This window comes from Nothobranchius furzeri, chromosome 1 (genome assembly GCF_043380555.1).
Source record: "Nothobranchius furzeri strain GRZ-AD chromosome 1, NfurGRZ-RIMD1, whole genome shotgun sequence".
NCBI classification, from domain to species: domain Eukaryota; kingdom Metazoa; phylum Chordata; class Actinopteri; order Cyprinodontiformes; family Nothobranchiidae; genus Nothobranchius; species Nothobranchius furzeri.
The window spans coordinates 31,278,003-31,399,898 of NC_091741.1; the positions used below are offsets into that span (position 1 = coordinate 31,278,003).

At 41.8% G+C, this 121,896-nt stretch overlaps 7 protein-coding genes and 1 non-coding gene across 19 annotated transcripts; 5 read left to right on the plus strand and 3 right to left on the minus strand.

The window, feature by feature from the left end:
* Nucleotides 1–976: 976 nt before the first annotated feature.
* LOC139071456 (uncharacterized) lies at nt 977–12,756 on the plus strand. 2 transcript variants are annotated; one of them, XM_070553951.1, is made up of 2 exons: nt 977–6,782; nt 6,879–12,756. In XM_070553951.1, exon 2 carries the CDS (start codon nt 11,698–11,700, stop codon nt 12,748–12,750), a length of 1,053 nt encoding a protein of 350 aa, XP_070410052.1. In that variant the 5' UTR covers nt 977–6,782; nt 6,879–11,697; the 3' UTR covers nt 12,751–12,756. The 2 variants fall into 2 exon arrangements, with proteins under 2 accessions (XP_070410052.1, XP_070410054.1); XM_070553953.1 differs by having other exon boundaries at nt 977–6,415; nt 6,528–12,756.
* Nucleotides 12,757–24,979: 12,223 nt separating this feature from the next.
* LOC129163035 (uncharacterized) lies at nt 24,980–86,037 on the plus strand. Of its 5 annotated transcripts, XM_070553160.1 has the most exons (13): nt 30,910–31,008; nt 47,141–47,388; nt 82,323–82,370; nt 82,463–82,543; nt 83,443–83,503; nt 83,617–83,667; nt 83,736–83,780; nt 83,857–83,921; nt 84,100–84,223; nt 84,363–84,392; nt 84,610–84,775; nt 84,879–84,989; nt 85,148–86,037. In XM_070553160.1, coding segments are annotated over exons 3-13 (837 nt in total). In that variant the 5' UTR covers nt 30,910–31,008; nt 47,141–47,388; nt 82,323–82,368; the 3' UTR covers nt 85,249–86,037. The 5 variants fall into 5 exon arrangements, with proteins under 5 accessions (XP_070409280.1, XP_070409228.1, XP_070409301.1 ...); XM_070553179.1 differs by lacking the exons at nt 30,910–31,008; nt 47,141–47,388 and adding an exon at nt 24,980–30,422; XM_070553127.1 differs by lacking the exon at nt 47,141–47,388 and having other exon boundaries at nt 30,886–31,008.
* On the minus strand, nt 48,955–68,163 carry LOC107372454 (transient receptor potential cation channel subfamily M member 7-like). Its single transcript, XM_054738333.2, has 4 exons — nt 67,833–68,163; nt 67,697–67,748; nt 65,174–65,280; nt 48,955–49,860 (listed from the first exon to the last, which is right to left on the minus strand). Exons 1-4 carry the CDS (start codon nt 68,140–68,142, stop codon nt 49,748–49,750), a joined length of 582 nt encoding a protein of 193 aa, XP_054594308.2. The 5' UTR covers nt 68,143–68,163; the 3' UTR covers nt 48,955–49,747.
* On the plus strand, nt 49,999–55,385 carry LOC139061616 (uncharacterized). Its single transcript, XM_070552993.1, has 6 exons — nt 49,999–50,397; nt 50,478–50,737; nt 52,079–52,269; nt 52,366–52,459; nt 54,581–54,780; nt 54,936–55,385. The coding sequence occupies exons 1-6, from the start codon at nt 50,308–50,310 to the stop codon at nt 55,124–55,126; spliced, it is 1,026 nt and encodes a 341-aa protein (XP_070409094.1). The 5' UTR covers nt 49,999–50,307; the 3' UTR covers nt 55,127–55,385.
* On the minus strand, nt 55,530–58,858 carry LOC107372998 (uncharacterized). Of its 2 annotated transcripts, none has more exons than XM_070552930.1 (6): nt 58,520–58,858; nt 58,321–58,449; nt 57,009–57,202; nt 56,730–56,877; nt 56,254–56,400; nt 55,530–56,012 (listed from the first exon to the last, which is right to left on the minus strand). In XM_070552930.1, the coding sequence occupies exons 1-6, from the start codon at nt 58,730–58,732 to the stop codon at nt 55,743–55,745; spliced, it is 1,101 nt and encodes a 366-aa protein (XP_070409031.1). In that variant the 5' UTR covers nt 58,733–58,858; the 3' UTR covers nt 55,530–55,742. The 2 variants fall into 2 exon arrangements, with proteins under 2 accessions (XP_070409031.1, XP_070408991.1); XM_070552890.1 differs by having other exon boundaries at nt 55,533–56,012; nt 56,196–56,400; nt 58,520–58,852.
* On the plus strand, nt 58,857–64,797 carry LOC107395007 (uncharacterized). The gene is made up of 6 exons (XR_011521000.1): nt 58,857–59,624; nt 59,776–59,914; nt 60,005–60,198; nt 60,471–60,618; nt 60,696–60,900; nt 61,379–64,797. It is a non-coding gene; the product is annotated as an uncharacterized protein (transcript).
* A 227-nt stretch (nt 86,038–86,264) lies between the features above and the next one.
* Nucleotides 86,265–91,710, plus strand: LOC139070672 (insulin-like growth factor 2). Its single transcript, XM_070553356.1, has 2 exons — nt 86,265–90,793; nt 91,063–91,710. Exons 1-2 carry the CDS (start codon nt 90,652–90,654, stop codon nt 91,191–91,193), a joined length of 273 nt encoding a protein of 90 aa, XP_070409457.1. The 5' UTR covers nt 86,265–90,651; the 3' UTR covers nt 91,194–91,710.
* A 193-nt stretch (nt 91,711–91,903) lies between these two features.
* Nucleotides 91,904–121,383, minus strand: fbxo7 (F-box protein 7). Of its 6 annotated transcripts, none has more exons than XM_015963364.3 (13): nt 120,173–121,383; nt 119,613–119,739; nt 119,318–119,513; nt 116,234–116,452; nt 116,023–116,167; nt 115,830–115,913; nt 115,667–115,762; nt 97,039–97,215; nt 96,787–96,821; nt 93,126–95,552; nt 92,801–92,937; nt 92,201–92,271; nt 91,904–92,127 (listed from the first exon to the last, which is right to left on the minus strand). In XM_015963364.3, the coding sequence occupies exons 1-10, from the start codon at nt 120,264–120,266 to the stop codon at nt 95,271–95,273; spliced, it is 1,455 nt and encodes a 484-aa protein (XP_015818850.3). In that variant the 5' UTR covers nt 120,267–121,383; the 3' UTR covers nt 91,904–92,127; nt 92,201–92,271; nt 92,801–92,937; nt 93,126–95,270. The 6 variants fall into 6 exon arrangements, with proteins under 6 accessions (XP_015818850.3, XP_070408596.1, XP_070408567.1 ...); XM_070552495.1 differs by having other exon boundaries at nt 91,904–92,084; nt 92,801–92,984; XM_070552466.1 differs by having other exon boundaries at nt 92,801–92,984.
* Between the last annotated feature and the right edge of the window lie 513 nt (nt 121,384–121,896).

The window sequence follows — 121,896 nt, forward strand, 5'->3', positions numbered from 1 at the left end:
ACAATGACTTGTTCAAAAGTTCAGTGGGCTTGCCTCCCTCTAGTGTCAAAACCAATAACTACACCTTCATTTAAAATGGCTCCCACACAAGATATAAGGTACCATACAATTGCAGAAAATAACACTTCTCCAAAGCTTGGGATACACGATATATACCGAAATTTAATTTCTAATTTATCATAATATTTTACTTCTTATTATCCAGGAGGCTAAATGGATTTTACATTTAAACACATTTAGCTTTACAAAATGTAAATCAATTTCATCAATATGACAAAAAAATTACAAAGATTTGGTAAATCAAAATAATTTAGTCAAAAAGACACAACTCATCAATTTATGCCATTATGTATACCGGATGCGTAATTTGCCTTGGTGTGAGCAGGTGCAATTAATTTAAAAGTTTGATAATTGTTAGTAACAGATTGCGAATACAGTTTGGACTTTTAAAGTGATTTCAGCTCGTAAAATAGCAGTGTGGACCAGAGGAGTTACATTGTGTCAAGTCATCTTTTTCAGTTTTTGTTTTCGCAAACCTGTTTTGTGTTTTATTTATAATTGTGAATAAATAAAAATAAACTTAAAAAAATCTCTGTCATGTTTTTGTTCTGCTCAGCAATTAAACCAGGTGATTTCAAACAGCATAGTGAATTAACCTGGTTCAGTTGCTGAGCAGAACAAAAAAAAATTGACATGGAGATGACTTGATGATGACACAATATCGCACCTCTGGTATGAACTAAAGTAGAGAATAACTTCTGTTTTTGTTGTGTTGCATTGTAAGTAGAGGAAAGCAGGTGGGATTGTGAAAGACAAAAATCTTTCCACAACTATATTGTCAATATAACAGTATAGGTAGGTACAATATCATATCTGTTTCTAAATATATCCTGATATGATCATAAATATATATATATATATATATATATATATATATATATATATATATATATATATATATATATATATATATGATCATATCAAGATATCGGCAAACTGTAGTTATGATAACTTGGCTTGTACACTGAAAGTCTTGAAAATGTCCTGGAAAATAATTTCAAGAAAAGAGTGGGAACCCTGTACTGAGATGAGGAACTGAGGAACCTACCAGTACTCTACATTGACCGTGGCCATGGTTTCACTTGTGAGTGAGCATCTCGTTTCTGTCCTGCGAGCTGAGCCAGTCAGAAGTCCACAGGGTCAGGGAGTAAGCCACACCCAGGGGGAGGTGAGAACACAGACCGTCTAGTCAAGGGCTGATAATAATCAGGAAATATTTTTTATTTGCTTAGAGGACTTTGATTGAGGTGTTCACGGAGCGGAGGTGATCTGACGGCTTACATTTAGGACAGCTGATCAGCTTCGTTCACATGTAGGAAAACTTCGCTGAGGCTCTAACACGACATTATTTACAGGTAAGGTGCTGCTATGATTTCATATAAAAGGATAAAAGGAGGCTGGGTGATACAATGGCTGGTAGATTGTGATCAACTGATCGGTGGGGCGATGTTTTGCTTGGATCATGTCACACGCTGCTCTTTCTCAGGGAAACGGATGATGATCATTATTCTGTTGCATTTCTTATTACTCCTGTTAAATACGTCTCTTTTGGGAAACGGTATTTAATTGCCAGGTGGGATTTATAAGTAACAAACAGATTTGTTTGGGTCCAAACCCCCCCTTTGGGTTAAGGAGCACAGAAAAGTTTGGATTTCTGGTTTATTACTCGCTGATTTCATCTCACTTTTACGAGGTCTGTGAGCTTATTAGTTAGAAGGAATAATAAAGTAGGGGGAATGACTGAGTGAATGAATGACGGTTGAAAATAATAGGGGATTTGGCAACTTGACTATTTTAATAGAGCATCAATGGTGAATTTAGGATTTATTTTTATAACGGCTTTCTGAAATAAATCATAAACACAGGACTTTAGGATTAAAACGATCCAATTATTAGATGGACACAAAATAACAACATTAAAATGTCTAAATAAACAAATAGTTACAGCAATACATTATTAATTAACAAATAATAACTAATAGAAAGGACAAATATGGCTCTCAGGAGCTGGCCATAAATCCCTTTTGGATGTTTTTCAAAATTTAGTCTGACACACGGCGAGAATGATCACCTCGTCGGGCCACCTTGGAGTAGGATCGTATAGTGTTTAAAAGGCCGAAACGATCCGTTGATCCCAAGGCACACTACTGATGATGTGTCAAGATTTGGAATAAATGAGATTGATCCAAATTTACACTTCCTTATACACTCATTTTAAGATCCAAACCTAAATCCTGCAATAACTTATTATGATTCATCTCCCTTCCTTTGCCTTTATAGAGAGAGTGATCTTTTGTGTTATTTCAGGTTGACATAAATTACATGATTATGATGTTTGTCTGGGATTTCTTCAATTTTGCTGGATTATATATTTTTTTAGTTCTAAAGATGTCTTCTTGGTTATTACAATTACAGGATTTTCTGGGTTTGCCTAACTAACGCCGCTCATAGAAGGAAATACAGACATGGTTTTAGGATGGAGTTACAAATACTGTTTTAAACTATGGAGGTCTGTTAATGCCACCTATTTATCTTATTTTTAGCCCCTGACCCTGATCTTTTGCTCTTACCCTGACCAAACCTAGAATCTAACCCTCACCCTTCACCCCATCTTTACCTTAAGGATGGTGGGCTTAAATCATTAGTCTTTAGCTGTATGCTACTAGTCTCCTACTCATTGTAAACCTAGAATCTAACCCTCACCCTTCACCCCGCCCTTACCTTAAGGATTTTTTCTGTATTCTCTATTCTGTTCTTATCTCTTGGCCTTTCCCCTTCCCTCTCTACTACACTTTGGACTTGAACTTGGGGGGACCATGGTCAGCCGATTCTGGCTCGGATGTGGGCGACATTACACCATGACTCCATATCTGGGACCTGTTCCAAACCGGTTTTTGTTCCAACCTAGTTTTTTTCTTTATTCTTCTTTATTTATTCTAATTTTTGCTACTTCTTAGTGTTCCTTTATTCGATCCTTTAATTTTTCCCTACTCTGCTGTTTTACTCTTTATGGATACGAACCAACGATTGGGGAGGGGTTCCAGAGTGACATGCGACGGCCCGTGCATTGCCAGTGACTCCCCATTCAAACTGTTTTGGTTAATTTACCAATTCAGGGGGAACTCACTGAGATTTATCTACTCCACCTAACTCGCCTGTGCCTCGGATAACCGGAACTCCTTTGCACCATAATAAGTTGGTAACCATTATAACCTTACCACTTCAACCTCTCAACTCTTATTCTCCTCCCTCACACATTTGGGATTGGGAATTGGGAGGACCATGGTCAGCCAATCACGGCTCGGATGTGGTTGATATTACACCATTACACCACATTTGATACCTGGTCCGGACCAGTTCTTGTTCCAACCTAGTTTTCAGAAAAAAGAAATCCCATTTGGGATCCCTTTCCCTTCGAATCCATTTTTCCTCTTCTCGTTTTTTTTCTCTCTCTACCTCTCTTACTCTCGTTTTTTTCTCTCTCTTTCTTTTTTTATTTTTCTTAAAAATTTGTTTTTATGTTCTCAATTTCGAGTTGTAACTTATAATAAATTTTTATTTATCTATGCTCATCCACACTTTAAAACCACGGTTTATGAAAGAACGGGTGGATTAGCAGATAGTCTGAAAGGGTCTTGGTTATCTGTTACAACTGATATTCTTTGTCAGAATTTTTTAATTATTTTAAGGTTGATGTTCTTTTCTATATGAAAAAAGTGTTTATTTTCGCAGGTCGGGCTCGGTTTTGATACTGTCAGATTTGTACTTTTCTGGACCCTGGGACTTGAATCCTAGGGGTTTATAATAACAGATGCTCGGTTATATAGACTTATGTGACATTGGGAATGGTAAGAATAAACTCATAAGTTTAACTGTGGTATTGTGAGTTGTTAAACACCATGCTGACAAGGGAATAAGTGTTTGGGTCACTGATGGTTTACATAAATATCTTATCACAAGGTTACTTGGAATATGATAAAAGTAACACTCTTAGGTTAGGGTTTATTGGACATTTAATGAATGACATTACACCTTTTGGCTTCTAAAAGGAGCTGCTTAAGCTGCTGGATCAACACTTCAGTAATCTCTCTGTTGACCACCGGGGGGTGCTAATGAGAAGTAGACAGGAGGAGCTAGGTTGTGACCTGAGAGGAAGTGGGGGTAACGGGTGTTTAAACGCAGTAGGCCACCCTAAACTCTGTTTGATCAATTTGCATGGTACAGAATTAAATTGAACTAGTGGTTTTATACTTAGGTTTTCTCAAAGTTTAGTGTGGAAAATAAGATGGTTTAAGGCCTTATGTAGGCCCACACGAGATAAATGAAAAGAAGGATTTATTTTAGGTCTAAAAAGGCAAGGGTTTAGTTTTTTATATTTAAAGTATCTTTTTGTCTCCCAACTAAAGCTGTTTTTTTTGGGGGGGAGACATGGGTCTGCAAGTGAGGAGGTGTTAGTAACGGCATTTTGCATATACAAAGATTCTTGGGGCCTTTGTCTGCAGGGACGTGTGTATTTTGTCCCTCCTGGGTTGAAGACCTCTGGCACCTGATAAGTAACAGTAAATGACTTACATTAAGATATTAATTTATTTTGGGTTTACAAGGATTTCCCTAACTGGAAATGAACTACACAACAAACAAGATATTTTCAAATTATTAAAAAACAAACCTTACACAGAAACTAGTTTTTATTGGAGGGTAGTACCCAAAAATGAGGAGTACGAGTATCTGTTTGTATGATTGCAGTTCTCAAATAATTCTCCTTGAAATAAATAGACCAAATGAAGGATAAGGGAATTTGGAAAGTTTGAAGTATAGTTTGAGATCTCTGGTGGCATAGTAAAAATACGATAAGCGGCATGAACAAGGTCACTGCATTTATATTAAACTTCAACTATTTCCCTTGAATATAGAAATTAACCAGACAATAAATAAAAGGTCTTAACCCCTAAATCGAGACTGGAATCCATTTGAGGTTAACAACAATAATAAAGGGGCTGTACAAGAGCTCACTATATTATTCTACATTCCCTTAAATGGACTGTAGCAGACAGCAACTAAAATAATTTTGGATCTTAAATGGAGCATAAAAACTTCTTATTGATATTGATATGGGAATAAGCTGCAGGAACATTTAAATTTTCTAGCTTAAACAGGGCATAGGATACATTTGTCAGTTAATAACAGCATAATGAGGTACATGAGGATGTCACTGCATTTTTTTAATTCTCGACAATTTGCTGAAACAAGAATGAAGCAGATAATAAATAAAAGGTGTTTAACTCTTACCCAGACATAGGGATCCACTTGGAGGATTAATAATAATGATAAATGAACTGTACAAGAACTCATTACATTATTCTGTTTTCCTTAAAATGAAATGGATCAGACAAACAGCTAAAATATTTTTGGATCTTAAATTGAGCATAAAAACTCCTTATTGATATTGATAAGTGAATAAGCTCCAGGAACATTTAACTTTTCTAGCTTAAACAGGACATAGGATACATTTGTCAGTTAATAACAGGATAATGAAGTACATGAGGAAGTCACGGCATTTTTTTAATCCTCGACAATTTGCTGAAACAAGAATGAAGCAGATAACAAATAAAAGGTGCTTAACTCTTACCCAGATATAGAGATCCCTTTTGAGGATTAATAACAAGGATAAATGAGCTGTACTAGAGCTCATTACAGTATTCTGTTTTCCTTAAAATGAAATGTATCAGACAAACAGCTAAATTAATAGAGTATAAAAAACCTGTTTCTGGTAATAATAGTGTAATGCACTGCAGTGGGATTTAACTTTTCTAGCTTAGACAGAGGGGAGGATCCAGTTATTGGTTAATAACAATATAATAAGCTTCATTAACATGCCACAATATTTATTTCAAGCTTTAATAATCCCCGATAAAGATAACTACATCAGAATATGGCGAGTCAGTTAATAATCCCTTAAAAAAAGGGTCCCTTTGATTGTAGTTGTTAGAGGGGAGTGCTCTTCACTGATTTTTGCCTGGGTGAATCAACAACAGGGTGATTTTATAGGACACTAATCAGGGCTTTGGATTTTGAGGGTTAAAATAATAGCTGCTCATCCATTTTATTAAGACATTTACACCACAAGACGTACACGATGTTTCTTAAAGCCTTAAATGGAGACTAAGATTTTGGTCAAGCCCAAACGAGGCCCATTTATAGATGTTTTAACTTGACTGGAATCTCCAGGTCACCCAGCTGAGGCTGTTCCTGTGGACTATAATGGGGGAGATTTGTCTAGACTAGTTGACGGGCGTATTCAGAAGGTCTGGGAAATCGAGGACCTAACTTAAGCAAATCTTTATTCTTCTGTAAGGTAAGGAGATTTAGAAATGCATGAGCGGATTCTGGTAATATATTTATTATGCTGTAATCTGGGAAGTTACCGCCTTATGGTTTGTTTAATATAAGTCTGGGGACGCGGTCAGGGTTTCAGAGGAGAGTGACGGACGGTGCTGTAACAGTACGGATGAGAGGCAGCCTCAGACTTAACACGCCAGTGATCGGAGTGTGCGCGTAATACCGGGTGGAGAAATGGGACTCGGGACATTGGCTCGGACCGGACAGCTGCTCGGCGGTACGAAAGATGATTTTTCATTTTATGTAACGAACGCTGGATGTATTCGCCTCCAGTGGGGACTGCAAGACGGGCTGCGTTCAGTTTGAAGCCGCAACGTATGGTGGTGGGTGTAACGGAGCTGTGAACCGTTTTAGAAAGTTATTTTAAATGGCTACTGTGGACGACGGGTGATTTGATTACATATTTTTTATTTGCTTAGAGGACTTTGATTGAGGTGTTCACGGAGCGGAGGTGATCTGACGGCTTACATTTAGGACAGCTGATCAGCTTCGTTCACATGTAGGAAAACTTCGCTGAGGCTCTAACACGACATTATTTACAGGTAAGGTGCTGCTATGATTTCATATAAAAGGATAAAAGGAGGCTGGGTGATACAATGGCTGGTAGATTGTGATCAACTGATCGGTGGGGCGATGTTTTGCTTGGATCATGTCACACGCTGCTCTTTCTCAGGGAAACGGATGATGATCATTATTCTGTTGCATTTCTTATTACTCCTGTTAAATATGTCTCTTTTGGGAAACGGTATTTAATTGCCAGGTGGGATTTATAAGTAACAAACAGATTTGTTTGGGTCCAAACCCCCCCTTTGGGTTAAGGAGCACAGAAAAGTTTGGATTTCTGGTTTATTACTCGCTGATTTCATCTCACTTTTACGAGGTCTGTGAGCTTATTAGTTAGAAGGAATAATAAAGTAGGGGGAATGACTGAGTGAATGAATGACGGTTGAAAATAATAGGGGATTTGGCAACTTGACTATTTTAATAGAGCATCAATGGTGAATTTAGGATTTATTTTTATAACGGCTTTCTGAAATAAATCATAAACACAGGACTTTAGGATTAAAACGATCCAATTATTAGATGGACACAAAATAACAACATTAAAATGTCTAAATAAACAAATAGTTACAGCAATACATTATTAATTAACAAATAATAACTAATAGAAAGGACAAATATGGCTCTCAGGAGCTGGCCATAAATCCCTTTTGGATGTTTTTCAAAATTTAGTCTGACACACGGCGAGAATGATCACCTCGTCGGGCCACCTTGGAGTAGGATCGTATAGTGTTTAAAAGGCCGAAACGATCCGTTGATCCCAAGGCACACTACTGATGATGTGTCAAGATTTGGAATAAATGAGATTGATCCAAATTTACACTTCCTTATACACTCATTTTAAGATCCAAACCTAAATCCTGCAATAACTTATTGTGGTTCATCTCCCTTCCTTTGCCTTTATAGAGAGAGTGATCTTTTGTGTTATTTCAGGTTGACATAAATTACATGATCATGATGTTTGTCTGGGATTTCTTCAATTTTGCTGGATTATAAAAATTTTTTTGTTCTAAAGATGTCTTCTTGGTTATTACAATTACAGGATTTTCTGGGTTTGCCTAACTAACGCCGCTCATAGAGGGAAATACAGACATGGTTTTAGGATGGAGTTACAAATACTGTTTTAAACGATAGAGGTCTGTTAATGCCACCTATTTATCTTATTTTTAGCCCCTGACCCTGATCTTTCGCTCTAACCCTGACCAAACCTAGAATCTAACCCTCACCCTTCACCCCACCCTTACCTTAAGGATGGTGGGTTTAAATCATTAGTCTTTAGCTGTATGCTACTAGTCTCCTACTCATTATAAACCTAGAATCTAACCCTCACTCTTCACCCCGCCCTTACCTTAAGGATGGTGGGTTTAAATCATTAGTCTTTAGCTGTATGCTACTAGTCTCCTACTCATAGTAAACCTAGAATCTAACCCTCACCCTTTACCCCGCCCTTACCTTAAGGTTGGTGGGTTTAAATCATTAGTCTTTAGCTGTATGCTACTAGTCTCCTACTCATTGTAAACCTAGAATCTAACCCTCACCCTTTACCCCGCCCTTACCTTAAGGATGGTGGGTTTAAATCATTAGTCTTTAGCTGTATGCTACTAGTCTCCTACTCATAGTAAACCTAGAATCTAACCCTCACCCTTTACCCCGCCCTTACCTTAAGGTTGGTGGGTTTAAATCATTAGTCTTTAGCTGTATGCTACTAGTCTCTTACTCATTGTAAACCTAGAATCTAACCCTCACTCTTCACCCCGCCCTTACCTTAAGGATGGTGGGTTTAAATCATTAGTCTTTAGCTGTATGCTACTAGTCTCCTACTCATTGTAAACCTAGAATCTAACCCTCACTCTTCACCCCGCCCTTACCTTAAGGATGGTGGGTTTAAATCATTAGTCTTTAGCTGTATGCTACTAGTCTCCTACTCATTGTAAACCTAGAATCTAACCCTCACTCTTCACCCCACCCTTATCTTAAGGATGGTGGGTTTAAATCATTAGTCTTTAGCTGTATGCTACTAGTCTCCTACTCATTGTAAACCTAGAATCTAACCCTCACCCTCCACCCCACCCTTACCTTAAGGTTGGTGGGTTTAAATCATTAGTCTTTAGCTGTATGCTACTAGTCTCCTACTCATTGTAAACCTAGAATCTAACCCTCACTCTTCACCCCGCCCTTACCTTAAGGATGGTGGGTTTAAATCATTAGTCTTTAGCTGTATGCTACTAGTCTCTTACTCATTGTAAACCTAGAATCTAACCCTCACTCTTCACCCCGCCCTTACCTTAAGGATGGTGGGTTTAAATCATTAGTCTTTAGCTGTATGCTACTAGTCTCCTACTCATTGTAAACCTAGAATCTAACCCTCACTCTTCACCCCACCCTTATCTTAAGGATGGTGGGTTTAAATCATTAGTCTTTAGCTGTATGCTACTAGTCTCCTACTCATTGTAAACCTAGAATCTAACCCTCACCCTCCACCCCACCCTTACCTTAAGGTTGGTGGGTTTAAATCATTAGTCTTTAGCTGTATGATACTAGTCTCCTACTCATTGTAAACCTAGAATCTAACCCTCACTCTTCACCCCACCCTTACCTTAAGGATGGTGGGTTTAAATCATTAGTCTTTAATTGTATGATACTAGTCTCCTACTCATTGTAAACCTAGAATCTAACCCTCACCCTCCACCCCGCCCTTACCTTAAGGATGGTGGGTTTAAATCATTAGTCTTTAGCTGTATGCTACTAGTCTCCTACTCATTGTAAACCTAGAATCTAACCCTCACCCTTCACCCCGCCCTTCCCTTAAGGATGGTGGGTTTAAATCATTAGTCTTTAGCTGTAAGCTACTAGTCTCCTACTCATTGTAAACCTAGAATCTAACCCTCACCCTTCACCCCACCCTTACCTTAAGGATTTTTTCTGTATTCTCTATTCTGTTCTTATCTCTTGGCCTTTCCCCTTCCCTCTCTACTACACTTTGGACTTGAACTTGGGGGGACCATGGTCAGCCGATTCTGGCTCGGATGTGGGCGACATTACACCATGACTCCATATCTGGGACCTGTTCCGAACCGGTTTTTGTTCCAACCTAGTTTTTTCTTTATTCTTCTTTATTTATTCTAATTTTTTGCTACTTCTTAGTGTTCCTTTATTCGATCCTTTAATTTTTCCCTACTCTGCTGTTTTACTCTTTATGGATACGAACCAACGATTGGGGAGGGGTTCCAGAGTGACATGCGACGGCCCGTGCATTGCCAGTGACTCCCCATTCAAACTGTTTTGGTTAATTTACCAATTCAGGGGGACTCACTGAGATTTATCTACTCCATCTACTCCACCTAACCCTAAAAACAGGGAGTCTAACCCTCAAACCCACAGTTTAAACATAAAGAGGAGCCCTGTGACACCAACATCACCCCGAGCCCCTCCCCTACAGAATGCTAATTTTGAGGGTCAAATCCTATAAAAATACTCTCAAAGGTTCCTACAGGCTTTGTAAGAATGCCCAAACTGAAAGCAACTCATTTAGTAACTCTTCTGGGAACCTAAAGGCATTTATCTTCATTTGTAAAAAAAAAAAAAAAAAACAACACTCTGTGTTACTACTAGGAGGAATGTAAACAGATGCAATGCCCATCTTAACCACAGGAGGGGGCAAGAAGACCACAAACGAACCCAGTTTGACAGACCTCAACCCGGCCTGTCGGTGAAAACGAATTTGGTTTATTTTTAGGGTTATTCTGTCTTTTTTCTCACTTACCTATTTACCCTCAGCCGGGAGTAGTCCCCCTCAGAAACTTTCCTCAGAGAATTGCAGAGTGAGCCCCAGTCTTTGGATGGATTTTTATCTCCTTAACATATGGACAATAAAGAGAAAAAGGTTTTCTTATTACTAACATGGTTTCAAACAGCCCAGTGGTTAGGCAGAATCTGTCATAACGCTGGATGAGGTTATGTAAATACGGTATCTAAGGTCTATGATCTCATTTTATCATTTTATACATTTTTTTAACACTGAGCCTCAAATCACATGTCATGCCTTGTAAATACTGTTATGTAACTGCTCACATGTGGTAAGAGGTCTTACCCCCGTTAGGGGGAGACCTACTGACTCAGAACTGCTGTGGGGCCTCACCTTGGACCGGATGTACCAACATGTATAACAATGTACTGGTGTATGTATAACACATCGTCCACAACTAGGGGGAGCAAAACAGAACTGAAACTTCTCCGACCGGCCACCAGGGCGAGCGGCCCCCACCAACGCTTCTTGTGGTCCTGCTTCAAACTCACGAAAGTACGCAAGACGCCGTTTGGACCAATCATCACCCACTAACTGCTTTTAGCGCCTGTTTGCGCAAGTTTGAATTTTATTTCAGTTACGGGAGAGCAACCTAGCTGGACGCTCTCCTCACAAGCTCTTTTGCCTGAAGAAGACCTATTCATGGGTCGAAACGTCGCGATTATGAGCTTGTACTGTAAATAGATTATGTACTTTTTATGTTATTTTACCTTTTTGTTACATTATTAAAAAGAAAAGTTCCCAGAGAACACTTTGTGAGCCTCAATCATTTTTTGAACTCCACGGCTAACACAGATAGCCCTCCACAGTTAGTGAGGTAAGAAAGTTGAAGAATAAATCTTCAACAAAACCAACGGCACGATCCTGCACAGATGTGGGACTACAGGGATGAACCGGACGACGACGGATGGACCCGGGTCAGCCGCCGGAGGCCTGGACGGCGCCGCAGTCAACAACAGCCTAACCGCCGTCATGAACAAACTGACCATCGGGCCTTCGGAGACAGCTCCGGATGCCTCCAAAGACGACACCCTGCCCAACAGCCTCCGAGGCACCGCTCCTACGCGGAGGCGGTCAGGGCCGAACCAACGGACGCATGGAGACCACAGACGGGTGAACGCCACGTAGAGCGCAACCACCGGTTCCAACAAGGAAGACGGAACCGCAATGACAGAGGCGAACAGAACCGGGCACCATCCCGTGCCCACAACCAGAACCATCAGAACCAAACACAAAGATCCAACGACCCGGACTTTGCTGCGAAGGTTAGAGTTCTGAACAGGCTACTCAAAGCCACACATCACCTGAAAAATGTGGCGGACACCAACAGAAATACACCAGCAATTCAGCGCATAGCAACGCACCTAGCAACGGTGATTAAACCTGCAGCCCCAAGCAGCAGAACCCTAACACTCATAGATGGGAATGCAAGATCATGGGCCTATAACACGGTTACAATCCTGAAGCAACACTATGAAGACGAGGTGCAAACGGAGAAAGAAACTTTAAAAGCTTACAGCGGAGACTTCCTAGCTCCGCTGGAAATAGCCACCAAGTGGATCAGACGGAACCTGGGCAACCGTTTCCAAACTGAAACACTCAACGAGATCCAGACCTACGTGCTGTCTGGCCGGATGGATGAGCCTGCTGCGACACCCGACAGACGGGGGAACACGGAGGACCGAAGGAGACCCACGGCTATCCCCAACCCGCCCCCACCGACAACCCAGGGGGGTCCTGCCCAACGCACCACCTCGCCAACCCCGGACCGGACCACGTCCGCCACGATGACGGAGCCGATCGCCACAGGATGGTCGCCCACAGCGTCAGACGTGAAACCATGTCCACAACCGCCTGCACGGGGAGCGTCCCCGATCACAACCGCCCCCCCCCCAACCGACATCGGAAGCCCTCCCACAGCGTGAGGGGACAACGAGAGGCAGAAAAAGGACGGAGGAGCAGAGGATCACGCCAAGGCAAACCACCACTGTGGCACAAATGCACAGAGAGCCGACAGGGGCTGGAGCTGCAGACGACATCGAGGACGTCACGACCCAGCCTGAGGACGTCCAACCCGAGGATCCAGCCCCTCCTCCCGCACAACAGCCACTCGGGCCCAAGCGTTGGTTCAGCTTACGCCCGATCAACAGCCCGAAACCACAGCGGGGAACCTCTCCCGGATGTGGTCACACCCTGGTGCCATCCATAAACCTACAAAGAAGGATGGAGATGAGCACACAGCGCCAACTCGCCTTCCCCTACAGCCTGCGGTCACAGCCCAAACCCACCTGCTCCACGGCTGATACATCAGGGGCGGTGACCACGACCCCCCCCCCCCCCGGAGGTAAACAGGCCGCACAGGCACCAGAACACCTTCAATAAAACACGGGACTGGTCATTAAAATTAAATGAAAAATGGGTGATTGTGGGTGATTCAAATGTCAGCAAATTTGCCAACCACTACACACAGAATGTACAGATAGACTCTTTCCCAGGGGCGAAATGGAAGCATGTTGCCGACCTATTTCGTAGGGCGGTGGTTTCAACTGATGTGAAACAAATAATCCTGTCTTGTGGTATTAATAACCGTTGTCACACAGATAAGAAGGGTTTAATCAGTGAGATCAGGGCAGCGCTACACTGTGCTGCACAAAAGTGCCCCAATGCGGAGATTTTGGTACCGGCAATCAATTTCTCCACAGCTCTACCCCACAAGGAACAGATGATGCTGTTACACCAAAACAACTTCATCCTCAGCCTCCGACACTGCATCCCCGCTTTGGAACGGAGCCAATTTAAGGTCAAAAAGGACAAGGTCCACTGGACCAAATTTACTGCTAACCGGCTATTCCAACACTGGGGGCAGTATTTAAAATAAAGAGCCCAGTGAGCCTGCCTCAGCAGGATGGGCTCCAAAGGTCTTTAAAGAACAATATTTGCAACTTGTCTAAACGGTTTGTGCTCTCAGAGGCTCAGTGTTCACTCTTATCCAAGGGTCTAACCTTCATTCCATCCAGGAACAAAACCAGAATGGATGACAACAGACTACAACTTAGATATGATTTACAAAAATACCACAGAAGGATAAAACTGGCTGTTCACTTCAAAGATAACAACACCACCAAAATAAAACAGAGCAAGCCGTTCACCTCAGAATCTCAATGGACGCCCCCTGCTGGCTCTCTACCACCTGAGGTGAATAAGCTTATTGATAGAGACCTAAGTTATTTTGACGAAAGACTTCACATGTCCAGATCAAAACCAAACTTAAGCAGAGAGGAGAGCAAAGCATTGGATGAGCTAACCAAAAATGGGAATATAATTATAAAACCGGCAGACAAGGGCTGCTCTATTGTAATCCTGGACAGGGAACAGTATATCTGGGAGGGAAAAAGGCAACTACTGGACACCAACTATTATAAAAAAATTTAACAAACCAATTTTCCCAGAAACAATCCCCCTGGTCTCAAAAATCATTTCAAATCTGTATGAAAAGAAATTCATTGATGCCAAACAGAGGAACTATTTACTAGGATCAACAGAACCGAGAGCCCGGAGGTTCTATCTGCTACCCAAAATTCATAAGGAACCTGACAAATGGAGCAAACCATATGAGATTCCCCCAGGACGTCCGATTGTCTCAGATTGTGGGAGTGAAACTTACCATTCGGCAGAATTCATTGACCACTACCTCACCCCCTTGTCGATTCTACACAGCAGCTACATTAAAGACACATGATTTTATAGAAAAAATTAAATCCACAACCATACCCGACCAAGCGATGCTATTTACAATGGATGTAGACAGCCTCTACACAAACATTGATATAACAGAAGGCATCACAGCCGTAAAAAACATCCTCATTAACCACCCAAACAGCAAACGTCCTGACAAAGAACTACTCCAACTACTAGATATTAACCTGAGACGCAACGATTTTGAATTCAACAGCCAGTATTTCCTTCAGATCAAAGGGACAGCCATGGGCAAGAAATTTGCCCCAGCCTATGCCAACATATTCATGGCTCAGTGGGAGGCAGAGGCAGTCGATAAATGCCCCCAAAAACCACTATATTACTACAGGTACCTGGATGACATCTGGGGTGTCTGGACTCACTCAGAAGAAGACTTCACACAGTTTCTCCTAACGCTTAACACCCACAATCCGTCCATCACACTTAAGGCCACTATCAACACTCCGTCAGTAGATTTCCTGGACACCACCACATTTAAGGGCCCAGAATTTACAAACGCTCATAAGTTGGACACCAAAGTGTTCTTTAAACCAACCGACACACACACACACACTACTTTTCAAGTCCAGCCACCACCCCAAACACACATACGCAGGACTGGTGCAATCACAGCTACTCAGATTTCACAGAATCTGTACCCGACAGGAGGATTTTGAGCAGGCCACAAAAACACTATTCTCGGCCCTGCAAAACAGGGGCTACTCAAGGTCATTTTTGCGGACATGCAGAGCATCCTTTTAAAGTCCAGACCCCCGAGTACAGCACCTATGCTCCCAATCATCATGACCTACTCCAAATCAGCCGGACGGCTGATCCACAATATTAAAAACAATTTTACAAAATTCCAATCTGAATCAAAACTCCTAACTGACTTCAGAATAATTGCGGCCTATAAACGAAATCCAAATCTAAAGGACCGTCTGGTGAAAGCCCAAATCAAACCCCTAAGGGAACACAAGGTCAAAGGTCACGGGGTATTATTCAAACAACTACGCTGGGTTCAGAACCAGTCCAACAAATCAGTTTACCCCACCACACTGACAGCGGGACCCAAATCCAAGAATTGTGTGTATCTAATAACATGTAAAACCTGCAAAATTAGATACGTGGGAGAAACAGCGAACACAATTCTAACACGCTTCACCCAACATCGTTACAACATCATCCAAAAGAAAGAGACACACATCCCCTTGGTCAAACATTTTATTCATCATGGCTGGGATGCATTGACGGCCTCTGTCCTTGAATCCAACCCAAGGTGGTCAGCCCCTCAGAGGAAAAGGGCTGAAAAAACATGGATCAACAGGTTATAAACACATATCCCCGGAGGACTCAATGAGAGATAGTGGACTGACCGGCAGACTACACGCAGGGTGTCTGTGTACGGGAGGTCCAGCTGCCCTTGGGCAGCAGGACCCTCCCTAACCCTAACCCAACCCCAAGCCTAACCCTAATCCTATCAATATCAAGTCATTCTGATGTTGCTTTCCAAAATAAAAGCCTTTTTAAATTGTCTACAATTGACCTAATTTTAAGTTATTTCAAAATGCTCTAAAATGGAAAATTGCTGTTTCCACAGGGTAATTCCACTTTAGATCTACAGTATACAACCTCACAGTGATACCATATCAATCTCAAGTCATTCTGATCTTGCTTTCCAAAATAAAGGCCTTTTTAAATTGTCCACAATTGACCTAATTTTCTGTGATTTCAAAATGCTCTAAAATGGAAAATTGCTGTTTCCACAGGGTAACTCCACTTTAGATCTACAGTATCCAACCCCACAGTGATACCAAATCAATATCAAGTCATTCTGATGTTGCTTTCCAAAATAAAGGCCTTTTTAAATTGTCCACAATTCACCTAATTTTCAGTGATTTCAAAATGCCATAACAGTGATTTCAAAATGCTCTAAAATGGAAAATTGCTGTTTCCACAGGGTAATTCCACTTTAGATCAACAGTATACAACCCCACAGTGATACCATATCAATATCAAGTCATTCTGATGTTGCTTTCCACAATAAAGGCCTTTTTAAATTGCCCATATACGACCAAATTTCAGTGATTTCACAATGCTCTAAAATGGAAAATTGCTGTTTCCACAGGGTAATTCCACTTTAGATCTACAGTATACAACCTCACAGTGATACCATATCAATCTCAAGTCATTCTGATCTTGCTTTCCAAAATAAAGGCCTTTTTAAATTGTCCACAATTGACCTAATTTTCTGTGATTTCAAAATGCCATAACAGTGAATTCAAAATGCTCTAAAATGGAAAATTGCTGTTTCCACAGGGTAACTCCACTTTAGATCTACAGTATACAACCCCACAGTGATACCAAATCAATATCAAGTCATTCTGATGTTGCTGTCCAAAATAAAGGCCTTTTTAAATGGTCCACAATTCACCTAATTTTCAGTGATTTCAAAATGCCATAACAGTGATTTCAAAATGCTCTAAAATGGAAAATTGCTGTTTCCACAGGGTAATTCCACTTTAGATCAACAGTATACAACCCCACAGTGATACCATATCAATGTCAAGTCATTCTGATGTTGCTTCCCAAAAATAAAGGCCTTTTTAAAACACCCATATACGACCAAACTTTCAGTGATTTCAAAATGCTCTAAAATGGGAAATTGCTGTTTCCACAGGGTAATTCCACTTAAGATCAACAGTATACAACCCCACAGTGATACCATATCAATATCAAATCATTCTGATGTTGCTTTCCAAAATAAAGGCCATTTTAAATTGCCCATATACAACCAAACTTTCAGTGATTTCAAAATGCTCTAAAATGCTCTTGATTGACTGATGGCAGTGCCAGCAGCAAGGCAGTTTTAAGCGACAGGAACTTGAGTGAGACCTGGTCCAAGGGTTCAAATGGGGCTCCAGATAAGCCACGCAGAACCACCGTTAGATCCCACTGGGGAAATAGCGGGCGGGACACAGGACTGTTCCTTCTGACACCCTTTAGAAAATGTTTTGATAGGGGATGATTGAAAACAGATCTATCTCCAAAACCCTGGTGACAGGATGAGATAGCTGCGGCATATGTTTTAATAGTGCTGAATGCGAGGCCCCTGTCCATCAGCATCTGCAGAAACGATAGGACATCCGCCAGCTGGCAGGAGAGCGCTTGAACATTTCGCTCCGTGCACCATTTCTGGAAAGCTGCCCATTTAGCAGCATAAGATGTAACAGTAGAGAGCGCCCACACACTCTGAATCGTGGCGACAACATCATGCGGCAGCCCAGAAGCCTCTAAGCGTGACCGCTCAGAGGCCAGACCCACAGCCGCTGGCCTATTTCGGTTGTTGCAGATTTCAATGGATGGTCCTGCTGTCAACTGGAAGCTCCTGAGGATATTCCAAGAGGACAAAAGCCAAGAGGACCCAGATTCACCAAAGATACATTTGGGAAGCTGTGGTTTGCACGTTCTTCATGGAAGTTTTCAAGATGGAGAAAGAGAAACCGGTTGGAAGGTGGGACATGTGCTTAGAGCACTTTGGCAGATGTTCCATGACTCACCAGCAAGACGTGCTGACTTCATTGAGGTGACCAAAACAACAACATTTCCTCTGAAATTCTGTGCCCATCGATGGGTTGAAGACTTGACAGTTGCAGAGCGGGCAATGGAAGTGTGGCCAGCAGTGCAACAGTACATCAGCAGCCACCAGAAACTCCCAAAAAGCAAAGTACCATCATCTGCTTCCTACTGTACAGTAAAAGGGGCCACAGCTGATCCTCTCTTTCAGGCTAAACTCCAGTTTTTTGCATTTGTTGCTAGACAGCTAAAGCGTTTTTTGGAAAAATTCCAGACAGATGCACCAATGGTGCCTTTCCTTGCAAAAGAGCTTAAGTCTATCCTGAGATGCTTGCTGTCATGCTTTATTAAAAGAGAAGAATTGGAGAAGATGAAAACACCTGTCCAGCTGCTGAAACTTGATGTGCAAAACAAATCAATCCATGTGCCAACAACTGGGACCTGGATCTGCCACAAAACAAGCTTTACAGAAAGCATCTGAAAAGCTCCAGTAAAATCCAGTGAACATACAGGTGTTCATGAACAAATGTGTCACTTTCCTTGCTGTGACCTGCAAAAAGATTATGGAGAGAAGTCCACTTGCATACCCAGCAGTGCGGCACATGAGCTCCCTCGACCCTGTGATCATGGTCACAGAAACTGAGCATGCAATAGCAAAGTTTGAGAAACTCCTACAGGTTCTCCTCAATGCAGAATGGTGCACTGCCTCAGAGTGCGACAAAGTCCTTGCTCAGTATAAAACTTTCTCAGTGCATGCAAGTGTAAACCTCAAGGCAGAATTCCAAGATTTTTCATACAGATGCAGGCTTGAGGAATTTTTGGGAGATTTATCAGTGGTAGAGCAGAGTATGCAGCACTGTGGGACATGATGAAATGTCTCCTAACGCTGTCTCATGGACAAGCAGCAGCGGAGCGAGGATACTCCGTGAACAAGGACATGCTAGTGGAAAACTTGAAAGAGAGGAGTCTGATAGCATTGTGGCTGGTCCAGGATGCAATGGCTGGGCGTGCAGTTAATGAAGCCCTGCCAAAAGAACTAATCCAACACTGTAAAGGAGCCAGAATGAGGTATATGCAATACCTCAAGGATGAAAAAAGAATAAAAAACAAACTGCAAATGAGAGGAAAAGAAAGGAACTCCACCAAGACATAGAAAATGTCAAAGCAAAACAGAGAAGAAGAATGAAAAGCAGTGAGATGATGCAGAAAGAGGCAGACAAAATGGCGATGAAAGCAGAAAAAAACGGGACTTCATATTACTGTCCAAATCCAATGCTTATTGCAAAAGTGTGGCTGAGAAAAAGGAAGAGCTACAAGCTGTAACGTGAGGAAGTGTGGGTTTTCTGTCACAAAGCTGGTGTTTGACCCGACTGGGTCGCTCAGAACTTTAACACACAGATTGGGACCTTTGCAGACATGAAGTCTGCGAGAGTCTGGAAGAAGCCATAACATCAGCCACCTGCAGCGTCCAGAAGACGTGTTTCCATGAGTTGTACCCAGAACAAGTCAAAACATAAAGTTTAAACTTCCTTTTCTTGTTTTGAATGTTAAAAGTTTAATCATCAATTTGCTCATTATAAATGTGTTTTAATCAAATGAATGATTCTTATGCTTTGGGTAATTATAAGAGATTTAATTAATCCATTCTTAATTAAATGTTAATGTTGAGAATGTTTGGTAATGACCTTCACACTCCTGCTTCTTCACACACCCAAACACGCCCACGCACATCTGCTCACAGTAAACTCCAAAACACATTTGCTGACGTACACGTTTTGCTTTGAGAAGAGAAAGGCTTTTGGTAAGTTTCAGTTTTATGATTTCAGTTCGTGCTTGACAACGAAAGAGAGAGGACCTGAATAAACGCTTAAGGGGGGACAGAGCCGGTCGGCTCGTTTCTCCCCCCCCCCCCCCCCCCCCCTCACGCTGTTCCTGCCAAGCCAGACAGGACAGCTGAATTGCAACTGCTAACGCAGGCTCATCCCGAGTCTTTTGATTTCTGAATGAACTAAACTTAACAAACGCATCGACAAAACGCTTTTCCATCTACGTGTACCGAGGGCAACTCTGGACAGGTTCCGTTCGACACCTACGTCTCCCCTGTCAGCCGCTGGTGTCATCTGGATGAACCATCACCATCCTCCACGGCCCGGATCCGAAAGAGGGTCCGCAAGAGTTCGGTGAGACAAAGCACGGTATTTAGCGTTTGATGCAGTTCTCTGATAAGACCTAAGTTTATCCAAACCATCACTTCACTCAGACACCTGTTTCTTCCTGAAGCAAAATCAGACTCACACACGCATTCATATCACAACATTCTCAATCTTCATAAATTCACCACAAGGTCTATTTGATCATATCAACTGTTAAAGATTGTCCCACAAGTTGCCAATGTTGATTGTTATTCCCATGTTTGTCAATTTCAAAATCATTAGTCTAGTTTGAAGAATTAAAACTTTTAATTTTGAAACTTGTTTGTTCATTGAACTGAAACACAGACACACAGATATTATCGTCAGTTTATCGATGAAAACAACCTTTGAGTCTTCTTAACAATATAAAATTTGGTTATTGATTTATTAAAAATTAATATTCTGAATTAATACCTAGCATGGTTCCTCTTTCATAAAAGAGCCTAAAACCACAACGCTACAAAGCCCTAGCTAAAACACTGGAAGATCTGCAGGAGAGCGTCAAGAAGCTACAATAACTGAGATTTCTTTTAGAGGAACATTTTTACTGAAATGACATTGCTTTGTTTTATAGACTTTTTTGCACTGCAGGATAGGGTTTGAGTTTGAAATATATATTTTTGATTTACTTTTGCAGTGATTTTCATTTTTACTTCTGGAATGCAGGTGTCAGACTAAGTCAGCTGTAAGTAAACAGTAAAACGGTAACCTGAAGGAGTTTGTTTTGGTGATTTATTGAACATAATATACTTTTTGAAGAAAGTACAAGAAAGTAAGAGGGGGATAAATAAACATTTGAGCATTACTGTCAAATACAAGATGTGGGGCCAAAGTTTCTCCAAACGAAACCCATCCACCACAGGTGAAGGAAGAGGACAGACCAGTTGACGCGTGGGGTGAAATAAAATGTTGTTCCTTTATTTTCTTACAGATCCATCCGGCATTTGTTCCCATAGTCAATCAATTCTTCCTGTAAGCTCCAACATAATCTAACCTGCTTCAGCACGGTCCAAAACTGTTTGCCCCTGTCTCCATCCAACACACCTGTGCCCATTTGCACCATGATTAAATAGAGGTGGAGACAATGACGTCCTGTTTGACTGCATGCAGAGATAACCCTTTCTTTCTTGTGCTCCTTTGTATCTTCTGTTCGGTTAATATGAAGAATGCTTGGATGCATTTGGTTGCATATTTTACATAAAATGCCATTTTTACAGTCCTTACTGACGTGTCCAGCACGTAGGCAGCCAAAACAAACTCCATTGTTCTTTAAGAAGTTTAGCTTTTCCTTTTGGATCAGCCCTTTCATCTTTGGGCACTCCTCTCGAGTGTGCTGTTGTGCACACTTCAAACAAGATAAAAATGCACATACTGGTGCTTGAGTTTGAGTGTCAATTGTTCTTGTTTTAATTGGGGGTCTAGCAAAATTAAGAACAGTGGTTGCAAAGCTGCTTCTCCTCATCTGAGCTGTAGGTTGTGACCTCTCTTTATTTTTTATGTCTTGGATGTCACCAAAAACAGGATCTGACATTGCTTTAACTTGATGTTTAAGAAAGTGAACAATGTCTATTAACTCAGCTCGACGCTGCTTGTCTTCACGAATGTCACATGCCACAAGTCTCCATTTTTCTCTGAGTTTGTATGGAAGCTTTGTACAATGGTTTTCATATTAGCCAGCATTTTGAGTTCATCCAAATAGCTTAGTTCCTCCATTAAATTACAACAACTCTGCAGAAATAGGGTATAAGCAGAAAGGCCTTTAACATCCTCAGGTTTGATAGCAGGCCATGCATTTATCTTGTCCACATAAGCAGCAGTTATCTTTAATTCATTTCCAAAATGCTCTGTGAGAAGTTCCTTGGCTTTACTGTATTTTCTTTCTGACGGCAAGTGCTGGCAACTCCTGACTAGCTCTTTTGGCTGGCCTGAAGTGAATTGCTCAAGATAGTGTAGACGGTCATCTTGATTTTCTATTTTTGATTCCACACCTTGTTCAAATGCTTTAATGAATGTTTTGAATTGTAAGGCGTCTCCATTGTACACAGGAATCTCACGAGTTGGTAGAAAGTGTGATCTTTGAGTTTCAACAAGCATCATCATGATTTCATTTTGTTTTTGCAGAAGTTGAAAAACATCTCCAGATTCATGTGTGTTTGATCGAGAGGTAGTTAAAGAGTTCCTGTTTGTTAAATGGTTTCTTGTAACAGGATGGCTTGCTAATGTCTCTCCTTTGTCAGGTTCCTCCACGTCCAATTGTTGCTTTGCTGATCCCTTTTTCCTCTATAGGATTCCATTCCATCGGACTGATGCATTGAAGAGATGCTACAACTTTTAGTAATATCCAAGACGGCAAGTTTTGCTGTGGATGCAGCTATTTCTGCTTCCGTTTCTAAACTTTCGATTTGCCGTCTCAGTTTGTTGGCTCTTTCCTCTAGAGCATGTTTTTCTTTTAATGCAGCTGCACGAGCATCAAGTCCAGCCCTTTCCGCCTTGGCTTGCAGAAATGTAGATCTAGATGAGGACCTGCTAGATTTGCTTGTCCCATTACTCTGAATGTTAGAAATGCTGTCATGGGGTTCTATGTTACTTAGCTCGGGTTTTAAACCCCACACATCTGTTGAAACAACCTCTTTAACATTTCCTTCATATGGGCCCAACCCTTCATTCTCAACCACCCACTCATTCACCAAATCATTAAATTCACGAACACCCATCATTTTTACCTTAAACCACCTTTCATCCTGTTCAAACTCATCCGTGGGTACATAGCCCCTCAAAGTCTCATGTTGGGTTTTAGCATTGTTAACAAAAGCATTATATTTTTCAAGAGAGACCTTTACCTCATTAACAAAAGAAGCATCATCCATCAAACCCAAGATTGTCTCTTTTAATTTAGAGATCTTTCTCAGCTTCTGCTTTCTTTCATTTCGCAAATTTGCAATTTTTAATGAGACCCTTTTCAGTTAATTTAACAGTACGTTTCACCACAGTCTGAATTTTCTCTAAAGACTCAACATTGAGATTTGATCTTTGAGAGCCAGACCCAAGGGCTGGATCAGAATCACAGTCTTCCTCCATTGAAGTTAAGCAAACACAGCTTCACATGAGCTTTGATTTGTTTGCGCTGGAGCAGGCATGTATATGCTCATCAGTAAACCATTTGGAAGCACTACACATACCTCTTTATTAGGCTTGCGTAACCTGTTATTTCTTCTATGACGCAAAGCTCCTGCAGGTGAATGGCCAGAACAGCGTGAACCCAAGCAGCCCGTTCAGGACCCAAAGACAGCGTTGTCTCCAACGGGGCCCGATCCAGCAGCACCTCCAACAGGGCCCGATCCAGCAGCACCTCCAACAGGGCCCTGATCCACTTCACTGGAACCTGTTTCCTCCTGGCCTTTGACTTTAAAAAAGGCAGTTTTGGACTTAGAATGTGGGGCCAAAGTTTCTCCAAACGAAACCCATCCACCACAGGTGAAGGAAGAGGACAGACCAGTTGACGCGTGGGGTGAAATAAAATGTTGTTCCTTTATTTTCTTACAGATCCATCCGACATATGTTCCCATAGTCAATCAATTCTTCCTGTAAGCTCCAACATAATCTAACCTGCTTCAGCACGGTCCAAAACTGTTTGCCCCTGTCTCCATCCAACACACCTGTGCCCATTTGCACCATGATTAAATAGAGGTGGAGACAGTGACTTGTTCAAAAGTTCAGTGGGCTTGCCTCCCTCTAGTGTCAAAACCAATAACTACACCTTCAGTTAAAATGGCTCCCACACAAGATATAAGGTACCATACAATTGCAGAAAATAACACTTCTCCAAAGCTTGGGATACACGATATATACCGAAATTTAATTTCTAATTTATCATAATATTTTACTTCTTATTATCCAGGAGGCTAAATGGATTTTACATTTAAACACATTTAGCTTTACAAAATGTAAATCAATTTCATCAATATGACAAAAAAATTACAAAGATTTGGTAAATCAAAATAATTTAGTCAAAAAGACACAACTCATCAATTTATGCCATTATGTATACCGGATGCGTAATTTGCCTTGGTGTGAGCAGGTGCAATTAATTTAAAAGTTTGATAATTGTTAGTAACAGATTGCGAATACAGTTTGGACTTTTAAAGTGATTTCAGCTCGTAAAATAGCAGTGTGGACCAGAGGAGTTACATTGTGTCAAGTCATCTTTTTCAGTTTTTGTTTTCGCAAACCTGTTTTGTGTTTTATTTATAATTGTGAATAAATAAAAATAAACTTAAAAAAATCTCTGTCATGTTTTTGTTCTGCTCAGCAATTAAACCAGGTGATTTCAAACAGCATAGTGAATTAACCTGGTTCAGTTGCTGAGCAGAACAAAAAAAAATTGACATGGAGATGACTTGATGATGACACAATATCGCACCTCTGGTATGAACTAAAGTAGAGAATAACTTCTGTTTTTGTTGTGTTGCATTGTAAGTAGAGGAAAGCAGGTGGGATTGTGAAAGACAAAAATCTTTCCACAACTATATTGTCAATATAACAGTATAGGTAGGTACAATATCATATCTGTTTCTAAATATATCCTGATATGATCATAAATATATATATATATATATATATATATATATATATATATATATATATATATATATGATCATATCAAGATATCGGCAAACTGTAGTTATGATAACTTGGCTTGTACACTGAAAGTCTTGAAAATGTCCTGGAAAATAATTTCAAGAAAAGAGTGGGAACCCTGTACTGAGATGAGGAACTGAGGAACCTACCAGTACTCTACATTGACCGTGGCCATGGTTTCACTTGTGAGTGAGCATCTCGTTTCTGTCCTGCGAGCTGAGCCAGTCAGAAGTCCACAGGGTCAGGGAGTAAGCCACACCCAGGGGGAGGTGAGAACACAGACCGTCTAGTCAAGGGCTGATAATAATCAGGAAATATTTTTTATTTGCTTAGAGGACTTTGATTGAGGTGTTCACGGAGCGGAGGTGATCTGACGGCTTACATTTAGGACAGCTGATCAGCTTCGTTCACATGTAGGAAAACTTCGCTGAGGCTCTAACACGACATTATTTACAGGTAAGGTGCTGCTATGATTTCATATAAAAGGATAAAAGGAGGCTGGGTGATACAATGGCTGGTAGATTGTGATCAACTGATCGGTGGGGCGATGTTTTGCTTGGATCATGTCACACGCTGCTCTTTCTCAGGGAAACGGATGATGATCATTATTCTGTTGCATTTCTTATTACTCCTGTTAAATACGTCTCTTTTGGGAAACGGTATTTAATTGCCAGGTGGGATTTATAAGTAACAAACAGATTTGTTTGGGTCCAAACCCCCCCTTTGGGTTAAGGAGCACAGAAAAGTTTGGATTTCTGGTTTATTACTCGCTGATTTCATCTCACTTTTACGAGGTCTGTGAGCTTATTAGTTAGAAGGAATAATAAAGTAGGGGGAATGACTGAGTGAATGAATGACGGTTGAAAATAATAGGGGATTTGGCAACTTGACTATTTTAATAGAGCATCAATGGTGAATTTAGGATTTATTTTTATAACGGCTTTCTGAAATAAATCATAAACACAGGACTTTAGGATTAAAACGATCCAATTATTAGATGGACACAAAATAACAACATTAAAATGTCTAAATAAACAAATAGTTACAGCAATACATTATTAATTAACAAATAATAACTAATAGAAAGGACAAATATGGCTCTCAGGAGCTGGCCATAAATCCCTTTTGGATGTTTTTCAAAATTTAGTCTGACACACGGCGAGAATGATCACCTCGTCGGGCCACCTTGGAGTAGGATCGTATAGTGTTTAAAAGGCCGAAACGATCCGTTGATCCCAAGGCACACTACTGATGATGTGTCAAGATTTGGAATAAATGAGATTGATCCAAATTTACACTTCCTTATACACTCATTTTAAGATCCAAACCTAAATCCTGCAATAACTTATTATGATTCATCTCCCTTCCTTTGCCTTTATAGAGAGAGTGATCTTTTGTGTTATTTCAGGTTGACATAAATTACATGATTATGATGTTTGTCTGGGATTTCTTCAATTTTGCTGGATTATATATTTTTTTAGTTCTAAAGATGTCTTCTTGGTTATTACAATTACAGGATTTTCTGGGTTTGCCTAACTAACGCCGCTCATAGAAGGAAATACAGACATGGTTTTAGGATGGAGTTACAAATACTGTTTTAAACTATGGAGGTCTGTTAATGCCACCTATTTATCTTATTTTTAGCCCCTGACCCTGATCTTTTGCTCTTACCCTGACCAAACCTAGAATCTAACCCTCACCCTTCACCCCATCTTTACCTTAAGGATGGTGGGCTTAAATCATTAGTCTTTAGCTGTATGCTACTAGTCTCCTACTCATTGTAAACCTAGAATCTAACCCTCACCCTTCACCCCGCCCTTACCTTAAGGATTTTTTCTGTATTCTCTATTCTGTTCTTATCTCTTGGCCTTTCCCCTTCCCTCTCTACTACACTTTGGACTTGAACTTGGGGGGACCATGGTCAGCCGATTCTGGCTCGGATGTGGGCGACATTACACCATGACTCCATATCTGGGACCTGTTCCAAACCGGTTTTTGTTCCAACCTAGTTTTTTTCTTTATTCTTCTTTATTTATTCTAATTTTTGCTACTTCTTAGTGTTCCTTTATTCGATCCTTTAATTTTTCCCTACTCTGCTGTTTTACTCTTTATGGATACGAACCAACGATTGGGGAGGGGTTCCAGAGTGACATGCGACGGCCCGTGCATTGCCAGTGACTCCCCATTCAAACTGTTTTGGTTAATTTACCAATTCAGGGGGAACTCACTGAGATTTATCTACTCCACCTAACTCGCCTGTGCCTCGGATAACCGGAACTCCTTTGCACCATAATAAGTTGGTAACCATTATAACCTTACCACTTCAACCTCTCAACTCTTATTCTCCTCCCTCACACATTTGGGATTGGGAATTGGGAGGACCATGGTCAGCCAATCACGGCTCGGATGTGGTTGATATTACACCATTACACCACATTTGATACCTGGTCCGGACCAGTTCTTGTTCCAACCTAGTTTTCAGAAAAAAGAAATCCCATTTGGGATCCCTTTCCCTTCGAATCCATTTTTCCTCTTCTCGTTTTTTTTCTCTCTCTACCTCTCTTACTCTCGTTTTTTTCTCTCTCTTTCTTTTTTTATTTTTCTTAAAAATTTGTTTTTATGTTCTCAATTTCGAGTTGTAACTTATAATAAATTTTTATTTATCTATGCTCATCCACACTTTAAAACCACGGTTTATGAAAGAACGGGTGGATTAGCAGATAGTCTGAAAGGGTCTTGGTTATCTGTTACAACTGATATTCTTTGTCAGAATTTTTTAATTATTTTAAGGTTGATGTTCTTTTCTATATGAAAAAAGTGTTTATTTTCGCAGGTCGGGCTCGGTTTTGATACTGTCAGATTTGTACTTTTCTGGACCCTGGGACTTGAATCCTAGGGGTTTATAATAACAGATGCTCGGTTATATAGACTTATGTGACATTGGGAATGGTAAGAATAAACTCATAAGTTTAACTGTGGTATTGTGAGTTGTTAAACACCATGCTGACAAGGGAATAAGTGTTTGGGTCACTGATGGTTTACATAAATATCTTATCACAAGGTTACTTGGAATATGATAAAAGTAACACTCTTAGGTTAGGGTTTATTGGACATTTAATGAATGACATTACACCTTTTGGCTTCTAAAAGGAGCTGCTTAAGCTGCTGGATCAACACTTCAGTAATCTCTCTGTTGACCACCGGGGGGTGCTAATGAGAAGTAGACAGGAGGAGCTAGGTTGTGACCTGAGAGGAAGTGGGGGTAACGGGTGTTTAAACGCAGTAGGCCACCCTAAACTCTGTTTGATCAATTTGCATGGTACAGAATTAAATTGAACTAGTGGTTTTATACTTAGGTTTTCTCAAAGTTTAGTGTGGAAAATAAGATGGTTTAAGGCCTTATGTAGGCCCACACGAGATAAATGAAAAGAAGGATTTATTTTAGGTCTAAAAAGGCAAGGGTTTAGTTTTTTATATTTAAAGTATCTTTTTGTCTCCCAACTAAAGCTGTTTTTTTTGGGGGGGAGACATGGGTCTGCAAGTGAGGAGGTGTTAGTAACGGCATTTTGCATATACAAAGATTCTTGGGGCCTTTGTCTGCAGGGACGTGTGTATTTTGTCCCTCCTGGGTTGAAGACCTCTGGCACCTGATAAGTAACAGTAAATGACTTACATTAAGATATTAATTTATTTTGGGTTTACAAGGATTTCCCTAACTGGAAATGAACTACACAACAAACAAGATATTTTCAAATTATTAAAAAACAAACCTTACACAGAAACTAGTTTTTATTGGAGGGTAGTACCCAAAAATGAGGAGTACGAGTATCTGTTTGTATGATTGCAGTTCTCAAATAATTCTCCTTGAAATAAATAGACCAAATGAAGGATAAGGGAATTTGGAAAGTTTGAAGTATAGTTTGAGATCTCTGGTGGCATAGTAAAAATACGATAAGCGGCATGAACAAGGTCACTGCATTTATATTAAACTTCAACTATTTCCCTTGAATATAGAAATTAACCAGACAATAAATAAAAGGTCTTAACCCCTAAATCGAGACTGGAATCCATTTGAGGTTAACAACAATAATAAAGGGGCTGTACAAGAGCTCACTATATTATTCTACATTCCCTTAAATGGACTGTAGCAGACAGCAACTAAAATAATTTTGGATCTTAAATGGAGCATAAAAACTTCTTATTGATATTGATATGGGAATAAGCTGCAGGAACATTTAAATTTTCTAGCTTAAACAGGGCATAGGATACATTTGTCAGTTAATAACAGCATAATGAGGTACATGAGGATGTCACTGCATTTTTTTAATTCTCGACAATTTGCTGAAACAAGAATGAAGCAGATAATAAATAAAAGGTGTTTAACTCTTACCCAGACATAGGGATCCACTTGGAGGATTAATAATAATGATAAATGAACTGTACAAGAACTCATTACATTATTCTGTTTTCCTTAAAATGAAATGGATCAGACAAACAGCTAAAATATTTTTGGATCTTAAATTGAGCATAAAAACTCCTTATTGATATTGATAAGTGAATAAGCTCCAGGAACATTTAACTTTTCTAGCTTAAACAGGACATAGGATACATTTGTCAGTTAATAACAGGATAATGAAGTACATGAGGAAGTCACGGCATTTTTTTAATCCTCGACAATTTGCTGAAACAAGAATGAAGCAGATAACAAATAAAAGGTGCTTAACTCTTACCCAGATATAGAGATCCCTTTTGAGGATTAATAACAAGGATAAATGAGCTGTACTAGAGCTCATTACAGTATTCTGTTTTCCTTAAAATGAAATGTATCAGACAAACAGCTAAATTAATAGAGTATAAAAAACCTGTTTCTGGTAATAATAGTGTAATGCACTGCAGTGGGATTTAACTTTTCTAGCTTAGACAGAGGGGAGGATCCAGTTATTGGTTAATAACAATATAATAAGCTTCATTAACATGCCACAATATTTATTTCAAGCTTTAATAATCCCCGATAAAGATAACTACATCAGAATATGGCGAGTCAGTTAATAATCCCTTAAAAAAAGGGTCCCTTTGATTGTAGTTGTTAGAGGGGAGTGCTCTTCACTGATTTTTGCCTGGGTGAATCAACAACAGGGTGATTTTATAGGACACTAATCAGGGCTTTGGATTTTGAGGGTTAAAATAATAGCTGCTCATCCATTTTATTAAGACATTTACACCACAAGACGTACACGATGTTTCTTAAAGCCTTAAATGGAGACTAAGATTTTGGTCAAGCCCAAACGAGGCCCATTTATAGATGTTTTAACTTGACTGGAATCTCCAGGTCACCCAGCTGAGGCTGTTCCTGTGGACTATAATGGGGGAGATTTGTCTAGACTAGTTGACGGGCGTATTCAGAAGGTCTGGGAAATCGAGGACCTAACTTAAGCAAATCTTTATTCTTCTGTAAGGTAAGGAGATTTAGAAATGCATGAGCGGATTCTGGTAATATATTTATTATGCTGTAATCTGGGAAGTTACCGCCTTATGGTTTGTTTAATATAAGTCTGGGGACGCGGTCAGGGTTTCAGAGGAGAGTGACGGACGGTGCTGTAACAGTACGGATGAGAGGCAGCCTCAGACTTAACACGCCAGTGATCGGAGTGTGCGCGTAATACCGGGTGGAGAAATGGGACTCGGGACATTGGCTCGGACCGGACAGCTGCTCGGCGGTACGAAAGATGATTTTTCATTTTATGTAACGAACGCTGGATGTATTCGTCTCCAGTGGGGACTGCAAGACGGGCTGCGTTCAGTTTGAAGCCGCAACGTATGGTGGTGGGTGTAACGGAGCTGTGAACCGTTTTAGAAAGTTATTTTAAATGGCTACTGTGGACGACGGGTGATTTGATTACATATTTTTTATTTGCTTAGAGGACTTTGATTGAGGTGTTCACGGAGCGGAGGTGATCTGACGGCTTACATTTAGGACAGCTGATCAGCTTCGTTCACATGTAGGAAAACTTCGCTGAGGCTCTAACACGACATTATTTACAGGTAAGGTGCTGCTATGATTTCATATAAAAGGATAAAAGGAGGCTGGGTGATACAATGGCTGGTAGATTGTGATCAACTGATCGGTGGGGCGATGTTTTGCTTGGATCATGTCACACGCTGCTCTTTCTCAGGGAAACGGATGATGATCATTATTCTGTTGCATTTCTTATTACTCCTGTTAAATATGTCTCTTTTGGGAAACGGTATTTAATTGCCAGGTGGGATTTATAAGTAACAAACAGATTTGTTTGGGTCCAAACCCCCCCTTTGGGTTAAGGAGCACAGAAAAGTTTGGATTTCTGGTTTATTACTCGCTGATTTCATCTCACTTTTACGAGGTCTGTGAGCTTATTAGTTAGAAGGAATAATAAAGTAGGGGGAATGACTGAGTGAATGAATGACGGTTGAAAATAATAGGGGATTTGGCAACTTGACTATTTTAATAGAGCATCAATGGTGAATTTAGGATTTATTTTTATAACGGCTTTCTGAAATAAATCATAAACACAGGACTTTAGGATTAAAACGATCCAATTATTAGATGGACACAAAATAACAACATTAAAATGTCTAAATAAACAAATAGTTACAGCAATACATTATTAATTAACAAATAATAACTAATAGAAAGGACAAATATGGCTCTCAGGAGCTGGCCATAAATCCCTTTTGGATGTTTTTCAAAATTTAGTCTGACACACGGCGAGAATGATCACCTCGTCGGGCCACCTTGGAGTAGGATCGTATAGTGTTTAAAAGGCCGAAACGATCCGTTGATCCCAAGGCACACTACTGATGATGTGTCAAGATTTGGAATAAATGAGATTGATCCAAATTTACACTTCCTTATACACTCATTTTAAGATCCAAACCTAAATCCTGCAATAACTTATTGTGGTTCATCTCCCTTCCTTTGCCTTTATAGAGAGAGTGATCTTTTGTGTTATTTCAGGTTGACATAAATTACATGATCATGATGTTTGTCTGGGATTTCTTCAATTTTGCTGGATTATAAAAATTTTTTTGTTCTAAAGATGTCTTCTTGGTTATTACAATTACAGGATTTTCTGGGTTTGCCTAACTAACGCCGCTCATAGAGGGAAATACAGACATGGTTTTAGGATGGAGTTACAAATACTGTTTTAAACGATAGAGGTCTGTTAATGCCACCTATTTATCTTATTTTTAGCCCCTGACCCTGATCTTTCGCTCTAACCCTGACCAAACCTAGAATCTAACCCTCACCCTTCACCCCACCCTTACCTTAAGGATGGTGGGTTTAAATCATTAGTCTTTAGCTGTATGCTACTAGTCTCCTACTCATTATAAACCTAGAATCTAACCCTCACTCTTCACCCCGCCCTTACCTTAAGGATGGTGGGTTTAAATCATTAGTCTTTAGCTGTATGCTACTAGTCTCCTACTCATTGTAAACCTAGAATCTAACCCTCACCCTTTACCCCGCCCTTACCTTAAGGTTGGTGGGTTTAAATCATTAGTCTTTAGCTGTATGCTACTAGTCTCCTACTCATTGTAAACCTAGAATCTAACCCTCACCCTTTACCCCGCCCTTACCTTAAGGATGGTGGGTTTAAATCATTAGTCTTTAGCTGTATGCTACTAGTCTCCTACTCATAGTAAACCTAGAATCTAACCCTCACCCTTTACCCCGCCCTTACCTTAAGGTTGGTGGGTTTAAATCATTAGTCTTTAGCTGTATGCTACTAGTCTCCTACTCATTGTAAACCTAGAATCTAACCCTCACCCTTTACCCCGCCCTTACCTTAAGGTTGGTGGGTTTAAATCATTAGTCTTTAGCTGTATGCTACTAGTCTCCTACTCATTGTAAACCTAGAATCTAACCCTCACTCTTCACCCCGCCCTTACCTTAAGGATGGTGGGTTTAAATCATTAGTCTTTAGCTGTATGCTACTAGTCTCCTACTCATAGTAAACCTAGAATCTAACCCTCACCCTTTACCCCGCCCTTACCTTAAGGTTGGTGGGTTTAAATCATTAGTCTTTAGCTGTATGCTACTAGTCTCTTACTCATTGTAAACCTAGAATCTAACCCTCACCCTCCACCCCACCCTTACCTTAAGGTTGGTGGGTTTAAATCATTAGTCTTTAATTGTATGATACTAGTCTCCTACTCATTGTAAACCTAGAATCTAACCCTCACTCTTCACCCCACCCTTACCTTAAGGATGGTGGGTTTAAATCATTAGTCTTTAATTGTATGATACTAGTCTCCTACTCATTGTAAACCTAGAATCTAACCCTCACCCTCCACCCCGCCCTTACCTTAAGGATGGTGGGTTTAAATCATTAGTCTTTAGCTGTATGCTACTAGTCTCCTACTCATTGTAAACCTAGAATCTAACCCTCACCCTTCACCCCGCCCTTCCCTTAAGGATGGTGGGTTTAAATCATTAGTCTTTAGCTGTAAGCTACTAGTCTCCTACTCATTGTAAACCTAGAATCTAACCCTCACCCTTCACCCCACCCTTACCTTAAGGATTTTTTCTGTATTCTCTATTCTGTTCTTATCTCTTGGCCTTTCCCCTTCCCTCTCTACTACACTTTGGACTTGAACTTGGGGGGACCATGGTCAGCCGATTCTGGCTCGGATGTGGGCGACATTACACCATGACTCCATATCTGGGACCTGTTCCGAACCGGTTTTTGTTCCAACCTAGTTTTTTCTTTATTCTTCTTTATTTATTCTAATTTTTTGCTACTTCTTAGTGTTCCTTTATTCGATCCTTTAATTTTTCCCTACTCTGCTGTTTTACTCTTTATGGATACGAACCAACGATTGGGGAGGGGTTCCAGAGTGACATGCGACGGCCCGTGCATTGCCAGTGACTCCCCATTCAAACTGTTTTGGTTAATTTACCAATTCAGGGGGACTCACTGAGATTTATCTACTCCATCTACTCCACCTAACCCTAAAAACAGGGAGTCTAACCCTCAAACCCACAGTTTAAACATAAAGAGGAGCCCTGTGACACCAACATCACCCCGAGCCCCTCCCCTACAGAATGCTAATTTTGAGGGTCAAATCCTATAAAAATACTCTCAAAGGTTCCTACAGGCTTTGTAAGAATGCCCAAACTGAAAGCAACTCATTTAGTAACTCTTCTGGGAACCTAAAGGCATTTATCTTCATTTGTAAAAAAAAAAAAAAAAAACAACACTCTGTGTTACTACTAGGAGGAATGTAAACAGATGCAATGCCCATCTTAACCACAGGAGGGGGCAAGAAGACCACAAACGAACCCAGTTTGACAGACCTCAACCCGGCCTGTCGGTGAAAACGAATTTGGTTTATTTTTAGGGTTATTCTGTCTTTTTTCTCACTTACCTATTTACCCTCAGCCGGGAGTAGTCCCCCTCAGAAACTTTCCTCAGAGAATTGCAGAGTGAGCCCCAGTCTTTGGATGGATTTTTATCTCCTTAACATATGGACAATAAAGAGAAAAAGGTTTTCTTATTACTAACATGGTTTCAAACAGCCCAGTGGTTAGGCAGAATCTGTCATAACGCTGGATGAGGTTATGTAAATACGGTATCTAAGGTCTATGATCTCATTTTATCATTTTATACATTTTTTTAACACTGAGCCTCAAATCACATGTCATGCCTTGTAAATACTGTTATGTAACTGCTCACATGTGGTAAGAGGTCTTACCCCCGTTAGGGGGAGACCTACTGACTCAGAACTGCTGTGGGGCCTCACCTTGGACCGGATGTACCAACATGTATAACAATGTACTGGTGTATGTATAACACATCGTCCACAACTAGGGGGAGCAAAACAGAACTGAAACTTCTCCGACCGGCCACCAGGGCGAGCGGCCCCCACCAACGCTTCTTGTGGTCCTGCTTCAAACTCACGAAAGTACGCAAGACGCCGTTTGGACCAATCATCACCCACTAACTGCTTTTAGCGCCTGTTTGCGCAAGTTTGAATTTTATTTCAGTTACGGGAGAGCAACCTAGCTGGACGCTCTCCTCACAAGCTCTTTTGCCTGAAGAAGACCTATTCATGGGTCGAAACGTCGCGATTATGAGCTTGTACTGTAAATAGATTATGTACTTTTTATGTTATTTTACCTTTTTGTTACATTATTAAAAAGAAAAGTTCCCAGAGAACACTTTGTGAGCCTCAATCATTTTTTGAACTCCACGGCTAACACAGATAGCCCTCCACAGTTAGTGAGGTAAGAAAGTTGAAGAATAAATCTTCAACAAAACCAACGGCACGATCCTGCACAGATGTGGGACTACAGGGATGAACCGGACGACGACGGATGGACCCGGGTCAGCCGCCGGAGGCCTGGACGGCGCCGCAGTCAACAACAGCCTAACCGCCGTCATGAACAAACTGACCATCGGGCCTTCGGAGACAGCTCCGGATGCCTCCAAAGACGACACCCTGCCCAACAGCCTCCGAGGCACCGCTCCTACGCGGAGGCGGTCAGGGCCGAACCAACGGACGCATGGAGACCACAGACGGGTGAACGCCACGTAGAGCGCAACCACCGGTTCCAACAAGGAAGACGGAACCGCAATGACAGAGGCGAACAGAACCGGGCACCATCCCGTGCCCACAACCAGAACCATCAGAACCAAACACAAAGATCCAACGACCCGGACTTTGCTGCGAAGGTTAGAGTTCTGAACAGGCTACTCAAAGCCACACATCACCTGAAAAATGTGGCGGACACCAACAGAAATACACCAGCAATTCAGCGCATAGCAACGCACCTAGCAACGGTGATTAAACCTGCAGCCCCAAGCAGCAGAACCCTAACACTCATAGATGGGAATGCAAGATCATGGGCCTATAACACGGTTACAATCCTGAAGCAACACTATGAAGACGAGGTGCAAACGGAGAAAGAAACTTTAAAAGCTTACAGCGGAGACTTCCTAGCTCCGCTGGAAATAGCCACCAAGTGGATCAGACGGAACCTGGGCAACCGTTTCCAAACTGAAACACTCAACGAGATCCAGACCTACGTGCTGTCTGGCCGGATGGATGAGCCTGCTGCGACACCCGACAGACGGGGGAACACGGAGGACCGAAGGAGACCCACGGCTATCCCCAACCCGCCCCCACCGACAACCCAGGGGGGTCCTGCCCAACGCACCACCTCGCCAACCCCGGACCGGACCACGTCCGCCACGATGACGGAGCCGATCGCCACAGGATGGTCGCCCACAGCGTCAGACGTGAAACCATGTCCACAACCGCCTGCACGGGGAGCGTCCCCGATCACAACCGCCCCCCCCCCAACCGACATCGGAAGCCCTCCCACAGCGTGAGGGGACAACGAGAGGCAGAAAAAGGACGGAGGAGCAGAGGATCACGCCAAGGCAAACCACCACTGTGGCACAAATGCACAGAGAGCCGACAGGGGCTGGAGCTGCAGACGACATCGAGGACGTCACGACCCAGCCTGAGGACGTCCAACCCGAGGATCCAGCCCCTCCTCCCGCACAACAGCCACTCGGGCCCAAGCGTTGGTTCAGCTTACGCCCGATCAACAGCCCGAAACCACAGCGGGGAACCTCTCCCGGATGTGGTCACACCCTGGTGCCATCCATAAACCTACAAAGAAGGATGGAGATGAGCACACAGCGCCAACTCGCCTTCCCCTACAGCCTGCGGTCACAGCCCAAACCCACCTGCTCCACGGCTGATACATCAGGGGCGGTGACCACGACCCCCCCCCCCCCCGGAGGTAAACAGGCCGCACAGGCACCAGAACACCTTCAATAAAACACGGGACTGGTCATTAAAATTAAATGAAAAATGGGTGATTGTGGGTGATTCAAATGTCAGCAAATTTGCCAACCACTACACACAGAATGTACAGATAGACTCTTTCCCAGGGGCGAAATGGAAGCATGTTGCCGACCTATTTCGTAGGGCGGTGGTTTCAACTGATGTGAAACAAATAATCCTGTCTTGTGGTATTAATAACCGTTGTCACACAGATAAGAAGGGTTTAATCAGTGAGATCAGGGCAGCGCTACACTGTGCTGCACAAAAGTGCCCCAATGCGGAGATTTTGGTACCGGCAATCAATTTCTCCACAGCTCTACCCCACAAGGAACAGATGATGCTGTTACACCAAAACAACTTCATCCTCAGCCTCCGACACTGCATCCCCGCTTTGGAACGGAGCCAATTTAAGGTCAAAAAGGACAAGGTCCACTGGACCAAATTTACTGCTAACCGGCTATTCCAACACTGGGGGCAGTATTTAAAATAAAGAGCCCAGTGAGCCTGCCTCAGCAGGATGGGCTCCAAAGGTCTTTAAAGAACAATATTTGCAACTTGTCTAAACGGTTTGTGCTCTCAGAGGCTCAGTGTTCACTCTTATCCAAGGGTCTAACCTTCATTCCATCCAGGAACAAAACCAGAATGGATGACAACAGACTACAACTTAGATATGATTTACAAAAATACCACAGAAGGATAAAACTGGCTGTTCACTTCAAAGATAACAACACCACCAAAATAAAACAGAGCAAGCCGTTCACCTCAGAATCTCAATGGACGCCCCCTGCTGGCTCTCTACCACCTGAGGTGAATAAGCTTATTGATAGAGACCTAAGTTATTTTGACGAAAGACTTCACATGTCCAGATCAAAACCAAACTTAAGCAGAGAGGAGAGCAAAGCATTGGATGAGCTAACCAAAAATGGGAATATAATTATAAAACCGGCAGACAAGGGCTGCTCTATTGTAATCCTGGACAGGGAACAGTATATCTGGGAGGGAAAAAGGCAACTACTGGACACCAACTATTATAAAAAAATTTAACAAACCAATTTTCCCAGAAACAATCCCCCTGGTCTCAAAAATCATTTCAAATCTGTATGAAAAGAAATTCATTGATGCCAAACAGAGGAACTATTTACTAGGATCAACAGAACCGAGAGCCCGGAGGTTCTATCTGCTACCCAAAATTCATAAGGAACCTGACAAATGGAGCAAACCATATGAGATTCCCCCAGGACGTCCGATTGTCTCAGATTGTGGGAGTGAAACTTACCATTCGGCAGAATTCATTGACCACTACCTCACCCCCTTGTCGATTCTACACAGCAGCTACATTAAAGACACATGATTTTATAGAAAAAATTAAATCCACAACCATACCCGACCAAGCGATGCTATTTACAATGGATGTAGACAGCCTCTACACAAACATTGATATAACAGAAGGCATCACAGCCGTAAAAAACATCCTCATTAACCACCCAAACAGCAAACGTCCTGACAAAGAACTACTCCAACTACTAGATATTAACCTGAGACGCAACGATTTTGAATTCAACAGCCAGTATTTCCTTCAGATCAAAGGGACAGCCATGGGCAAGAAATTTGCCCCAGCCTATGCCAACATATTCATGGCTCAGTGGGAGGCAGAGGCAGTCGATAAATGCCCCCAAAAACCACTATATTACTACAGGTACCTGGATGACATCTGGGGTGTCTGGACTCACTCAGAAGAAGACTTCACACAGTTTCTCCTAACGCTTAACACCCACAATCCGTCCATCACACTTAAGGCCACTATCAACACTCCGTCAGTAGATTTCCTGGACACCACCACATTTAAGGGCCCAGAATTTACAAACGCTCATAAGTTGGACACCAAAGTGTTCTTTAAACCAACCGACACACACACACACACTACTTTTCAAGTCCAGCCACCACCCCAAACACACATACGCAGGACTGGTGCAATCACAGCTACTCAGATTTCACAGAATCTGTACCCGACAGGAGGATTTTGAGCAGGCCACAAAAACACTATTCTCGGCCCTGCAAAACAGGGGCTACTCAAGGTCATTTTTGCGGACATGCAGAGCATCCTTTTAAAGTCCAGACCCCCGAGTACAGCACCTATGCTCCCAATCATCATGACCTACTCCAAATCAGCCGGACGGCTGATCCACAATATTAAAAACAATTTTACAAAATTCCAATCTGAATCAAAACTCCTAACTGACTTCAGAATAATTGCGGCCTATAAACGAAATCCAAATCTAAAGGACCGTCTGGTGAAAGCCCAAATCAAACCCCTAAGGGAACACAAGGTCAAAGGTCACGGGGTATTATTCAAACAACTACGCTGGGTTCAGAACCAGTCCAACAAATCAGTTTACCCCACCACACTGACAGCGGGACCCAAATCCAAGAATTGTGTGTATCTAATAACATGTAAAACCTGCAAAATTAGATACGTGGGAGAAACAGCGAACACAATTCTAACACGCTTCACCCAACATCGTTACAACATCATCCAAAAGAAAGAGACACACATCCCCTTGGTCAAACATTTTATTCATCATGGCTGGGATGCATTGACGGCCTCTGTCCTTGAATCCAACCCAAGGTGGTCAGCCCCTCAGAGGAAAAGGGCTGAAAAAACATGGATCAACAGGTTATAAACACATATCCCCGGAGGACTCAATGAGAGATAGTGGACTGACCGGCAGACTACACGCAGGGTGTCTGTGTACGGGAGGTCCAGCTGCCCTTGGGCAGCAGGACCCTCCCTAACCCTAACCCAACCCCAAGCCTAACCCTAATCCTATCAATATCAAGTCATTCTGATGTTGCTTTCCAAAATAAAAGCCTTTTTAAATTGTCTACAATTGACCTAATTTTAAGTTATTTCAAAATGCTCTAAAATGGAAAATTGCTGTTTCCACAGGGTAATTCCACTTTAGATCTACAGTATACAACCTCACAGTGATACCATATCAATCTCAAGTCATTCTGATCTTGCTTTCCAAAATAAAGGCCTTTTTAAATTGTCCACAATTGACCTAATTTTCTGTGATTTCAAAATGCTCTAAAATGGAAAATTGCTGTTTCCACAGGGTAACTCCACTTTAGATCTACAGTATCCAACCCCACAGTGATACCAAATCAATATCAAGTCATTCTGATGTTGCTTTCCAAAATAAAGGCCTTTTTAAATTGTCCACAATTCACCTAATTTTCAGTGATTTCAAAATGCCATAACAGTGATTTCAAAATGCTCTAAAATGGAAAATTGCTGTTTCCACAGGGTAATTCCACTTTAGATCAACAGTATACAACCCCACAGTGATACCATATCAATATCAAGTCATTCTGATGTTGCTTTCCACAATAAAGGCCTTTTTAAATTGCCCATATACGACCAAATTTCAGTGATTTCACAATGCTCTAAAATGGAAAATTGCTGTTTCCACAGGGTAATTCCACTTTAGATCTACAGTATACAACCTCACAGTGATACCATATCAATCTCAAGTCATTCTGATCTTGCTTTCCAAAATAAAGGCCTTTTTAAATTGTCCACAATTGACCTAATTTTCTGTGATTTCAAAATGCCATAACAGTGAATTCAAAATGCTCTAAAATGGAAAATTGCTGTTTCCACAGGGTAACTCCACTTTAGATCTACAGTATACAACCCCACAGTGATACCAAATCAATATCAAGTCATTCTGATGTTGCTGTCCAAAATAAAGGCCTTTTTAAATGGTCCACAATTCACCTAATTTTCAGTGATTTCAAAATGCCATAACAGTGATTTCAAAATGCTCTAAAATGGAAAATTGCTGTTTCCACAGGGTAATTCCACTTTAGATCAACAGTATACAACCCCACAGTGATACCATATCAATGTCAAGTCATTCTGATGTTGCTTCCCAAAAATAAAGGCCTTTTTAAAACACCCATATACGACCAAACTTTCAGTGATTTCAAAATGCTCTAAAATGGGAAATTGCTGTTTCCACAGGGTAATTCCACTTAAGATCAACAGTATACAACCCCACAGTGATACCATATCAATATCAAATCATTCTGATGTTGCTTTCCAAAATAAAGGCCATTTTAAATTGCCCATATACAACCAAACTTTCAGTGATTTCAAAATGCTCTAAAATGCTCTTGATTGACTGATGGCAGTGCCAGCAGCAAGGCAGTTTTAAGCGACAGGAACTTGAGTGAGACCTGGTCCAAGGGTTCAAATGGGGCTCCAGATAAGCCACGCAGAACCACCGTTAGATCCCACTGGGGAAATAGCGGGCGGGACACAGGACTGTTCCTTCTGACACCCTTTAGAAAATGTTTTGATAGGGGATGATTGAAAACAGATCTATCTCCAAAACCCTGGTGACAGGATGAGATAGCTGCGGCATATGTTTTAATAGTGCTGAATGCGAGGCCCCTGTCCATCAGCATCTGCAGAAACGATAGGACATCCGCCAGCTGGCAGGAGAGCGCTTGAACATTTCGCTCCGTGCACCATTTCTGGAAAGCTGCCCATTTAGCAGCATAAGATGTAACAGTAGAGAGCGCCCACACACTCTGAATCGTGGCGACAACATCATGCGGCAGCCCAGAAGCCTCTAAGCGTGACCGCTCAGAGGCCAGACCCACAGCCGCTGGCCTATTTCGGTTGTTGCAGATTTCAATGGATGGTCCTGCTGTCAACTGGAAGCTCCTGAGGATATTCCAAGAGGACAAAAGCCAAGAGGACCCAGATTCACCAAAGATACATTTGGGAAGCTGTGGTTTGCACGTTCTTCATGGAAGTTTTCAAGATGGAGAAAGAGAAACCGGTTGGAAGGTGGGACATGTGCTTAGAGCACTTTGGCAGATGTTCCATGACTCACCAGCAAGACGTGCTGACTTCATTGAGGTGACCAAAACAACAACATTTCCTCTGAAATTCTGTGCCCATCGATGGGTTGAAGACTTGACAGTTGCAGAGCGGGCAATGGAAGTGTGGCCAGCAGTGCAACAGTACATCAGCAGCCACCAGAAACTCCCAAAAAGCAAAGTACCATCATCTGCTTCCTACTGTACAGTAAAAGGGGCCACAGCTGATCCTCTCTTTCAGGCTAAACTCCAGTTTTTTGCATTTGTTGCTAGACAGCTAAAGCGTTTTTTGGAAAAATTCCAGACAGATGCACCAATGGTGCCTTTCCTTGCAAAAGAGCTTAAGTCTATCCTGAGATGCTTGCTGTCATGCTTTATTAAAAGAGAAGAATTGGAGAAGATGAAAACACCTGTCCAGCTGCTGAAACTTGATGTGCAAAACAAATCAATCCATGTGCCAACAACTGGGACCTGGATCTGCCACAAAACAAGCTTTACAGAAAGCATCTGAAAAGCTCCAGTAAAATCCAGTGAACATACAGGTGTTCATGAACAAATGTGTCACTTTCCTTGCTGTGACCTGCAAAAAGATTATGGAGAGAAGTCCACTTGCATACCCAGCAGTGCGGCACATGAGCTCCCTCGACCCTGTGATCATGGTCACAGAAACTGAGCATGCAATAGCAAAGTTTGAGAAACTCCTACAGGTTCTCCTCAATGCAGAATGGTGCACTGCCTCAGAGTGCGACAAAGTCCTTGCTCAGTATAAAACTTTCTCAGTGCATGCAAGTGTAAACCTCAAGGCAGAATTCCAAGATTTTTCATACAGATGCAGGCTTGAGGAATTTTTGGGAGATTTATCAGTGGTAGAGCAGAGTATGCAGCACTGTGGGACATGATGAAATGTCTCCTAACGCTGTCTCATGGACAAGCAGCAGCGGAGCGAGGATACTCCGTGAACAAGGACATGCTAGTGGAAAACTTGAAAGAGAGGAGTCTGATAGCATTGTGGCTGGTCCAGGATGCAATGGCTGGGCGTGCAGTTAATGAAGCCCTGCCAAAAGAACTAATCCAACACTGTAAAGGAGCCAGAATGAGGTATATGCAATACCTCAAGGATGAAAAAAGAATAAAAAACAAACTGCAAATGAGAGGAAAAGAAAGGAACTCCACCAAGACATAGAAAATGTCAAAGCAAAACAGAGAAGAAGAATGAAAAGCAGTGAGATGATGCAGAAAGAGGCAGACAAAATGGCGATGAAAGCAGAAAAAAACGGGACTTCATATTACTGTCCAAATCCAATGCTTATTGCAAAAGTGTGGCTGAGAAAAAGGAAGAGCTACAAGCTGTAACGTGAGGAAGTGTGGGTTTTCTGTCACAAAGCTGGTGTTTGACCCGACTGGGTCGCTCAGAACTTTAACACACAGATTGGGACCTTTGCAGACATGAAGTCTGCGAGAGTCTGGAAGAAGCCATAACATCAGCCACCTGCAGCGTCCAGAAGACGTGTTTCCATGAGTTGTACCCAGAACAAGTCAAAACATAAAGTTTAAACTTCCTTTTCTTGTTTTGAATGTTAAAAGTTTAATCATCAATTTGCTCATTATAAATGTGTTTTAATCAAATGAATGATTCTTATGCTTTGGGTAATTATAAGAGATTTAATTAATCCATTCTTAATTAAATGTTAATGTTGAGAATGTTTGGTAATGACCTTCACACTCCTGCTTCTTCACACACCCAAACACGCCCACGCACATCTGCTCACAGTAAACTCCAAAACACATTTGCTGACGTACACGTTTTGCTTTGAGAAGAGAAAGGCTTTTGGTAAGTTTCAGTTTTATGATTTCAGTTCGTGCTTGACAACGAAAGAGAGAGGACCTGAATAAACGCTTAAGGGGGGACAGAGCCGGTCGGCTCGTTTCTCCCCCCCCCCCCCCCCTCACGCTGTTCCTGCCAAGCCAGACAGGACAGCTGAATTGCAACTGCTAACGCAGGCTCATCCCGAGTCTTTTGATTTCTGAATGAACTAAACTTAACAAACGCATCGACAAAACGCTTTTCCATCTACGTGTACCGAGGGCAACTCTGGACAGGTTCCGTTCGACACCTACGTCTCCCCTGTCAGCCGCTGGTGTCATCTGGATGAACCATCACCATCCTCCACGGCCCGGATCCGAAAGAGGGTCCGCAAGAGTTCGGTGAGACAAAGCACGGTATTTAGCGTTTGATGCAGTTCTCTGATAAGACCTAAGTTTATCCAAACCATCACTTCACTCAGACACCTGTTTCTTCCTGAAGCAAAATCAGACTCACACACGCATTCATATCACAACATTCTCAATCTTCATAAATTCACCACAAGGTCTATTTGATCATATCAACTGTTAAAGATTGTCCCACAAGTTGCCAATGTTGATTGTTATTCCCATGTTTGTCAATTTCAAAATCATTAGTCTAGTTTGAAGAATTAAAACTTTTAATTTTGAAACTTGTTTGTTCATTGAACTGAAACACAGACACACAGATATTATCGTCAGTTTATCGATGAAAACAACCTTTGAGTCTTCTTAACAATATAAAATTTGGTTATTGATTTATTAAAAATTAATATTCTGAATTAATACCTAGCATGGTTCCTCTTTCATAAAAGAGCCTAAAACCACAACGCTACAAAGCCCTAGCTAAAACACTGGAAGATCTGCAGGAGAGCGTCAAGAAGCTACAATAACTGAGATTTCTTTTAGAGGAACATTTTTACTGAAATGACATTGCTTTGTTTTATAGACTTTTTTGCACTGCAGGATAGGGTTTGAGTTTGAAATATATATTTTTGATTTACTTTTGCAGTGATTTTCATTTTTACTTCTGGAATGCAGGTGTCAGACTAAGTCAGCTGTAAGTAAACAGTAAAACGGTAACCTGAAGGAGTTTGTTTTGGTGATTTATTGAACATAATATACTTTTTGAAGAAAGTACAAGAAAGTAAGAGGGGGATAAATAAACATTTGAGCATTACTGTCAAATACAAGATGTGGGGCCAAAGTTTCTCCAAACGAAACCCATCCACCACAGGTGAAGGAAGAGGACAGACCAGTTGACGCGTGGGGTGAAATAAAATGTTGTTCCTTTATTTTCTTACAGATCCATCCGGCATTTGTTCCCATAGTCAATCAATTCTTCCTGTAAGCTCCAACATAATCTAACCTGCTTCAGCACGGTCCAAAACTGTTTGCCCCTGTCTCCATCCAACACACCTGTGCCCATTTGCACCATGATTAAATAGAGGTGGAGACAATGACGTCCTGTTTGACTGCATGCAGAGATAACCCTTTCTTTCTTGTGCTCCTTTGTATCTTCTGTTCGGTTAATATGAAGAATGCTTGGATGCATTTGGTTGCATATTTTACATAAAATGCCATTTTTACAGTCCTTACTGACGTGTCCAGCACGTAGGCAGCCAAAACAAACTCCACTGTTCTTTAAGAAGTTTAGCTTTTCCTTTTGGATCAGCCCTTTCATCTTTGGGCACTCCTCTCGAGTGTGCTGTTGTGCACACTTCAAACAAGATAAAAATGCACATACTGGTGCTTGAGTTTGAGTGTCAATTGTTCTTGTTTTAATTGGGGGTCTAGCAAAATTAAGAACAGTGGTTGCAAAGCTGCTTCTCCTCATCTGAGCTGTAGGTTGTGACCTCTCTTTATTTTTTATGTCTTGGATGTCACCAAAAACAGGATCTGACATTGCTTTAACTTGATGTTTAAGAAAGTGAACAATGTCTATTAACTCAGCTCGACGCTGCTTGTCTTCACGAATGTCACATGCCACAAGTCTCCATTTTTCTCTGAGTTTGTATGGAAGCTTTGTACAATGGTTTTCATATTAGCCAGCATTTTGAGTTCATCCAAATAGCTTAGTTCCTCCATTAAATTACAACAACTCTGCAGAAATAGGGTATAAGCAGAAAGGCCTTTAACATCCTCAGGTTTGATAGCAGGCCATGCATTTATCTTGTCCACATAAGCAGCAGTTATCTTTAATTCATTTCCAAAATGCTCTGTGAGAAGTTCCTTGGCTTTACTGTATTTTCTTTCTGACGGCAAGTGCTGGCAACTCCTGACTAGCTCTTTTGGCTGGCCTGAAGTGAATTGCTCAAGATAGTGTAGACGGTCATCTTGATTTTCTATTTTTGATTCCACACCTTGTTCAAATGCTTTAATGAATGTTTTGAATTGTAAGGCGTCTCCATTGTACACAGGAATCTCACGAGTTGGTAGAAAGTGTGATCTTTGAGTTTCAACAAGCATCATCATGATTTCATTTTGTTTTTGCAGAAGTTGAAAAACATCTCCAGATTCATGTGTGTTTGATCGAGAGGTAGTTAAAGAGTTCCTGTTTGTTAAATGGTTTCTTGTAACAGGATGGCTTGCTAATGTCTCTCCTTTGTCAGGTTCCTCCACGTCCAATTGTTGCTTTGCTGATCCCTTTTTCCTCTATAGGATTCCATTCCATCGGACTGATGCATTGAAGAGATGCTACAACTTTTAGTAATATCCAAGACGGCAAGTTTTGCTGTGGATGCAGCTATTTCTGCTTCCGTTTCTAAACTTTCGATTTGCCGTCTCAGTTTGTTGGCTCTTTCCTCTAGAGCATGTTTTTCTTTTAATGCAGCTGCACGAGCATCAAGTCCAGCCCTTTCCGCCTTGGCTTGCAGAAATGTAGATCTAGATGAGGACCTGCTAGATTTGCTTGTCCCATTACTCTGAATGTTAGAAATGCTGTCATGGGGTTCTATGTTACTTAGCTCGGGTTTTAAACCCCACACATCTGTTGAAACAACCTCTTTAACATTTCCTTCATATGGGCCCAACCCTTCATTCTCAACCACCCACTCATTCACCAAATCATTAAATTCACGAACACCCATCATTTTTACCTTAAACCACCTTTCATCCTGTTCAAACTCATCCGTGGGTACATAGCCCCTCAAAGTCTCATGTTGGGTTTTAGCATTGTTAACAAAAGCATTATATTTTTCAAGAGAGACCTTTACCTCATTAACAAAAGAAGCATCATCCATCAAACCCAAGATTGTCTCTTTTAATTTAGAGATCTTTCTCAGCTTCTGCTTTCTTTCATTTCGCAAATTTGCAATTTTTAATGAGACCCTTTTCAGTTAATTTAACAGTACGTTTCACCACAGTCTGAATTTTCTCTAAAGACTCAACATTGAGATTTGATCTTTGAGAGCCAGACCCAAGGGCTGGATCAGAATCACAGTCTTCCTCCATTGAAGTTAAGCAAACACAGCTTCACATGAGCTTTGATTTGTTTGCGCTGGAGCAGGCATGTATATGCTCATCAGTAAACCATTTGGAAGCACTACACATACCTCTTTATTAGGCTTGCGTAACCTGTTATTTCTTCTATGACGCAAAGCTCCTGCAGGTGAATGGCCAGAACAGCGTGAACCCAAGCAGCCCGTTCAGGACCCAAAGACAGCGTTGTCTCCAACGGGGCCCGATCCAGCAGCACCTCCAACAGGGCCCGATCCAGCAGCACCTCCAACAGGGCCCTGATCCACTTCACTGGAACCTGTTTCCTCCTGGCCTTTGACTTTAAAAAAGGCAGTTTTGGACTTAGAATGTGGGGCCAAAGTTTCTCCAAACGAAACCCATCCACCACAGGTGAAGGAAGAGGACAGACCAGTTGACGCGTGGGGTGAAATAAAATGTTGTTCCTTTATTTTCTTACAGATCCATCCGACATATGTTCCCATAGTCAATCAATTCTTCCTGTAAGCTCCAACATAATCTAACCTGCTTCAGCACGGTCCAAAACTGTTTGCCCCTGTCTCCATCCAACACACCTGTGCCCATTTGCACCATGATTAAATAGAGGTGGAGACAGTGACTTGTTCAAAAGTTCAGTGGGCTTGCCTCCCTCTAGTGTCAAAACCAATAACTACACCTTCAGTTAAAATGGCTCCCACACAAGATATAAGGTACCATACAATTGCAGAAAATAACACTTCTCCAAAGCTTGGGATACACGATATATACCGAAATTTAATTTCTAATTTATCATAATATTTTACTTCTTATTATCCAGGAGGCTAAATGGATTTTACATTTAAACACATTTAGCTTTACAAAATGTAAATCAATTTCATCAATATGACAAAAAAATTACAAAGATTTGGTAAATCAAAATAATTTAGTCAAAAAGACACAACTCATCAATTTATGCCATTATGTATACCGGATGCGTAATTTGCCTTGGTGTGAGCAGGTGCAATTAATTTAAAAGTTTGATAATTGTTAGTAACAGATTGCGAATACAGTTTGGACTTTTAAAGTGATTTCAGCTCGTAAAATAGCAGTGTGGACCAGAGGAGTTACATTGTGTCAAGTCATCTTTTTCAGTTTTTGTTTTCGCAAACCTGTTTTGTGTTTTATTTATAATTGTGAATAAATAAAAATAAACTTAAAAAAATCTCTGTCATGTTTTTGTTCTGCTCAGCAATTAAACCAGGTGATTTCAAACAGCATAGTGAATTAACCTGGTTCAGTTGCTGAGCAGAACAAAAAAAAATTGACATGGAGATGACTTGATGATGACACAATATCGCACCTCTGGTATGAACTAAAGTAGAGAATAACTTCTGTTTTTGTTGTGTTGCATTGTAAGTAGAGGAAAGCAGGTGGGATTGTGAAAGACAAAAATCTTTCCACAACTATATTGTCAATATAACAGTATAGGTAGGTACAATATCATATCTGTTTCTAAATATATCCTGATATGATCATACACATATATATATATATATATATATATATATATATATATATATATATATATATATATATATATATATATATGATCATATCAAGATATCGGCAAACTGTAGTTATGATAACTTGGCTTGTACACTGAAAGTCTTGAAAATGTCCTGGAAAATAATTTCAAGAAAAGAGTGGGAACCCTGTACTGAGATGAGGAACTGAGGAACCTACCAGTACTCTACATTGACCGTGGCCATGGTTTCACTTGTGAGTGAGCATCTCGTTTCTGTCCTGCGAGCTGAGCCAGTCAGAAGTCCACAGGGTCAGGGAGTAAGCCACACCCAGGGGGAGGTGAGAACACAGACCGTCTAGTCAAGGGCTGATAATAATCAGGAAAAAGGTTTCTAGAATCTACAAGTCTTCACCAGTTTTTCTTTTGTTGTAATAAAAACACACAAACACACAACATTAATGTTCGACACTTTATTTAAAATGATATTCAGTATAAATGTAGACAGTCGTACGCTCCTGATGAACCAGATCTTGAATGTGTCGAGTCGGTGCCACAAACGTGTATCTATAAGATACATTAGAACATTTGCTGAAGACAAAGATAAATCCATGGTACCTTTGTAATGAGCCAGATTCTGGTGGACACTTCCAGCACAAGTCATTTACATACATCATTTGTAAAAGTTGCATTGCAATCTGCCCTTATTGTACAAGATTTTTTATTTATTCATGGATTTTGTTTCAGTTAAAAGACAAAAAGTTAAGATACTATTTGTTTTCATGTAAAAAAGAAAGCAAGAAAAACTGGTGTTGATTTGCAATTTAGCCTCGAGTCCGTCTCAGCAGCTGCTCCTCTGAAGCTGCTGGAACATCAACACACCTTTTTTTTTTTAGTAAAACATGGCAACTTTTAGACATAAAAATAAATAAACCCTTTTGTAACTGCTGACAAGTCCAGTTCATCTACCTGTGATCATAAAACGTGTACAAAATGTTTTAAAAGCACCCCCCAAATGCATTAAAAAATACAAATGAAGTTCATTTGTCCCAACAGCTTTTTGGGATAAAAACGGCAAAAACATGAAAGTTAACATGCACTGGTTTCCATAGTAACCTATCAGTGATATAGCCACTTGATTGAATGCATATTCCCGGTTCCTCGTTCCGATTTAAATCGATTCGAGCACTGTCAACGCTCTCTCTCTCTCACACACACACATGCATGCACACACACAATCTGCCTCTCAAATCACAGCATCAGTTTCATGGATTGTTGGGAATCTTTGACTCCACCCCCTGGTGTGGGCGGGTCTTCATGTGGAAACGTCATCTTATCTGGTGTGTAGTCCTTCCTCTTCAGATCTGATAAACAGAAGCAGACCAGATGAATCTGGAATTGACACTGGTGTACCATCTGACAACGCACGCACACACACACAGATTTTTACTCAACCTAAAACAGATGGTTTTACTGGTTTTACGGTCCGTGTAAATCCGTGTATCATTCGTTCTTTCTATTTTCGATTGAAAACAAACAATCGAATAAGGAAAAATTGATTTGTTTTTTTGTTTTTTGTTTTACAAACAGATTTAAAAAAAGAAAAAAAGTCGTGTTTTTCGTATTTTCTATTCTAGTCTCGGATCAAATATGAGATATGGAAAAATGGCCGATGGACCGAATTTGATTTTAAAATTTCGTTATTCGGGGTTACGTGACCCGGAAGTTTTTTTTTTCTTGCTAGTGTTCGAAACTTTAACGTTAGCTTCAGTCCTCGTCAGATAGATTCACCGACCAGCAAACCAACCAACATGGACAGTTATGTGTTGTTCAAAGGAACAAAACGGCTGACTCTAAAGGAAGAAGACATGACGACCGAAAAGATAAGCAGAATCTTCCAGGTAACCTTTTATTCTAAAACGCGTTTCACTGATGTTGCTGTGCAGAGGACATTTTTAAATACTTTTTACTTATTTCAAAGGTTCATTGCACCAGTCTGTATATTACTGATGACAGCAATGTAGCCATTTTTCCTGGTAATGACGGACGCTTCAGTACATTGGACCTCTTAGTGAGAGGGCATTACGAAGTTCATGGAGAAGGCATGGAGGAGTCATCAAGCGTGCCTGCATCTTACAACCCCACTCGCTTCTCCTTCCACCGACCACAGAGTACTGCTGGAGCTTCCACTTCGTCTGCAAGACCATCTCCTAGAGTGACTGTTGCAAAAACATTCCAAAGGTATTTATGAAACTCAACACACTGGATTAAGGGCATTAGGATGTGAATAATTGTATTGATGGTGGATTGATAGCCTTATGATGTGTGCATTTTTGGATTGCTGAACTACATTAGTATATTTTTTTACAAATGTGACTGCTGCATGTGACACTGAAAACTAATTTGTAGAATGTTTTGTAAATGTAGTTACAGAGGTGTAAGCATTCAAACCCACTGCCGTGTATTATTACTACTTAAGTCTCTCTCTCTCTCACACACACACACACACACACACACACACACACACACACACACACACACACACACACACACACACACACACACACACACACACACACACACACACACAAAATATGTTCTCACTCCCTCTCTGCCACCACCTCCTGCCCTGAGGAGATCGGGGCGTGGATGAATCAAAATTTTCTGCAACTGAATGGCTCTAAAACAGAAGCCATTCAAATCGGAACACCCCACCAACTCCGCTCTTCTCCTGTTACATCTGTTTCGTTCATTGGCAATACTGTTCCCCTCTCTCCCTCTGTTACTAACCTTGGGGTCAAGTTTGACCCAGAACTCTCTTTTGACAAACATGTCACCTCAATTTGCAAAACCTAATTTTTCCATCACTGTAACATTTCCAAATTGCGTTGCTCTCTTTCCCTTTCAGCCGCAGAGATGATTGTCCACGCCTTTGTCTCCTCCAGGGTGAACTATTGTAACGCACTTCTGTTGGGAATACCTGACAGGAGCCTCCAAAAGCTCCAGTTTGTCCAGAATAGTGCTGCCAGGGTCCTAATGGGGGTGCAGAAACATGAGCATATTACCCCCATCCTCCACTGGCCCCCTGTACACCTTCATATAGAATACAAGATCCTCCTGCACACCCACCACTGTCTGCACAGTGCGGCCCCCATGTACCTCACTCATCTTCTTTCCCCACACACCTCTACCCGGACCAGAGCAGGCCAACGGCACCTCTCGGTTGCGCCCAGGACACGGCTTAAGACCATGGGCGACAGAACTTTTACAGCATCTGCTCCGTGTCTGTGGAACACTCTTCCTGAACACCTCAGAGCCCCCCAGACCGTCGATGTTTTTAAAAGGGAACTGACAACCTTCCTTTTTAGAAAAGCGTATTTTTAAGTGTCTGTGAACTTTTGTTGTTGTTGTTTTAATTAGTTTTTATCTGTTACTTGTTTGATCTTTGTAGCACTGTGAGATTTGATGTCCAATGTATAGTGCATTATAAATAAAAATTATTATTATTAATATTATTATTATTTTTATTATTCTGTCTCTATTTCAGGATTATATGAGTAATAAAATTATTGTCATTATCAGGACTATCTTCATTGCTGAACTTGTTGATGGCAGATTGGAAACAAGCAAGACCCTGACGGTGCGTTTCTCTGAGTTTGAAGCTTCTGTAGTGGGCATCACCAGAAAAGTCAACGAGGCCCTTGAACAAGAGGAGTTAATTATCCTTACTGATGGTCAGGGAAACAAAATCTTGGAAACGGAAGGAACCAGAGGTAAATGAACATTTTAAACCTCTTAGTAAAAAAAAAATAATAATTTCTGTGAAAAAAAATTTGTGTTGTGAACTGAATCGACCATTTTACTTACAGGATCAGCATTTTGGAAGCAAAATGCAAGGAAAGTCTTGGCTGTGAGAGAGGAAGACTTCTTGCAGTTACAAGGAAGTAAAAAGAGGAAACTGAGGTATTTACACAGGAATTTAATTTGGTGTGAGTTTAGACTGGACATTTTGTAAGTAAGTTTCTTCTTTGCGAAAATGGTTTTGCCAAAATAGTTCAGCTCTGGAAGTTCATGCACAAGTTTGGATTACTGTGGTTCATTTGGTGGGGCGACAGTGGCACAGGAGTTAATAGCTCGCCCCGTTATCGGAAGGTTGCAGGTTCTAGCCCCGCTCAGTCTGTCGCTGTTGTCATGTCCTAGGGCAGTGGTTCCCAAACTTATTTAGCCGTGCACTGCCTTCTATGTCCCGACCATGTCGACGCACCCCCCCCCCCCCCCCCCCCCCCCCGGCCCCCACATCAGGGCATGGCTATATATATATCAGATGTCAAGCTACACAGACAGGGTTAAAAAAATATGATCGACCTTTTTCCCCATCACTTTCATTTTTTAAATAGTAATAATAAACGTTCAATACCATTACAATTTCCTTTTATTTCATTTTAAATAAATATTTAGAGTGCCCAGGTAGCACATCAACAATGCAATTTAACGGTTTTCTTAAAGTAGGAACGTTTAAGCTGTGCGGCCAGAGCGCTCTCCTTCCTTCTGCTCTGCGTAAACCTGAGCTGATCACCTACTTGTGCGTAATCAAATGTCTGTATGGGAAAAGATGGAAATGCCATGAGGTTCACTTTTGCCTCAGACAGACATATTGCTGTTTTATGGTGTGGCTGAATCTGCGATCCGCTGCCACGCGGACTGGAATAACAAATGCTGCAGTAAGGAGTAGTGGGTCAGTTTCATGAGGAGTCACTGGCTGGAGCGGACTCGACTTTAATACGTCATCCCAAAATAGAAGCTAATATCTTAATTTGACCTTGAATGAAAAATGTTATAAAACCTCTTAAAAGTTTTTATCACGGAGGAGGCAGCGCTCATTTCTGTCTTCAGTCTGACGGCGCGCCGGAGTTTGCAGCGTGCGCGCTTATTGAATCTGTGTGTGTGTGTGTGCGCGCGCGGCACAGCTCCATGAGCCGCTCCAGTCACCGCGTCTCGTTATTGGCGCTATTTAAACCAATGTTGTTAAATGACTTCTGCCCAGCCCAGATGTGCTCACTTGTGCACCTGTGAGCCGTGGTTCCGCTGGAACACGTCTGACCTCTGACAGACGCACTCTGAACTTCAGATCTTCAGCGCGCTGTTAATAGCCTGAATGGGAATCACTTCTTGTTATTTAGTTACATCCACAATGTTCTGTGTGTGAGGTTTACAACGTCAGAACACCTGCATGAGACAGGTGTTAATTACAATCTGCCAGAATGACTCACCACCTTCAGATTCCTCCAACACCGTTAAAAATGATCAAATACGGAACATGTCGGCGTGCGCCGGCCAGAGTGCTGAAGCTCGGAGCATTGTTTTTATGAAGCTAGAGCACATGTGGAGGACGCACGCGCAAAATATACTTGTTTTCAATTACATTTATTGTGCCCACTTACTTTTTCTTAGGCCCACCCACAAATGAGTTTCTGGCTATGCTAATGGTGACATCTGATAGACTTCTCTGAGCTCTGCAGCCATTACACTTTTCACCTCGCGCACCCCCTAGCGGCAGCTCGCGCACCCCCGGGGGTGCGTGCACCACACTTTGGGAATCCCTGTCCTAGGGCAAGACACTTAACCCTGCTGGTGGTGGTCTTAGGGACCGGTGGCGCCAGTGCTCAGCAGCCTTGCCTCTGTAGTGCGCCCAAGGGCAGCTGTAGCTACATCGTAGCTCATCCCCACCAGCGTGTGACTGTGTGTGTGAATGGGTGGATGATTGTGTTGTAAAGCGCCTTGGAGGTTCCAGGACCCTTAGAAGGCGCTATATCAAATTAGCTAGTTAGGTTGACAGATCAATGGTATTTACAACAGCCAGACTTTTAAACTCTGAATTTAAAATATTGACTGCATCATAACAATATGACTAACACAGTTATTCTACTTTTAAACCACCAAATAGTTCCTGAGTGCAGCTGCAGCTCACCACTCCCCACAGGGATGGGTCAAATGCAGAAATTTCATTTCAGTGTTGGACTTTAACTTTACAAGTATGTTATTGAGAACAAGTAGGTTATAATGTATGTTTATCTTGCTTTTCAGCCGGCGAGATGATAATGGCCTTGATGCTGTGTACGATCAAATTGAGGAGGTCATTTTGGCAGCACAGGGGCTTCGAGAAGTGTCGACTACTATCCGGGAACTGACGGAGCTGGCTAATTCCAACCGCAGCACAGCAGTGTCCCTGAGAGCAGCCGATGCAGCAGCTGTTAAAGATGCCTTTGCCTGTGTTGTCTGCAAAGGTAATAAGAAAAAAAGGATTTTGTCTTTTGTTTACTGATTTCAGGGTTACTTCCATACTATCTGCTGCTTATTGAGCACTTAGAGCACAGTGTCCTGCCATTAAAACACCAATTGTATTTATTGTGTTTTACAACTGTTCTAACCACATTTGCAGGCCCTGTGGTTGAGCCCATTGTTGCAACATGCTGCCAAAGCCTTATTGGCTGCCTGACTTGCACTGAAGAGTGGAAGAAAAATTCTGCGTTTTGCCCAAAATGTCGAGCAGACGAGTTTGGCATCAACACAGTAAGAGTCACTGGACTCTCTGATGCCCTGGCTGCATTGGGAAATGCACTCTGGCAGTAATATTGAGCTTAAAGCATTATTTTAAGCAATTCTTTGTTCCCTATGTTTCACTGAATGTTGTTCATTAATACATGGAAAGCACTTTTCACTTAAACTATGAACGATTTGCTTGGTGACTTTGTTTTTACCTCATTTTTTACAAGCTAAATGACCTCGTTTGCACTATCTTACATAATGATTGTATTGAAAGTTCTCATATATTTTTATAATTACAATTGTCTGGGAATTGTTTCTACAATAAAGACTTGTTTACCTGTTTGGTATGTTCCAAATTAATCATCAAGCACATGACGTTTCTGTTCTAAGGCTCATGCTCAAATAAGAATTAGACCAAAATAGTATGTGTGGTAAAGAGGTAAGGGGGGGGGGGGGGGGGGGGTTACCTTGGTGATGCCAGACAGTTAACATTAATGTTTATTAGCTCATTTCAAATAACAACTTAAAGCTTTGGAAGAAATGTAAAACTGTTCCATACATCCTGATTTTTCAGTTGTAAAAATTTTTTTTTTGAAAAAATGGTCAATTAATTCTGCTACTGGACGACACCAGAAGTTGCAAGAAAGCAGTGCTATTACATTTTCTCAGACATATCTTTCAGTCACATTCATTAAGGAGATCAATGCATCCTGGAAAGGAGTATGGTCACCATTAACCACGTGATTAAAAAGAAGAGACATGTCAGGGTAGTCAATTGCAAAGTCCTGCTCTGCATGGATTCTGTCCTCTTCAGATGAAAACGGGTCTGTTCCAAAAGTAGACACCCAAGTAAGTGAGGATCCCAAGTCCTGCTCATACATGTTTGCAACAACAGAGGCACATGGCAGCAGCTCCTCAGAGACTTCAGTAAGACAGCGGTCTTCTGACAGTTCATTGGGTATCCCACGGCCTAAAAAACAGATTCAAGCAAATTTAGGTTGGATGTACCTGGAATGAAAAAGATCAATATATCTCTAATGTTACACAGTAAATTTGCTTTGCTGTTGTAACAAAATGTCCCCACAAAGGGACAGTGTGGAAAGTTTATATTCTATTGTATCTTAAAGAGTTGTAAATACAAAGTTAAAGATACCTGGGATCCTGTGTGCATTCCATGACTGAACAACTCGGTTAAGTCCTATTTGGCTTACTTGACATGTCAAATTTGATATGCAGAATCTAGTCAGGTTGTCCTCCAGGCTCACAGCTTCCTGGTCCAGCAGGTGCACCAAAGCCTGTTTCAGGGGGTAGTTAACACGATTGTTCACCTCTGGCCACAACCTTTCCACTCGAAGGTTCTGTTGATTACAAATTCAAATCAAGTATTCAAAAAAACTGCAATTTTAACAAGAGAAAATGTAACATTGTTATTTTTTTTTCAGAATCATAATTATTTGTCATGCAAATTTACAAGCTCAACTCCACTTTTACACACACAGACACACACACACAAAAAGCAAGGTATGATTTTTATGTAGGAAAATGCACGTTTGAAGGTATAAATGTACAAAAGTGTGCATTTAAACTAAAGACCTTATATAAATGGCAGTCACAGTATGTAGTAGTCTACAGTAGTAAGATTAACAGTGAGTTGCTAATTTGCATTTCAGTAATACTAAAATCTCACCCTTGTTGATGTGGTTTGGAGGTATGGTGGCCTGCTGAGGTTGCGCCTATGTTGCGACAGTTTTTCTTGCATGTAAAGACACAGATAAAACTCTCTGCCATGGTCAACCCTGACTTGATCCCACAAACCATGGTTCATGACTGCAGGTCTGGAATAAACAATGTTTACATGACTGAACTGAAATTTACAGACTCAAAACAAAGATGTAGATATTGAAAAGACAATACAGAAGAGTAAGAAATTATGAATTGCTCCACTGGTAGCTATGAATATATTTACCTGTATATTTCCTCATAAATGACGAGGTTGTTTTTTACTGGCATGGTGGAATGTGCAACAATCTTGCTGCTGTAGCCATCAACGGCCAACACGTGCGTCACACCAAACATCACCAGCTTTTCATTTTGGTCCAGATGTAGTTTATGACCCATATATTCGGCATGATAGGGAACTGGATTCAAATTTCGAGCACCCTATGTGAAAAAATAGTTTCAATTAATGCAAACTTCCATATTTTCCATATTAGCTAACAATCTTCATGAAATTTTTTAAAATAATAAATGTTTACATTTACAAACAACACTTGTTTAGAAACTGTTGTACAGGAAATAGTTATAACATTGCAATTTTTTTTGTTCACCCTTGGATTGAGCACAGTTGTATAATTTATATCAGCAAAACTCGAAAGCAGTACCAGTATTACAATTTTCCACATAAGAAAAAAACATTGGATTTTTTTCTTCTTTAAAAATCAAAATTGTGTTTTTTCTAAAATAACAAACAGCTTATTTTGGGCCTTTGTGCACTGTATGTAGGCGGGGCAGTTTGACTTTCATCCAAGTTTTCCATTTTTTCATAATAATCTTTTTATTGTCATGAATCTAAGAAAATTTTCTTTTTTTAATTTAATGTTTCCCCAATCCTCTTTCAGATATTTATCAAAATATATAAATTGTCTCTTTTCAGAAGGTCTTGTAACTGTTGCAGCTCCAATCCAGTTTCGGTGGACTGGATGGGGGAATGCCTATTTGGATTGTAGGTTGCAGACCTCTAATTTACATGTTGTTTTCAAACCCACAGACATATATACATAGATGCCCCGTGGACTGGAGCAGCAGTAGTGGCCAGCTGCCATTTTAGATGGGCCTCCATTCGCCCCCAGTGCATTCATTTCTACTGAGGAAGGTGCTTAAACAGCTAAAAAACACATTATATAATGTTTTTTCACAAAATCAGACACATGATATGGCATGATAATTAAAATATAAATATACTTAAACAAAATTATTAAAATAAAATCCTATCAGGTAGGCTAGAAAAGTCACTAGTAATCCCACATGACCCTTTTCTATTGTACGCCAGTTGTTGTAACCGTAGGTGGCACAGAAACAGGCCTAGTTGCTCGCTCTAAATAGACTTTGGAGAGTGATGAGACCCGTCCAATATGGCAGCAACGCTGTATGCTCTCCAGCACCCAATGGGGCGTTCATTTCAAGTTAATGTTATTAGTCAGTCTCAGTACTTAATTTAGTATGTAATTTTACAGCCACGTTTCAATTGTCTGTCAACTGCATTAATTTAAGTATCATACCTCACGCCGGAATTCATGGTATGGCTGATGGAGCTCCCTTAGGATTCTTCCAACCCGAACTTCTCCTGCATGCAGCCCCATTGATGACAGATAGCCAGTCATGAACTTACGGCCATATGAGGGTCCAATCTGTCAGGACATTATACATTTAACTGAATGTTTTGGTAAATAAACAGTAGAAATCTGATTATAAACTTACTTCGTATATCGATCCAGCCACAGCTCGCTCTAATGCCTGGTCCGACACTTGTCTTTTTCTCTTTAGCCCATGCCGAGCAAAGAATCTTCTGACGCTCATTTCTGAGCACGGTAGGATGTTCATCTGCTGCAGCGTGTAGGCGATTTGTGCGTGTGTCAAACCGGTGTTGAATAAACTCGTAATCAAATTAGTGTGTGATTCTAGTGCTGCCATGTTGACGATGTCACCAAAATAGAGTACCCGCACTTTTCTACTCAACTTCCGGGTCACGTAATCCCAAATGATGAAATATTAAAATCAAATTCGGTCCTGCGGCCGTTTTTCCATTTCTCATATTTGATCCGAGACGAAAATAGAAAATACGAAAAATACGACTTTTTTCTTTTTTAAATCCGTTTGTAAAACAAAAAACAAATAAACAAATCCATTTTTCCTTTTTCGATTGTTTGTTTTCAATCGAAAATAGAAAGAACGAATGATACACGGATTCGTGTACATGACGGCCATCCGATTTTCCTTTGGAAATAAAAAAACAAAAAAAGGGAAACGAGCCGTTTTGCCGATCACCAATCAAAAAACAAAAGAATGTAAACGAAAGTCAACTCGTTTTTTGTTTTTCTGTTTTCAACATAAAAAAGGAAAACTTTAAACAAACTTTTTTTTGTTTTTCGATTGTGTATTTCAAGATGAAACGTTTAAATCAGAAAATAAGGGGAAATAGTTCATTTTCTGCCTTAAATTTACCTTTTTCGTTGTGACCCGGAAGTTTACCTGCAAAAATACAAGCGAAGAAGAACACGAGAAGGAAAAACAGTTGTGTTAGCAGAAGACATCGGTTTTCATGCATGTGGATAAATAAAATCTGGATTAATCCACAACTTGTACAATAATGGCGTTGCACGAGTTTGCTGATTTTATCAAAGCAAAAAGGATAACTGGAATGTCATGTGGCAACATCGCTGCTGCTTTATGCCATGAGTCTGGAACGGCACGGCTGGGATTTTCTGAGAGAAATGTGAGGAGGTGGTGCGCTGAACAAGGACCTGTTAAAGAATTTTGTCCTGACAACCGGCTGGAAATTGAAAAGGCGCAAAGTATTTCCGAGGTATGCATTTAATTTATTTATGTAGCCTATATAGGTTGATTATAAAAATGTGTTGTTGTGATATATACAATTGCTTAGCCTACCCTAATTTTTAATTACACGCAACACTTAATGTATAATTTCATGTTGAAAGTGAATAAACCTTTTTCAGACCGGGTCCTCCTTTGGTCGAAAATGATGACCCTAACCCTAACCCTAACCTGTCTGCTAAGGGGTTGAAAGCTGCGGAGGGCAGAGTGGGAAGAATCCTGAGAAGCATTCATCAACCCTACCACACCATGAGGCAGCAGGTAGAGAAAAAGAAGTGATAAATATCATTGGTGTAATTTAGAAATGTTTGTTTTTGTTTGTAAATTATTTGAATCGTTTGTGTTATTTAGGGAGCCCGAAATCTGAATCCTGTGTCCTACAATGCAGAATACATGGGTCACAAGCTGCATGTTGATCAAAATGAGAAGCTGGTTATGTTTGGAGTGACCCATGTAATGGCTATTGATGGTTTCAGCAAGAAGGTTGTTGGTCATTCCACTATGCCGATAAAAAACAACCTGATTATTTATGAGGAAGTTTACAGGTAAATCATGAAATAATTTTGGGTCCCACTCCCAAACCAAAGATGTTCAATACAGGACCCAGATCTGACAATCCACCTAGATAAAACTATTACATATGATAATGGGTCATATTAATCAAAATAAATTTCTTAAATCACAACATACACTCATCAGTCATTTTTACTTTACTGTGTCTTACATTTAAACAAGGAAACTGCTCTTTGAATATAAATGTTCCAGTGTCCTTCCACCATTCATATTTAAAATATTTGTGTGTGCTTTTTTTAATCAGATCTGCAGTGCTTTCTTATGGACTATGGGGCCAGATGAGAGTTGACTGTGGCACAGAGTTTTATCTTTCCTTATTCATCCAGGAAAAGCTGGCAGAACACAGACACAATCATGAAAGGCGGCCATTTGTTCAGACACCTTCTACTCGAGTAACGTCAATTCCTCCTTATTCAGATGTCTGCTATGACAGTACACATACAGAGTAAACTCTTTGTATCTTTCTCAGAACCATGTGATAGAGAGAATGTGGTCAGATGTAAATGCCAGAGTCAACTACCCATTAAAGACAGCTTTGGTCCAGCTGGTGGACATGGAGGACCTAGACATGGTGGACTACACATCCAAATATTGTGTGTCAAACCTAACATGTCAAATGGCAGGACTTGGCATCACAAATGTCATCGAGGCATGGAACGCACATAGGATCCCAGGTGTTTTTTCTTCATCATAAATAATCTGATTTTTCCTAGTACATATTGGCTTGAATCTTTTTTAAATGGCTAATCCAATATCAAATGAAATGTGTTTGCAAATGTAAATAAATCTTTATAACATATGGAGCTTTATACACCTCCTACAATTGATGACAGGGTATAAAGGGTCAAAAATAATTAGTAATTTAATATCTGATTGGTAGAATGTCTGAATAATTTCCAGCCTTGTCTCTACTTCGTGTACTGATAATTCTACCTATCAGATATTAAATGACTAATTTTGAGCTTCACATAAATACCCCATCAATTATAGGTGTATGAAATGACATTTGCAATATGTTATACAAATGTATTTACACTTGCAACCATAGATTTGTTTTTGTTGCCTAATTTAGCACATTTTGGATTAACTTTCCAACAAGTATATATTAGCTGTTTTCATTATTAAGCCACATTGACCTTCTTATACGTGCAGGGAAAGGAATACCAAATGAGCTGGCGAAGGAAGGGTGTCCTGCAAGAGTCCCTGAGGATCTTCTGCCTGTTGGAGCTGCTGCAGCTGATCTGTAACAGGAAACTGGATCTGCTTTGAAAAGGGAATCCATTTTTGGATGTGATCCATTTACCTCAGAAGCCTCCAGGCAACAGACTGAAACAGAGTTAGGTTCCCACTTTGACTTAGCTTCACTATATCAAAACGTGGTAAACCATAATTATGAACCTTTCCAGGATGCAGTAAGATCTCTCATTGATACCACCAGAAGATGTGTGTGAGTTGTAGAGCCTGTGTTACACATGCTTAGATCAGGTTAATAACACAATTCTGTTAACAAAATGTTTATTAACTGTAAAAGGTGTTACAGAACAAAATGTTTAATACAGTTTCATATAACTGTTTTAAGTGCAATAAAAACATTCAAGTAACTTTGAAAGTGCTTTTAACATCTCCAGTAGAGGAATGTAACCTAAAACGTGGTTAGACCTTACACCAGAACATTACATTTTAGAACCACAGAATAAACTGGTTGTGATATGGAAGAACAAGGAGCCATAAACTTTAGCTTATTTGTTTTAAGACGGGGAAAACATTGTTTTAAGCTTTTTGGCAACATTTTTCCTGAGAAAATGAATGACTGTTCCATCAGTGACTATTCTGTGTGCACCTCTTTGAAAAAGGCTAAAACGGCACTAAGACCTTTGACCTCATGTACCTTGAACTCAAAGTCTTCTGCTCTGCATTTCAGACAGTAGTTTGTGTTCAACAGCCACTGCTCCACACACGTTTGGCATCCCAGTAGAGACTGACAGCATGTGGAAAACATCGGCTTGGACATCAGACCTAAACGGGATTGAATAAACAAAAGCATTATTAGATGCAGTGAAAATATTAAAAATTACTGAATATGCAATACAATTACTATTTGTGTTATACACACTTTTGCAAACATGACAGCAGAAGGCATCCATGACAAGGTGCAGTTGCTCATCTTGTCGTGCTGTTGTGCTTTTAACTTTTGCAAGGTCAGACAGCAGGTTTATTGCTTCAGTGACATTTTGGAGGGTCTCAGTAGCTTGCTTAAGCTGATCAATTTTTCCAATAACCTCTTGAAGGATCCCAGTTTCTTCAGACCATCGCCTGTAAGGGTTGAGTTAATATTAAGTGAGTCGTTTAGTGTCGTAAACTACTGATGTACTGTTTATTTGTACAACTTGTGTTAAATTTTAGTTCAGATACTTTTTTTTAACAATAACCATGAAACAATTCAGAAAACAATTTCATTTTGAATATTACTGACATAAAGTACAACTATTAATTAGAAGAGTACAAAACAAAGGAGTTGTGTATCACAGTAAATGTAGTGGATAAATAATGGAGTAAATTTAGTTTGTGCTTTTCTAGGCACTCAAAGCACTTTCCATTCTTAACACACACATTCACACAATGCCAATGATGGAAAGCTACTTTGTAGCTACAGCCAACTCAGAGGTGGTCTGACAGAAGCAAGGCTGTAATTTTGTGCCATCAGCCCCTCTAACCACCAACAACACAAGTAAGTCAGGTGAAGTGTCTTGCCCAAGGACACAACAACAGTATACCCTGGCAGGACCGGGAATCGGTCTCACAATCTGCTGGTCACTGGCCAATCCGCTCTACTTCCTGAGTTACTGCTGCCCCTGAACAAAATAAATAATTTAGATGTGTGCTTACATACCTGCTTTTCTGTCTTCGACCATTTTGAAACTCCACAAAATCATCCTCAAAGATGGCATAGATTTTTCTGGAGTTTTGCTTCCAGTAACTGGAGCCTTTGGGAATGGAAAGACTAATTTGACATCCGCAAAACAGGTATTCACATCTAACCAATACTAAATGACAAATGATAACAACTCACTTCTTGTACCCCCTGAGTCCACAATTTCATTTCCTTGGCTGTCTGTCAATGTAATCTCCTCAACACAGCCCAAAGCCTCCTTCACCTTAACAGTCATTCTTTCAACTGTTGCATCAGATTCCAAGAAGCGAATGACCACTGTCCTGGCAACTGTTAGTTTGTCGTTGACAATTTCTGCAATATGCACTGACCTAGGAGAAAGATATAACTACAGTTAAAATTACTTAAACATTTTTTCCAAAACAAAAGTTCCTTTTATTTATATTTTTGGAAAAAATACCTTTGGAACTGTCTGGGTGGAAAATTAGATCGAGAAGTTGCAGAAGCATGTGTTTCGGTGGATGCAGAAGCCGAGGCTCTGCGCATAAAGGCAAAGGGAGCAGCAGAGGGAAGGGCTCTGATTGGAGGGCTTTGAACTTGTTCTGAATCTCCATGAACCTCATAATGACCCAGATGTTGGAGACTGAGGGTGGTGAAATTTCCAGAAGGATCTGGAAATATTGCTGTATTCATGTCATCAGTAATGTACAGGCTATTTCCAGTGACCTGCCAAATTTAACAGAATAAACAAAGACGTTAAGAAAACGTATCCACATACAACATGTAACTTTAGAACAAATTTATACATTTTGAGTAAATGTGATAAAATACAATGAAATATTCGTGTATACAATTTTTACTGCACTGAGTAATGTCTACTGAAGACGATTAAAACACACATTACTAGCTAAAGTGTATGTTTAGCTAGCCAATCGTAGTTAGGATGTTGTGGTGCATGTTAATTACTCAAAACTTTAACAGTTTCAAAGTTTGAATACCTGGAAAATCCTGCATATCTTGTCCACTGACATGTCACCGCCACTCATGGTGACTCGTTTTCCTCCATGAAAGAGAACAAAAGTTTCTACGTCCATTCTGTCGCGCACATATGATCCAAATATAAACCGGTCTTTTGATAGCCGCTAACGTAATTCCTTCTCGTGTTTTTGCAGTAAACTTCTGATTTTCTTCTTCGCTTGTATTTTTGCAGGTAAACTTCCGGGTCACAGCGAAAAAGGTAAATTTAAGGCAGAAAATGAACTATTTCCCCTTATTTTCTGATTTAAACGTTTCATCTTGAAATACACAATCGAAAAACAAAAAAAAAGTTTGTTTTCCGTTTTCCTTTTTTATGTTGAAAATAGAAAAACAAAAAACGAGTTGACTTTCGTTTACATTCTTTTGTTTTTTGATTGGTGATCGGCAAAACGGCTAGTTTCCCTTTTTTTGTTTTTTTATTTCCAAAGGAAAATCGGATGGCCGTCATGTACACGGACCTTTTACTCATCAATCATCTCACCTAACAGGACAATACTTGTCATCATCTACGTGGGTGTGGCTAAAGAGTAGCGTTACAGGTATGACGTAAGCATTTAGACATGAAGCAAACAGCAGCATTTTACTGTTCCAATGGGGGAGCTTCATTAACCCTCCCACTGTCTTTATGGGTGACCCCACAAGGAAAGTTGACCATTGAGCAGGTTTGATGGTTTATCCCTTGAGGTTCAGGTGGCAGGGGTGAGGTGGTGCTCACTCCTCACCCCTGCTACATGGACCCAAGGGATAAACCATCAACCCTGCTCAATGGTCAACTTTCCTTGCGGGGTTAGGGTTTAGGACAGTGGGAGGGTTAAAACAGTGACAGGTTTTAGGAAACAGGCTAAAAGCAGACCAGGAGGACATACTTGCTGTGGAAGACGGACCAGGTTGCTAGAACTTACTGGTCTGTGATTCAATAAGCTAAAATCAAAACATTGACACAATATTTATGTATAACAGAAAGAAAAGAGAAGATTTGTCACATCCTAACTTGTTAAAACAACCAGAAGATTTTTCACCTGGAAGTTTGAGCTTCCGACAGCAGGAGTTGCAGTGATGTTTAGCACGGAAGTTTCTGATGGCATCATCTCCAAGGTTGGCGGGTCCAAAGATCATGTCATAAGATCTTTAGGAGACACAGTCGGAATAATGCTCAGAAGGCATCACAGGCTGCAGAATCAGTGCCCTCACTTATCAAACATCTGTAGACTCTCCTATATTCCTTCCTACGTCTGGAGTTTAGAATGTGTGTACACTCAAAAACCTGATTCATGAAACGTGGTGGCCTCTCATACGCACGGGGTGGGAATATGTTTTTACCAATATCGATTATCGATTCAGTCTATCGATCCAATTCCTTATGGGTTCCAGAGTAGTTCAATAAGTGGAAAAAAACTAATAGCACACGGCCTCCTGCGTTCTAACTATGGTTATCTATGATAACCAACTGTACCTGTATCGGTTGGAAAGATCTTTCCAAATGTTCTCCTTTCTGCTCCCTGTGAAGGCAGAGACATCTTCTTGTTTGGTGTAGAGATGTAGCTTTTGCAGAGTGGGAGAAGTCTCACCACAGGTCTGTTTTAGTCACTGGAGTCCGCTAGTGTGAAGGTGTGTGTTGAAGCTATTTGGTTTATTATAGGCTTCAGTTATAGCCTAGTTTATTTTCTTTATTTTATGCTAAAGGTAACTTATTTGTTTTGCATTATGCCTTTTATTTATTATTTTGGCTAATTAGTTTATTGTTTATTGGTCAGGTGTGGGTGATTATTGGTATAAATAGGTCAAGGTGGGTAGAGCAGCCAGGGCTGCGAGGGAACATGGTTTTTTAACACACAGAGAAGGAGAGGATGCAAAAATCTCTGCTCTTGCTGCTTGAGTGAATAAACCACCACCAAACGCAATGTCGGCATGGACATTGCTTTATTTGAAACCTTTTCTTTCCCGTGCATAAAGCCTAACCCTTGACGTAGCCCAGTGGCCATTTGAAAGTATTTGATTATTTTTGTTTAAGTTTTATGGACAAATAGCCACTACACAAGTGTGTATAGAAGGTAAATGATGCTAACTTGATAGGCAATGTTAGTTGATTAGTTACCTGCAGGGGTAACAGGAAAGGACGTGTGAATGTCACCACAGCTGCTGCGTTGATGTGCGCCAGCCTGGAGCAGGCCAAAACTAGTCACTAACTCGAACTTATTGCGTACTTTGTGCCCAAAAGCTTTTTCCTTCCCTTGTTGAAATATATACTTTGCAATTATTGCAGGTTACCCTGTTGCCATGTTTTCTTGTAAAATATAACCAAACTTTCGAGCATTTGTGCCACTTAGACACCATGTTTCCTGCTTACATAAGCTACGCAAAGTGACGTCATTTGTCCATCCATCCATCCATTTTCATCCGCTTATCCAGAGTCGGGTCGTGGGGCAGTAGCCTAAGGCGAGAGGCCCAGACTTCCCTCTCCCCAGCCACTTGGGCCAGCTTCTCCGGGGGAATCCTGAGGCATTCCCTGGCCAGGTGAGAGACATAGTCCCTCCATCGTGTCCTGGGTCTACCTTTAGGTCTCCTCCCAGTTGGACGTACCCGGAAAACCTCACCAGGGAGGCGTCCAGGAGGCATCCTGACCAGATGCCCGAGCCACCTCAACTGGCTCCTCTCGATGTGGAGGAGCAGCGCGTCTACTCCGAGCCCCTCCCGGATGACCGAGCTTCTCACCCTATCTCTAAGGGAGAGCCCAGCCACTCTTTGGAGAAAACTAATTTTGGCCGCTTGTATCCACAATCTCGTTCTTTTGGTCACTACCCAAAGCTCATGACCATAGGTGAGGGTAGGAACGTAGATCCACCGGTAAATCGAGAGCTTCACCTTCTGACTCAGCTCTCTCTACACCACGACAGACCGGTACAACGCCCGCATCACTGCCTCACTGGAGGATGTGTCAGTGGGATTGAGGAGGTCTTTGAAGTATTCTGCCCACCGATCCACAACGTCCTGAGTAGAGGTCAGCAGCACACTGTCCCCACTACAGATAGTGTTGGTAGCGCACTGAACCCCCCACCCCCCACCCCCCCGGCAACCCTGTTTTTTTTTTGTTTTCATTTATGTCAGATTTTTTAATTTTTACTGTGCTTTTACTTGACTGCTTATATATTTTTGTGTTTTCATATGTCTATGTTCAGCACTTTGGGCAACATTGTTGCATTTAAATGTGCCATAGGGAGCCTAAGTCACACCCATCTACTTCCGGACCACGAGTCACCAGAACGAAAAAAGTGAATGCAAGTCAACAGGGCTAAAAACACTATTTTCTAATGCCGCTTGTTTTGTGCCATGGATTTCACACATGCTTCACTACTGGGGTTCCCTACTGCTTCTACCACTAGATGCTGTTCCTACGCATGGTCGCAGCTGTTCCTATATTTAGGAACATTTCGAGTACAAATTGGTAAATACCAAACAATGCGTAAAATCATTCCTACACACAAAATATGCACAGACCTGTTTGTAAGTAGGGTTGATAAATGAGGGTCCAGGAGCTCACTCACCCTTTCTCTCCACTCTTAATGACTGATGGATCCGTCAGGACCTCCCCAACATCTTCAGGAGCAGAAAAACAGCTGTCATTTACTTGTTCCATATGCCTGTGCTCATCTATCACCTAGATAAGCTTCCACTGGTTACCCTGCAGGTCCAGGACTAGCAGCTCTCCGCGGGTGTACTCATAGGTCCAGTGGCTGAAGGCCAGCATGGTTTCCTCCAGAAGGTTGGTAGGAACAATCTCATCTCCGTTGTTGTTGTTGAACTTCCTGAACTCTCCGGTGATGCACTCCTCTATGGCAAACCATTGTCCAGCGGAATGGCAGTAAAGCAGGAACACCTCTAGGAACCTGGACACATTGGATGGGTCCAAGCTTAGGTCAAAGGTCACACAACTCCACTTTAAAGGATTCAATGGACGGTTAAAGTGGAGAGACACAAAGGATAGACTCATTCAGTCAGGACAGAGTGGGAATCCTGGAGACTCTGCTTAGGAACATTTACAGCCACAGCACAGATCCATTACTAACCTACTTCCTGTTCCTCGCTGCAAGATATTGGTATTTGGGTCTGTACTGGTTAGACATACATGAGTTAAACCAAGGTCTATAGCCCTTGGGTCATAAACTATGAGCTGTAAGTATATTGGTCTTTTTAGTGATCATCTTGTTTCCTTTTTTTTTTGTCCTGATTGTGCCCCGAGCAATTTTATGACTGAATAAAAGCAAATAAAATCAACACAAATTGAAAAATCATCTTAAATAATCGAGATCTCAATTTCAGTCACAATAATCGTGATTATCATTTTTGCCATAATCGAGCAACCCTACTGATAAGGTCATTGTAGTGGGGGATTTTAACATTCATGTGGACATTGAAAATGATAGCCTCAATGTAGCCTTTAGTAATATCTTAGACTCAATTGGTTTTACTCAAAGAATACATAGCTCCACCCACTCCTGCCATCATACATTGGACCTTGTGCTGACTTATGGCATAGAGTGTGAGGAAATAACGATCTTTCCACATAATCCAGTCCTCTCGGACCACTTTCTGATAACCTTTGAGTTTTTTATAACTGAGTTCTCGAGACATGAAAGTAAATTTCACTATAGTCGGTCTCTATCTGACAACGCAGTTGCATTTTTTAAATCAACTGTTTCATCTTTACTGTCCTCAGCATCTCAGAGGAACGTAGCAGAGAGCAATATTTTCGTTTCTAGCCCCTCACAAATTGATGCCTTAGTTCATAATGTTACTTCCTCTTTACGTGTGGCATTAGATGATGTTGTCCTTTAAAAAAAGAAGGTAATTAGGGACAGGAAGTTGGCTCCCTGGTTTAATTCTCATTTACGAGCCTTAAAACAAAACTCTAGGAAATTGGAGAGAACATGGCGCTCTACGCACCAGGAGGAGTTCTACTTATCCTGAAAAAATAGTCTTGTGCTTTATAAAAATAAGCTTCGACAAACTAGAACTGCTTATTTCTCAGCGTTAATTGAGGAGATTAAGCATAATCCTAAATTTCTTTTCAGTACAGTTGCCAAACTTACACAGAATCATAGCTCTGAGCCATCTATTCCCTTAGCCCTCAGCAGCAATGACTTCATGGGATTTTTTACAAGTAAATTAATTCTATTTGAAACAAAATCTTTAGCATCATCCCTAATGTGATTTCTTCTTCCTCAGTGAGGCAGCATCAGAGGTGACTGTAGAACCTCATCTGTGTTTGAACCGTTTTGATCCAGTTGAGCTTTCAGAGTGATCAAAAATATTATCTTCTTCTAAACCTTCAACTTGCATTTTAGATCCAATCCCAACCAAATTATTTAAAGATGCATTTCCTTTGGTTAGTGTCCCCATTCTAGATATAATCAATCTATCCTTAGTAAATGGATATGAACCACAGGATTTTAAGGTTGCTGTAATCAAACCTTCACTTAAGAAGCCTTCTCTGGATCCAGATGACCCAATGAATTATAGACCAATATCTAACCTTCCATTTTTATCCAAAGTCCTGGAGAAAATAGTGGCCATCCAAGTATGTCAGCATTTAAACACTAATGCTCTGTTTGAGGAATTTCAGTCTGGTTTTAGAGAGTATCACAGCACTGAAACTGCATTAGTGAGAGTTACAAATGATATTCTCATGGCCTCAGATAAGAATCTTGTGTCTGTTCTAGTCTTGTTAGATCTCAGTGCTGCTTTTGACACAGTTGATCACAATGTTCTTTTAGAAAGGCTTGAACATGTTGTAGGGATCAAAGAAACAGTGCTAGACTGGTTTAAATCCTACCTGTCTGATGGATTTCATTTTGTAAATGTACATGACAAATCTTCATACTCCAGGGTTACTTGTGGAGTACCACAGGGTTCAGTGCTTGGACCAATTCTTTCTACTATATATATGCTCCCAATTGGTAAAATCATTAGACAGCATGGGATATACTTTCACTGTTATGCTGACGATACTCAGTTATCTTTATTCATTAATCCTGATGAACCTAATCGGTTTGGTAGATTACAGGCTTGTCTTGAGGACATAAAACATTGGATGACTCTAAACTTTTTGCTTTTAAATCAAGACAAGACGGAAGTTCTCATCTTTGGACCAGAAATCCAGAAAAGGAAATTGCTTAGTCAATCACCTGACCTGAATGGCATTATATTAATCTCCGAGAGCAAAGTAAGGAACCTTGGTGTTATCTTTGACCAGGACATGTCATTCAAATCCCAAGTTAAACAGGTTTGTAGGATTTTCTTTTTCCACCTTCGGAATATTGCAAAGATTAGAAGCATCCTTTCCAGGAGTGATGCTGAAAAACTGGTTCATGCATTTATTACATCAAGACTGGATTACTGTAATTCATTACTCTCAGGAAGTCCACAGAATGTAGTTAGAGGGTTAGGGTTAGAGATGACAGGTGGAGGAGGGAGGTTTGATGAGCATCCTCCCACTAAAAATTATTCCAAAAAAGCTCATAAGATTCCTTGATTTCAAAAAGTGTCTGGCGATTCACCTGCAACCAAATCTCTTGCTAGCTGCATCCAGGTCACTAGAGCTATAGGCAGCAATAATTAGATTACATGTTCTGTGATGTTCTAATTTCACCTACGTTACTTAACCTAAACTTCATTGCTCTCAGGAAGTCCACAGAATGTAGTTAAAAGTCTTCAGCTTTTCCAAAATGCTGCAGCTACAGTTCTGATGAGAATTAAAAAGAGAGATCATATCTCTCCTCTCCTGTCTTAGCTTCCCTACATTGGCTACCTGTTAAATTCAGAATAGATTTTAAGATCCTTCTCCTCACATATAAACCTCTTAATAATCAAGCTCCATCATACATCAGTGATCTGATTGTTCCATACGTTCCTAACAGAGCACTTTGCTCTCAGACTGCAGGTCTACTGGTGGTTCCCAGAATATCTAAAAAATATGATGGGAGGCAGATCTTTTAGTTATCAGGCTCCTCTCCTGTGTAACCAGCTCCCAGCCTTAGTCCATGAGGCAGACACCTTGTCTACTTTTAAGACTAGGCTTAAAATATTTTTATTTGATAGGGCCTACGGTTAAAATCTGATGTTAGCCTAGATCTGGACAAGTGGGGGAGTGGAGGTAGGTGGAGTGTACAGTCTGTAAAGACGGCTCTCCCTTGCCCTGCCTCCAACATGCCTCCATCTAAAAAGGCTAGGTTATCCAGAGTTATCTCTGTAGTTATGCTGCTATAGGCTTAGACTGCTGGAGGACACACTGACCACTTTTCACACTCTACTGCTTTCTTCTACAATCTGCTCTTTAACTGTATTATTTCCTGCCATTTCAGCTGTTAACTTTATTTTCTCTCTAAGTGTTTTTCTCCCCAGAACAAGCTACAACAATGTTCTGCTGAGCTGTGGTGGCCTCATGGAGGGGGCCATCGACTAGCACACTGCTGCTAACCACTTAAACATTCCCCCTCTCCTGATAATAACTTTTTGCTTTCCTTTACGTTGGATGTGCTACTACTAGTTTACCCGTGTAATTATAGATCCACTAGGATAAATACAATAAAGTTTATCTCTTGCCAAATAGAATATTTACTAAGACATCACAATATAACTATAGACACATTACTTGGTGTGTGTGTGTTGTGTGTGTGTGTCTGCTTGCTCTGTCTCCTCGATCCCCAGTGAGTCGTGGAGGATGGCTGCTTATACTGAGCCAGGATTCTCTGGAGGTTTCTTCATGTTAAAAGGGAGTTTTCCTCTCCACTGTCGCTAAATGCTTGCTTAGTATGAGGATTGCTGTATAGTCACTGACACTAGTAAGCGACTTGATGCAATTTGCTGGGTTCCTTATATAGGAAACATTTTTTCTGATTGGCTTAATGAACTGACCTAGATCGGAATGTTTTTTATGTGAAGTGCCTTGAGATGACTCGTTGTGATTTGGCGCTATATAAATAAAATTGAATTGAAGGTGGTACTACTAGTTTACCCGTTTAATTTTGGATTCACTAGGATAAATACAACAAAGTTTATCTCTCACCAAATAGAATATTTACTAAGAAATCACAATGTAACCATAGAAACATTGTTTATGTTTATTCATTTCGCAGACGCTTTTATCCAAAGCGACGAACAATTTTTATAACCTATAGGGCATGTTGTGATCTTATTTTTTGTTATATATGGTGTGTGTGTGTGCGCACGCGCGTGCATGTGTGTGTGTGTGTGTGTGTGTGTGTGTCCTCTCCATGCCCAGTGAGTCGTGGAGGATGGCTGCTTATACTGAGCCAGGATCCTCTGGAGGTTTCTTCCTGTTAAAAGGGAGTTTTCCTCTCCACTGTTGCTGCATGCTTGCTTAGTATGAGGATTGCTGTAAAATCACTGACACTAGTCAGTGACTCGATGCAATTTGCTGGGTTCCTTTTATAGGAAACTTTTTCTGATTGGCTTAGTGGAATGTTTATTATGTTAAGTACCTTTAGACGACTTGTCGTGATTCCGCTCTATATAAATTAACTTGAATTTTGGTTTATAAAGACTAGAGTAAGATGGCACTTGCGCATGGTCACGCTGTGAGCTGCTCGTCCTCTTTACGCACGGATACCTTGCTTTTTATTGATTTTATTGGTTTTTATTGGCGTTTTATTGGCTTTTATGCACTTTTCTTGTCGCTGATCCCTTTTTTGAATGGTGTGGATCCTCTGCTGACATATGATCGAGCTGCGCTGCTGAGGCTTCGTCCTTCCGTTGATGTAGCGGGCAGCGCGCGCTGGGAACCGGGCTGTGTGAGCTATGAACCTCACGGACGATGCTGCTGGCTGAACTGCCCGCGTGCTCTCTCCACCCAAGCCGTGATGTGTCGGCTCTCTGTCCGCCCCAGCTCGAGAAGGAAGCATCGGAGAAGACGAGGAAAGAGAGGTAGCCGGCGCGTGAGACGTCGGCCTGGATCCCTGAACAAGCGGCTGGCCCGATCCGGCCCAGCTTCTGACCCGATGGTTCCGAGATGTCTCCTGGATTACTCGGCGCCCTGCTCAGGGAACTCGGCCGGCTCTGAGGGTGAACCGGCACCGCGCCACGGCCGATCGGCTCGAAGATCTCGCCAGACTGGGGTTTGCTGGGAGAATCTGCGCTCGGTTACAGGCACAGAGTTAGAGGGGACTGGGTCCATGCGCGATCTCGGTGCTGCAGCCCCGGTTTGGTTTGGTCAATGCCAGGTCTGTGCTGTACAAAACTTTTATTCTTCGTGACTTTTTTATTCAGCATGACTTGGGTTTTCTCTGCATCTGTGAGTCCTGGATCCCGTTTGGCGACACAAGTTCCCTACTCGAGCTCATACCACCTGGCTGCTCGTGTTTTAATACCCCCAGACCACGGGGCAGAGGTGGAGGGCTGGTTGTTGTTTTTAAATCCAGCTTTCCTTGTAAACAGCTTACACCCACCATGTCATTTTCTTCCTTTGAACTGTGCTTATTTGAGCTGTGCATCTCCCCCCGCCTGCTCGTTGTGCTGATTTATCGGCCTCCAAAGACTGACTCTAACTTCCTTAATGATTTCTGTGATCTTGTGGCAGACTGCATCCTAAAATATGACTATGTCCTATTTTTTGGTGATTTTAACATCCATATCTGCTGTCCTGACAATGTGCTTGCAAAATTTTTTTTTTATTTGCTAGATTCATTCAATCTAACTCAATGGGTATCATCCCCAACTCATGCCAGGGGTCACACCCTGGACCTGGTTATCTCTTATGGTCTACCCATCATGAACCTTGTGACTTTGCCTCCTGTGTTCTCTGACCACTCTCCAATACTCTGTGATGTTACGTTGTCATGTCCTGTCCCTGTGTGTGAAGCTCCAGCTACTAGGTTCAGAGCCCTGGATGCAGAAACTATTTCAAAGTTTGTGGACTGTATGTCTGTAAGGTTAGAGACCTTTAACCCAGATCCATCTAACACTGATCACTATTCACAACACTTTGATGTACTTTGTAATCAGGTCCTGGACGTGGTTGCCCCTCTCAAACTGTGCAAGTCTCGACCTAGGAGGGAGCCATGGCTCTCTGATGTCACACGGGCTTGCAGGCGGGCGTGTAGATCCTCTGAGAGAAAGTGGAAAAAGGATGGCCTACAGGTCTCGCGTGAGTTGTTCAGAGCATCTCTGGTTGCTTATCAGGATGCTGTGAGGGCTGCCAGAACGGCCTATTTTGCAGACATCATTGAGACAAACTCCAATAATCCTAAGATTCTCTACAAAACGCTAAACTCTGTTCTGGTGTATCAGGAGCCTAGCTCCATGTCTCCTACAGCTGCTGGAAACTGAAGCTTTTCACAAATTCTTTGTTGATAAAGTGTCGGGCATTAGAGCATCTATTTCTGGTAACTCTGTTGACCCTGTTCCAGTTCCTCCATCACCACCCACCCTGAGCTCCCTCAATACAGTTTCATACTCTGAGCTGAGTAAGCTTGTTGCGAGGCAGAAGCCATCTGGCTCTCCACTTGATGTTCTGCCGCCTCGTCTCTGGAAGGCTGCCTTTCCGTGCCTTGGCCCTTCACTTGGTCAGATTATCAATGGGAGCCTCAGCACAGGTGTGGTCCCAGCTGCTTTGAAAGCAGCAGTTATTCGGCCGACCCTGAAGAAACCTGGTGCTGATGTCTCTGTGATAGAAAATTACAGGCCTATCTCTACCCTGCCTTTTACATCTAAACTGCTTGAGAAAGTCGTTTATCAGCAGATGGTCTCACATTTAGCTGACTCTGATCTGTTTGAGGTTTTCCAATCAGGGTTCAGGTCTGGCCATAGCACAGAGTCTGCTCTACTGAGGGTCCTAAATGACATCTATCTATCACTAGATCAGGGTACATCTGTGGTGCTTCTGTTGTTAGACCTGACAGCAGCCTTCGACACAGTTGACCACGCGATTCTACTGGATCGCTTGGAACGATGGGTTGGGATCAAAGGGTCAGCTCTGGATTGGTTTAGATCGTATCTCCAAAACAGGACATTCTGTGTTAAACTGGGTGATGTTTTTTCTTCTTGGGAGGGGCTCCGCTGGGGGGGTCCCGCAGGGGTCGATCCTTGGTCCTCTTTTGTTTGCCATTTATCTGCTACCTCTGGGGTCAATCTTTTGTAAACATGGCCTATCATTCCATCTGTATGCTGACGATTGCCAGATTTACTCTCCATTGTGTCAGGAGAAAGGTCACTCTATTCAGTCCTTTGTGTCTTGTGTTAATGAGGTGAAGTCTTGGCTAATGTCCAACTATCTACATCTGAATGAGGGAAAGACAGAGCTCATTGTTTTTCACCCCAACAGCAGGAATGTGGATCGTTATGCTGATCTTGGCCCTCTTTCTCCCTACTCAAAACCAGTTGTTACCAGTTTGGGGGTGAAACTTGATGTAGGACTTAAATTTGATGCTCACATCAATTCTGTGATCCGGTCCAGTTTCTTTCACCTGAGACGCCTTGCTAAAATCAAGCATATGCTGTTGAGAGCCCACCTGGAGCGGGTACTGCATGCCTTTGTTATTTCTCGGCTTGATTACTGCAACTCTCTCTATGCAGGGTTTTGTCAGTCAACACTGCGTCGCCTACAGGTTGTGCAGAACAGCGCTGCCAGGTTCCTGACTGGGACCAGGAAACGGGACCACATCAGTCCAGTTCTGGCCTCCCTGCACTGGCTTCCAATTTGCTATCGCTCACAATTCAAAATCCTCGTCTTTGTTTATCATTTCTTCCAGGGTGGTGGTCCCTCCTATCTAGCCACTCTCCTGAACAGACACTCCCCATCACGCGCTCTGCGCTCCTCTGACCAAGGCCTGCTCGCTGTCCCTCGTTCTAGGTGTCGTACCCGTGGGGACCGGGCTTTCTCAGTCCTAGCACCGTTACTCTGGAACCAGTTGCCACCCTCAGTTAGGCTGTCCCCTTCTCTGCCAGTCTTTAAGAATCACCTAAAAACACACCTCCTCCGCTTGGCGTTTTCAGAACATGTTTGATTATGGCTCTCTTTTATGTTGAATCCATTCCACAGTTTTCATTGGTACACTCAATCCATCCACTCAATCCAAATGTGTTTCACACATTTGTCCTTTACCAGAATGTTTCATCTATCTTGTAAATTCCATTTTGTACTTTGTAATTTCTATTTTGTAATTTGAATTTCTTTTATTGTTGATTCATTCAATATATTTACTTACAACTGTACCATGTTCAGCGCTTTGGGCTTCCTGACAGGGTTGCGGAAGGCGCTTTATAAATAAAGCTTTGATTGATTGATTGATGATTGATTGATTGATTGATTGATTGATTGATTGATTGAATTGATCAACCATGCGAGGAAGTGACAGAACAGTGTGTATGCCAATCCAAGTGACAAACAGCAATTTAAACCTATAGTTAGGAGGATAACAGAGTTGGAAGAGGTCCAGGATTAAGTCACAGGCTGAAAATTGAGTCTGGATCAGGAAGATAGGTCACCCAGCACCCTGTCCACTGCATCAACCCTAACCGCAGTCAGACCCTTGAACATAACACAACCCATGGTAGCAGGGGACCGAGCGAAGGATGTGTTATCCTAAAAAGGAGAAAGCTCTACAGTAGTCCTGTGTTTACCAGGATCTAAGGTCCAATCCCAATACTCGCACTGTGCCCTGTGGTCTCCAGCCAAGTGCACTTGGAGAAAGTGTGCAGTAAGGCACTGAGAGCATGGTACACAAGTTTGAAAATAATTGTCGAATTAAGACAAGGAGCATTACGTCATCGATCGCAATGCATGCCGGGATGTTGGTCGCTGTGATACTTCAAAAACCTTTAACAACTTTCAAACGCACGACAAAATAGTTAGGAAATGGCCTGTATTTGTTTAGCGCCTTCTTAGGGTTCTACATCCCCCAAGGCGCTTTACAACACTATCAGTCATTCACCCACTTACACACTGGTGGGAATAAGCTACGATGTAGCTACAGCTGTCCTGGGGCGCAGTGACAGAGGTGAGGCTGCCGAGCACTGGCACCACCGGTCCCTCTGACCACCACCAGCAGGCAGGCGGGTAAAGTGTCTTGCCAAAGGACACAACAGCAGCATTCTCTGGTTGGAGCCGGGATCAAACCTGCATCCTTTCGATTATTGGACAACCCACTCTACCTCCTGAGCTGCTGCTCTCCAGTTATTTGAAATCAATTTAATTTCATTGCTGCTTTGTCTAAAACAATCAGAGCAGGGTGTTGCATTTGTAATTGTCTATTGTTGGTGAACTGGGAGCTGTGAACATGGGGGGAGGGGGTGAAACATAAGAAAATATAAATTTTGTTTGTGTGATTGAGGATAAAACATGTTATAGGAAAATGGCAATGACACTCAGTGTAGGGAAAATATATAAATTTTTTGTTTTATCTTTCTTGAAATTTGATTTGGGGGGATTATATAAGCTACCAGAGCTTCGTTCCCTTCCCATTGAACATGTTCTACATATATATATATATATATATATATATATATATATATATATATATATATATTAGGGCCGGGACTTTAACGCGTTAATTACGATTAATTAATTAGAAAAAAATAACGCGTTAAAAAAATTAACGCATTTAATCACAGCTTGCATTTCAAGCACGGCGGAACCTTTGTCATTGCACGTTTTCCTCGTAGACCGAATATCACTGACGCACACAACAATGCACAGTGGCTAATGGCTACTAAAACGAAATAAAAACAGAAAGAAGTTGCCTTGCTTGGACTGATGCAGGATTTAGGAAACACGTCCGCCTCTTTTCTTAACTTTAAAAAAAAAAAACTTCCAGACAACAACGGAGTCCGTGTCACGGACATTTTTCATAGATCGTCTCTGCTGCAGCTGCCCGCCCGGTGGCACCGGAAACTTTACAAAAGTAGCGGTAAGCTATATTTTTAACATTTACGTAACATCTGTGCAGCGCTGAAAGCACCAGACAGAATAATTCTGTGTCCTAACAGTAGTTTATGAAAGTAGTCTGACAAACGAGAGGCACCTGGCTGCCGCTGGGAGAACGCTCCGTGTTCTCACTACTCTGTAAACAATCACAAACAACGTGTCTTAAAGTTGAAAACAGAAGTTTAAGTTAAAACAGAAACACTGAAATTTTTCTTATGATTTTCCAAATAATTCTGTCGGGGAATTATATGTTTCTGAAACATCACATGCATTACTGTCATTAAGCAGCGAGGTGTGTTGAAGCTGTCATCAGCTAAGGGGCGGATACTTAAGTGCATCAGGGGCAGCGAGGAACGAGGAAGTGGTGATCAGGCTGGAGATCACATCAGATTCGCTGCAGCAGGCGTGAATCTGCAGGTCTGCAGCATCCCCTTCTTAACGTGACAGCAGGACTTCCCACGTAAGGAAGGTCCGCTCACCTGTTCGTCAGATCATTATTTCCTCGCCATGATCTTTTATCTTCCCATCATCCTCCAGTTGTCCAACTGGAACCAGTTAGTGTTCCTGATCATTCTCAGAATATGCCATGCCTGCTCTGGTGTTAAAAGTTAGTACATTGAAGTCCTACATCATATTTGTGCCTGTTCTACTGTCATTTTGAAGGATTATTATTTAAATGTGTGTTTTTACTACATTATGAGTAGAAATGCTAATAAAAACTCCCAATTATACAAACAAGTGAAACTGGAAAAATTAGAATCTGGTGCAAAGTCAAATTTATTTCAGTCATTCAACTAGACAGAGAGACTATTTAAAGGCTCAGGAACCCTTTGCAGGTGTTTTCTATTTGTAATTATAAATTTTAGTTGATTTGGGTTTTGTTTCATATCACACAGTGACATTTGAATAATTAAAATGCATTTTTTAAATTAAAAGCTTTAGTTTACAGTAATAACCATGTCTAATGTTTGATTCTCTGTCTCATAATTTTAATTAAAAGTTTTACTTTGAGAGCACATTTTCCTGAACAATTAAAATGCGATTAATTTAGATTAATTAATTACAAAGCCTGTAATTAATTAGATTAAATTTTTTAATCAAGTCCCAGCCCTAATATATATATATATATATATATATGCATATACATATGTGTGGGTTTCCTTTTGGATACTTTTTGAATGCTTTGGGTTGTCTATTGATTTGCATGCATGTTCAATAAAGAAAGAAAAAAAAGCATCAACTAATCATCCTAAAACAAGCTAATTTCATTAGAAAATGCATATTTTCAGAAAAGAAACTTGAGCCTTTTCTCCCCAGCAATTCCATGCTATACCATACCATTTATTTATAAAGCACATTTAAAAACACAGCATGTCAGCTGACAAAATTGCTGCACAAGAATAAGGATAAAAACACAGTAAATGAAACACAAAAAGATAAGCAATAAAACACGACACAATAAAACTAGAAAACGTCAAAAATGGGAGAAGGCCACGTTATAAAAGTATGTATTTAAAACTGATTTAATACGAGAGAGAGAGAGAGAGAGAGAGAGAGAGAGAGAGAGAGAGAGAGAGAGAGAGAGAGAGAGAGAGAGAGAGAGAGAGAGAGAGAGTGCATTCCATAGAGTGGAGGCAGCAGACTTAAAAGCCTATCCACTTTGCGATTTATATCTCATTGGTGGTATACAGAGCAAGAGACAGTCAGCTGACCTCAGAGCCCAGTTTGGTTCGTAGGGAATAATCAAATCAGAAACATACCCTGGTGTGGAGCCATTCAGAATCTTAAAAACAAAGGTCAGGATCTTAAACATGACACATAAATTTACTGGTAACCAGTGCAGACGTGCAAGATCGGGACAGATGAGAGTATGCCTGTTAGTGTTAGTCAAGAACCTGGCTGCAGCATTGTGAACCACCTGTAGTCGATTTAAAGCCAAAGTTGGGGCACAAAAGAGGTTAGAGTTGGCACAATGCAAGCGGGACGTAATAAAAGCGTGAATGACAGATTCTAAGTGCGGCCGCTTCAAGATTGGTTTTAGACGATGGATTGTGGGTAATACACTTCAACCAAGTCCACATCGATGCAGACTCGGGTGAAGTGGGGATCAAGAGTGCAAAAAGGGCGTGATTAACTTCTGCACTTGAGTATCGGGACACCTTATGCATTTGCTCCCCTGGTCGGGATTGTGCAATTGAAGGGCACAAGTGTGGAAGGCACGAGTATTGGGATTGGGCCTTTGTAGTACAGAGAGATCTCAACGATGTGGACCACAGCACCACAAGGGAACAACACCCAGAAAGTCTTGGATGTCAGTTCAACAGAGATGTTGTGGCAGTCATAACAAACATCGACCTCAAGTGCAGGGGTGTTGACTAACCAAAGCAAACCGATGCTAACCACAGTAGTCTGTAAGACATGTAATCGGGGGTGACTGTCATAGAACATTTAGAATCCGTTGTCATCGTCCCAATACCACACAAGCTTGTGGTTTTGTCACGCAGAAAAGGGGTCCACAGACAAAAGAAGTGTAGATCACGTGTGAGGGAACACACGTGCAGGTCAGGGACCAGAAGGACGTCTGGCGTGTTGTCGTGAAAAGCAACAACCGGCAGTGTATGCAACCTGACATGAGTATCATCCAACCTGCAACCTGACATGAGTATCATCCACCCAGCAACCAACATTGATCCCGTCTTTCAGTTGGTAGATATCACCTGAGGACATGATCGATAAGTTGATGATGAACGCTAGTTCTCTAGCATCGGGGTCAACCCGAAATGGAATTGCACTGCCCAAAGAGAAAGTTAGGTAAGTTTGAAGGGCCATCACATATTCCTTAGTTGTCCTGCTAAGCATGTCGTGGACCATAGCCAGAAAGACAAGATATGGAGAAATCCTCCCCATGAAGACTGGCACAGGAATGGACTGTTGAGGGCTCTCCACTGGGATGGAATCCAGAGGACTCTCGACTAGGGCAGATTCCAAAGGGCTCTTGGTTGGCATGCAAGCACAGCCAGAAAGAACTGGGTCAGCCTGTAACGGTGCAGGGTCAGGGTAATCTTCGACCCCCTCCAGTAGGCAGAGATGACACCTGTGGCTGAACAGTGAAACAACATAACGACTGGCCACATGGGTGTTGCTGTTGTTGTTCACAACACTTCAAGATGTAATGAGGTCATGGGGGAGCTTCATGGGCAGCAGGTGAGTCGCCTGGGTCCAGAGCTTCAACCCACAGAGGTAAATAATGGGCCCAAAGCGATTGATCATGTCTTTGTCAAACAGAAAAGTAAAAGACTCAAGGTCAGACATGAAACGGTGAACATTGCTAAAGTTTTATGGGACCCTCAATCAAAACCCAGTGGGCTACTGGGAGGTCACTTGAATATCCGTAGTCTGAGTTCTAAAAGTGATGAGATAAAACATGTTCCTATGGACTCTAACTTGGACTTCCTATGTTTATCAGAAACTTGGTTAAATAAAAACTCCCCATCTGCAGCCCTACATATTCCTGGCTATAATGTTTTTAGAAAAGATAGAAAGACTGGTAAAGGTGGGGGGTTACCATTTTATGTCAAAGATCATATATCATGTAGAGGTTCATTGCTCAGTTAATGAGCTTGAGCATATCTGCCTTAATATTAGCCTGTCACCACAAATGTCCTTTTTTATCATTTGAGTGTATAGACCACCATCTGCTAAAGCAATTTCCTTTGACAAATTCCAAACTGTTCTAAAGGAATGTAGCTCAGGGAAGGAAATGTTGGTAATGGGGGACTTCAATGTAAATTGGGAGGATGAAGGCACCAGCAAAACACTACGAAGGGTAACAAATAAATTTGATTTTACTCAACTAATTAAAGGGCCCACCAGAATAACATTGTCTTCTGAAACTCAAATTGATTTGATATTCACTAACAAGCCTGAAAGGGTGACAAAATCATTTAACATGGTTACTGCTCTGTCTGACCATAACCTTACTCTTATCGCAAGGAAGCTCACAAAGTCCCGTTTCCATATAAAGCCTCACACTAAATCTTGCAGATTTAGAATACCCAAATGTGATGTCGATAAATTTGATAGGGAAATCAAAAATATTAACTGGGATCAAATCTACTGTAAGTACATCTTGTTACTTAGTCCAGTGCACTGCAGAGAAAAGATAATGAAATGTAAGATTTTAAGAATAGTAAATGAAACTGCATTCTATAGCTTTTTGCCATTTCTTTCAGATTGGGAACGCTTGTCTGAAGATTGTGGGGGAAGCTGCACAAAGACATGTAATCTGTCGTACTGGTACACCTTTTCTTTGGTTATAGCCATGAACGGTTGTTGTGTATTGATTTTGCTGTTTTGTGTGTGTTTCCTTTAGGGAAAAGATGTTCACATTGCTGACCTCTATGTCGTGGCCACCTGGAAGGATCCACAAGTCAACCTGCTGCGTTGCTTGCCGGTATGTTTTTGTTGGTTTTACTCCTGCATGTGCATGTTTACCAATTTGTACCAATAAATGTAGGAAAACTTTAGGTCCAAGGACATCCTGCTTCTTCCTGCTTGGAGTCGGCAGGCAGGTGAAGCTGACCATTATCTGCTCTGTGTGAGTGCCCTTGATCTTTCTTGCTCTGTGTTTTTTCATCTGATAGAAAATAACAGAGGTTGACATGTCGTGTTTTCATGGATGATGCTAACATGTCTATTTCAGGCTATAATGGTAGCTGAGAGACAGATACTGTTTCTGGACTCACTTCGCCCTGATGGTTTTGGAGATGATCTCTACCAAACCACATTTAGGTTGTCACTAAAATGAAAATTTGTTCTGGCCTTGTTCAATGGCCTCTTGTGTTCTTTGGAAAGATCGTCTAAAAGCAGCCTCGTTCTTAGGCTTAAAGGTTTGGGAGGCAGCCTCGTTCTAAGGCTACTTCATGATAGGGATGCACCAATACTGATATCCAAGCCAATACTGTTCTAATTAACTTGTATCTGCATAGTTTAGTTAACTGATACTATGAACCGATACTTTAAATGTGGAAACTGCAAAACTTTCACAGAAAATGTTTATTTTTCACTTGAACTTTGAATTTTGTGGTCATTTTAATTCATATGTTTTTTTTAATCTAATTCACCATTATTTGTAACAAGCACTGCAGAAAATAAAACTGCCTTCCGATTCATTCCATGCCATTGTGTGGTAGAATTATTAGCACTAGTACTTGGTATCAACAAGTACTCGGATCCAATTAGCTGTATCGTATCAGTTTGAAAAAGTATTGTTGCATCCCTACAACATGAATGTATTTTTGTTTTATGGCAAACATTTGATTGGTGTGTTATGTGTGTTCTCTACAATGCCAGGAGAGTTGCAGGCTTCATTGACTCTGGATTCTGGGTGGAGAAAACAGGAAGAGACCTTGAGGTATGTTTTCAGTGCAAAAGTTTGAAAGCTCATCAGGTGCATAATAATGCAGTTAAAAACTAGCAGGTGCATGTCAGCTCTCTTCATTTAATGAAACATTTTTCTTTTTACAGTTCTTTCCCCAGCAGTTCATGGGAAATTGCTGCGGCATCTTTATGCTGATGGTGAGAATTGTCTTGCCATTACTTGAATATAACATTTTAACATGTTAAAGATTGATTTTACTTTACAGTATGCTCTCTGCATCTGCACCTCATCTCCACCATCTTTCACAGAGGTAAGCTTTTTCAGACAGTACCAGTATCTGTGCCAGTGTCCAGTCTTCATAAACCTTATATTATATTTGTCTTCAGGAGGAAATGCCAGCAATTCGCCTGTGGTGGTGTGTTCAGCTGCTGGAGAGATTCGGCATTGAGGGGTATGGCAGGCACTTTAGACAAACTGGCACCATCATATTTGCAGCTTTGGTTCAGGCAAGACATCAGGTCAAACAGATGTTTGTGAAAGTGGCTTACTGTAAACCCTGTGACCGAACATACTGAAGAAAGCAACAGTCCACAACTAGAGTCCATTCAGACTGGCGTTGTTTTCTAAAGGCATGGACAAAGATTTGCCTTCTGGACAGAAGAAGCATCCCTTCTCCTCCAGGGGACTCTCCAGCCTGTCTTCAGGGTACCAAAGGCAACTTCCTCCAAGCCTTCACCAAGTCTAATCAGACCGGTGAGAGAGGACAACAATCAGATAACTATTTGTAGGACAGAACCACACAATGTTGAGACTATTCATCACAATGCAGGTTTACATACATGGTGGTAATCTTCATTTCAGTCTAATGTGATAATCATGTTTTCTGTTAAAGGCTGAGGCTGACAGGTGTCTTATACTGGAGGTAATCTATTGATTTTCCTGTTTCTTTAATTTATTTATATAACTGAATTAGTAGTTATGGTCACAGGCAGCTCCTTCAGAGACATTATCCAGTAGTAGAATGAAGTAATAGTTATGAAAACACTACTCAATGTAATGTGTTTCCAGTCCTCATATTTCGGAAACTTTATGGACAAATTTTGTATTTTCACTATTGTCACCTGACATAAATGTTACAGTTACCAGAACGTGTCCTAATGGACATATTGGAAGAGGTTGTTCTTCACGAAGGGGATGCAGCGATCTTCAAACTGGCTCTGGTGTGCTCCATGTTCAGAGACCTTGTGTCTACTGAATATTTCAGAAGACGAGCACACTTCAAGTGGCTTCGCAGTGAGGACTTCAGTAAATAATGAAATTATATATACAGTTATTGTTGCTGTTGTCACATGTTTTTCACTGACAGCATGTAAATGTACTTTTGTTTTTATACTTCTGCTTTCCACAGGTGTTTGCACATGGAGCAGGTTCTCAGAACAGTACAGAGAACAGTACTTTAACGTGTATTCTATTGAGATCTGCCTTCAATGTGGAGACCAATACAAACACTGCCCCGGAGGTATGCAACACTCTATAATCTTATATTGTTGTCATTACATACAATAAAAATCTCAATGATGCATGACATCATGAAAACCATACCACTTGGAGCCTATTCTTCTCTGGTTGATGTATATATATATATATATATATATATTTTTTTTTTTTTTATTACAGGATACGTTGGCAGAGGAAAAAGAGGAGAACTAAGGGCACTTTACTCGGAGGAGATGCTCCCAGGCTACTGCAGCCACTTTTGCAGCCAAATGAACAGTTAATGTGTCTGCTCTGTCGCCGCCCCCGTCTCCACACACAACCACACACACACACACACACACTCACACGCACGCACACACACGCACGCATGCACACACACTTCTGTCTTTCTATCATAGTGAGGACCCTTCATTGACTTCCATTCATTTTTGTGATTTCACCATGCCTAACCCATACCCCAACCCTAACCATAACCAACGCTGATCTTTTCCTAACCTTAACTAAAACTTAATTCACACTATGCCTCTAACTGGTATAGTAAGCTTCTGGTATGCTTCTAAAAAAAGCGAGGACCAAAAAATTTCCTCACTTTGTAGGGAAAATGGTCAAAATGGTCCTCAGTATGTAGTATGTACAAGAACACACACACACCACCCTGGTTGTAGTGACCAGGTTCCCCATCAGTGGTTCTCCCACATCTTGGATTGTGTTTTGATGCCTGTTTTTCTTTGTGAGAGTTTTTGATCATTCTTCTTGGAGTTCTAGAGCAAAAACTGTAATGCTCTTGTGGCAAGGTGGATAAACGAGGGCCCGGGCGGGATTCGACCCCCAGACTCCCGGGTGAGAGTCATACGCTCTAACCAGTCAGCCAAAGGGACCTCCCCTTGGCCAAGTAGCCAGGGCGCATGATCAATCGGGACACTGTGACAGGACACACACTGTCACACTGACAGGACACACACTGTCACACTCTGTTTGAGAAAGTGAATCTGTTGGGCTTGTACCTGGTACTCAGAGTACCACACTGCCAGAAAGGACAGGCTGAAAATAAAAAGCTTTATTTCCATCAATATGTGTCTCCTTATTCAAATAATCTGGGTTGTAACCATCCTCTCAATCCTTTTTCTGTTGTTCATGCTCTTGTAATCTGTTGTTTGTGTTCCGCATTATTACAGTAAACCTGTGGAAATTATAAAGTGGTCCTGTGTTATTTTATATGGATATAAACATGAGTGTAGTTAAATCTGTATTTAACATGTTTAACCTATGAATACCTTGAGAAACTATTTTCAAACATTAATTTTGCAACATTGTGAAAATGATCACTATGGTATTACAAAGAATTAAGTTATTTCAAGACAAAGTGGCAAACTAAGAAATCTAACACAAAAGTAGAAAGTAAACAAATTTTAGGTGATGAGCCAAATTGGCTTTTGTGCAAGAATATATTACATTTCATATTGGAAAACATTCATAGGACATGTAGTGCAAATTAAGAATATCTGCTGGATCACAGTGACACATTTTCAGCTTTTAAATGAAAATATAACCTATTTTGTGGAGAAAAAACAAACATGTAATAGGTTACCTGAAGACTAATCAGCCAGTGTTTACTGACAATTTACAGTGGACATTATCAACAGAACATCAAGATAGTTCAAATCAATCGTCTCCACACATACAAGCATAAACACACTAAATCAAATTTAACACGCATATAAAAACACAATTTGTAACAACGCAAATTTAGTTTACAATCGGGCTAATTCGCTCGGTCAGCAAGTGGCAGTATCCTCGTACACTGCGGAGTAAACTGCCATTGAACGGATCACAAGAAGAATAGAACATCTGCACATGCGCGGTACGGATCAGGTAGAACCGATCTGTATGGTCCGACGTTTTTCTTTTTTTTTCATTTTTATCTACATTATATTGAAATGTTTCACTATTGCAAACATTTTAATAGATACTTATTATTTTTTAACATCTTAACAGATACTCTGACCCGTAACTATCGTAAAATGCTTCGAGCGGAAGTAGACGCCTTTCGCGCATGCGTGGTACCGATCGGGTTTCCGGTACGGATCGGGTAGCGACAACGGCATTAGCAGCACTAAAGCGTTAGCATCCGACTTGCTATCGCTAGCACAGTAAGCTAGTAAAGTTAGCACCCAGATTAATGTGGATTTGGCCGATTTTCGTGGAATTAAATGTGATTTCTGATCAACGCCTTCTTTTACACCAGATGATAACCTCCCACTGATTGTAGCAGCAGAGAGCCTGTGTGTTATTCTACGTGAGTGTGATGTAATCTTAGCATCCAGTAAATAAAGTCCCATATCAGCTAAAATGCAGCGTGACAAAGTCATTAAAGTGCGTCAACACAGTGGATTTAATAGAGTTTTAAAGAACGATCTCTGAGTGAAGTGAGGTTAGTTTTTTGTCTCACTGCAGATATAAAAGCTAATTCTGCATCAGTCAGACGCAGCAAAGCTCACCGTCTGTATGAGCGTGAGCGTCGGAAAGCTGATAAAATCGGCTGTAAAATAATTAAAACAAAAGTAAAAATGCTCCTTTGCTTTTTGGAGTCCACATCCAGAAGACTGGAGCCGTGTTTCACTGACAGGCTGTCAGACTAACGCCCTGATGAGCTCAGCTGGGACAAACTGGTCTGATGTTTAGGTAAGTGAAGATCTGCTTCTCCAAGTCCCTGAGATGCTAGTAAAAATTATTTAGCCAGCTTGCTAATGTTACTTTTCTTCTCCTCTAAGGAACACAGAACGTTCAGAGGTTGGCGCTTCACGTCACCTACTGAGGAAGGAGACCCACCAGTAAAGAGACGGTAGCTGGACCAGACCAACGTGAGTGATGACACACCTCAGCCACCCTCATCATTAAGAACACCTCACCCCCTGAATCACTCCGTCTGATGACAGCAAAGTGATTTATTTGATGTTTTATTTGTTTAGTCTGTTTAGAAATTATTGAATTACATTATTTTCTGTAATCGACCATCTGATCTGGATGTGTACAGAATAACTTTCCCCAAGTTCAGCAGCAGCTGGCCTACAAAAACAGCTGCAGCATGTAGTAAGTCTGTCTGCACTGCTCTCTAATGAGCTTCCTTTCATAAGGAGTCATTTGTTTAATTTTAGTGTCACTATTTTATTACATTTGTAAGAATATGAAGTCACTGCAGCAAAGTGAACTTGTGAACAAACACAAACGTGACTATAAACATGAAAGCTAAAGAAACAACTTTCCTAAAGCTGCTTGTAAACAAAATATGTCATTAAAGTTATCGTCTATCATTGCAGAATATGGCGATGACATCATGGAACTGGTCTTTGGAAAAGTTTTCCCTGAACCAACTCCGTTTCTAGATGAGGTAGAGAAGATCTGCATCTCACCAACCCTCTGGTCTCAGTATTCAGACAACGGAGGTCTCCCACTGTTGTCCAGGACCAGTTTGAAGCCCACATACTGCCCCTCCCTCATCATCAGGAAACATCAATCCGTATCCTGAGGACAACAGAAGACGGCAGGAGGACAGGAACTCTGAGACCTAGACACCACCAGCACCGAGACACAAAGCACCTGTGTGCACAACGCCTGTTTAACTACTAAAGCCTGTTTATTATATAGTTCTACTTATTTGCTGTGAGGTTAATACTTAGAACATGTGTATATTAATTTAGAATGCAGGTAAGATTTAACTATATTTGTTAGCAAAGCAGACTGATCTTGGGAATTTCACTGCAGCACTGATGTCCACCTCTCTGTACACATTAGAGAGAATTACCACGATACAACTAAACACATATTTAATAAAGATATAGGCTACGCATTGCAGACAATAAAAACAAAGTTCTAAGCATTAGAATTATAATGATCACATTAAAGAACACTTGGAGGAATGTTCTTTATTTTTGACTAGAATCTCAAATCTTTAAATTAAAATGTAACTGCTTTTTATCCATTTTCAGCCATTAAGACACCCAATATAAAATAAGACTACTTATAAAATTATTTATAATTATATGTATGTATATAGATAGATAGATAGATAGATAGATAGATAGATAGATAGATAGATAGATAGATAGATAGATAGATAGATAGATAGATAGATAGATAGATAGATAGATAGATAGATAGATAGATAGAGATCTTAATAAAATATATACTTTTAATGGTGTTTTAATGAGCTGTATCATTTTTTAAAACATTTTTTATAGAAATAAATAAGCAAGCAGCACTCCTTGTGTGTGTGTGTGCGTGCCTGATCGCTTGTCCCTCCGTCGGCCGTGACGGGTGTGTGTGTGTGTGTGTGTGTGTGTGAGTGACTACAGACAAATGCATGAGAGAGTTAGCAGCCTTGAAACAGCCTGATGAACAACTCTCCCCACATGTTTTAAAAATGCTAATATAATGTTTCTGCTATGCTAAATAATGATTTCTCTATAGAACTACAAAGTCCGACTGGGGGAGGAGAGTACAGGTCTGCACTATGGAGGGGGGCGGAGTTTACAGCTCCTCCTCCAGATTTAAAGAGACAGTACCCAAAAACGGCTCGTTAAGACTCTCCTCAGAACAGGGGTAGATGAGGGTCTGTAGAGCAACAATAATGAGGAAATCAGACCAAAGAACTGCAGCTCGACTGTATTTAGACCCCAACTGAAGGATTTAGATGTAAAAAGGAATAACTTAAAAGCATGTTATGTCTCCTTTAAAGCATAGTTTAAAAAATAAAATGGTGCCGTCTGTAGGTGTTCATTGTGTCCCCACGTGGCTGATGTTAGCTTCCATTTAAAGTCTCTTTCTGGAGTATTTCTCTTATCCGATGGCACCATCTAGTGGCATATCACACAGTCTGTTGCGTAGAGAGGGCTTTTGCAGAAGGTTCCAGTCGAGGCTATTTTGTTCCAGGCTGGACGCTGTCCCCCGAGTTGCTGGTGATGTATGGATGAGTTGTACAAATAAATGCCCCACGCTGTGTTTGGACAAAGCTGTCTGTCTCTTGTGTTTTGATAAGGCAAAAGAACCACAGTCGCTCTGTTTATTTAAGATGGCGACTTCACGTTTCTTGTTTATAAATGTGCTTCTGTAGCCGACAGAGCTAAAACATGTTGTTTTACAAGTATTCTCATGTCATGCTGTGTTTTCATGTGTTTATATTTTAAAGACTTTCTTGTCCGTGAAAAGTTCATCAACTCTGCATCAGCCGGAGTTAGGGTACTCCTTAAATTTGAAGCATCTAAGAGGTGGTCTAACGCTATAGGGAGTCTCACTTCTGCACCATGGGTCCCCAGAAGAACGGAAAAATGAGTGCAAGTCAATGGGGCTGAAAACGCTATTTTAAAATTCTGTTTGTTATGTGCCATGGATTTCACATATCAGTGAATTTTAAAGACACATTTTGATACCAAGAACGCACTTATTTTTGAACAATGCCCAACCCTACTTGTATTAACAGTTAAAGTGTGAAGCCTCATCTGTGGTGCCCATGAGTCACTAGGTCAGAGCAGCTTTTGGCACTGGAAGGACCGGCGCGTGCGAGTTTAAGACTTTAATCTCTTACATTACATTACAAGACATCTGGACGCGACCTTACTTGTGCAGTTTTTAAAGAATATTTCTAAAATCTCAATTTATTAACTGTTATTTTCCCCTAGGTCAAAAAGATGTCTTCGAGCAGCCGTGCGCTCCTGCTCACGCTGACTCTCGTATTATACATTGTGGATACGGCCTCGGCGGAGACGTTGTGTGGGGGAGAACTGGTGGAGGCGCTGCAGTTTGTCTGCGAAGACAGAGACTTCTATTTCAGTAGGTTTCCGGAGCCTTACAAGTTTTCACTGGGCTCTCTCTCTCTCTCTGTCTCTCTCTGTCTGTCTCTCTCTCTGTCTCTCTCTCTGTCTCTCTCTCTGTCTCTCTCTGTCTCTCTCTCTCTCTCTCTGTCTCTCTCTCTCTCTGTCTCACACACACACGTGTAGAGAGGAGGGAGAGACTATAGCCAGCTGTGTCTTAAGACTTTGTCCACAGGGCTGCTCTGCTGAGTCTGCTTACCGCCCATACCTCTCGTTGCATATGAAAAGCCGGCGAGTTTCGAAGGCACACACGAGTCTGCGACACAATGGGCCACTTGTTTGCCAGTAAAGTAATAGCACCCCGAGAGGCATACCAGTCACCTCAGCACCAGCATTCCCAGGCCAGGAGACCACACTGATGAGCTGGACAGGAGTGAGTGAGTGTGTGTGTGTTGTTTGGCTCCATGGCCCTAGAGAGCTAATATTCAGCATGTTTTAGAGGTTTATCTGCTCCAATACCTGGTTTTAATCAGCAACAAATAGTTGAGCTGCTTAACAGCTAATCTAACCTGTTAAAGCAGGAAAACCACTGAAACGTGCTGGATAGCAGCTCTCCCGGAGCCCTGGGCTTAAGTTACAGTCTGCTGCAGAGGAAGTTATGAAAATACCTCATGAGAAAATTATTCTGTAATGTGTTCATTTATGTTACACAATCCCAAACAGCCCACTAAAACTGCCCTGATTTCATTATTTATGTACTGTTACCAGCTGCTCTCTTGGTCGTAGGTGATCCTCTGGTGTCTGCAGCTGGTCTCCTCTGGTGGTGTGGTCAGGATCAGGAGCTTCCAGAAGAATGTGCCTTTGAATGACTCTTTCCTCCTCTAAACAGTTATTTGTTATATTAATTAAATAAATCTCAATTTATATATTTCCTGTTTTTGTTCATGTCCATAAATACTTAAACGTGCTTGAAATTAAAACGAGCTTTTAACAGTGAGGTGCTAGTTTAATTCATCACAATAGAGCTAGTTAAGCATGCAACAAAAATGTGATAATCAATGTAATTTATAAATATCCATTAAAATATCAAAACTGGAATCTAAATGAGATATTTGGCAGCACAAAAAACTTGTCAAACACAATATTTATTATAATAATTGTAGGCAGACAGGAGACAGAGCTGATGGAGGTTCTCAGTCATCAAAGGATGGCTGAAGGCTTTCCAGGAACAGGAGATGTGGTGTTGTCTCTTCTCTCTCTATTCTGCCAGATGAGCTGATAGGTTACAGGTGTGTGAGGACATCCTCATGCTGTCATAACCAGATGACAGGAGTTATCAGGTGATCAGCCAGGCTGATGATGAGATGCAGAAAGAACAAATCCAGGACAGTGTACAGTAATAACAATAATATGTGGTGTTGCTCACCTTATGTGCTCTTATAGAGTTATTAACGTGTGCCTGCCTCATGGTGTAGAGTCCATATTTTGCTGAGTGTCCTGCAATAATGCAGGTTATTAGTTAATTTACTTTTGATAGCAAAAACAAAATATTTAATGTAAAAGTTATTTACCAGGTGAATCAGCTCACACGTCACCACCAAAGCCCCATTCCCATCTGTACCGGGTCGGCCCAGGCCGGGTAGCGTAGGTTGTTTACATATCTGGGTGGCCTGGTATTTATCCGGGCCAAGCAAGGCTCATTCTCAGCCCTCTTCTCGAGGGGGTCTGCTTCAGGCCAACCAGGGCCAACACACCCACTGCTGACAGCAAATTCACACCTTCCATTAGAGCAAGCCTCTGATTGGAGGGTAGAATCAGCCCACATGGGCTTAAGACAAGGATGTGTGGAATCAACCGGGCCAGGCTGGGGCCGACTGGGGCTACCCGGCCCGGGCCGACCCGGTACAGATGGGAATGGCCCACAAGTGTCACAGGGGCAGAATCAGTAGCCTCCTTCATGATGTAATCACATACTTATTTAATTGTTAATATCTTAAAAATTCTGAAATGTTTAAATTTTTTTTACCTTGAACAGTTCACTGAGCTTGCACTGTCACTGAGGTGGAAGCTGGAATCAACAGCAGACACCTCACACCGTGGTCTTTTCAGGAGGTGTGGATGCTGCTCTGGGACTTTCTGGAAGATGAATTTCCGTCATGGTCCCTGTGGGTCACCAGACACACTGCGGCTGTGAGCTCTAAACTGGGTGGCTATGTAAAAAACAAAGTAGCAGCACATTTATGAATGTTTAAAAGATCATAAAATCACGTGTAACAATAATCTGTAAAACAAATTAAAACTAGAAGGTGATAATAAAATGTTTACATAGACGATTATTAAAAATAATTCACCTTTGCTACAGGGAAGGCTTCACGTCAGCCTGGACAAGTGCATTCATGCAGCTAAATCAGTCTGACAGCCAGTGTCTTGGGCAGATTTAGCCTGAAAAAAATATATAAGCACATTGTTGTTGGAGTTTATAAAGTCAGATAAAATACAAAAGAAACTGTCCTATATAGGCGCTTTATAACATTCCTAGTGTGTGATCGTTATTATAACGTAAAAGTCAGTCACATATGATGTGGAGAGCCTGAAATGCGACCTCCTGAACAGAATTCCTCACAGAACCGGGTCACGCTGTGGTGTAAAGCTGGATTTCACGCTGTAATGCTGTCTGTCAACTAGTGCTGCGTTAGTTAGTCACTGTTGCAGAATTACCGACTGACACAAAAACAACACGAAATTTCTCTGAGCCTGACAGTAATAGTCATGTGGACCGTTTCGTCGGCCAGGGCTTCGAGATATGTTCCGATTCGCCGCTGATTCTAACCTTACATCCCGTTCCACATTTTCTGAACTTGACAAATTAGCCCGAAGGCAGTGCATGCTGATATTAGCTAAATGGAGTGAACCACGTCTCTCAAACTGTGCATTTAGGTAGGGAATTGTCTTTAGAAGATGTTAAAACTTTGAATTGGCTTACTCACCTCAGACTGGAGCCCGCCATGGTGGGGGAGCAGAGTCGGTGGGCTGCATCTAATTCGTGGAAGAGCCACGGTGGGCACAGCCTCCCTCTTCAAACGGAGACGTGCAGAATAACCCAGTTCAAACTCCATCATGTTGGCGAAGGAATCGCGGGTAAAATGCTGGTTGCAGACTACAGCACCAGGCGGGAGCTGACTGTTTTCCTGTACACCGATTGCGCGCAACCGCTGGCGCCTAATTTCTAAGTCCAGTGGAAAGGAGCGCAACCCCACAGAGCCACGCGACCCACTACACTACACCATCTCACCATGCTAACACGATATGGAACCGTATGGAACACTAAACCCGAACTACTTTCTTAATCACACTAACAGCTAAACACTAACTAAACTACAATATCCAATAGCCAAGCTAACACTAAATAAGTATGTATGTCTAAAAGCTATGCTAAAGGTTAGGATATGCTAATGCTGAACTACCGCTAACCGTCCTACACTCGCTTGCAAATCCAACTCCCAACTCGCCACAAGGCGTGGCCGAGACTCTCGATGCTTTTATAACTTTGACACAGAGCTGCTACGTAGTACTCTACTGTTTTACGTAGTATCTTACTCTTTAGCCATTGGCTAAAGTGTATTCAAAATGACTCAAACTCTATGTTTTAAGCTGAAGGTGGCGCTATACTGTGGTATTTAGGCAATTATTAATTTTTAAAGAAAATGCACCAAAATGCTAAAATAATGAATACACACATTTAAAACACTATTAGACACTCATTTATACAGTTCATCAGCAAAAAAAAAAATAGTTAATTTACACGTTACTTGCTCTTTAAGTCTTTCATATTTTGTTGACTCAAATAAAAATCCCATTCATTTATTTAAATTTTTTTTAATGCTTACAAAACAAAACACTCCAACTTTGCTAGTGCAAAGAGAGAAAACAGTATGGGTGTAGAGTGGGTTTGTGTTACAGACTGTGGTTAATATTGTGTATGAAGTGAGTTGTGTGTGTGTGTGTGTGTGTGTGTGTGTGTGTGTGTGTGTGTGTGTGTGTGTGTGTGTGTGTGTGTGTGTGGAGGATTCAGATCAAAGCACGGTTTCCAAACTGTGGGAGTTGGGTGGGAAGTTAAGAGTTTAAGAGTTTAAGGGCTAGGGTAACTCTAAACCAGACTGACAGTTAAACAGTATTTGTCTGGTTATTCACCTTCAGTTTTATGTTTGTATTATGACACCAGGGCTGTAGGGAGACTTGGGTAAAGCAGAAAACCTTAAGGGTGACAAGTAGCTATACTTAGATTTTATTTACAACCTTTTCTGTATATGATGCATTTTTTTCTTGTTAATTCCCAATTTTATTTAAATGTTCAGCAGCTAAATCTGAGTTTCTTCTGTCCCAAAAGCTTTTACCAGTTATAAGTTCTTTGTTGGCCCCTCTGAAATCTCAGAAGGACAATAAGCCATCAACACATCCCCTTCCTTTACTTTATTGATCAGTAACAAGATTAATTCTCAGATTAAACCTCTGCGGATGTTAGCCATTTGTCCTCCTGTTGGTCTGTGGAGACCTAAACCAAGTCGTCCAGCAGGATCTGCAATAGGGATGATGGGGATGCTGGGAGGGTAGGGTAGGAGGTCATGGGGGAGGGTTGGTCTCTGGTCATACTCTCCCCCAATGATCCCTGGAACTGGAGGCAAGAGTGGCCGGGGCACAGGTGTGGAAGGGAATGATGGCGGGCAGCAACGAAGAGCACGTCTGCGTTCCGAGCGGATTTTATATGACTTTTTGTAAAGCTGCAAAGAAAAAATAAATAAATCAGGAAGAAATTACAAAAACAAAGCATCAGTGTTCTTCAAGAAACTCATGATCAAACAAATCACATATAAAGAAACAACCAAACTGATCTTAATGTGTTTTATCTAGGATGGTAACTAATTATCAGAAACTAAACAGAAAATTTTTCTCCAGCTTTTTTGTTTTGTTTTACTTTCTCGGTTTATTTGAAAAGCACAGGAATACTTTAAAGAAGCTAATACAAACACCATCTTGGAATATTTTCCACAGTCAAACTTAAAGCAACACTGTAAAAACATTGTTCCACTTTTTTTTAAACAGTCTAATAAAAACGGACCGTATTGACCTGAATATAGGATGAACCCGATTATAAGACAACCCCCTCTTTCCAAGACTAAACTTAAGGAAAAGACAAAATAGTTTTTTTAAATAAACTGTTTTTATTGAAAATTTGAGAACAAATATTTAGAAAAAATACTATTTTAATGCAAACTATCAGAACTTTGCTGACATGTGAAATCAAAAGTCAAATGAGCCTTTGATTCAGATGCCCTCTACCTCGCTGTACTCGCTAATGCTGCTGCAGTCCTGGTGTATAATCAGACCGCTACACCTGCCGCCTCCCAGAACGTCATCCTCACTGCCATTCAAGGCATCCACGCATGCAATGTTTGACTCCTCTGCTGAATTGACCACCTTCATCTTAAAATTCGCATAACTCTGCCTTATAGCTTGTTAACTTGCCCCTCTTTCAGTCCACTCTGCTCTGGGTCTCTCGTCTCCATTTCTTTCTCCTGTTGAGAACATAGAGCCTGGCACCCTCTGCTGTTACCGGTGTGAAATGACCCCATACAAATATCAGCATGGGTAAATGTTTAGACCCCGATTATAAAACGACCTCACATCAATTAAAAAAACCTTATCTTATATTTGAGTCAATACAGTAATTTGACTTAAATTGTAGTTTTCCAATATCTCAAACTCCTTTGTATGTATTTGGTGTAGCGTACCCAAAGGTCAAGTTTGCATCACAGATGACCAGAAACTAACCTTTGAATTTGCATATACAAAGTGTGGTCAATACTTATTCCCCGTGTCATTTCACTTTTTTTATTATGACTCAACTTGTATACCTAAATGTCCTGATTTGCACAGATGCATTTATTTCTATCTGATTCATATGCAACACAGATTGTATCGGAGGAAATGTTGACTTCATGACGATGGTCTCACCTCTCTCCAGTCTACATCCCGAGATCTGTGGTGAACTGGAAAAGACCATGAAGGATTTTAGTTCAGGACTTGAATGTCTATCACAAAACATGACCTAAAACAGATGCATTCAATTATTTAGCTCAATATTTACCTAGTTAATTATTCAATGTATTTGTTCAGATTAATCAAAGACAATCAGGATTTTTGACAGACCTTCAAAAACATCCAAATTCTGAACTTTTAGTAGAAAGTTATTTCACATTAAAAAACCTGAAAAGTCTCGACGGTACAGATGTCTCCAGAGCGTTGAGTCTGCAGCAGAGGCATTGAAATGTCGGCTGACAGCAGACAGTCTGACTACAGAGTGAACATCCAGCAGGCGGAGGACTCGCAGGAGGAGCTCTGGAGGAAGAGCCAAAAGACCAAATGCCACTGGAAGCGCCATTGCTGAAAACACAACAGTTATCTGATGAGGAAACCATGAAACACAGGTGCAGAGTAACCTGTGCTGTTGTTGGGGAAATATGAGCGATCCAGCATGTAAGGCAAAGCTGATTAGGAAATAGCTATTTTAGCCTCATTGACTTGCTTTCATTGTTTCGCTCGCGCTGTCCTCTCCTCCTCTGTTCAGATGAGAATTTTCAACGAGCGCTTCTACTCACGCCTACTGTTTTCCAAACCTCCCCATCCCACCCCCGTGCCCTTGTTGTGTGTGTGTGTGTGTGTGTGTGTGTGTGTGTGTGTGTGTAACCAGTTTGTCCTGCTTGTTGATATCAGAAACTGCACTGATCTTGCAGCTGTTTTGTAGACCAGTTCCTTTCTAAAGAGTTAAGTAGATAACTAATGTACGTGGTAGCGTAAAATGCTATTGTATAGTTACCTTCAGGGTCCAAAATTAACACTCGCCACTCGCCAAATGCTGGCAAATTGCTCCATTTGACGAGTATAATTATGAGCTCTATCTGCCGCATGGCGAGTAAATGTTTGCACCAAATTAGTTTTGTTTATCAGTCCTCTTCCATGGATTTCTGTGATGCTCCTCCCACCTGCATGCGACGTACACAAGCGTACATGAACGTGAGCGCTGCATCCTACATCATTTCCGCCTACCCCATTCACTCACTGTTAATCAAGTTAGCAGTTAGCTTCATGTTAAAACTAGCAGTGAAATGTGGCGGTTTTTAACTGGAGTAAGCCAGCCTTCAAAAAGAAAACTTGTCCAACTGGAAGAAAAACCACCAGGACCAGTGGAAACCAGAAGATTTCATGAAAAGTAGCAAACTGGAGATGGCGGTGTCGTAAGACACTGGCTACACTATGAACCGGAATCTGTGCAAATGAGCGGCACCATTTGCCACCAGTACCCTGGAGAGAAGAACCGTAATAACTCATTTTTCAAAAGAAATAAAACAATGAAGCTCGAGACTATTCGAGAACATGAAAACAGCAAATGCCATATTGCCTCCACGTCCATGTCCCGGGTTCAATCTGAGTCACTACTCGTGACACCCACGGTCTTGGCGCTAATGGCTATGTCAGAAAGAACAAACGCAAACATGAAAATGCTGTTTTGCATTGTAAATGCTATTGGGAATAAGGCCATTTTCCAATTTTGCGTGGATGTGCGAGTAAGTAAAGTTTGTTTCTTTGAAATTTCCATGCTCTTAAGTAGAGCTGAAACGATTCCTCGAGTACCTCGAATAATTCGAGTACAAAAAATCCTCGAGTCAAATTCTCTGCCTCGAGGATTCGTTTAATTCATATTTAATTAATTCATGGCTTTGCAATCGCCCGGGGTCATGTTTCACCCGGACCGAAATAAGTGACGCACATGCCCACTGGACTGAATGCACACGCGAGTAGCGAATGTAACTTAACTTTCTCTTAAGCCATGGTGGACAACGTGGACCCCGGTGGAGTGCGAAAAAGACAGAAAATGTCAAAGTTGTGGGACCATTTTTCACGTCGTAAGGTGGAAAACGTAGTCCAGTATAAATACTGTAAAATGGATTTAGCCTAGCACAACACCACATCCTCCATATTGCAGCACCTGTAAATGTCACTTCTGCAAGCAGACTCGGAGCCTCTACAAGATAATGCATTTTAGCCTGTATTTCTATATATTCTGCGGACTCTGCGACTTTTTCGTTTGTAGCACTCAGTTTCAGCTCACACCGTACATCTGGTAGCAACACGTCGGACTTAAAATGTGCTAAAAATAGCAGTTTTTACACAACACGTCGGACTTTTTATTGTGTTATTGATGTCTGTTGTCCCTCGGGGTTTCTGCAGGAGGACACGGGTATTTATGAGTGGCGGAGGAAAACGAAAGAAAGTAAATAAATGTTTTGTGATCAGTATAATTTGACAAAACCACAGCAAACATGCTTTTGGCAATCCTTGTTAGTGTGAGAAAAAAAGTGTGGAAATTAAAACGAACGTGTGTTAATAGGGAAACAGCCAGCGAGCTGTTTGCGCCGTGAGCGGTTCTGGTTCTGTTTGGGCCGCAGCCGCTCGCAGCGTTATCCTCCTAGTTTTTGTCTGACTTGCAGGCTAGCAGATTCTCGCACGAGGGGAAAATCGGCTCAGGTTTGCTTATTTTTTGCACAGGCATTTGTTTACTGTGAAGTAAAGTTGAAGTGCTGAAGTTATGCAAACTAATTTTGAATAAAACTTGAATAACTGGCAATTGCTTGCTCATTTTAAGAGGTCTTTCATAATTATAACATGCTATTTGATATCAAATCAAATCACTTTTATTGTCACGTCACATGTGCAGGTACACTGGTACAGTACATGCGAGTGAAATTCTTGTGTGCGAGCTTCACAGCAACAGAGTTGTGCAAAAATACAGTAATGTAAAAACAAGTAAAATATAAAAATGGCTAATCTAAGTATACAAATGAATAAAGTAAACAATAAGATAAGAGATATAAAATGTACAGAGGTTGGTATGTGCAAAACAGTGGCATTAATGTACAGTATGGAGTGTGTAATGTTGGAACTTGGTGGAGCTCGCGACGAGGCAGCCATACTCAGCGCCATCTTGGCTCATCAATATATATGATATAATGGTTTACAAACACAAAAGGGTAATTTATTAGAGTACTCGATTAATCGAAAAAAAGATTCGATAGAGTACTCGATTACAAAAATATTCGATAGCTGCAGCCCTACTCTTAAGTTCAGATGTGAAATATGGCTAATTAATTCTAATGACGCAAAATCTTATTACCAGAAATGCAAACTATGTTGATTAAAATAATTGTATATTTACAAAATGCATATGTTGAGAAGCAACATGTCTTCTTTAAACCAAAGAGTGTTCATTCAGGAATGTAATCTGTTATGTAACATGAATTTGTTTGTTACCCTCAGGAGGTGTCCTCTGTGGCAGCCATTTTGAAGCAGCTAAAGAGGAAGCCCGCCTCTAATGCTGCCTTTATATAGGAAATGCCTGAGTGGACTGATGTGATTGGCCGACCTGAATTGGAGGTGGGGTTGGAGAGTATATAGGTGGGCTGCTGGGTGTGGCAAAGGGTCGTTTTTCCTCTCTGAAAGTGACAGAGACTGCTAAGAGAGTTGGATGGGTGGCCATTTTGAATAGTGCTGGGATTTTCTGATTTTGTTTTTTCGGACCAGAGGAAATAAAATTGGTTTTCCTTATCTATCGACCAAGTCATCATGTTTCTTTTGTCCTCACTACACTTCACTGTGTAACAGCATATTTACAAATATATATATATTTTTTACCATTCTATTTTTATTATTTGCAGTCTGGAAGAACAAAAGGGCAGTGCAGGCATCTTCTGGCCTATGCCAGCTGAAGCCACCACACAACCCCACTTGCACCCACAGCCCTCTGTGTCTAACTGCAGTTTAAAATTGGAAGTGGGCACCGGCACTCGGGATGAGGCTGAAAAATCCCCCTGCCAAGTGCCGTGAAATGTGCTCACTCCCAAGGCCCTAAGTGTGTTTGCATGGAATGTCGTCGGTGGAAGTGTATAAGGTGCAAATAAAATTGGGGGGCAGGTTGCTACAGGAATGTGGAAATGGAGTCCATACCCGCACTCCCTGACTTGTCCACCCCCCAAGGTCCTATGTGCATGTTTGTGTGATGATGTGAGGGAGCAGGAGGAGAGAAATGTGCGGGGATGGGGAGGAATGGCTGGTTGGGCTTAGCCCTCCAGGGAGCCAGCTCCCCCATTGGCCCCAATAGGCACCTCTGTTGTCAAATTGCCACCCAGAGCATGGAGACCCCAGCCCATCCTGCCAGGGCCCAAAGCAGCAGCATCACAGCACCTCACAGAGTCTGAGGGCACCAACCCAGCCCCACCCTAGCAGAATATCTATGCCCATCCCTGCATTTGCACAACTTCTGGATTATAAAAGACATGGGACATCCAGGTAAGGTGGGGTCCTCCCCCTCCTGGACTTCCCGCTACCCTGTGATGGGACAGCAGAGGAGCCAAGGTCTACCCGAGGCCCCTGAACCCGAGTCAGGCACTGCTGCAAGTTCAATAATCATTCATTGATTTGTGCGCAGGGAGAAATCGCTGTCTTTTTCAGAGCCAACGGAAACATTTAATGAAAACATTTAACTGAACCCAAAAGGGCTTTAGACAGGAAATGTGCTTCATATCAAACAAATATCAGCCCACCGGTCATCTAATACCATACAATACCAATTTTTTTATAAAGTACCTTTTCAAAATAGCATGGCAGCTAACCAAAGTGTTGTACATAAAAGAGCCAAATGCTTGAATAAATCAACAAAACACAATGAAAGCATGAAAATCAGGTAAAATACATAAAAACATAGCATAAATAATCAAGGATAAAAAATCTCTTCTAAAAACAATAGAATAAGAGAAGAGTTAACTGCATTATCAAAATAAAAATAATGCGACGAATGATAAAAACCATATGAAATGGCACAAATAAACCAAAAAAGATACAAGATGGTGTGAGGTGTTAAAAGTGAGCTACTGAATCATAAAAACTAAATTAAGAAAAATAAACCCGGTGCTGAATTTTCATGTAAAGAGTCACGGAGGGAAGGCAATACTGAAAAAGTGTGTTTTAAGGGTTGACTTGAATCTGCTGACAGAGGGAGCCAAACGCACATGGAGGGGCAGAGTGCTCCAGAGTTTTGGGGCTGCATGAGAGAAGGCACGCTCCCCCCGTGATTTGAACCGAACCTTTGGAACAACAAGCAGCAGATGATCTGCTGAACGAAGGGCACGAGTGGGAACATACGGAGTCAGCAGGTCTGTCAGATAGGATGGGGATGGGCAATACAAAGCCTTGTATACATATAACAAGACCTTGAAATGAATCTTAAATTTGACTGGGAGCCTGTGTAAATCTGCGAGGATAGGTGTGATGTGCATGCGTCTTTCGGTGTTGGTTAAAAATCTGGCTGCAGCATTTTGAACCTTCTGCAGTCTTCTTAGGGCAGGACAGAATTTGCATAATCCAGACGTGAAGTAATGAAAGTGTAACCAGGTTAGTTCAACGCTACCAAGTTTGGCCTCAAGGGGGCAGCAGATGATCAGTTTTTAATTCGGGATGGACACGCCCTCAGACGCCATCTTGGATTATCGGTCTTTCGGCAGCTGGTGTCAAAGCAGAAGTCAGACAAACTTGAGCTGAGCACGGCGAACCTTTGGGAAGCTGGATGAATCCATCCATCCATCCATTGGATTATTTTGATCGCTAAACCAAAGACTTAAGTTTTGTGACTTGAACTTGGATTTCTTTTTTTCCTTCATACCTGTTATCCTGGTGAGTTCACAATTTGCTCACATGCTGTTAGCATGCTAAGTGAGTTGGCAATGTTTTAAACCTGCTAAATGAGCCTCTTACGTTCTAAAACCAGTCAGGATAAACTTAAAATAAGAAAAACTTGAGAGAACAGCCATATTCAATGATGATTTGTGTGTGCTGAATAGTATTTTGCCGTAGAAAATGGTGATTTATTGTCAATGAAGTGATTATGAAACACTGCGTGTGGGCTAGCTGGACAAATATATTGACCAGTTTTGTCATGGGTTGTTACTTTACGTTAAATACTGCTGTGCTGCATTGCCAATTGCAGAAATACACAACTATGGTTGCAACAACAATTAAAGAGATTTATTTAATTTTAGGGAGTTATCAATGTTATTTCAAATTGCAATTACTACATGTCAAGCAATATGTTCCTGTGAGTTGATTATAGTGAATGTTATGAAAACATGGTTATTTAACTGTGGGTTGTATAGACTTGAAAAGTGATTGTCCTGTGTGTCTGTACAGGCTGGTTTTTCCTTTGGAGGGGCTAGTTGGAGAGAGCCTCACCTGCTGCCATCTGCTTCAACAGCGACTGGATTGCCCATCCCGGACCATTTTCTTTTCTTTTTTTTTTTTTTTGGACATACTCGTTTGAGAGGGCGGTAGGGCTTGAGTGCACTCATATTATTTTGAACTTTTGGACATTGGGGTTTATATTATTTCATTCCTGAGATCTCAGAGGATTTTTTGTTCTTTCTCCTCATTGAACCTAGAATAGATATTCCTTCCATGTTGCTGTGTTGCATAACCACAACGTAGGGGTCACAAAAGCATGAATGAATGACTCAAGCGTTTGAGGATTGACTTAAGATGTGATGCGGCGGAGTTGGAAAAAGCAGGACTTGACAGTGGTGTTGACTTGTGAAGTCATTGAAAGGTCAGAGTCCAGTTTCACACCTACGCTAGTGGCAGATGATTTGAGATTGAGTGAGGGGAGAGTTGGGGCACCTAAAGCACCATTCGTGTTAGTGGGGCTAAAAGTATGGCATGTGTTTTGAGAAAGCCAGGATTTGACATGAGAGAGACATTCTGACAATAGAGAAAATGAGTGCTGTTGGCTGATTTGAAGGTAGATCTGGCAATTGTTTGCGTAAAAGTGGTAGTTAACACAAAGACTTGCTAAAATCTTACCAAGCGGTAGCATGTAAATTGAAAAGAGGAGAGGACCAACTTCCGGTCGGTAACAAGATGGCACCTGTGCTTGGCTTAGCCGCGGTCACCGGCCACTTTTTCAAAATTTTCCACCTTGCTCCTGTCTGCGATCCTCTTCAGTAGTGTCTCTGCTACCATCTCCTATGATCGCCAGACTCTTTTGTCCTTTTGTTCGTTCACGATCGCCCAAGATGCACTGAGGACGTACCTCCTGTTTGTTTACCTGAGCGGCGCACCGGCCCGGAAGCAATCGACGATCCAGAGCTGCGCACCTCTAGCGATGTTTATCCGGTCCTGGGAAAACGTCGGAGGAAAAGAGGTAAACGAGCAGGAATCCAGGTGAGAATAAGACTTCTCTTAAAGCGTGGTTTATCTGGTAAACATCGGCGAGATCTTCTAGCTTCTTGTCCTTTGTTTGGTGACCTGAGCGCCACTTCCGCCTTCCCGCCAGGCCGCATTGCAACGCGGTTCATCCGTCCAAGTTTTTTAAGGTCGGTTTATCCTCATTCCTCAGTGGTTTCTCCTCCTGTTCCCTCCATAAGTGGTTTTTATAAACACCGTGGATCTAACCCCGCTAATTTACGTCCACTAACTCCAGCTGTTTCTGTAGTTTCTGATTCCTCCACCTCACTCAGCATGGCTCTATTAAACACCCGCTCTGTTAACAATAAGTCCTTCCTGCTCAATGATCTAATTCTGTCTAAAATCCTGGATTTTCTGTTTCTGACTGAAGTTCGACAGCAAACATCTGATTATTCTGCTCTGATTGAACTCTGCCCGAGTGGTTATTCTTTTCTTAGCCAGCCTCGGGGTTCTGGTCGTGGTGGAGGCCTAGCTGTTGTTTTCAGAGACCATCTTCCATGTAGCTCTACAACCTCTGGGCACTTTGCTTCCTTTTAACTGCAGCTGATTAATCGGGCATAAGAACCCAATTTACATTGCGGTGATCTGTCGTCCACCTGGTCCAAACAGGAGTTTAGTGACTTTCTATCCTCCACTGTGAAGCTGTCCAGACTGGTGATTGTTGATGACTTTAACATCCACGTTGATGATCCCTCCGATCTCTTTGCCATGAATTTCTCCAGCCTTATGGACTCCTTCAGCTTTACCCAGCATGTTTCTGGCCCCACACACACCAGGGGGCACACTCTGGACCTTGTTTTTACCCTGAGTCTAAATGCTGACAGTGTTTGTCCTGAGGACGTTTATATTTCAGATCACCATTGCATTTTCTTTAACTTGTCAGTTTCTGCGTCCCCACCTCCTGCTCGCCGTATGGTTAGTTCTCGTTTTCTTAATGAGAGCACAGCTAGCAATTTTTCTGCTGCTTTTGATCCACCCTGTTCTTCTGATAACGACCCAGATTCCTTAACTTCTCAGTTCAACGAGCACTGCCTCTCCATTCTGGACAACATCTGTCCTGTCAGAACCAGATCAGTTCCTGCAGTGAACCCTACTCCCTGGTTTAATGACAGCCTTCGCAGCCTGAAGCGCCAATGCAGAAAAATTGAACGTTTGTGGAAGAAAACCCATCTCCACGTCCATCTGCTGCACCTAAAGGATCTTTTGACATCCTTTAACTCTGCAGTCAGAGACACCAGGGTTTCCTATTTCTCCAACCTGGTGTCCCAGAGCAAAGGGAACCCCAAGGTGCTGTTTAACACCATCAGCAGCATCGTCTCTCCTGCCTCTCCTACAGCCTCCATCCACTCTTTTGCAGACTGTGAGAACTTTCTGTCTTTCTTTGTGGACAAAGTCAATAAGGTTAGATCTAGCATCTCTCCTTCAGCCTTATCGCCGCCTCTCCCGACTCCAACCAGGCCCATCATCCTAGATAGCTTTGCTCCTGTTTCTTTGCCTGAGTTAACCAAACTAGTTAACTCTATGAAGACCTCTGCATGCCCCCTCCACATCTTACCCTCATCTTTGTTTAAAAGTGCTTTTCAGTCCATCGGTCCCAGCGTGCTCTCTATAATTAATGCTTCTCTGGTCTCTGGTCAGGTCCCTACTTACTTTAAGAACGCTGTAATCCACCTGCTTCTTAAAAAACCGAGTCTCGACCCATCTCTCCATAGCAGCTTCAGACCCATCTCTAAACTTCCGTTCATCTCCAAGATCTTGGAAAAGGTTGTGGCTAAACAACTCACAGCTGCTCTTGATGAACATAACATCTATGATAGCTTCCAGTCAGGTTTTCGTAGAGCTCATTCTACTGAAACAGCTCTTCTTAGGGTCTCTAATGACCTTCTGACTCACAGTGATGCAGGGGACTGTTCTGTTCGGGTCCTGCTGGACCTGACTGCAGCCTTTGACACTGTTGACCATCACCTGCTACTGGAGAGGCTGAGAGACTGGGTAGGCCTATCAGGATCTGCTCTGGAGTGGTTCTCCTCTTATCTCTCTGAGCGCTCCTTTTCTGTGGCCGTCTCCAAGTTTAGGTCCTCCACCACCTCTCTTACCCATGGTGTCCCACAAGTTTCTGTGCTGGGGCCTCTGCTCTTTCTCCTTTATCTGTTTCCTCTTCAGCACATCATGAGCTCCTTCAAAGGAATCTCCTACCATCTTTATGCAGATGACATCCAACTGTACGTCTCCTTTAAGCCCCATGAGATGTCTAAGCTGCAGCTGTTACACACCTGCTTAGACTCTATCAAAGCCTGGATGGTGGGAGCTTTCTTCAGCTGAATGAAGATCAGACTGAGATCCTCATCTGTGCCCCAGACAAGCTGGTTCCCAAAGTCAGAGACTCTCTTGGTCAGCTTGCTTCCCACACCAAACCTTCTGTCAGGAATCTTGGCGTGACCTTTGACCCAGTTCCCACCCTGGATTCTCATGTCAGTTCTCTTGTTGGCTCTTCCTTCTTCCATCTCAGGAACGTTGCTAAGCTGAGACCCATTCTGTCCCGCTCTGAACTTGAGACAGTTCTCCACACCTTCATCTCCTCACGCTTAGACTACTGTAACTCTCTTTTCACGTGTCTGAGCAGAATCTCCCTGAACCGTCTACAGGTGGTTCAGAACGCCTGTGCTCGGCTTCTGACCAAGTCCTCCAAACACACCCACATCACCCCGCTTCTCCTCCAGCTTCACTGGCTGCCAGTCAACTTCAGGGTTCATTTCAAGATCCTGGTTCTGGTCTATAGGGCCTTACATGGACAAGCACCATCTTACATTGGTGATCTTCTTAGTCCCTGCACCCCCAGCAGGTCCCTGAGGTCCAGTGACCAAAGCCTACTGGTTGTGCAGCACCAGGCTAAAGGTCAAAGGTGACAGATCATTTGCTGCTGTGGCCCCCAGACTCTGGACCTCTCTCCCCCTGAGCCTGAGATCAGTGGACTCAGTGGTCTCCTTTAAAAAGCAGCTGAAGACTCACTTGTTCAAGCTGGCTTTTGTATGACCTTCTTCACCTCTCTCTCTCTTTATTCAGCTCTCCCCACCTATTCCACCTTCCTCAGGATCCACTGATTTCCCTCTTATCAATCAATCAATCAATCAATCAACTTTATGTATATAGCACTGTAATGGAACAGAGTACTGTGTTTTAATCCCTTCTTTGCTCAAGACTAGTCTGCATGAGATATAACTCAAGGTCTCATGCATTCATTCTAACCTGCTTATTTTCAGCTCAACAGAAGAACGAAGAATGAACTATTTTCTTTTAATTAATCAAAGAACTCTTTTTAATAAAGCTAATCCATCAAAGTGTTAGTCAATATAATAAGATGTGACCGACCTGTGAATTCAAAATATTAATTACTTTATTGTGATCCTATAGAATATAATAAGTACTGTGACTTTAAGTGTTCCAACAGGACTCATTTCACGTAGTGTTAAAAAAGACATAACATTACTTTCACTGATCCAATCAGAATGTTACTGATCTGACGGAGGCGTGGTTCTGACGGTGTTTGGTAATTTTCATTCGACAATAAACCATAACATCCGAGGTATAAAAACTATGCCACGTCAGCTCTAACGCCAGTTCAAAGCGTTCCAGAGTAAGTGACGGAGTGGCCAATCCTGACCTTTTAACTCTTTAACCGAAAGAACAACGACAAGCTGAAAAATCCAGTCGCTATACCAACCAGCGGAAACAACAGCCTTTCAGAACAAAAGCTCAACCATCCACCGACCTAGGCTTGGGTCTGACCAGACGCCAATAACATGTCGTGTGCCGGAAGTTACTCAAGACGGGTTTGATCAGAACCGCGGCTTTTCCTACTGACCCGTTTCCAGAAAGGGTTCACTGGACCTCGATATTCCTGATCTACAGAGGACTTCCACGAAGGCAAGGTAGACCGACAAATGGTGTCTCATGTATTTCTGAAGCTAACCAAAGCTTAATGCAAAACAACATCTTCAGCTCCCGTCAGAACTAATCGCTTCTTCGGATTTGCTGGTTCTGATTTACATCACACGTCATCCATTCACCACCTCATCCATTTTTAGTTACACCATACATTTAGTTTAAAGTCAGTGTAGTTTAATTTGTTAGTAATAAAATTCTTAACTTTTAAAGTTGACTCTCTATTCTGTTGTCCCTGAGTGAATACGTAACGGTTATCTAATCTCTGCAATAAAAAGATCCAATCTTCTGGTTTAAATAACCCTACGATCCGTAAGGAGGATTTCATATTTACTATGGAATCACACGCCTTACGGCTCATTAATTGAATTGTAATTCTTAAATTTTATTACAGCACTTAAATCCTACAATACATGGAACTCAAAGTGCTTAACAAATTAAAAAGGCCCCACATACCCACATTCCCTCCCATCCCCAGAATTTTAAAAACAGTCTGACAATAAAAAACCCTTCACACACACTCACACACACACACACACATACACACACACACACACACACACACACACACACACACACACACACACACACACACACACACACACACACACACACACACACACACGCACGCCCCCTTCCCCATGGTAAAAAAAAAACACGATTGGCTGAGATCAGATGAGCCAGACCAGCTAAGATAAGGAAACGCCATCAGGGGAGCCATCCACCCCGACAGCAGCAGACCCACAGAAGCAGCCGAGGCACCGACACCGGGCGCCGAGGGCAGGGAGGGCAGAGACCCCCACCTCCACCCAGGCACACATGGAAAGCACCCAGGCCACCATAGCCATAGCAGAGGGCTCCGACAGAGGAAGCACTGGAAAAAGGTTAAATTAAGGTTAAAATATAAAATCCAAAGAGCTAAAATGAGAAATGTAATATAAAAAGTTAGATAGATATTAAAATAATAATGATCATAAATCAAGGTAAAAAACTGTTTTAAAAGCATGTATAAAGAAAGAATACATTAAATAAATAAAATAAATAGATCAAATAAATAAACTAAGTAATTAATTCATTTAAAAACAGAGTATTCAGTTTAAAGCTAAACTAAAAAGACGGGTCTGGAGCCTGTTTCTAAAAACATGAACGTTCTCTGCAGCCCTGAGGTCCCCTGGCAGCTCGTTCCAGAGGCGAGGACCGTAGTAATGGAAAGACGCCTCGCCGTGAATATGCATCCTGACTTTAGGGATGACAAGAAGATGGCTGCAAGAGAAGCGCAGAGACCGCGTGGGTTCATACGGTAAAAACAGTTCTGAAAGATGAGAAGGCCCAAGACCATTAAGACACTTAAAAACCGTTAAAAGTATTTTGAAATCGATCCTGAAACATACAGGGAGCCAATGCAATGATTCTAAAACTGGAGTAATGTGGTCCCGCCTCCTGGTCTTCATCAGGACACGTGCTGCTGAGTTTTGTAATAGTTGTAAACCTGAAATTCTCTTTTTAGGAAGAGCAGAAAGCAGGGCATTGCAGTAGTCTCTCCTACTGGTGATAAAAGCATGCATCAGCATCTCCGTATCGGCCCGAGAGAGAATGGGGCAGACTCTGGCGATGTTCTTTGGATGACAAAAACCTATTTTGGTGATATTTTAATATGATGGATAAAAGTCAGCTCAGAGTCAAAGATGACACCCAGGTTCTTCACTTGTGAAGATGGATTAAGAGACAGTGATTGTAATTTTGGTAAAAGTTTCTCTCTCTGGGCCTCAGGAACGATGACTAAAACTTCAGTTTTGTCCTGGTTGAGCTGGAGAAAGTTCTCTGCAATCCAGGATTTGATGTCAAAAATGCAGTTATAAAGTGTGTCCATTGGCCGTGCGTCATCAGGAGACACAGAGAAGTACAGCTGTGTATAGTCAGCGTAACTGTGGAAATTCACCCCGTGTCTCCTGATGACTCCGCCAAGAGGGAGCATATAAAGGTTAAAATGCACTGGGCCTAAAATTGAACCCTGGGGCACACCACATGTAATCCCATGGACCCTAGAGGAACAGGTATCCAAACTCACCATGAATGTCCTGTCTGTGAGGTAGGATGTGAACCATCTATGTACAGCACCAGAGAGGCCGATCTGTTTTAAACGAGTTAAAAGAATAGTGTGGTCTACTGTATCGAAGGCAGCACTTAGATCCAGCAGAACCAACACTGTTGCCCTCCGGACATCATAATTTATTCTAAAATCATTTAAAATCGTCAGAAGGACTGTCTCTGTGCTGTGGTTCACCCTAAAACCAGACTGAAATTTTTCAAAAACATTATGGGTGTTGATAAAATTATTGAGTTAGATTAAAACAAGCTTGTCTAAATTTTTTCTTAAAACAATTAGTTGGACACCGGTTGATAATTGTTTAAATCATTAAAATCTAAATTGCTCTTCTTCAGCAGGGGCCTCACCACCGCCCGTTTAAAAGCGTCAGGAAAGACCCCGTCTGAAGGGAACAGTTCATCATAGTTAAAACCTCATCTCTAAAAGAATCATAGACGTGTTTAAAATACCTTGTGGGAATAGGGTCCAGGACACATGTGGTGGCTCTCACTGAGGAGAAAACTATCAAGAGTCTCAGCTTCAACCAGGACCAAACTGTCCAGTGTTTCCTCAGGTAGACTCTCAGATGTGTCTAAAACCACGTTACGTTGAGAGGGTAACATGTTACGTCCGATGGTGTCTACCTTCCCTCTGAGGTGGGCTGCAAACTCCTCACAAAGTGTTTGAGGGGGTTTTCTAAGTTGAGTTTTGGTTGGAGTTGAGAATATTATTGATTGTAAAGAAAATAATTTTAGGGTTAATTTTATTGTCTGAGAGGATTTTGGAAAAATATGCATTTCTTGAATTTATTGTGGCATCATTGTATGTTTTATGCAGTTCCAAATAAATCTGATGATTTATTGTTAATTAGTTTTTCCTCCATCTCCTCTCCGCCACTCTGCAGTTTCTCTTTAGTTTTCATTTCTCCAAGGTTATGTATGATTAGACAGTAATTTTTTGGTTTTGAGTGGAGCAAGCAAGTTAAGCGCTGACTCTAGTCTTCTGTTAAAATCATTGATAATGGCATCACAAGGGGCGGAGACGTTACTTGGAGGGATATTGTTAAAAGCTTCAAGAAAACCAGCAGCCACTTCAGGTGTTAGATTAATCTTCCTTACACTTCTCAAAGAAGGCCCGTACTGGATAACGCTGGTGATGTTAAAAAATGCTCAACAGTGATCAGACACTGCCAAGTCGACTACAGAGGACACACCAGTGGACAGGCCATATGTGATGACCAGGTCCAGGGTGGGTAAAATCCACATAATTCAAGATGTTTAAAAAATCTGTGACTAAAGGGTCTAAAAGGTTATCCACGTGCAGATTAAAATCGCCAGCTAAAATAATCCTATCAAAGGAGTTGGGTAAAATTGATAAAAACTCTTGAATAAAAGGTGCACTGTGTCTAGGAGGCCTGGAAACAGTAACACATCAAATCTGAGGAATGCCAAAAACAGCTGCAGTGAATTCAAAAGTGTTCAAATTATCAAATACAACAGGTTTTGCTAAAAGTGTTGATGAGCTTATAAAAGCAGTCCCGCCTCCCCTTTTACCATTCCTCGTTGAAACATTTAAATTAAAATTGGATGGGGAGGCCTCTGTGAGAACAACAGAGGCATCTGAACTCAGCCATGTTTCAGTTAAAAATAAACACTGAAGATTAAAATCTAAAATCAGGTCATTTACAATAAAAGTTTTGTTCAGCAGAGAGCGAACATTAAAAAGAGCCATATCAAGAGATGCTGGAGGTCGAGTGGCTGTGTGATTTACTGAACGTGAGGTTTTTGATAGCTGTTTATGGTTATTGAAGTTGGGTTTGCTAGATTTATGTTTGATTGGTCGCTCTCTGCTGACAATGACAGGTATGTGTTTGGTTTGGCAGGGTCCAAGTCCGATATGTGAGTTACTGTTAAAATCAATGCTGTAGGTGCTTGGACCAGGGGGGGTCAGGCTGATGGGGCAGGAGGGGGGGGGGGGGGGGGGGCGAGTGGCAGAGGTCAGTGTGGGGTGCAGGGGGGGGACGTGGACAAGCCAGGCTCATCCCCAGGGTACGTGTGCCATGTCTGTTGAGGTGGAGTCCATCAGCGCTGAACAGATCCCTCCTGCCCCAGAAAATGTTTAAATTGTCTATAAAACCAGTGCTGTTCAGTGCCATGATGGAGGAGAGCCAGGTGTTCAAGAATAGGAGCCTGCTAAAACGTCCAATTCCTCTGCCAACGGTAGGAGTGGGGCCAGAAATAAAAACGGACACAGGTGTGCTCTTTAAAATATTAAAAAGACGAATGAAATCCCGTTTGAGCAGTTCTGACTGTTGTTTGTGGATGTCGTTGGTGCCTGCGTGAATGATAACTTTACTCACGGTGGGGTGTTGTTGAATGATGTCCAAGATCTGATCCATGATGTCTGACACTGTTGCTCCGGGAAAACACAGAGTACGGGCCCCTTTCATTAGCACCTTCCTGATGATGGAATCACCGATAATCAGAGCGGTGGCTGCCTGTTCTGGCTAGAGCTGTGCAGGGGATCCCTTGCTGTCCAAGACAGGCTCCCCAGGGCTGCCATGGTGGGTCGTTTGCGCCGAGGGCTTGCTCCGTGGGTTCGGGGTATGATGTACCGCCCCTCGGCGCAGGGCAGCCTGGGAAATGGCGCGACATGGACGGCTGCTGGACGTCAACTGGTGCTCCGGCGGCTAGGAGGGATTCCCTGGGTTAGGAGCAGATCCTGTGAGGCTACGGTGGCCAGGTACTGGCAGTGGAGGGAAGTCCTGGTCCATGGTGCCGAACCGGTTGGTGAGAGGAAGCGCAGATGGAGGGGAGCAGCGACAGCTGCCCCGCGCTGTCCCACCGTAGCGGCGGCCAGGGCCGACCGTGGTCCAGGCGTTCCGCAGAAGCGGCGTGGAGCTGCGGGGGGCTTTCGGCTTGGCCCCCAGACGTAGCCAGCGATCTTCCACTGCAGCAGGTGTAACCTCAGGTGCCCCGACCCAGCGAGGAGACCCGGAGGATCCATGCTCCTCCACAACCTTGTCGGGCTGGCAGGGGACAGTGTCAGTCAGCTACGCACTTCCAGCAGTGGCGAAGGTCCGGCCGAAGATGAAGTCCATGTCGCGCTCATGATCTTGGATCTGGTGACACGAAGAGATCCTCTGCTCCAGCTCCGAGATCTTCTGGGTGAGCCTCAGGCAGCCACCACACCCGAAATCGCAGGTAGGAGCCGTCATGACGAGGAGAAAGGAGCCGTAGATCAATCAATCAATCAATCAAATTTTATTTCTAAAGCGCTTTTCAAACAAAGTGTGATTCAAAGTGCTTTACAAAATGACCCCAGATTCCCATAACAGGTTAAAAACATTAACAAACATATGCAATCACACGCACACACACACAGACTCACACACACACGAGTAAAAATTATATTAGGCTGAGTCCAGATGAGCCAAGTATGGTAACGCAAGGAAACGCCATCAGAGGAGCCGTCTGCCCCGGCAGCATCAGGTCTTCCACACTAAGTCAGGGCGCTCAGTGGAGGGGGGGCATAGACCCCCACCTATAGAGCGCCCAGGAAGCTACAGTCGACCACCGCTCCCGGGGCAGAGGGCCCCCACAGAGGAAACACTGGATTAAAATGAGTAAAAATATAATAAAAGAGCTAATATAAATGACAAAAGTTAGAAAATAAGTAATAAATAAAATCATATAGACAGTAAAATAATAATTTAAATAATAAAACTGTGCTAAAATATAATCATATAGAACATGCAAAGCAAGTAATAAAATATAATCATGTAAAACGAGAAATAAAACCGAGTTGTTAAAAAGTTGGTGATGCTTAAATCGGTTAAAAACGGTTGGTTTTTAAATCGGTTAAAAAGCAGGGTTAAAAGGCAATAAAGCCAGTTAAAACCGTGTTTTCGTAAAAGACCAAGAGACGCCGACAAACAGAGCTGCGACCAGGGGTGGTCCATCCTCCTGTGTGTCCTCTTATCTATTCACTCGCTCTATTATTGTCTATTTTTCGCTCATTTTAAATATATTTTAACCATTTTCTAAATTCTTTTTGATATTTTTACATTTTTTGTTTTTGTGATGTGCCTCGTGATTTTTATCTTGAGAGGCGCTATAGAAATGATGTTTTCTTCTTCTTCTTCTTCAGGATGGAGCTCTGCGGCACTCCCCATGGAAGTGGGACATTGGGAGAAGAGCAGTCTCCAACATGAACACTAAAACACCGATGGTTAAGGTAGGACTTCAGCCATTCGAGGGCAGTACCGGTCACACCCACCCAAAATGCAAGCCTGTGAAGTAGGATGGTGAGGTCTACAGTGTTGAAAGCTGCGGTCAGGTCGAGTAAGAGTAACAGCACATGGGAGCCAGAGTCAGTCAGAATCAGGATGTCATTGAGGACCCGAATGTGTGCAGATTTTGTGCTGTGATTACGTCTAAAGCCTGATTGGAAAGGGTCAAGTAGCCCATCGTCATCTAGGCGAGAAGTGAGCTGTGTGAGAGCCAGTTTCTGAATTACTTTTGAGATGAATGGAAGTTTTGAGATTGGGCGATAATTGGCACAGTCGGACTGGTCCAGGCCTGGTTTCTTTAATAGCAGCTGAACAACTGCATTTTTAAAAGTAGCTGGAAACACACCAGAGAAGCTGGAACTGACAATATGCAAGAGAGCAGGGTCCACCACTGGAAGGACATCGCGCAGCAGTCAGACTCCCAGTAGAAGGAGTCGGTGTTAGAAGCCCTGGCTAAGGAAAACCCGACAGGCGAGCCTCTGCCCATTAGCTGCTGTACATTTTATTGATGCACTGTTGCGCGTGATGAGACCGATAACCTACGTTGGTGAATGGTTTGACTGGTTACATAAAACAACAGGTTAGTATTCTTTAAAAGAAGTATTAATAATAATAGCTAATATGCAGAGTAAAATAACTAATAAAAACTGATTAAAGAGATAGTAAAACACTAAACTATAAATGTCTAATACCAATAAAATGGAATTAAATAAATAAATAAGTTCATTAATAAACAGGAAATGCAACAAAAACAGAGATCAGGTAAAAGCTAAGCTAAAAAGGTGAGTCTTGAGCCTGCTCTTAAAACCTGAACATCCTCTACGACCCTGAGGTCCTCTGGCAGCCTGTTCCAGAGGCGAGGGCCATGATACTGGAAGGACGCCACGCCGTGGGTGGGATCTGACTTTTGGAATCACAAGGAGACGGCTGCCAGAGGAGCGCAGAGGCAGCGAGGGCTTGTAAGGTAAAAGCAGTTCTGAAAGAGAAGGCCCAAGACCATTAAGACACTTTAAAACCATTAAAAGAACCTTAAAATGGATCCTGAAACACATTTGGAGCCAATGCGGCGATTCTAAACTGGTGTAATGTGCTCCCGCCTCCTGGTCTTCATCAGGACACGTGCTGCAGAGCTTTGTAAAAGTTGTAGCCTGAGATGCTCTTTTTGTGAAGACCAGGAAGCAGGGCACTTCAGTACTCTACTCTACTGGTGATAGAAGCATGATGTGTACCTTCTCTGGCAGCAGCAATCAGCGGGTACACCAGCTGGTCTTTGTACACTCTGGACAGTTTCTTCAGGTTTTTGAAGGCTGCAGCAGCACTTTCTCCTAAAAGATAATAAATAAAATTAAAATCAGACATCAAGCTTGTTAAAGCAACTGAACGCTGTTGTACCTGGCCACTCGTCAGTCACATAGCTGGATGCGTTCAGCTGCAGTTTGTGAACGGAGTAGATGGTTCCTGCCAGTGTCAGAGCCGCTAAAGAGAAACAAAACAGCATACTTTCATCTGGATGATTTTAAAGTTGAACGTCACACCACCTGGTATGAGCCTGATCATTGTGGTGGCAGGATGGAGATGGATTCACCATTGATGATGAGCAACGGGCCCATGCTCACAGCCACTACAGAAACCTGGCTGGTCCCACACAGAGGATGGACGTATTCAAGCTTGTGGACTCCAGCCACTGATCTCCATCCAGCAGGCATCTCCTCCGCTGTCAGCTCATTGCCCTTAGCACACAAAAGAGACACAATTTATCTGCACAGGTGACATTAAATCAGCTTCTCTTTTTCTACCTGAGGAGTGAATCCAGTCTCCAGCATGAGGAGATGTGCAGCTACGATGACAGCATCGTTTGGACTCCAAACCCGGGCTGAGTGGTATAGAAGCTCCAGAGAGAGAGGAGACTGACCCTCTTCTGCCTCGCTGCACAGCATGGGCTCCCAGACTGGTCCAGAGTCCAGTTCATCTGAGGTATGAAGGGGTTCCGTTAGCAGTGGGGGACCCAGAGGTCTCTAAAATATAAATATATGAGAACACAACATGAGAGTAATACTCGTAAACAACGTGTTTTAGCTGTTTGTCGGCTACAGAAGCACGTTTATAAACAGAAACGTGAAGTCGCCATCTTAAAAAAACAGAGCAACAGATTCTTGTGTGATGTGCTTGTCAACCACTAGATGGTGCTGTCGGTCAAGAGAAATACTCCAGAAAGAAGCTTTACACTACCTACTTTTGGAAGGTTATGCAGACACATAGATGCTCCCCCGCCCCCCCAACACACACACACACACACACACACACACACACACACACACACACACACACACACACACACACACACACACACACACACACGCACACACACCACTTTACCAAAGCCCATCTTTTAATCTGCTGTTTACCAGGGTATTTGAAGTTTTTTCAAGTTCTTATTCCACCACAAGGTGTGCACCAGCACCAAAGAGCAGACATGAAGAAGATGAGTATGGAGCTACTCTGGGGGGGGGTCCTGGGGCATGGCTGCGTTTAGAGTTCCAGGCTGGTGATGTCACTAGTTACTACAGAACCAATCAGCTGGCAGAGCTGCTGGTGAACGTGTGAGCTGCAGAACTTGTTGAACTACGTGACTCGACTTAAGGAACAAAGTAGAATTCAGCTGCTGTTGTTTATTTGTTGTTGTTGTTTATAGAAACTGAATGTATCTGCAGGGCTTTCGGGCCCAGGGCGGTTTCAGAGCTCAGACCGAACCTCATCCAGACCTGTTATTAACCATATTGTGTTATTTGCACCAATCAGAAGATTCAGTGATGTTTAGGGCTGTAGCGAAGCGTCGATGACGTCGACGGCTCGATTCTAAAAATACGTTGACGTCAGATCCGGTAGTCGACGCACCACGCCCACTTGTTGCATCCCCAGGAGTTTGTAAATAGAGGAGGAATCTGCCTGTTTCTCCTCTAGTTCGCCCTCTCCTCTGCCTTCCCTAACATCTCCACCAAATACCGAAGACCCGGAACAATGTCCGTCCACTACTAGGTTCCTTTCCTGTTTTGCCCGCCTTCGTCTCCCGGCAACGGACAACAACTTCCGGGGTCAGATGCGCTGCTCCGTCTCTACCGCAGATGTAGAACATCACCGGGAGCGTTTCTCCCTTCATTAAGGAGCTTCTTTCAGACATTAGGAGAGCTGTTTTGGTGGTAGCAGTCTCTCCTGCGTGCTGGTCTGTTTGCTGCTGGGTGTTTTTGGTTTATTTAAACTTGGTAACTTGAACTTAACATTGGTAAAGCTACTGTTAGCATCTTCGCTAACAGCTTCTTGCCCTTTGGATAAGCTGTTACGTTTTGGTTTAGAGTTCATCTTTTTTGAGGTGCAGATCTCCCTTTTATTACATTTAGAGTGTTGTGGGTTTTTGGTTTAGTTTAAAATATCACCTTGAGTTTGGTTTAACCGCCCAGTTTAGAGTTTGGACCTTTGGAGATCCTTATTTTGGTCCAGAACCCAGTAATCTTTGCCCAGTGGGACATCCCTAGTTATTTGTACTTTCGTTTTAATTCCCCACAGACAGAATTAGTTTTATTATTCCCAACATGTGGATGGAAAGATTTGTTTTATTGTTGTTGTAAATAAACCCGATCATCATTTTAACTTTTAAATCCCGTTATTGTCCCTTCATTTTTGCACACGAGCCAAACTCCCCAGGAAGGGTCGTAACACCACTCGCCTCACACTCATAAGTGACCAAAACAAAGCAGCATGAAGACACTCCATCTTCTACCACCTCTCAGGCAGCAGCCTGCACTCCCACGTTCTACATGTCACCAGAACATAACCAACCAACACAATAAAAGCAGTGTTATACAAGATGGAAGGCCTGTAGTGTTTATTCTCTTACAGTAACCATTTATCAAGTTTTTTGAGGAATTTATTTGAGATTTTCTGGTTTTTAGTAATTGTGCAATAGAAAAATAATCGTTAGATTAATCGTCTAAATAATCATTAGAATAGTCGACTATTCGATAAAATAATCGTCAGAATAATCGTTTTAAAAATAATCGTTTACCCCCAGCCCTAGTTCACAGACATCCAGACCTTAGAAATGAAATAAAATCAATATTAAAGTTTAAAGATCAGTTATCTGTGGACACTTTTCTACTTGATGTAGTCCAGCTGAAGCAGACATCTGCTCATTTCTAACAGAGCTGAGCTGTGGGAGAACATGTTCAGGTTATTTAATCTCATTTTCCATCAGCTGTGGAATATACCTAACATTAATTATAAACTATAAATAACAGGTCACTACAGTCTGAGCTAGAACGTGTTCCTAGGAGCAGAAGCTGGTTGGGTTTGGGTTGGCAGCAGCTCACCAGTGCCTGACAGGAGAGCTCCTCTCATCAGCAGCAGGTGATCTAGAGTGACACCAGCCCAAAAAACAACAACACTGAACTCAACCGGGCCATCGGGAATTTCCCCAGTTGGGGCCTGGTTCCACCCGCCGTCCCCGTTAGACAGGAGCTGCTCACGTTAGCTCTCATTGTGACACCAGAGCTGGGCTCCATTAGTGCGACTAGCTTCTACAACGTTTAAATAAATAAACGCACAACTTCTGTGGCTCGTGTATAAAACCATCTACTCCAACCCCAGAGTGTAGTGGTGTGGTGGCAGAGCGCTGTTTTGGTGTGGGGGGTTAACAAGCGGAGGGGCGCCTAATCACTGATGTGCTTCTCTCTTATTAATGATATAATTAGCAGATACACAAATGGACAAGAACACGGCTGTTATTAAACAGAGGAACGTCAGACTAAAATGTTCTTGCATCATTGCTTTGGCGCCCCATGTGTCGCATACACTGCGTACCCACTTTTGCGTCACTGTGAGCTCACCTGAGTGGCGGTCTGCTGATCGTCAGTTATTGGGGCTGTGGAGCTGGTTTCCCCTGAGGTCACGGCGACTGCTGGAGGCTGCCGGAGCAGCACACAGATCAGATCTCCAGAAACGATCCCAAAGGAAGACAGGGTCTGACCAGAGTCCAACAGAAGCTCAGAGCCGTTCAGAGACAAGCTGAATTCTGTGTTCAGACTGAAAGGAGATGAAGAAAACGGAGCATTGAGCCGTTGGGACACACGCTGGTTAAGAGACAAGAAAAAGAGAATAAATGGATCCATCCGGAAGTCTGACCCAAGTCCAGTAGAAGTCAGCAGTGTCTGCTTGATGACATCTGAGAGTTCTGTGAGAGTGGGTTCTTCTCCAGGTAAGTCCACCCTGCTGGTCTGCTTGTTGATCCGGACCCGTAGCTTCATGTTGTCTGAAATAAACAAAACACACCGGCTTCCGTAAGATCACATGACCTCTACTTACATAAAAAACATGTTCAACTTATAGCAACTGAACTTTAAACCTCAGATTCAGGATTCCAACCAAAATCGGTTCTTATAGATGAATAAATGCGCCTAAAGCACAGAATGTTTACATGGGAATGGCACCAACTTCTGTCCACACCTTTAGTCACACTCCAACCTCCACCATGTAAGAGACTCACAGGTTTATCCAAAAAGCTTACGAACAAAGAAGTGTCATGAAAATCTGTTAGATTACGGTTCCAATAATAATAACGAAATAAGCACGCACGACAGTGCTGTAAAATAAACGATCGCTTCTGGAAAATGACGATTTCGTTTTCCTTTCATATCAAACGTTTCGTATTTGCTGCGTAGCACGAGACAAGCTAGCTAACTAACCTGGACGGGTAGTTAGTGAAACCTGCGGGTTATCTTCAGAAAGTCCCAGAACTTCACAGGTAAACCGAGAAAAGCTCACATTATAATAGAACATGAAATTCTCTCCTATCAGTGAAAACGAAACATCGGAAACTGAAGAGACGTAATTTCCGCTTCGACTTTTCAAAATAAGACCCAGAACAGTTTAGCACCTCTCAACATAAAAATCACGAGGAGCTTCACAAAAAAATTTAATAAAATTTAAAAAGTAAAAAAAAAAGAATAAAAATATGTTTAAAATTAAAGAAAAAAGTAAACATTATATTAAATATATAATGGAAAGGGAGAGAGAAATTTTATAGGAAAGAGGGAAATCAGTGGATTCCAGGAAAGGCAGAATAAGAACAAGGTGGTGGTGTTGAAGGTCCCACCAAAGCCTTAACGGGTGAGTTTAAAGGAGACCACTGAGTCCACTGATCTCAGGCTCAGGGGGAGAGAGGTTCAGAGTCTGGGGGCCACAGCAGCAGATGATCTGTCACCTTTGGTCTTTAGCCTGGTGCTCCACAACCAGTAGGCTTTGGTCACTGGAACTCATGGACATGCTGGGGGTGTAGGGACTAAGATCACCAATGTATGTGTCACAGTTTGTCTTGTCTCCCCAGTTTCCGTTCAGTTCTGTGTCCATGTTAATTGCTCCCACTTGCCTCTTGTCTTCCAATCACTCAAGGTCCCAGCTCCTCATGTATTTAAACTTTTAATTTAATTAAATTCAAGTTTATTTATATAGGGCCTAATCGCGACAAGAGTCGTCTCAAGGTACTTCACATAATAACCATTCCAATACAGGTCAATTCATTAAGCCAATCAGAAAAAAGTTTCTGATTCTGTGGTTACATTGTGATGTCTTAGTAAATATTCTATTTGGTGAGAGATAAACTTTATTGTATTTATCCTAGTGGATCTATAATTAAACGGGTAAACTAGTAGTAGCACATCCAACATCAAAGAGAGTAAAAAGTTATCAGGAGAGGGAGAATGTTTAAGTGGTTAGCAGCAGTGTGCTAGACGATGGCCCCCTCCATGAGGCCACCACAGCTCAGCAGAACATCATTGTAGCTTCTTCTGGGGAGAAAAACACTTAGAGAGAAAATAAAGTTAACAGCTGAAATAGCAGGAAGTAATACAGTTAAAGGGCAGATTGTAGAACAAAGTAGGTGAGTGTGGAAAGTGGTCATTGTATCCTCCAGCAGTCTAAGCCTATAGCAGCATAACTACAGAGATAACTCTGGATAACCTAGCCTTTTTAGAATGAGGCATATTGGAGGCAGGGCAAGGGAGAGCCGTCTTTACCGACTGTACACTCCACCTCCCTCTACTCCCCCACTTGTCCTTATTTAGGCTAACATCAGATTTTAACCATAGGCCCTATCAAATAAAAAATGTTTTAAGCCTATTCTTAAAAGTAGACAAGGTGTCTGCCTCACGGACTAAGACTGGGAGCTGGTTCCACAGGAGAGGAGCCTGATAACTAAAAGATCTGCCTCCCATCATAATTTTAGATATTCTGGGAACCACCAGTAGACCTTCAGTCTGAGAGTGAAGTGCTCGGTTAGGAACGTATGGAACAATCAGATCACTGATGTATGATGGAGCTTGATTATTAAGAGCTTTATATGTGAGAAGAAGGATCTTAAAATCTATTCTGAATTTAACAGGTAGCCAATGTAGGGAAGCTAAGACAGGAG

Coding starts and splice junctions, on each gene's coding strand:
- LOC139071456 (XM_070553951.1), top strand. CDS start 11,698: ATGTGGGACTACAGGGATGAACCGGACGACGACGGATGGACCCGGGTC.
- LOC139061616 (XM_070552993.1), top strand. CDS start 50,308: ATGGACAGTTATGTGTTGTTCAAAGGAACAAAACGGCTGACTCTAAAG. Junction 52,270..52,365: donor GGAAACGGAAGGAACCAGAG/GTAAATGAACAT, acceptor TTTTACTTACAG/GATCAGCATTTTGGAAGCAA. Junction 52,460..54,580: donor AGTAAAAAGAGGAAACTGAG/GTATTTACACAG, acceptor CTTGCTTTTCAG/CCGGCGAGATGATAATGGCC.
- LOC107372998 (XM_070552890.1), bottom strand. CDS start 58,732: ATGGCAGCACTAGAATCACACACTAATTTGATTACGAGTTTATTCAAC. Junction 57,203..58,320: donor ACCATGAATTCCGGCGTGAG/GTATGATACTTA, acceptor TTTTTCACATAG/GGTGCTCGAAATTTGAATCC. Junction 56,401..56,729: donor TCCAAACCACATCAACAAGG/GTGAGATTTTAG, acceptor TGTAATCAACAG/AACCTTCGAGTGGAAAGGTT.
- LOC107372454 (XM_054738333.2), bottom strand. CDS start 68,142: ATGAGTCTATCCTTTGTGTCTCTCCACTTTAACCGTCCATTGAATCCT. Junction 67,749..67,832: donor GCTAGTCCTGGACCTGCAGG/GTAACCAGTGGA, acceptor CTGCTCCTGAAG/ATGTTGGGGAGGTCCTGACG. Junction 49,861..65,173: donor TCGGAAGCTCAAACTTCCAG/GTGAAAAATCTT, acceptor TCTGTTTATCAG/ATCTGAAGAGGAAGGACTAC.
- LOC129163035 (XM_070553179.1), top strand. Junction 83,668..83,735: donor GCGGCATCTTTATGCTGATG/GTGAGAATTGTC, acceptor TTTACTTTACAG/TATGCTCTCTGCATCTGCAC. Junction 84,990..85,147: donor ATACAAACACTGCCCCGGAG/GTATGCAACACT, acceptor TTTTTATTACAG/GATACGTTGGCAGAGGAAAA.
- LOC139070672 (XM_070553356.1), top strand. CDS start 90,652: ATGTCTTCGAGCAGCCGTGCGCTCCTGCTCACGCTGACTCTCGTATTA. Junction 90,794..91,062: donor AGACAGAGACTTCTATTTCA/GTAGGTTTCCGG, acceptor GCATATGAAAAG/CCGGCGAGTTTCGAAGGCAC.
- fbxo7 (XM_015963364.3), bottom strand. CDS start 120,266: ATGTTCTATTATAATGTGAGCTTTTCTCGGTTTACCTGTGAAGTTCTG. Junction 96,822..97,038: donor GTACCGTCGAGACTTTTCAG/GTTTTTTAATGT, acceptor GGTCTTTTCCAG/TTCACCACAGATCTCGGGAT. Junction 95,553..96,786: donor GGGATGTAGACTGGAGAGAG/GTGAGACCATCG, acceptor TTTTCTTTGCAG/CTTTACAAAAAGTCATATAA.